General features: G+C 42.6%; 3 protein-coding genes across 22 annotated transcripts; 2 read left to right on the top strand and 1 right to left on the bottom strand.

Annotated features, from left to right (window-relative positions):
- Positions 1–5,277: 5,277 nt before the first annotated feature.
- Positions 5,278–92,995, bottom strand: cdk2 (cyclin dependent kinase 2). Of its 15 annotated transcripts, none has more exons than XM_068025026.1 (14): positions 92,955–92,995; positions 86,867–86,960; positions 71,345–71,486; positions 65,939–66,056; positions 49,986–50,091; positions 44,494–44,627; positions 36,857–36,953; positions 33,053–33,252; positions 28,467–28,544; positions 22,946–23,066; positions 19,171–19,341; positions 18,677–18,793; positions 14,284–14,487; positions 5,278–13,443 (listed from the first exon to the last, which is right to left on the bottom strand). In XM_068025026.1, exons 8-14 carry the CDS (start codon positions 33,166–33,168, stop codon positions 13,339–13,341), a joined length of 912 nt encoding a protein of 303 aa, XP_067881127.1. In that variant the 5' UTR covers positions 33,169–33,252; positions 36,857–36,953; positions 44,494–44,627; positions 49,986–50,091; positions 65,939–66,056; positions 71,345–71,486; positions 86,867–86,960; positions 92,955–92,995; the 3' UTR covers positions 5,278–13,338. The 15 variants fall into 15 exon arrangements, with proteins under 15 accessions (XP_067881127.1, XP_067881129.1, XP_067881120.1 ...); XM_068025028.1 differs by lacking the exon at positions 44,494–44,627 and adding an exon at positions 34,513–34,591; XM_068025019.1 differs by lacking the exon at positions 44,494–44,627.
- Positions 44,547–81,773, top strand: pmela (premelanosome protein a). The gene is made up of 12 exons (XM_068025018.1): positions 44,547–44,629; positions 50,937–51,071; positions 52,820–52,966; positions 54,610–54,750; positions 55,364–55,525; positions 69,047–69,478; positions 71,784–72,461; positions 72,827–72,982; positions 75,816–75,921; positions 76,935–77,140; positions 80,114–80,207; positions 81,591–81,773. Exons 1-12 carry the CDS (start codon positions 44,566–44,568, stop codon positions 81,751–81,753), a joined length of 2,484 nt encoding a protein of 827 aa, XP_067881119.1. The 5' UTR covers positions 44,547–44,565; the 3' UTR covers positions 81,754–81,773.
- Positions 92,996–93,097: 102 nt separating the features above from the next.
- Positions 93,098–119,444, top strand: mcrs1 (microspherule protein 1). 6 transcript variants are annotated; one of them, XM_068025013.1, is made up of 16 exons: positions 93,098–93,262; positions 96,846–96,992; positions 100,085–100,235; positions 102,776–102,914; positions 104,804–104,950; positions 107,248–107,357; positions 108,765–108,873; positions 109,689–109,827; positions 110,987–111,062; positions 112,231–112,259; positions 115,162–115,254; positions 116,082–116,164; positions 116,773–116,860; positions 118,202–118,329; positions 118,922–119,030; positions 119,126–119,444. In XM_068025013.1, exons 2-15 carry the CDS (start codon positions 96,926–96,928, stop codon positions 119,006–119,008), a joined length of 1,446 nt encoding a protein of 481 aa, XP_067881114.1. In that variant the 5' UTR covers positions 93,098–93,262; positions 96,846–96,925; the 3' UTR covers positions 119,009–119,030; positions 119,126–119,444. The 6 variants fall into 6 exon arrangements, with proteins under 6 accessions (XP_067881114.1, XP_067881116.1, XP_067881115.1 ...); XM_068025015.1 differs by having other exon boundaries at positions 93,099–93,216; positions 118,922–119,444; XM_068025014.1 differs by having other exon boundaries at positions 93,099–93,258; positions 118,922–119,444.
- The last annotated feature ends 4,645 nt before the right edge of the window (positions 119,445–124,089 follow it).

The following is a 124,089-nucleotide window of genomic DNA, read 5'->3' as shown; positions in this document are numbered from 1 at the left end:
ATAGCAATGTGATAATGACCAGATAATCTGTTTTAGTGATATTGATTGAGGAATAAATATTGGCCAGAACACTGGGGAGAACTCCCCTGCCTTTCTTTGAAATAGTGCCATGGGATCTTTTACACCCACCCGAGCAGGCAGATGGGGCCTCAGTTTAAAATCTCATCCAAAAGATGGCACCTCCAACAGTGCAGCACACCCTCAGTACTGCACTGGAGTGCAAGCCTTGATTTTTGTGCTCAAGTCCTGGAGTGGGACTTGAACCCAGATTAATTTATATAACGCTGTTCACAGCCTCAGGAAAACCTAAAATGCCTAGCAGCAAATGAAGCATTCTTGAATTGTAGTCATTGTAATATAGGGAAACACGACAGGCAATTTGCACACAGTAGGTTGCACAAAAACCAATGAGGTAATTTTAAAAAATTAATTCATGGGATCTGGACGTCTCTGGCAAGGCCAGCATTTATTGCCCACCCCTAATTGCCCTTGAGAAGGTGGTGATGAGCTGCCTTCTTGAACCGCTGCAGTCCATGTGGGGTAGGTACACCCACAGTGCTGTTAGGGAGTGAGTTCCAGGACTTTGACTCAGCGACAGTGAAGGAACGGTGAAATAGTTCCAAGTCAGGATGGTGTGTGACTTGGAGTGGAACTTGCAGGTGGTCGTGTTCCCATGAGACTGCTGCCCTTGTCCTTCTAGTTGATAGAGGTTACGGGTTTGGAGGGAGCTGTTGAAGGCGGCTTGGTGAGGTGCTGCAGTGCATCTTGTAGGTGGTACACACTGCTGCCACTGTGTGCCAGTGGTGGAGGTAATGAATGTTTAAGGTGGTGGATGGGGTGCCAATCAAATGGGCTCCTTGTCCTGGATGCTGTCGAGCTTCTTGAGAGTTGCTGGAACTGCACCCAGCCAGGCAAGTGGAGAGTATTCCATGAAACTCCTGACTTGTGCCTTGTAGATGGTGGACAGACATTGGTGAGTCAGGAGGTGAGTTACTCGTCACAGAATACCCAGCCTGTGACCTGCTCTTGTAGCCACAGTATTAATATGGCTGGTCAATGGCAACGCCCCAGGATGTTGATGGTCGGGGATTCAGTGATGTTAATGCTGTTGAACATCAAGAGGAGATGGTTAGATTCTCTCTTGTTGGAGAAGGTCATTGCCTGGCACTTGTGTGGCGCAAATGTTACTTGCCCCTTATCAGCATAAGCTGTATGCGGGCACGAGCTGCTTCAGCATCTGAGGAGTTTCAAATGGAACTAAACACTGTGCAATCATCAGTGAACATCCCCACTTCTGACCTTATGATGATAGACTGAAGGTCATTAATGAGGCATCTGAAGAAGGTTGGGCCTAGGATACAACCCTGAGGACCTCCTGCAGTGATATCCTAGGGCTGAGATGATGGACCAGATAATCTGTGTCAGTGATGGTTGTTGAAGGAGAGATGGTCACGACATGAGGAGAATTCCCTGCTCTTCAAATGGCACAATGGGATCTTTTACATGAGAGTAGACGGGGTCTAAATTTAACATTTCAAACAAAAGACAGCATCTTCAACAGTGCTGCACTCTCTTAGTACTGTACTGATGCTCTAAAGTGGAGACGTGTGCTACAACTGAGGCAAGGCACTGCACTGGACAATTTAATGCCCCAAACATTAGAAGTGGAAAATCTGCCCCACAGTATTTGCAACTAGAATGAAAATGTCTTCTTCCTGTAGCAACCATTGTACTCTTTGAGAAGAACAGGTAGCATGGAAGCACAACAGGAATGGAATAAAGAGGTCAGATCCAAGGCTGTACAGGCCAAGAGTAAATTAATAATTTGGCCTTATCTAAGGAACAGTATGTAACAACTATTAGGGCCTAATTGGATAGCTGTTTCAAAGAACTGGCAGACATGATGGGCCGAATGGCCTACTTCTGTATCTGATGATGTGGAATCATTAGTTATTAAAGCTTTTGGTCTTTTTATCAGCCAAACAAATCTCAGAATGTATCTGGGCGTTGCATGAGGACAGGATCTGTGATGCTCCCACAGTTGAATCATCTGTTAAAAATTACTTCAGGCTGCCACAAGAGTCAGAGAGATACTAAAGGACTTCTAGCTAGCATGAAACTGTACCGCAGCACATATTAGAGAGTAGGAGTGATTAAAATGGGTTAAAAAAAGTGGATCTGAATATTCCAGGTTAGCAGCTTGCCACACAAATGACAAAAGTGCCTTTATAACCACAACTCAAAATATGGGGCCTGTGTTTTATTTCATAGGCCCTGATAGAGACACCAGTAAGTTAATTTAAAAAGGGTCAGAGTTACATGGAAGCAGGAAATGTTTGAAATGACTGTTTCTACTGTGGAAATTAACCATATTTTGTCCTAAAATTAAGAACAAGAAAAGGCCATTTGGTTAATCCAACCTGACATTGATCTCCTCACCCTCTGCTTCCAGTTAGCTATTCTGGCTCCATCCTGAACCTTCTGCCAATTGTGTTTCCACTCACCATTGTCAGGAATTTATACATTTCCTTCCAGAAGAAATTCCCAGATCCACCTCTCACTGTGTTCAATGACTCTTCGTCTAATACATTTACAACTCTTGACTGAATTCATTATCTTTCATCAAAGTTAACTATCCTTCTACACACAAGGCAATACAAGGGAGGAAGATTAGAATTTATGAAAACTAACGCCAGTATAATTTTTATTTCATAAACCTGGACCCACCACTGGGTTGAAGAATGATTTCTATCCAAGTGTCTAGGGTTTGGTACATTTTGTAACCAAATCAGGGATTTTTAAAAAATCAACGTCTGATACTAATAAAAGAATTGAAATGTTCTGATCACAATAGTGTTCATCATTGAGCTCCAGTTAACTGTACATTTTTAAATATTTTATGAACTTTTTTTGTACTCATCAAGGTAAGGAGTGCTAGGGATTGAAATACTTCGTCATTTTAGACATTCAGCATAAGTATCAAACATTGTGAATTAGATACAGAGTAAAGCTCCCTCTATACTGTACGCCACCAGAGTGTCTGGCCAAAGTTAATGGGTCCTTATGGTGCCCTTTGGAGAGGAGTACGTCAGGGATGCCCATGTCCAGCCAATTATATACCATCTGCGTGGAGCCATTCCTGTGCCTTCTTCGCAGGAGGTTGGCGGGTTTGGCTCTGTGAGGGCCAGGCACGCAGGTCAACCTTAGTTACTGCCGATGGTGTGCTCCTCATGGGCACAGCTCTTGTTGACTGGCAGAGGATGTGCAAGTGCCAGCAGATCTTTTCTGCCACATCCTCCACAATGATCAATTGGGAGAAATGTTCCAGACTCCTGGTGGGTGGACTCCCTGCCGGAGGAATTAACGCTTTTTGCATGGAGCACCACGGCGGCACAGTGGTTAGCACCGCAGCCTCACAGCTCCAGCGACCCGGGTTCAATTCTGGGTACTGCCTGTGTGGAGTTTGCAAGTTCTCCCTGTGTCTGCGTGGGTTTCCTCCCACATGCCAAAAGACTTGCAGGTTGATAGGTTAATTGGCCATTATAAATTGCCCCTAGTGTAGGTAGGTGGTAGGGAAATATAGGGACAGGTGGGGATGTGGTAGGAATATGGAATTAGTGTAGGATTAGTATAAATGGGTGGTTGATGGTCGGCACAGACTCGGTGGGCCTGTTTCAGTGCTGTATCTGTAAACTAAACCCCCCCCCCCCTCTCTATCTGGGAGTCTACCTGGATCCCACTGAGGAAGCCTGGCCAGCAAACTGGCAGGAGTTGGAGGTGAAAGTCACCATTTGGCTGGAGCACTGGCCAGGACTGCTCCGAGTGCTTTCTTACAGGGGCCAAGCGCTGGTCATAAACCAACTGGTGGCCTTGATGCTGTGGTACCGGTTGGTCACTTTGGTCCCACCCCCTGCATTTGCCACCAAGATCCAGAAAAAGCTCGTTGATTTCTTCTGGGGCAAGAGGAAACACTTGGTCTCTGCCGCAGGCCTGAGTCTCCTGATTGAGGAGGGCAGTCAGTTGCTGGTGTGCGTCCATACCCAGGCTGCGACTCTCTGCCTTCAGACCCTGTAGATACCTGTACGTCGAGCATCCTCCCAGGTGTTATGCGCTGGTGACGTATTTTTCTGCCAGGGCACTGCATTCAAGACGACACGCAGCTCCTGGCAGTGAACGTTAGCTGCGCCTCTCTGAGGGAGTTGCCGGTCTTTTACGGGGATCTATTAAAAGTCTGGAACATGGTTACCTCCAAACAGGGCGCTCCCCTGCCAGCAGAGGAGAGGGTTCTGGCTGTCCAGGCAGCTGGCTCTGGGGACAGACCGACAGGTGGAGGAGTAACGAAGGCCTCCAGGATGCCCCTCACTGCAGGTGTCGAGGGGGCTCGGGAGTGTAGAGGGCTCCCGGTCGAGCTGACCCTCGGCTCGGCCACAACTGCTCATCGGACCCAGGTCCCAAAACCCTCCTCGGGAGCCAGTCCCGCACAACCTGAGCCATCTCTCAGAAATGCCCTCCGTGCCATTCCACACAGCGCGGAGGGGTTTCCTGTATGGGCTGCTCCTGTACACACTCCACTTCCTCACCCGCCGTCCAGACAAACCGTGGCGGTCCGTGTTGCCATCTGGCGGCAAAGGAAACCCCGGTGGAGTCTGTATGTGGAACACCTCCCCCTTTACGTTGGTGACCTGGGGTGGAGGATGCTGCACATGGCAGTCCCGTGCAAGACTTTTAAGTAGGTTCACGGACTCCCAGGTTGCCTGTAATTTCTGCGGCCTAGACGAGTCCATAAACCATGTTTATATTGGAGTATGTGAGGTTGCAGCTCATCTTTGCCTATTTAAGGTACAAAGGCCACCTTCAAAAAAAAGTTAGATACAGAGTAAATTATCTCCCTCTACACTGTCCCCCATCAAACACTCCCCAGGACAGGTACAGCACGGGGGTTAGATACAGAGTAAAGCTCCCTCTACACAAAAAGAAAAAAAAAAAGAAAAGGGGGTTAGATACAGAGTAAATCTCCCTCTATATTTTTCCATCAATCTCTCCCAGGGCAAGAAATAAAAAAACAAAAAATGGGTAGATAAGTTTAGATAGAGTAACTAACTCTATCATAAAGAGAAACTATTTCCACTGGTTGAAGAGTTGATAACCAAAGAGCATAGATTAAAAGATGATTGACAAAAGAACCAGAGGCGACATGAGGAAAAACATTTTTATGCAATGAGCGGTTAGGATTTGGAATGCACCGTCAGATAAGGTAATGGATATACATTCAATTGCAGCCTTCAAAAGGGAATTGGATAACTATGTGAAGGAGAAAAAAAATTGCAAGAATATGGAGCAGAGTGGGACCAACTGGATTGCTCTTTGAAAGACCTGGCGCAGAATTGATGGGCTGAATGGCCTCCTGTGCTGTAATATTCTATGATAATTTAAAAAAAATTGTAGCCATTCAATGGGTGACATGAAGACATTATGTAGATCATGCTCATTGTTAAAACATCTTTTAATTTACCGAGGTTTTGAAAGAAATTAAAACAATTAAAACTGCTTTACAAAACCATACTCTGTAGAGCCTATAGCATCTGATAAAAGGCAGAGTACCTGATGACTACATTCAAATTCAATTTCTGCAGCAAGACAGTACTTGTTGCCCAGGAGCAGAGCCTTCTAAAAAAGCTCCCCAGCAATTGGCTAATTTTCTGGTTGTACAAATCTCAAACACCTTTCACTATTTTGCCTTTATAAAAGTACAGAATGAGCTTGGAAATGCCAGAAGTACTGGACTGGTGCCATCAAGTGGCCAAAAGTGACAGTGCAAGACCCCCAGTTATTCACCAGAGCTGTAGAATATGCTGTAAATGCACAGCACAAGATACTTCCAATGAAGGTGGCCATCTGGACCATCTTAATTTATCCATCCACGTAACCCTACACTCCCCCCACCCTCCCGACCATAGTTGCATTTAATTATTTCTTAAACGATTCCAGGGTTTTCACCTCCACCAGTCTCCCAGAAGTCCTCTACAAGTAGTCACCACTGTGTGAAGAACAGCTTGATGTCAGCCTTAATTTTTTTATTAATTTGAATCTGTATCCCCTGGCCCTACTGCCACAGTTTAATTTAAAGTAATATTCCTGAATAAACTTTTCCATAACATTTACTATCTTATGGGGTTAATTAAGCCTCACTCCAGGACTTGAGCACATAATTGAGGTTGACACTTCAATGCAGTAATGAGGGAGTGCTGCACTGTTGGAGGTGCTATCTTTCAGAGGAGACATTAAACCATCTGCCCTTTCAGGCTGGACATAAAAGGTTCCATGGCATTATGCAGAGAGCAGGGAAATTCTCCGTGTCGTGGCCAATATTTCTCCCAAAAACCAACATCATGAAAAAAATTTAATTGGTCATTTATTTGTTTCTGTTTGTGAGTTCTTGCTATCTGTAAATTGGCTACCATGTTTCCATACGTTATAACAGATTATAGTTATAGTGCCTTTAACATAGTAAAATGTCCCAAAGCACTTACCCACCTTCAAATACACAATAAATCCCTCAATCCAATACCCATTCAAGACCCATTCTTTGTCTCTATATGACCAATAATAATCATCGAATTGATTACGCCAGCACAAAATAAGGATACTCCTTGCTGTATGACTAATTTCCATGAATTATATAGCATGATGCAAGTGCACATTATCCTTTAATACAACAAACTCCAAATTAAAACAGAAGCCATCCTACTGTCTCCTCACACCATTGATTCCCCCGAGTTCTCTAACTGTGCCTTTCTCCAATTCAAGTGTTTTTAGGTATCATAGGGCCAGTATCATGAAAGGTGGTTGGCTGCTCCAGTACTACAGAAGGCTCTTGGGACTGAGTTAATGCTCCTCTGATGGCAGCTTGCTTGTGGGAGAGAATTGCCACTGGCTGCATCTCTGCAGCTTGTTCCTAGGCAGCTTGGTGTTTTCTTCCTTGAGCACCAGTGTAGAAGTTAAGGGAGTGGCCAGTGTGTTACCTTGCCTGCCCCGCTCAAGTCATTGAATTTCTTACAACTTCTGTAGGTGAGAGTTGATACTCAGTACAAGTGACACCTCCCTCCACACGGCCCAAGGAATTCTTTGCAGTTACCGCTCACGGGAGACTGAATAATTTGTTGAATCTTGGGAAGGTTTGGAGGTCAGTCTCATTAAAATTGTATGCTCTTGCGTCCCTTTGTATATCCCCTCTTTGGCCAACTCTGGTAGGTCCTCCAGGGAAAGACAGTCTTGAAAAGTGGGACAAAAATCACATGCGTTAGTGCAGTTACCCAACTGTCAATTTTCCTACGTGCCTGTTGCTATCCCACTTGATGTTGCAATCTTCAGCCAGTATTGTTTTTTTTAAAAAAGGGTGCACTCTGGTTTTCAATCGTCCCAGCACAGTAGTACCATTTAGCACAAGAGAACCATCAATGGATATTTAAACAGACCGACCCAGCACATTTTAGCAGATTCAGCTCAGCAAAACATTGATGGTTGCAGTCATACGAACATACAAATTAGGAGCAGAAGTCATAGTCATAGAGAGATACAGCACTGAAATAGGCCCTTCGGCCCACCGAGTCTGGGCCAACCAACAACCACCCATTTATACTAATCCTACATTAATCCCAACCACATCCCCATCTTCCCACAATTCTCCTACCACCTACCTACACTAGGGGCAATTTACAATAGCCAATTTACCTATCAACCTGCAAGTCTTTGGCTGTGGGAGGAAACCTGAGCACCCGGCGGAAACCCACGCAGTCACAGGGAGAACTTGCAAACTCCGCCCAGGCAGTACCCGGGTCGCTGGAGCTGTGAGGCTGCAGTGCTAACCACTGCACCACTGTGCCGCCCAAGTCCTGACTCATTGGTACAAATCCAGCACAATTCAACACATGGAATTTCAGGGCCTTTATCTTTAAACCAATAGCACCAAGGTTGATCGTTCCTATGGTGATGAGGCTTCAAGATCTGTTTTAGTATTAACATTCCCTGCTTTGTGAAGAATGGAGAACAATCTTGCAGTGTTGACAAAAGCACAATTCTTATTTAATAAACAAAATTCAAAATATCCCAATATTATCCATCTATTCAGAAAGATAATGAACCCATCAAATTCAGTCTGTGCTGGACACAAACCTCTATGGGCTGGAGTGCTGATCCATCCGATGCAGACACGATGGGCCGAACGGCCTCCTTTTGTGCTGTATCATTCTATAACTCAAGGTTTCTAAACAAACAAACAATCGGGAGCATCCAAAGGACAGATTCCGAGTATGCCCAAGCACTGTACACACGGTACTGATTTTATCCAAATCAGAAGGATTAAAGGTTGAATGCATTGTCAAGATTTTGACCCCCCAAGTTTAGTGCCCAAGCAACTAAGCTCCAGCTCTGCCACTTTATTTCAATTTAGAACCAATAGACATCGAGGTTGTAATCCTAATCACAAATCCTCCCTCCTTCCCCTTTCGGCAGTGCAAGATTTGTGGGTTGGGTATCACAGAAGCACAGGGGTCAGGATCTTGGCATCACTCATTTTGTGCCTTTTCCTTTTGCTGGCAAGAGCTGTCACAGCAGGAAGTGACAGCAAGCGTGCTCTCTGCATAAATACTGAAAGGATTAAGAGTAGAAATTTTAAATAGAATTTTTTGAATCTGAAATAAAAGCACATATATTTAAATACAATGTGAAATAAAAGTGGAAACATTTAACATGACTTCTTCCTTGCCTTTTTCTAACAAATCCATAAAGGATTACATTTCTGCTTAGGCAGTCCCTCGGGATCAAGGATGACTTGCTTCCAACTCCATTTCAATGGGTTCTGAGATGGCTCACAAGTCCAATGCAGAATCTGCAGACTCTGCCACGAGGGGCAGGTGGTGCTTGAAGGGTTCAGGTAGATGAGTTGTTTGGAGATTTGTGTGCTCCCTCCAATGCCTCAACTTCATCTCCGCATGTGCCCAATGAATTCCCTCGAGGTGTACGATGTCTTCTCGAATTAGCTTTCTCCATCTGGGACGATCTCGAGCCAGGGACTCCCATGAGTCGACGGGAATGTCTCTTCAGGGATGCTTTGAGGACATCTCTCTCAAATGTTTCTGCTGTCCTCCTGGGAGTCCCCTGCTGTAACCATGTTCGGAGTAGAACAGCTGCTTCAGGAGTCTGGTGTCAGGCATGCGACCAACATGTCCTGGCCAAAGGAGCTGGTTTTGGGTGATCAGCGCCCCGATGCTGGGCAGGTTGGCTTGGGTGAGGACACTGCTGTTGGACCGCCTTTCTTGCGACTGGATTTGGAGGATTTTGTGGAAGCACCTCTGGTGGTATTTCTCCAGTGCTTTGAGGTGCCAGCTGTACGTTGTCCAAGTCGCCGAAACATATAGGAGCACAGGGATCATTTCTGCCTTGTAAACCATGATCTTAGTCTCAGGTTTGAGTTCTTGATCCTCAAACACTCTCGGGTGGCCGAAGGCTGAGCTGGCGCTTTGGAGGCAATGAAGAACCTGGTCATCTATGTCTGCTTTCGCTGAGAGGCTTCCAAGAAAATGGTCCACATTTTCCAGGATCTTGCCCTCGATCTGGTTGCCCAAGTGTCATCAACAGAACCAATTTTAAATGTACCCTTTTTATTCTAAATATAAAAAGCAGAACTAATAAAAACTTGAAGCAAGACAAAAATGAAACTAAATTATATTATTTCTGAAATAAAAACAGAAAATGCGAGAAATACTCAGCAGGTCTGGCAGTATCTGTGGAGAGAGAAAAAGAATTAACGTTTCAGGTCTGGTGTCTATACTCTTGGACCGGAGGGCACCGTAAGGACGGATTCACTAGATAGTTCCAGCATCTTCAGCTTTAATTATTAAAAGATTAACAATTGTGATGAAATCACAGGACCATTATTCTGGTAATAGCGAATTACAATATATTAAAAATATCTATAGGTCACAAATCTGCAATGCTCAAGTCGTGCCTCCTAGCAGTTTAGCTGAAGTGACATGCCTAAAGACATCTCCAGATTGGAGCGTCCAACTAACAATGGGACATTGAAGCCCAAATTAGAAACTCGGCAAGAAAAGTCACTGAAGCACTAGAAAGGAGACCAAACCCCTCCTTTTTTACTAGCTCACAGAAGAAATGCAGACACCAGATCCCTTCAGCCATCCAACTTCTAATTTTTCAGTACACAGACAATTCAGTCAACAAAATATTTTTAATTTTCTACATAGAGTTAAAACAAATGCAAATGCAAATCCCTTGAACAGTTTTTAAAAAAGGCCAAACAGAACTCATCCCCAGACTCAAACTTTGGTGACAATAGTTAAAACCATACTCAAGCCTATTAAGTTGGCAAAGTAGGACCGACAAGGCCACTAGTGCAATGACAGTTGGTCTCCCAAAGGGAAAAAGCACAGAAACAGGTCATCAAGGATACCAAAATTTGCAACATCCCTAAATTAAAAGCAAACAGTTCACGGGCTTAATTTTAATCTGCATGAAATATTTAAATATCCAATTTACATCTGAACAAGATTTAAGTTTGTAAATATAAATTTACTTCCAATGGTTTATCAATTTTCTGCTTTTTAAAAAGTACCTCAAGCCTACAGTCTGAAAAGGATTTAGTTACTAGTGTGTGTGGGGGGTTTGTGCCTTGGGCTAAGGCTCCAGTGAATGGCCGGGGAGACTCCACAATGGAACAGGAGACGAAGTTCACTGAAACATCGCCTGTTTCTAGCCCAGGGACACCAAGGCCAATCGTAGCACCACCACCATCTAACTCAGTCCAAACTAAGAATTGAACCAGGGATTTTCCTCCTCTGCATTGTTACATTCTATAGCAAGCAGTACACCTTTACCTACCGAGTCACTGAAAGGGCCCCAAAGTCTCAACCACTTTACAGGTTTGGGTCAATGATTGTATTCTGTTTTTCCTCAGGGGCCTACAGATGGAAAGAATGAAGGTCTGGGATGAGCAGCAGTTCTGTTAGTGCTGCTGTATCCCAGATTTTCCCAAATGATAGACAGTGTGGGATTAATCATTTTATCAGAATTCCTGCCATTTTGAATATATCACAAGGAGGTGCCATGGTGATTTAGGCCAGGTGGCATCACAGTTTCTTCATCGGATTACCCAATTTCCTATTGGGTTCGATTTGCTTAGGGAGAACCTTACTTTCATTTTGTTGGCCATTAGGACCACATTACCCAGTCAATGAGCGAATTGGAAACCACCAACAAAGCACAGTGGAAGCCGTACTCTAATATAATTGCTTGGTATGTTTGGGTTGCGAGATGCTGGTCCCCAATGCAAACCACCAACCGCAGTCCAATTAATCTCAAAATGCTCAACCTTCTACCAATGTAGAGTAAATTGACCACAACATAGGCCCAGAGTAGAGTAACAGAGTAGCTACATTGCATTCACATGGACGAGCACTGGTTAAACTCCAATAAGGGTTCGGATGAGCTTGTGTAGATAACATAATATTTATATCCAATCTCAAAACATTGTAAAATAGCTCTTCATAGATCCAAGATTAGAATGACATACAACAGATTAAAACAAAGAAATGGTTCAAAAATGCACATTTCCACATAATCTCGAAGTGACAGTATCCATTCATCCTAATTGCACAGTTCTAATTAAGCTTTTGTGGAATTGTCAACTCAACTAAAGTGTAGGCAACCTGAATTAAAGACTATTCACTCCAAAAGTTTCATATATTCGTTTCCGAGCATTAGCTTGTGTGTCTTCATGTAAATCAATACCCTCCTTGTTTCCCGTGCTTACTGCTCATGCTTTCCCTGTTCTCTTCAGTAATGTTAGACTCATACTTGCCCCTTGGAATTGTGCCACCATGTCAACTGGGATTGCAACTCAGACCAACAGGAAAGAAATGGACCGGATTCACCATCAGGACCTACAGCACAGGCTATCTCACAACCATCAGCATCTAGTGCATGACTCAATGACAGCAGTCACACTTTTTGTGGGAAGAGTCAAAAAGCCTCAATGCTAGGTTATTAGGCTGACTTAATTATTGTGTATTAATCTAAAGTGACTTTCCCAACTAGCCACAATAAACTACCCACTCCAACCAGAAAATAAACCTGCTAGGTGAATACCCAATTGGTCTAATTGTACCTGTAACATCAATACTACTTTGTTGTATCTCTGGTAATCTTAATCCTCTTTTGACCAATTTCCACCCCACTTTCCAGACCCATGCTTCACCCAGTCCTCACCCAACATCCGCACAAACACATTTTCTGGCAGAGATGGCTGGATAGTGACCAAGGACAGGAACTCGGACCAATTTCTCTTTCTCCCTTGCTAGTCCTGTGTTACTGTGGCTGATTATAGTGTCCTCACTGGCTAAGATTATCTAATTTAGCACCAGAGACTTTGTGCCTCAGCATCACAATGGGCTCTGTATTTATTCACTGAGCTACTATCCCATTACTTCTAAAATTTCAATCTCCTCTCCCATATCAACTCTCAATTTGAGTTAAATAAGGAGTTTCTGCTACCTTGCCTAAAAAGCCACTCTTCATACGCCAGCCTGGACAATGAATGTTAGCTGACCATCCAACTGTGGGGAATATCACATTTATGTCATCACGTATCCATACATGCGTATTGCCAGCGAGGGTTACCAGGTAGAAACCAGGAAGTGGAACCATTGACTATTTTCCTCTCCTTAACCCAGCCAATTGTGGCACTTCTACCATAGCCCTGGCTGAAATCGGTAGATACGGAGAATCAAATTAGGACCTTCCTGGTTTGTATGGCTCAGACATGGAGATTTGCATCTCTGAGCCATTGGGACATTTCTTTAATGGAAATATAACTTTTGTTTACATGAAAGCATCTCACCAGGGTTTTATTAGTGTTGTTCTGGTTGATTGGTGATAATTATCACAGCTTACTGTAGGAATGGAAAAATAGAGCACAAATGCACACTTATTGTGGCTCTCTGTATTGCAATAAGTTGATATGATAAATCAGAAGCCTTCCAATTGAATTAGGCAGGATGATCTCCCAAGGAAGGCTAACTGGAGATCATCCATTTATCCGAGGAATGTGAAAAATACTTTGCTAAAAAAGTTAAATCTCAAATGTTCGCAAAAATCATATGGAACTTGTTAAATAAAAGCTCTGGAGATGTGAATGACCAACACATGGATCTTTGGCGCTCCTGGGAATAAAGGCTGGACAGACAGCACGAATAGACACTGTCTCGTCAGTTCTTTACAAGTGACTTTTCAGGTTTTCCAGACCAGCGATTGATCAGCTGAATTTTAAGCTCGAAGGTGAGGGACGGGTTTGGTCACGTCTTGGAAAAAAGGGTGGGACAGGGCACTCTTCGCTGAGATCCGCTTGCTTGGATCGTACTGAAGCATTTGCTGCAGGAAAGAGGAATCAAAAGTAGGTCAGTTAAATTCAATGTGAACGTTTAAAAAAAAAGTGAAGCATTGATATATAGCAGAATAAGCAACAACTTATATTCATATAGCACCTTTAACATAATGAAATGTCCAAAGGCGCTTCACGGGGGCATCATAAAAGAAAATATGACACCGAGCTACATAAGAAAATATTAAGTCAGATGTCCAAAAGCTTGGTCAAAGAGGTAGATTTTAAGGAGCGTCTTAAAACGAGGAAAGTGAGGTAGAGGCGCAAATAGGTTTAGAGAGAGAGAATTCCAGGGTTTAGGGCCCACACAGCTCAAGGCACTGCTACCAATGGTGGAACAATTAAAATCAGGGATGCTCAAGAGGCCAGAATTCAGGGAGTCTTTATCAAATCTTTATAGAAGCTACCAGCTTGTTTCAAAGACAAACTCTCCCCTCGCTCTCCACCCCACAGCCAAGTGTAAATGATTTCCAGGTTTTTATAATTTGTGTACACTGGCGTGTAGGTAGAAGTACAGAAAACTTCCATTTTCTCCAAGCTTTGCTTGCATTGGTTCTGAGGTGGCTCTGGTTTCAAAGGTAAAGTTAGAAGAGTGAAATTCACCGGAGGACTTAGGACTCTGTTAAATAACTACAACTACGCTGGCCTCTCTATTTAAAACCAGTCCAGAGTTTTAGATAAACATTTTAAAATTCCCTTCACAATTTTCTCACATTCCCAGGCTTCTAGATGGAGTTCCACAGACTGATCATCTGATCACCCTGCAGGTTACTAAATTGATTTGAAATTGTTACATGACATGCAGCTCACACTCGTATCTCATTACTCACCGCTAACAGGTCCCTGCCAACCTGATCCAGAGGGGGGACCACTTTACCAAGATCCTGCTGAATCCACTTTGGGAATGTGTGCTTGTAATCAGGCATGGAGGTTACTCCTGGCCAGACCGAGTCATCTGGTGTTCCGAGAGTTCGGAAAATGCGAAACAGCTGATCAATCTCCGAGTCCCCAGGGAATAAGGCTCTCCTAGTGATCTGAGACAAACAAAACCAAACTAGAATTGGCAATTATTGTTTTAGTAAACCACCCTATTGTCTCAACAGCCATTACAGCTGTGCTCCCCTGGACTTTTGCGTGTACGTATCGTATCTACATCCGGAGCATCAGATACATGGGAACTCAAGTTTCCACCCCTCTCCCTCTGTCCTGATGTTGCGGACTCTTGCTGGGCACAGTTTTACAAGGACCAGCCACTCTCTGATAGGTCATCCAAGTGACCATGCTTCATACACATGCCTGGACAGTGAGTGTTGGCAGAGCATTTAAACATGCAGGTTGGGGGGGAAAGTCAAAGTTGAGCTTGCCTCTGTTCACACAGCGTAAGCACATATTCCATCAGAAGTCAGGACCAGGGACACAGGTTAACATCCCACACTTCTGCCCCCACTCCACTACTGCCCTGGCAGAGATCTGTGCAATCAGCATAGACCAAGAATTGTGTCTGGGGCCTTCTTGGTTTGCATAGCAATACATTTACCCAGAGTCACCAGAAGCAGCCCAGTATAATATTAATAGGCAGTCAGTTACTGATATGGACTGAAGGCACTATATTGTTTAACTGGATGCAGAATCTTCCCTCTACAGGACACAGGGATCTATGTCCATCTTTAAAATGGAAATTGCATCATTGGGGCTATTTCCAAAATGTGTTTTTAAAAAAAAAACAAAAGCAATTAATATTGCTACTTTCACATCCTTTTTCATTTTATCAACGGGTGATTAACATCCAGATACTGACTTGGAAAAATTAGGGAGTCCTACACAGTGATGGTCTCACCAATGTGCTTTTGTTCACTTCCCAAACTAAGGTATGGTCTCGTGTTCCACATTATGCAGTTAGATTGCAGATGAAAGAAATATGGTTTCACTGCAACATGCACACAGTAATCCGCTTATACAATGGTTACAGATTGAGCTCAACTGGTTTGAATATTTCATCAACAGTGAACTCTTTCTCCCCCCTCCAATAACCTCAGTGTGAAGCACACAATTACAACTCCACTGGACTGCTTATGATTTCACAAAATACAGTGGGTGTACTATGCAACAAAAAGGCAAAAGTATGTCTAGAACGGAGGGCAAGAATTTCTCCCCCAAGGCGACTGGGTCAGCAAGTTTCATGACATCATGAGCCCAGCACACTGGAATCATGCACCATATTTAAACAATACAGCCATTTGAAAGCAGATTTCAGAGGAGCTCTGTTTATTCTGTTCCTTGTACAATGAACACTACCGCAAGACGTTACAGGAATGGAAGATCAGTCCGCAACCTAAATTTCCCCTCCCTCACTGTAGGTGCAAAAAGGTCATCTGTGGTGGCATAGGCATCATTCTTGTGCAGGGATGTTTCTCTGCCTCCTAAGTGAGGTAGAGTTCCACGGATGCCAGGCATCCTCCACTACTTCACCTAAGTGACCATTCTTCATGTGTGAGCCAAGACAGCAAGCATCGGAAGGAAGGCTATTCAGCTATGGGGCACATCACTGCCAATCTAACACTGTCCTTTGTGACATTCTCACTTCTTCCCTTCCAGTCACTGGATAATGGCGAGGAGAAAGATTCCATCTGATTCTACTGTCCCTAACCTAACACTGAGGCCAATGGTGGCACTCAAAATCCTTCACATCTTGGATTTCTGGTATGTTTACAGATTTTAGATCACAATCTCCATATTGAATTATCCATCAGTAAAACTGTACTTGAACACCACAATTCACAGAGCTAATCTATTCAACAAAAAAAAAAAAATCAGGTAATATGGTACTACACTCATGGAATGATAGGAAAAACTAGATACACTTCCTCTCTCTCCTGTTAATACAAAATGATCCTTCAACTTAGTAATTTAGAGTGGGGCTAAATGAACATCTCTAATCACCTCACCTGTACCAAGCAAGGATTTTTACAGCGTGACTCAAGCCACAAATCATTCTGGTGTGCTCAAGAAGGAACTGTGTGCAGAGCCTTGCTGGGTCATCCAGTGCCCTTGGACAGGTAAGACTGCTTGGGGCAGTAGAGCTTTGTCCAAAACTAGGGGCTATAAATAAGATAGTCACTAATAAATCCAATAAGAAATTCAGGAGAACCTTCTTAACTCAGAGTGGAGTTCGCTACCACATGGAGCAGTTGAGGCAAACAACATAGATGCATTTAAGGGGCAGCTAGACAAGTACACGAGGGGGAAAGGAATAGAAGGATATGCTAATCGGGTTACATGAAGTAAGATGGGAGGGAGGTTCATGTGGAGCATAAACACCAGTAAAGACCGGTTGGGCCAAAAAGCCCGTTTCTGTGCTGTAGACTCTATGTAATTTTCTTTAAAGATAGCTGAAGCTAGTACTGCAGAGTTTTAAAAAAATGCATCAATGTGGGTGGCGCATCAGCCACAAAGTGGTTCACCCGTGTACAGCAAGTTCCCAAGCAAAGGATTGACGCTTCCAGAGAGGAAAAGGCAATAACGGCATAGGGCTAGGAGCAGCTCACCAGTCTATCCAGTATGCTGTCGAATGGGGACAGTAGAGAAGGAAATGGTGGGGGTGGGGGGTGGGGAAGCACCCAATGGCCTTTCAGTGAAATAATAAATGAAAACAAAAACCAAATGGAAGATATTGAAGTGATATCAGATTAAAAATGTTAAACCTAATATTTAATAAGAAATGGTTCAGTGGATATGAGACAATGGTTTGAATATTTCTTCACGCTCCCATCCTCCCCGCAAGCTATCACACCAAAGTCATGCATCACATCATGTCCTACCCTCACTGCCCCAAGGCAAAACCTGATGAGATTGATCACACAGGCATCAGGGTAGGGAGAGAGGCTGGGAGATCATCTGAGTGCTAATGTTAGTGATCAAAAGCACTGAAATATTTCTTTGAGAACATAGGACTCCAAATAGACATCTTTGTATTTCACTCCAGGCAATCTGGCAAAAATTCACGAGATGAAAAGATGCTTTTCCTCCTCCCTTTCTACATTTAAGTAGATTGTGCATTTAATGGAACTTTCACTGGAGCCTTTAACAACTGTCTGTGCTCGATTGCCATCCATTACGATTCACAATGCTTCCAAGTAGAAATAATGGGCTTTGCTCAGGTGAGTCACAGTTGAGTCAAAAGAAGCCCCTGCCCAGCAAAGAAAAAAATTCAACAACAAAGAAACAGCCACATTGGTGAGCAAACAGAAGCCTTTTCAGGAGTTATTATTCACAACCTTCAAAACATCCTTCTATTCCTTTCTCCCTCGTGTATTTATCTAGCTTCCCTTAAACACATCTATACTATTCATCACAACCACTTCCCACATATACATTCCTAAAAGCAACTTCCCTATCCTGACAACACCTTTGTGGATTTATGACACTGTTGGGATTAGACAGCTGGACTGGTTCACAATATGGGGTGCTGTGGTAAAAAGAGATCCACATGTAGTTGGCTGTATCATTATACAGTGTAAAAGTGTCTTAAGTAGATTCGCAAACCTCTTCAAAGACGACTGATACCGAGATCACTCATCACATTAAGCATCTAAAGCCACAAGCAACAGTGCAATTCACTCTATATTCAAACGGTTAAGAAGTCAGCTGTCTATAAAGATGGGATTTGCATTGTCTGCATGCTTCTCAAAGTTTGTTCCCTGTAGAACTTCCAAAGTTTAAGATCATGTGAAAGATACACAACCACAGAACATGTCAATTTTTACGAATTGGGAAACTGACTAGTCTGCAAAAAAAAAAATCCCATGTCCTTCGAGCATTCATGATTAACAAGCTGTGTGATAACTGGGATCAATCTTTTCCTCTCCCTCTTAATCTGGAAGCAGTGCTTGAATGTCCACCTCAATGGGTATTCACACCAGATTTTCTCCAGATAAAAGTTTAATTTGAGATTTTATGACTTCCTGGCAAGTGGGAGGGAAGAATAAAGGCAACAGTGGGGGATGGAGGGTTGTCAACTAGCGAGAGTCCCACTTCGGATTACATTTCAACACCTCCATATTGCCAGACCATAAAACGAAGCTGACAAACACCCTTTCGCTCTTGCCCAGAATGTACAGCCTGAGGAAGGAAGAAGGAGATACAAAGAGGATTTTTTTAAAAAGGGAGTGCATCTTTGATGTGTTTCTCAGTTTAACCATTATCTTATCACAGAGCTGCACTAACTTTAGAATCTGTTACCATTTCTGCGAAGATGCAGCCAAGACTCCAAATATCTACTGCAGTTGAGTAATATTTACACCCCAAGAGGATCTCAGGGGCTCGATACCACAGAGTGACAACCTGCAACAAAAAAAAAGGATTTCAAACTCATTATATTCCTCCTGCTTTTCCAGACAGATCTTTGGACATTTGAGTCCATAAGCAAAAATAATTTTGGGGGAATTCAAAGGCCACCAGCAAATGGGTCTTGAACAGAAAAGTACACATAGTTATTAAACTGTGATGCTGAGCAGCAGAAGGAGTTTCACTAACAGTTCTGTTAGTAACCATGCCTGGAGGTAGTAGCTCAAGAAGCTCCAGCCTCTGGTTGCCCATTAAAGCTGGTCACCTGTAGCCCCTTCCCCAGCTCCTGGGAATTAACATTTCCCACCCAGTGATGCCCTGGAATACTTTGCTACCCATCCAAGCCACTATACCCAGTTTTGGGGATGACATACCTCATGGGTGTACGTGCGAACAGGCACACCAAAAGCTCGCGCGAGACCAAAGTCAGCCAGTTTAATCGCACCCTCGGCATTGATCAGCAGATTCTGGGGCTTCAAGTCACGGTGGAGTACCCGATGAGAGTGGCAGAATGCAAGCCCCTGCAGCAGCTGGAATAGGTAACTCTGAATGGGAGAAACACACACAATAATTAACCAGCACAACAACACATTATACCTTACATCAACCATTGTACCAGATCTAATGATAAATAGAATTAGAAAAGCAAAACATCCCATGGCTGTTAAGCCAACTTCATCTGGCATTCCTAGATTCGCGTTCAAATACTATCTTGGCCTCACCCTGCTTAGCTACCAAAATCAGGTGCGTAGAGAGTACTATGGCCATAGGGGCTTGTATTGATCATAGGGCTCAAATGTAAACACAGATTAAGATAACCTTACAGTTAAAAACGAAACAGTAATACTCGGGTGAATATTCGCAGCTGTAAAAGTAGCAGAGAAACAGCAGAAATATTGAGATTCCTCCACCTCATTCTCTAGCACAGCTGTGCTCAGGCTTGATTATCACAAAGGACAATAACAAGGCTCTCTCTCACACAAAGGATTGAAAAGGATAATGTTCCCCTGCTCCTAGAGAAGACCTTGAGAACTGATAAAACTTACATGTATTTAGTACTTTAAAAAAAAAATTAGTTTGTGGGATGTGGGCATCCCTGGCAAGGCCAGCATTTATTGCCCATTCCCTAATCGCCCTTGACAACTGAGTGGCTTGCTAGGCCATTTCAGAGGGCATGTAAGAGTCAACCACATTGCTGTGGGTCTGGAGTCACATGTAGGCCAGACCAGGTAAGGACGGCAGATTTCCTTCCCTAAAGGACATTAGTTTAGTTTACATTAGTGAACCAGATGGGTTTTTACAACAATCGACAATGGTTTCATGGCCACCATTAGACTAGCTTTTAATCCCAGATTTATTAATTGAATTCAAATTTCACCATCTGCCATGGTGGGATTCAAACCCATGTCTCCAGAGCATTAGCCTGAGCTCTGGATTAGTAGTCCAGTGACATTACTACTACGCCACTGCCTCCTCGGCAATAGAGGTATGTGGAGTTAGGGATCAGAGCAAACAGTTTTACACAGGGTGGTTGGGTCATTCAGTAATGTCAACACCAGTGCTGGATCTGCATCTGGTCCTTCTCCCGTCCAGTAAAAGATATCGCCTGCAATTTTAAGAAGGGGCCACCCTATAGTATGGGTGGCAGAGGGCTACATTAGTGAAATCACTGAAAATCTTTTGTATGTGAGCGTTGGTATGGAAAGATCTAATGAAACAAATGTATAAAACATACACACAGAAACAGAAGGAGGCCATTCAGCCCCTCTAGAATGGTTCCACCATTCAATTACATCATGGCTGATCTGTACCTGAACTCCATTTACCCACTTTAGCGCCATATTCCTAGATACCAATCACTGAAACAAAAATCTATCAACCTAATCCACAGCCTTTTGCGGGGAGTGTTCCAGATTTTCATTATCATTTGTGTGAAGTGCTTCCTGATTTCACTCCTGAATGGCCGAGCTCTAATTTTCAGGATATGCCCCCCTGGTTCTGGACTTCCCCACCAGAGGAAATGACACATAGAACCTGAACTTTGAAATCTTGTCTGAGTCACATGGGCATGGAGCTAAAACTCCAGATTGTGTGTGGGCTGAAAGATCACAAGCTGGAACAAAATTGCAAGCAGCACTATAGGCTGTGCCTTGAGATTGGACAAAATAAAACTGGGTTAGAAATCCCTATAAAAAAGGTGAGGGATTGTCATTAAAACATTACATACATAGATTAAATAAAAAAATGAAACCAGCTTTCTTTTATAAGTAACACTGATATTACTTGCCCCACACATGGGGCTGAATTTAACTGCAGCCCACCCGTGCGAGCCACATGTCGTGGAGCCGCCGCAACTTTCCATGCGGTGATTCATTTAAGTAGACGGGGCAAGCCCCCGCCCTCCCCAATCACATGGAGAGGGCTGGCTGTCCATCCCCAGCAATGGCGTCAGCTGCCTGTGTGCAGGCGCCAACACCATTTTTAAAGGGCTTTGAACCCTACCGGTAAACTTAAATATCTAAAGATAAAGTAAATGAAAATAAATGAAGACATTTAGAGTCGTACAGCATAGAAACAGGCCCTTCGGCCCACCACGTCCATGCCGAAAATAGCGATTCCCATACCGGGAGTCTTCTGCCCCTCCCCCATAACAATTAAATTACATGCCCTCTCCCCACAAAACACTTACTTTGTCCATCTGACCTTTACCCACCCCTGCCAAACTGCATAAACTTTAACCTCAAACCCTTCCCACCATCCCCTAAATCAACGATGTTACTTTGACCCCGTTTTCCCTCCACCTCCCGCACTGACAAACTTACCTGCTCCCCCCTCCCCACCAGTGCGGTGCCTTGTTTCCCCGTACGGGGATCCGAAGGCACGGGAGTGCTGGCTACCGGGCCAAAGATCGCAGCAGGACATCATTAATTTTAATTTATTTAAATATTCAAATGGGGGTCCCGTCACCGAACGGCAGTGGGGAGGCACCATGAGGCCTCGCCACCGCCAACATCAGGCCAGACCTTCCCGGCATCAGGGTGTGCGTAGTTCTCTCCCAGCAGCATCTTCAGGCCCCCGCACGCACCCCCCGCAACGGACCCAGACGCCTGGGAGAGAACAAAATCCACCCTATGCAGTCAGAGGATTTGCTGAGTTAAACATTCCACCATCAATGGGAGGTTTTAGCACGTGTTACAAGTGGTACCTGGAGGCTTTTCCTGGAGGTGGGCATCAGGAGATATGGGAACACTTCCTGTAGAGGATTAGCACCATACTCCCCTCCTAAACACCAAGAGTGACCATGTGCTGCCTCAACAGAACGTATAACACGTCTTCTGACTCATCCTTCCTTCACCGGTCAAACCTCTTGCCAAGGATGGTTCCTCGCCTCGGTCAATGAAGAATACCAACCCGGTGTGCAGAACTGCATCGGACCCTCAACATACACATCTGCAAATGCCATGCAATTTGTAATATAGGATGCAGTCTCTGTTGTACCATAAACTGAAGAATTGCATAAAAATTGCGCTATCCAGACTAGCAAATAATTTTGGAAACCAGGATCCACTGTCGGAGTTTTTTTGCTGTCTTTTGGATGAGACATTCAGGTGAACACAAGAGATCCTGTGCCAACACCTATCCCTCAACTAACACCATCAAAAACAGATCAAATGGTCATTTATCTCATTGCTGTTTGTGGGTCCATGCTGTGCGCAAATAGGCTGCCATGTTTGTCTGCATGACAAAGCTTCAAAAAGTGGTCTATTGGTTGCAGAAGAACTTTGGATATCCTAAAAATGTGAAATGTAAGAGTACAGCTTCCCACCAATTGCAGAATTAATCCTATGCACCTGCCAAAGATCATTTGAGGAATAGATGTTCGGTATTTTAATGTGGTGGAGAATCCTTTTTAAGAAGTTGTCTAATGTGCCATAAAAGTTAATGAAAGTCTACGCTTTTGTGCATTAAACAGTTTAATTTGCACCACAGATACAGCCACCATGTTTGCTGGCAAAGTAATATATTAAGCCGCCATACAGCAAAGCACACACTGGGGAATATATCAACCACAATGCATCCCCCAAGCAGTTGACCTGCTCTTGATCTGTTCCATTTTAACTTCGTCCTATGAAACCCACGTGATTTTACCTTGACGAGTGGCAATGGGATCCCATTGACCGAGGAGCCGTCCATGAATTTCTTCAAATCCTGATGCAGGAACTCAAAGACCAGATACAGTTTACTCTCCGTGTGAATGACATCAAGTAACCTGAAGGAGGGGTGGGGAAGGGGAAAAGAGGAATACTAGTAATCCAGCCATGGGTTCCAATGTAATTCCCAACTCTCTTCTCCAGAAAGACCTTAGTTTCACCCACTGTATGGTCACAAAGTACAGAGACTTGCAGGAACCACAACAGATTAAATCATTTGGCAAATCTCATGGTTTATTTTAGTTTTGCAAACAGAAAAATGTAAAATTGGTCAGGTGATTTTTTTTTTTGTTTATTTATGTTCCTGTGTAGAGCCTTGGAATATTTTATTCTGTTAAAAAGTGCTATAAAATGCAAGCTGTTGTTGTAATGACACTCTTATGTAATTCCAGAGGAGACATTCAACTACATCCTTTATAGATCAGTCTCTTGTCACGCTCCCCTAGCCCAGGCCAGGCTGATGAGATTAAAGGCTTCTCAGTTAGGTGTAAAAGGTCCTTTATGAAATCTGTTCCATTGCACACTGGTGAGAGCTCCAACCGTGGCCAAAGTGCGAGAACAGAGCAGGTCCAGATTTATACTTGCTTTGCTGAACACCTCGCTCCAGTCCACAAACATGACCTGGAGCTTCCAGTCGCTTGTCATCAGAATTCTCTGTCCTTGGCCCCCTACACTGTTTTAATGAAGCTGAACTGAAACTCGAGGAACAGCCCCTCGTCTTTCAATTAAACATTTTACAACCTTCTAGACTCACGGAGTTCAACAATTTCGGATCATAACCACTGCTCCAATTTTCTAGTGATGTTTCAGCTGTTATCGTTCACACCTCCTCTAGACCATCTTTTGTTTCCTTACTTGTTCTAATACTGCCCACTTTTGCCTTCCCCATCATCCCTTTTGTCATTTAATCTCCCCTGCCTTCGACCTTATCACAGGTCTTCCCTTTTGTTCTTTCCGCCCCTCCCCGCCTCTGTACTTGCTTAAAACCTGTTACTTCTCTAACCTTTCCCAATTCTGACGATCGGTCATTGACCTGAGACGTGAACTCGGTTTCTCTTTCCACAGATGCTGTCAGACCTGCTGATTACTTCATTCGCCCAGTCACAAAAACAGGATTTTTGTCACGTAGCGGGCGGCACAGTGGCGCAGTGGTTAGCACCGCAGCCTCACAGCTCCAGCGACCCGGGTTCAATTCTGGGTACTGCCTGTGTGGAGTTTGCAAGTTCTCCCTGTGTCTGCGTGGGTTTCCTCCGGGTGCTCCGGTTTCCTCCCACATGCCAAAGACTTGCAGGTTGATAGGTTAATTGGCCATTATAAACTGCCCCTAGTATAGGTAGGTGGTAGGGAAATATAGGGACAGGTGGGGATGTGGTAGGAATATGGGATTAGTGTAGGATTAGTATAAATGGGTGGTTGATGGTCGGCACAGACTCGGTGGGCCGAAGGGCCTGTTTCAGTGCTGTATCTCTAAACTAAACTAAAGTTACAATTTTATAGACCTGCATTTGCTACCTGGTGCACAAACTGCAGTCTATGTGGAAAAGTTTTTTAAAAAAAATTTACTCAAATTTGTTTCCCCACAATAATTAACCACTAATCACCTGTGAACTCTCCTGAGCTGGGAGGAAGCAGTGCACCTGCCAATAAACTTCTAACAGCAGCTTTACAAAAGAATTCAATGACAGTTTCACAGAGCCAAATGCAGCAAGTCTCTTCCCTACTACTTCAGCAATTGATTTAAAGAGGCAAGTTGGGGCCATAAAGGAAACATGTAAAACATTGTAAAGGCCTCCCTTTAAACACTATTTAAAACGGGTCTCCTACCTTACAGGAATGCTTGGGTGCTTACAGATATTCCCCCAGTTGCCATTTCAGATCTCAAAACTTGTCACAGACCTGCTCACTTATTATATTGAGCAGTTACACATCACTGGGCACTGACTCGTGTTCAGTTCCAATTGGAGGTGCTGACCAGGAGATATCCAAGGCTAGGGGATTCAGTACCAGGCACAGCCACTCGCCAATAGAACGCAGAGCTGAGCAGCTTTGCTGCAAGTCTACAAACTGAAATGACAGGTCTTAAATTAAGCCATGGGGATTATATTAAACAGCTATATATCTGCGTAGATGAGGTTTCCCCTAACCCATAATTTCAGCCAACAGATCCTTCAAACAGCAGCTGATCCAAATTTCAATTAGAATCCCACAGAAGCTCAAAATAACATAAATCGAGTCCTGGCTGCTTTATTTGACCAACAGGTAATTCTGTTTTCCAGTTGCAGAATGCTACAAGGATTTATTACTTAATACCAATGGAAACACAATTCAAGGCAGAATCCATAAACGGGGTCTTCAACAAGTCACCACAGATCCCCAGAAAATGGGAGGTTGGACTTTAATGTGTGGGCTACACAAGGACACAGCTGAGGAATTGGAGATTGGTGGAGGAGAGTTCAGGACACCCATAAGAGTGGGATCAAGACAGGTAAGCGAACTGCAGCATCATCCTCACCACAAATGACTTGTGTATTAACACCATCCCACCCCTGACTACCTGTCACGTTATACATGAAGTATAAGTAAGCTCTATTGTTACAGTGACGTGCCATCCCCCAACCATTTCAAAATCCTTATTTACAAATCCATCCTTTGCCTCACCCCACATACCAATCTAAGGGGCTGGGTGAGTGAAAAATCAATGAGGGCAAAAACAACCCTACACTGCTCTCACAGTCGACTAGTCTCTTGCAGGGATATATCTGATTGTGTGTGTAAGCCACAGGGGAGAATTTACTCCTTTTTAAACTGGGCTGCTTAAATTGGTGGCATACTGATGAGGTGTTCCCAATGAACAGTATGGATACAGTGTGTCCACCTGTGCGAAAGCACGTTCCAGCCCTGCTTCAGATCAACTGTACAGAATACAACCAAACAAATTGAAAGCCACAGGTCTCTTAGAAACAGAGCTTTAGCATTAAATTTAACATTGTTTTAAGAGTCCTAGAAATGGGCAAAAGTGAGATATATGCAATGGGTTACGAGAAACACAATTCTGAGCTCCCGATTACTTGGCTTCACTGCTCAAATAGTGAATACTTGAATCAATTCTCATCCATGTTTTCAAATCCCTCCATGGCCTCAACTTCTCCAGCCCTACAACCCTCCGAGATCTCTGCACTCTAATTCTGGCCTCTTGCACATCCCGATTTTCATTGCTTCACCATTGTCAGTGCCTTCAACTGCCTAGACCCCAAGTTCTGGAATTCCCTCTTCGAAACGCCTCCATCCCTTGTTTAAGACGCTGTTTAAAACCTCTCTCTAATATTTCCTTATATGACTCAATGCCAAATTTTATTTTGTAATGCACTTGTAAAGTGGTTGTTTTATACATGCAACTTGTTATTAATAAGCAGCATTAGAACAGTCCGGTATAGGTTCGCAATTTCACCACCGCTCACCCAGTTACCTGGCTGGTGTTGCAGTGCAGTGGATGGGCTGGTGCAGCACATAGGGCAGTGTGAAGAAAAGGGCATTTTCACAACTATGAGGGTGGTGTGGGTAAAACTTCCACCATCACTTCAGTTAGCTGAATGAAACTAAGAGTCCCCCTTTAATTTAATAAAATTTAATGGCAAATGGCTAGGGGCAATAATCTTTCAGTCAAAGGGCCTCTCCCAACGTCAAGTAAGGTTATATGGTTGCAAGCACCTGGCTGTTGGTTGATTGCTGGTGAATTTGGGTGGTTGCTCCAGGTCTTGGTTTCCCATTTTGCTGCTGCTCTCCATCTTCTATCGAGGACCACAAGTGCTATTCTCTAAACTTGAGGGTTTTTTTAAAATCTAAAAATTGTTGTTGCACTTTTGTGACGTAAACATGTGTAAACCACATGGTAACATGTCACAGAATCTACATTCATTCACCATAGAATTTTTTTAAAAATTCATTCTTGGGATGTGAGCATCACTGGCTAGGCCAGCATTTATTGCCTAACCCTAATTGCCCTCGAGAAGGTGGTGGTGGTGAGCTGCCTTCTTGAACCGCTGCAGTCCTTGGGGTGTAGATACACCCATAGTGCTGTTAGGAAGGGAGTTCCAGGATTTTGACCCAGTGACAGAGAAGGAACAGCAATATAGCTCCAGGTCAGGATGGTGTGTGACTTGGAGGGGAACTTACAGGTGGTGGTGTTCCCATGCATCTGCTGCCACCGTCCTTCTAGGTGGCAGAGGTCGCAGGTTTGGAAGGTGCTGTCGAAGGAGCCTTGGCAAGTTGCTGCAGTGCATCTTGTAGATGGTACACACTGCTGCCACTGTGTACCGGTAGTGGAGGGAGTGAATGTTTAAGGTGGTGGATGCCAATCAAGTGGTCTGCTTTGTCCTGGATGGTGTTGAGCTTCTTGAATGTGGTTGAAACTGCACTCATCCAGGCAAGTGGAGAGTATTCCATCACACTCCTGACTTGTTGCTTTTAGATGGTGGACAGGCTTTGGATGAGTCAGAAGGTGAGTTACTCGCCGCAGAATTCCCAGCCTCTGACTTGCTCTTGTAATCATACTATTTTTATGGCTGGACCAGTTAAGTTTCTGGTCAATGGTGACCCCAAGGATGTTGATGGTGGGGGATTCAGCGATGGTAATGCCATTGAATGTCAAAGGGAGATGGTTAGATTCTCTCTTGTTGGAGATAGTCATTGCCTGGCACATGTGTGAAGTGAATGTTATTTCCACCTATCAGCCCAAACCTAAACGTTGTCCAGGTCTTTGTGCCTGCATGCAGGCACAAACTGCTTCAGTATCTGAAGAGTTTCAAATGGAACTGAACACTGTGCAATCATCAGCATACATACCCACTTCTAATCTCATGATAGTAGGAAGATCATTGATGAACCAGTTGGGTTGGGCCTAGGACACTACCCTGAGAAACTCCTGCAGCGATATCCTGGGGCTGAGATGATCGGCCTCCAACTACAACCAGCTTTCTTTGTGCCATGTATGAATCCAACCAGTGACAGGGCTGGTCACAGAAATTGACCTTGAGGCAGGGCAGAATTCCAGGGACCTGCCGACAGTATGATCTTCCTTTGCCCAAATATTCATCTCATTACTGCCAGTACAATCTTTGCGCAAGTTTTCAGCTCATTGCCGCCAGGATGATCTTACTGTACACAAATTTTAGTTTGCTGCCACTAGTATGATCTTTGCGCAAATATTCAGTTCATTGGTGCCACTACGATCTTACTTTGCGCAATATTTATCTCAGTGCTATTAGTATGATCTTACTGTGTACAAAATGGCTGCCTCATTTCCCAGCAGAATGAACTACTTTGAAATGCAGTGATTGCTGAGTGTGAAGTGCTTTTAGAAGCTTGAGAGAATTCATAAAAAGTGCTAGAAGAATGTAAAGGCTTTCTTTGTAGGAAATGTTTCCTTGAACTCATGATATACCACAAAAGACAGCCCTTACTTGACTATGTTGGGATGGCCGAGTTCCTTGAGAAGTGAAATTTCTCGTATTGCTGTACTTGGCACCCCCTCGGTTTCCCTGAAAGACAGCATGCATAAGCGATCGTTAGTAAGACGATAATGATTCACTGCAAAGCATAACTATAGAGAGAAGAAAAAAACATCAATTTTCTTCACATGCCAAATAAATGGATCCTGTCAGTCGTTAATTAGACAACATCACACCCCTTTCTGCAAAGGTCTGAAGCCTCAATACTCTCACCCTATTGCCTAAAAGAGGTGGAGTTACAACACTTAGGGTGACCTGCTAATTCGGTTAAGTGAAACTTTAGCAAAGGCATTGAGTGTGTGGGGCTACACGTCACCCGCACACTCATGCGTCTTGCATTTGCTCAGTGTTTGTCACCAAAAGGTCGAAAATACAAGCAAAATACTGCAGATGCTGGAAATTGGAAATAAAAACAGAAAGTGCTGGAAATACTCAGCAGGTCTGGCTGCATCTGTGGAGAGAGAAACAGAGTTAACGTTCCAGGTCAATGGCCTTTCATTAGAACACGGTCATCAACCTGAAATGTTAATTCTGTTTCTCTCTCCACAGATGTAGCCAGACCTGCTGAGTATTTCCAGCACTTTCTGTAGAAAATACCGGACTGGCAAATTAGGACTGAGGAATCAAAATAAATTCACTTATACATGGGGCACATGTTGACAAAGTGGTCAAAATATCATCACAGAACTGAAAGAGGCCGTGTCAAGTTTCTATTCTGCGAACTACGCACGACAACATTGCAGATAAAGGACCTGGTATGCAAACTCTCTGATGAAACAGACACTCTTTTTTAGGGATATATAGCGAAGAACAGCAGACACTCCAGTTACATGAGTGGCAAAACCATAACAACGAGTGGAAGAACACAGATATTGCACTGTAATAATAGAGGGGCACTGTGAATAATGTTAAACATGATGTGATTCAAGTTACTGAGGCTGTGTGTTGCACCTCCAATGTCCTGGCTGAGATTAGCTCAGCAGAGGCCAGGAACAAAGCCTGGGACATGGGTACTCAACATTGTTCAGTACATGTGTCCAAACAGTTCACTTTCATGGTTTAGAACTCCAAGGCATGTAATGAAAGGACTTCCTTCCATGTGCAAGATCCAGGACAAAGTAACGGGGTGGATTTGTAACAAAAAGGAGAAACAGCTGGATGGAGTGAGGGCTCCAGCACTGACTACTCTAGAGGGGAAGTCAGTCTTACAGTGGACATATCTCTTTGCCAGAGCCCCTGGGTTAAGCAGTTGGTAATCAGTAAACCTGGTACACTGCACTGGATTTGGACATTAACATAAGAACATATGCCCACTCACTCAACCTATCTATATCCTCTTGTAGATTCCTTATGTCCTCATCACAACATGTCCTCCCACCTATTTTTGTATCGTCAGCAAATTTGGATATATTATACTCTGCCCCCTCCTCCAAGTCATTAATATAGATAGTAAATAATTGAGGCCCGAGGACTGATCCTTGTGACACTCCACTAGTTACGGCTTTCCAACCCGAAAAAGATCCATTAATCCCGACTTTCTGTCTTCTGTGAGTTAACCAATCCTCAATCCATGCTAATACATTACCACCAATACTGTGAGCTCTGATCTTGTGCAATAATCTTTTATGTGGCATCTTATCGAACGCCTTCTGGAAATCTAAATACACTACATCTACCGGTTCCCCTTTATCAACTCTACTTGTTAGATCCTCAAAGAACTCTAGCAAATTTATCAAACATGATTTCCCTTTCACTGTGGGCGGCACAGTGGCGCAGTGGTTAGCACCGCAGCCTCACAGCTCCAGTGACCCGGGTTCAATTCTGGGTACTGCCTGGAGTTTGCAAGTTCTCCCTGTGTCTGCGTGGGTTTCCTCCGGGTGCTCCGGTTTCCTCCCACATGCCAAAGACTTGCAGGTGGATAGGTAAATTGGCCATTATAAATTGCCCCTAGTATAGGTAGGGAAATATAGGGACAGGTGGGGATGTGGTAGGAATATGAGATTAGTGTAGCATTAGTATAAATGGGTGGTTGATGGTCGGCACAGACTCGGTGGGCCGAAGGGCCCGTTTCAGTGCTGTATCTCAAACTAAAAAAACTAAAAACCACGTTGACTGTGTTTGATTGCGTTAAGCTTTTCTAAATGTCCTGCTATTTCTTCCTTAATAACGGACTCTAGCATTTTCCCAACGACTGATGTTCGGCTGACTGGCCTATAGCTTCCTGCCTTTTGTCTCCCTCCCTTCTTGAACAGGGGCATCACATTAGTGGTTTTCCAATCCACTGGGACCCTCCCGGAATCCAGTGCATTCTGGAATATTTCGACCAATGCCTCCACTATCTCTGCAGCCACTTCCTTTAAAACCCTTGGATGTAAGCCATCAGGTCCTGGCCACTTGTCTACCTTTAGTTCCATTAGTGTGTCAAATAATTTGTCCCTTGTGATAGAGACTGTTACAAGATCTTTCCTCCCATTAGCTCCTTACTTATCTGATATCTGTGGGATGTTTATAGCGTCCTCCACCGTGAGGACCGATGCAAAATATTGGTTTAAATTATCTGTCATTTCCCTGTTCCCCGTTATCAATTCTCCAGTCGCATCCTCCAAGGGTCCCACACTCACTTTAGCTACTCTCTTTTTATATACCCGTAGAAGCTCTTGCTGTTTGTTTTTATATTTCTTGCCAATTTAATTTCATAATCAATTTTCTGCCTTTATTAGCTTTTTGGCCATCCACTGCTGGTTCCTAAAAAATTCCCAATCCTCAGCCCTACCACTAGTTTTCGCTGCTTTGTATGCCTTAGTTTTTGATTGGATACTCTCCTTGACCACCTTTGTTAACCACGGGTGGTTCATCCTCCTCATCGAGTGCTTTTTTAAATGGGATAAATTTTTGCTGAGCGTTATGAAATATCTGCTTAAATATCTGTCACTGCTCATCCACTGACCTTCCCCTTAGTCTATTTTCCCAGCCCGCTTTAGACAACTCTTTCTTCATATCTCTGTAATTGCCCTTGTTTAAGTTCAGGACACTGGTTTGAGACCAGAGTTGCTCGCCCTCAAACTGAATTTGAAATTCTACCATGTTGTGATCGCTAGCCCTGAGACGATCCTTAACTACAATAGCTCTTATTAATCCTACCTCATTACACATTACTAGATCTAGGTAGATCAAGGTAGCATGGATCAATGGGTGAAAAATTTAGCTCACAGTTCCATGTAAACAATCGTTCACAAACTATACCAACCCTTGCAACAACTTGCATTTATATAGCATATTTAACATGATAAAATGTCTTAGGGTACTTCACAGGATCGTTGTCAGATAAAATTTGACACCAAGCCACATAAGGAGAGATTAGGACAGGTGACCAAAAGCTTGGTCAAAGATGTAGATTTTAAAAGGAGCATTAAAGGACGGGAGAGGTAGAGGGGCAGACAGGTTTAGGGAGGAAATTCCAGACCTTCCATAACTAGTTAACCTATTTTTTATGGCATTTGTTGAGAGAGGAATATTGAGCAAGACACCAGGAGAACTCCTTGCTCTTCTTCATACATTGTGGTGGGATCTTTTACGTAAACCTGGGCAGGCAGACTGGGATTTGGTTTAATGTCTCATCTGCAAGACAGCATCGAGTCAGGGTAATTGTATGCATAATGGACTTCCGCTAGGGGTAGTGGAGGCAAAAATCCTGGAACCATTTAAGTGGTTACAATGACCAGGTTTCCTTCTGGGAGTGAAATAGCATTCCTGACCCATATCTACCTTGCAGTCTAGAGAGCTAGTGTCAGACTATTCCACTGTGGGGGCACATGACAGCTATCCTCACCTGACATCCACATGGACCACTCTCCACCAGGAAATCGCCAACTACTCATCAGGAGTAAGAAGCCTGGCTAACATTTCCCCTTGTTTCCCCAAGGTTTCTCAGGACAATCTTAGTACCCCTTCGTATCACCATAGCAGAGAACAACTAACTCAGCCGAGAGAATGAAGATCCAAGATCTTCCAAGTCCAGACCACACCAGGCCAATACACTTATGCATTGAGTCATCACAGGAGCCAGAAAAATGATTCTAAGGCATTAATGAAATCAGGGTGCAGGGAACATTAATGGAGTACTTGTCATGACATCATGCGGAAACTGGATTGGATGACTGCCTCATCCCATATTTGGAATTAACCATTATTCTTCGTGTCCTTATTTCCTCAGTTGTGTGGTATGCAGTGGACAGGACCAGTAACATATCACTTTACGAGGCCGGTCGCTACAGTTAACGTGGTCTACATTCAAGGAATTTACAGAATTAGGGCAGAAAACGTGTACAGAATCCAATATTTTTTAAAAAACGTTTAACTCCTTCCCCCCGAAAAAAGTTTACACCGAACGATAGCAATGGCTCAACCAACACGAACAAAACACAAAAGCGGTTACATCCTGTTGGATCTTTTGTGTCTGCGCTGAGACCTGTATATCCTGGCCTTAATGATCAATCTACCGGCCGCTCACAAGCCTTCAAAGGGATCTCATCACTCACGTGTCGAGTCGAATTTTCTTCAGGGCCACCACTTCTCCCGTGTCTTTGTTTTTGGCTTTATAAACCACACCGTACGTCCCTTCCCCGATTTTCTCGACTTTCTGGAAACTGTCCATCCTCTCAGTTTCCCCCTTCTTCTCCAATTAGTCCCTAACGAGATGATCGGTGACTAAATCCTTGTGATCTAGAGCAGCGAGTTACTTTCAACCGGGGATTGAAATTGACAAATATCGTAACAATGTAACAGTTAGCACCGCGCCATTACACTGCCTTTCCCGCGCTCTTTCAGTTCCACCCACATCCCACGCCATTGGTCCAGGAAGTTTTGGATGTAAGCGTCATCAAACGAATTGTTCTATTAAAGGACCCTTGCCTATTTTTCAGCGATTGGAAACGCTGATGGACTCCACAATTGTCTTTTTAAACAAATAAATTACCGACATTCACTTTTAATTTAGCCAGGCTGTCCCTTATTTATGAGTGATGCCCGCCTTCTTGCCCCAAAGCCATCATTTCAGCCTATGATAATAGGATCAACTAAAGCAAGGATCATACACATAACTAGGGCACAAATTGGATATCAGTTCTAAAGGTCATTGACCTGAAACGTTAATTCCGTTTTTCTCTCCACAAAAACTGCCTGACTTGCTGAGTATTTCCAACATTTTCTGGTTTTATTTCAGATTTCCAGCATCTGCAGTATTTTGCTTTTGTGTCAGCTCTAAAAGGTTGTTCCTGGTTAAAACGTTTCACTCTCTTGTTAATTTCCATCCCTTCCAAGGTTGCCACCCCAAATAGCTTGCTTCATTTACTGGCAACAGTGGATGTGCAGGTGATCCTACCAAAGATCCTTTTCAGTACAGCAGTGATATCCATTCTTTTTTAGATTGGCAGGTTGGATACACACATACAAAACTAGTGAGCGTTGCATAATCACACACTAATGTAAGACCCATACAAAAAAGTGAGTTCTCTCACACACCACCTCCTTTCCTCTGTACCCTGTATTGTGGTGTGCCTTCCATATATTGGGTGCTTTCGAGGCATTTTTATTCCTGCATTTTGATGCAAAACTCTCACTTCCGAACAGGATTTTAAACTACCCTGGTTAGATATTACCAATACAAAAAAAAGTTCCAGCTCACACTATTGGTATGCTATAGGTCCCCGGGTTAGCACGCTCTATGAGAGATAGAAAGGGTATGTGGGAAGAGGAAATTTATTTTAATGAGCAACTTCAATTAACCTAATATAAATTTGGAAAGCCCAAGTGGTCTAGAGTCAAAGTGGGTAACTGTAAGGCAAGATTGCTTTGTAGCCCTGTGCATTACGGAAGCCACAAGATGTACAGTAGAATCAATGCTCAACAAGTCCAACTAATTAGAAGCAGTAATCATCAAAGCCAGTAGAATTATGCAGCCAAAACAGTGTATGCTAGTCAAAGGACATGGTCGTCATACTGTATATTGTTCTGGGCAGACTACATCTTGAATAATAAAAACAAGAAGTGCTGGAAATGCTCAGTAGGTCTGGCAGCATCTGTGGAGAGAGAAGCAGAGTTAACGTTTCAGGTCAGTGACCCTTCTTCAGAACTAGCACATATTAGAAATGTGAAAGGTTTTAAGCAAGTAAAGCGGGGGCGAGGCAAGAGATAACAAAAGAGAAGGTGTAGATAGGACAAGGTCACAGAGAATAACTGACCAGAAGGTCATGGAGCAAAGGCAAACAATATGTTAATGATGTGTTGAAAGACAAAGCATTAGTACAGATAGGGTGTTAATGGACTGAAAACTGAACAGCCACAAGCACAAACATGAAAAAAACAGTGGGTAGGCAAACTGAACAAACTAAGATAAAATAAAATAAACACACAAAAAAAGAAAAAATAACTAAAAATGAAAGTAAAATGGGGGGCTGTCATGCTCTGAAATTATTGAACTCAATATTCAGCCCGGCAGGCTATAGTGTGCCTAATCAGTAAATGAGATGCTGTTCCTCGAGCTTGCGTTGATGTTCACTGGAACACTGCAGCAATCCCAGGACAGAGATGTGAGCATGAGAGCGGGGGGAGGGGGGGGAGTGTTGAAATGGCCAGCATCCGGAAGCTCAGAGTCATGCTTTCGGACTGAGCAGAGGTATTCTGCAAAGCGATCACCCAGTCTGCGTTTGGTCTCCCCAATGTGGAGGAGACCACATTGTGAGCAGTGAATACAGTATACTAAATTGAAAAAAGTACTGTGTTTGGTTCATGAGACACAAGGGAGACATTCAGACATTGGAGGTAGTGTAGAAAAAAACCATGAAGTGGATCCCTAAGGTTGACGATCTGAATGTTGACGAAAGACTGGACTGTTTTCAACCTTGAAAAGATGCATCTGACAGGTGATCTTACGAAAGTACATAAGATGCTAAATTGCATGGAATTGTGAGACCTGGAAAATTACTTCAAATTGTGAGAGTAGGACAAGGTGTCTCAGGTTCAAATTAATAACAGGGAAATTTTAGACTGATATAATTAGGTCCTTCTTTACACAAAGTGATCAATATGTGGAATTGACTCTCAAATAGAGTAATGGAGGCAAAAATCCTGGAATCATTTAAGAACAAACTGGATATTGCAGTGGGCCATTCTGGCTGGATGGAAGAGCTAAAGTGGGCCGAAGAGCCTTCTACATCCATAATTATCTTGTGATCTCGTAAGGGAAAATGTCACTACACCTGAAACATGCTGCAATGTGATGTCACCAGACTTTGTAGTAGGGAAGGAGTAACAAGGAAAGAATTTGGACTTCTTACCCTGGATCAGATTTGAACTACACATTGTGGACACAGTCCCCTCGTAGTTATGATACTGGACTAACAGCTAATAGTCCCACCATCGCAAGTTGTGAAATTGAATTTAGTAATCTGTGGCCTGGCACCAGAACATGTCCATGAAAACTGCCAGATTGTCATAAAGACCCAATTTATCACTAACATCCTTCAGAGAAGGGAACTGGTCATCCCTACCTAGTCTGATCTCCCACTGGGCAACTAGGCATGGACTACAAATCCCGTCTTGCCAGTGCTACCCACATTCCAAATAAAAAGAAAGTTTCATCTGACATGCAGATTGAGATAAACTTGAATTTTGTCATTTTTTCTCATGGTCAGATGTTATTTACTGGAAAATCACATTATATTTTCTTGTGTTATGACACAAGAGGGTGGCGCAGTGGTTAGCACTGCAGCCTCACAGCTCCAGGGACCTGGGTTCTGCCTGTGTGGAGTTTGCAAGTTCTCCCTGTGACCATGTGAGTTTCCGCCGGGTACTCCAGTTTCCTCCCACAGCCAAAGACTTGCAGGTTGATAGGTAAATTGGCCATTGTAAATTGCCCCTAGTGTATGTAGGTGGTAGGAGAATTGTGGGGATGTGGTAGGGAATATGGGATTAAATGTAGGATTAGTATAAATGGGTGGTTGATGGTCGGCACAGACTCAGTGGGCCGAAGGGCCTGTTTCAGTGCTCTACTCTACTCTATGAGTGTTGTACATAGATTATATTACAAAGATTAAAGCTGTCATTCTTACTACCGTGTTATTTTCGCTATTTTTCTATTTTTTAAGATTTACCCATCAACATTTGACTCCAAACTCCCAGTGGGGTCGCACTCACAAGGGCAGGGAACACCTCACAGGAAATTGCTGGTGTTCCCTCCCAATGCTGCTTCCCACTTGGAGCATGGAATTAGCCATTGATTGTTTTCTTAGTGTCCTGAAGGTCCAGTTATTAAATATGCTGAGGTGCAAGTCAGGCACACTGACCAGGATGGTCCCAGGTTCGATCCTCAGTCTCTGTTAATTTAGCTCATCTCAGTAGTGGTAGCAGGAGAGCTTGTTAGAAGTGGTCTCACTCAGCATGCTAGGGAGAGAGAAGAAATATTAGCACACATGCCAACCATCAGCTTTTCAAGAATGACAACATTTCGAATGTGATAGCTCACCAGCGTTTCATAAGAAGAATCTTTGTTTTTCCCACTAGGATTAGAGGTTGTCAACCAGTCAGATCATTTGGAAGACAGGACTGGTGGCTGTCAGAACCAATCAGATCAGCCAATTATTTTAAATAAATTAATGTCTCTGCTCAAAAAAAAATCCTTGACCCTACCATCCTTGCAAACTACTGCCCCATCTCTAACCTCCCTCTCCGCTCCAATGTCCTTGAACGTGTTGTCGCCTCTCAAATCCATGTCCATCTTTCCCAGAACCCCATGTTTGAATCTCTCCAATCAGGTTTTCGCCCCAGCCACAGTACTGAAACAGCTCTTATCAAAGTAAAAGTGACATCCTATGTGGCTGTGACAAAGGTAAACTTTCCCTCTTCATCCTTCTCAACCTGTCTGCAGCCTTTGACAAGGCTGACCACACCATCCTCCTCCAACACCTCTCCACTGTCGCCCAGCTGTGTGGGGCTGCTCTCACCTTGTTTCATTCTTATCTATCTAACCATATCCAGAGTATCACTTGCAATAGCTTCTCTTTCTACTCCTGCACCAGTACCACTGATGTCCCCCAAGGATCTATCCTTGGCCCCCTCCTATTTCTCATCTACATGCTGCCCCTCGGCGACATCATCCGAAAGCACAGCTTTAGTTTTCACATGTACGTTGACCATACCCAGCTCTACCTCACCATCGCCTCTCCGACTCCTCCACTGTTGCTAAATTACCAGAATGCTTATCTGATATACAGTACTGGATGAACAGAAATTTCCTCCAATTAAATATCGGGAAGACTGAAGCCATTGTTTCTGGTTCCTGCTCCAAACTCCATTCCCTTGCTACCCGCTCATCCCTCTCCCTGGCAACAGTCTTGAGATTAAACCAGTCTGTTTGCAATCTTGATGTCACATTTCACCCCAAGATGAACTTCCGACCTCATATTCGCGCCATCACTAAGATCAACTATTTCCACCTCTATAACATTACCCAACTTCGCCCCTGTCTCAGCTCATCTGCTGCTGAAACCTTCATTCATGCCTTAGTTACCTCTAGACTTGACTATTCCAATGCACTCCTGGCTGGTCTCCCACATTCTACCCTCCGTAAACTTGGGGTCATCCAAAACTCTGCTGCCCTTATCTTAATTTGCACCAAAATCCCATTCACCTATCACCCCTGTGCTCGCTGACCTACAGTGACTCCCAGTCAAGAAATATCTTGATTTTAAAATTCTTATCCTTGTTTTCAAATCCCTCCATGGCCTGGCTCCTGCCTATCTCTGTAATGTCCTTCAGCCCCACAACCTCTGAGATATCTGCACTCCTCTAATTCTGGTCTCTTGAGCATCCCCGATTTTAATCGCTCCACCATTGGCGGCCGTGCCTTCAGTTGCCAAGGCCCTAAGCTCTGGAATTCCCTCCCTAAACCTCTCCACCTCACTTTCCTCCTTTAAGACATTCCTTAAAACCTACCCCTTTGACCAAGCTTTTGGGCATCTGACCTAATATCTTCTTATGTGGCTCAGTGTCATATTTTGTTTTATGATGCTCCTGTGAAGCGTCTTGGGACTTTTTATTACGTTAAAGGTGCTAAATAAATATAAGTTGTTGTTCAAATAATGGACAGCGAAACATCCTATGAATGTGTTAAGCACTCACTATTTTCACTAACTAACTTCTAGCCTTATATTTTTTAAGGTTTTAAAAAGAGAAAATAAATGTACAGCAAGGTTGAAAAGGTTAATGTTTGGATGTGATCTTTCATTAGAACTCCTTTCTAAGTTTTGTTTCAATTATCTTGACTCTTGACGCTCTTAAAGTTACTTAAAAATAAATCTGATCATTAACCAGTGACCTGCTGGAAAGTGTGTATGTACATCAGATAAGGACAATGCTGCTGACCTTCATCATCAAATAGCTTGCCAACATTCACACATGCAGAATGCCCACTCAGGCAAAATACCAGAGGGCAACCAGCATCTAGGGAACTGTTGCCTAGCATGAGTTAGTGCATTCAGGAGAACTACAGACTACAAACAACAACTTCATGAGTGGCTCAACAGTCTTGCATTCTTTTCACAGGCTTTAATCTTCCTGATCTGCTGCTCACTTTGTGTCAGCCAGAGTTAGATGATTAAAGCACAAGTCATACCAGATTCAAAGCAAAAATTCCTTCAGCTGGAGAGGTTCTAACTCCTGACCAACCAAAAATATTTTAAAAAGCGGTTGAGGAATGCTTGGAATCTGGGTTAACGGAGTTCTGAAAGAACATTTCAACCAGCAACTTACTGCATTTCAAAAAAGTTGAAAATTTATATATTAAAACATTAATCGGCGTCTGAGACACAGTAATAAAATTACTTATCTCCTGCACAACAAATTACATAAAGGGGATGGGTTCTACATCGGTCAATGGAAGAAAGCAGTGACAGGAGGAAAAAATAAATATAGACTCCCTTATAATTTGGTTGGTATATAGATGGCAAGTGAAAACTGAGTTTTCTTTGACTTACATTTGGAACATAGGAACAGGAGTAGGCCATTTAGCCCATCAAACCTGTTCTATCATTCAGTGAGATCATGATTGATCTGCAAGCTAATTCCATAAATCTGCCTTTTCCTCATATCCCTTAATAACTGTGATTAACAAAAAACTATCAATCTTAGATTTAAAATTAACAATTGATCTAGCATCAAATGCCTTTTGCAGATGAGAATGCCAAACTTCTGCCACCCTTTGTGTGTAGAAGTGTTTCTGAATTTTACTCCTGAAAGGTCTGACTCTAATGTTTAGACTATGCCCCCTAGACTAGGATTTGAAGGTGTTTGAATTTCTCCCCATCCCCTCCAGTGAAGCCCGATGTGGCACCAAATCAGATTTTGACATGACTATTGATGTGGAGGAAGCATTTTGATTTGGTTATTTAATTCACTTTCAGTGGCTTGGCTGAGCTCAGATTGAACCATGTCACGCTATCTGTAGTTTAAACTGCCCAGTCATGATGTGGTAATAGGTCAGGACAAGCAGGGGAGAAGGTGAGGTAAATCAAGAAGTATGGATTAGTTGATGCAGAGTTCCACACTGTTGAAGTCTTGGAAAAGAATGAGTTAGAAGCGATGATCTGAATCTAGACTTCTGAGTTGCAGAGTTCAGAAAAATACTAGCATTTATGTAGGATATTGTCGAAAGGTCTCACAGTGTTTCACACAATGAATTACTTCTGAAGTGCAGTGACTGCTATGTACGCAGAAATGGCTGACATTCTTCAACAGCAATGTCCCACAAACAGCAATGAGAGGAATGACCAATTCATTTGCTGCTAGGTTAGTCATTGTGCAAAGCTTTTTCCTATTGAGTAGCTCTGCAGTGGAACTGAACTACAGGCTGGCAACACCACAATAACTCTAATAACTAATAACGATAACCACAATCACTGGAGTTACAATTGTAGGTCCATGGGTTTGAAACCTTGTCCTGAACTCATTCAAACTCTCCATTCTCTTTGTATGGCAGACCTTGACAGTTCCAAGGGTAGACATAGTGGAACTGTGGAGAAGCAGAACAATCTTGGATGTGGGTGAAAGAAAAATGGAAAGAAAATAGGATAAGTCCAAGCGGCGAGATGTACTTTTCTGTCCAGGTGATGACAGAATAATAATTAATAGTCAACAGTGCAAACCATCTTCCATCCTGGATCAAGGAGCAAATGCAGCATTAAGCAGAGAAAGGCAAAAAAGCTATTTTTTTGTAAAAAGGGGGATCAATGCCGGTTCAGGGAGTCAAAGTCAATTTTGGGTGGTTCTGACAGAGTGAGTGTCATTGTGGGTTTGCTGTGTCATTATGATGCTGTACTCTCACAAATCACGTAACCAGAGGTGAGGAACTCCAGAGGTGAGGCGTGAGTGACTGCCCTTGACATCAAGGCAGCATTTGACTGAGTATGGCATCGAGGAGCCCTAGCAAAACTGGAGTCAATGGGAAGCAGGGGGAAAACTCTCCGCTGGTTGGAGTCATACCTAGCATAAAGGAAGATGGTTGTGGTTGCTGGAGGTCAATCATCACAGTCCCAGGACATCACTGTGGGAGTTCCTCAGGGTAGTGTCCGAGGCCCAACCATCTTCAGTTGCTTCATCAATGACCTTCCATCCATCATAAGGTCAGAAGTAAGAATGTTCGCTGATGATTGCACAATGTTCAGCATCATTCGTGACTCCTCAGATACTGAAGCAGCCTGTGTCCACATGCAGTAAGACCTGGATAACATCCAGGCTTGGGTGGATAAGTGGCAAGTAACATTCACGCCACAGAAGTGCCAGGCAATGACAATCTCAAACAAGAGAGAATCGAACCATCTCCCCTTGATGTTCAATGGCATTACCATCGCTGAACCCCCACTATCAACATTCTGGGGGTCACCATTGACAGAAACTGAATTGGACTAGCCACATAAATGCTGTGGCTACAAGAGCAGGTCAGAGGCTCAGAATTCTGCAGCGGGTAACTCACCTCCTGACTCCCCAATGCCTGTCCACCATCTACAAGGCACAGGAGTGTGATGGAATACTCTCCACTTGCCTGAATGGATGCAGCTCCAACAACACTCAAGAGGCTCGACACCATCCAGGACAGAGCAGCCCACTTGATTGGCACCCCATCCACCACCTTCAATATTTACTCCCGCCACCACTGATGCACAGTGGCAACAGTGTGGACCATCTACAAGATGCACTGCAGCAACTCACCAAGGCTCCTTCAACAGCACCTTCCAAACCCACGGCCTCTACCACCGAGAAGAACAAGGGCAGCAGATGCATGGGAACACCACCACCTACAAGTTCCCCTCCAAGCCACACACCATCCTGACTTGGAACTATATTGCCGTTCCTTCACTGTCACTGGGTCAAAATCCTGGAACTCCCTATCTAACAGCACTGTGGGTGTACCTACACCCCAGGACTGCAGCGGTTCAAGAAGGCAGCTCACCACCACCTTCTCGAGGGCAATTAGGGATGGGCAATAAATGCTGGCATTGCCAGCGACGTCCACATTCCCTGAACAAATTTTAAAAATCATCGATGACATTATCGTAGCTCAAATACTATAATAAAAACTTACAGGAACAATGCTAGAAAGAAAGAACTGTGTTTCTATTGTGCCTTTCATGACCTCAAGATGTCCCAAAGCACTTTACAGCCAATGAGGTACTTTGGAAATGTAGGTACAATTGTAATGTTGAGAAATGTAGCAGCCAATTTGCACACAACAGACCAGATCATTTATTTCTTTTAGTGATGTTGATTGAGGGATAAAGGACGGATAAATGTTGGCCAGAACACCAGCAGAACTCTCTTGCTCTTCTTCAGATCATACCATAGGATCTTTTACATTCACTTCCTGACTCAGAGGCAAGAGTTACACCCATTGTAATGTTCATTTAAGTACCTTTACAGAACATATATTAAGCAACTGAGTGATCCTATCTCTTGATCTTTGAGCAGAATGGATGCATTCACTGAAGTCAATGAAAAACGACTTTTGTCTAGCTCACATGAAGTATTGTGTGAGTTTTTTTTCTTTACTTTCCCCCACCCAAAACATTCTCTTCTCTCCTGAAGGTCCTAACTCATGTTTGGGTGTGGTTCCATTGACTGCAGCAGCCATCCAGTACCTCACCCAGGTGCTGTGCTTCATTTGCAAACCTAGATAGTGTCAGTCAAGGACAGAGAGTGGCAGAGAGATGGGATTATCACAGTCAAGCCGATCCTGATCTACCCCACGTTCATATATAGGTACTTTTCATCAGGAGTCACTGGACAGTGGTTAGGAGAAAGAAATCTGGATGATTTTCCTCTCCCTAGCTCAGGGATGTTGAGACAAATTTTGCACCCTCTTCACTGTCCAAGCTAGCTCAACACAGATGAGGGGTTAACCCTGGAATCTTCCTACTTTAGATAGCTTGGTATCAAGCTTTTTTTGGTAGAATGTGAAACTCTTTTTCTCCTGGTATTCTGGGCCATATACTAACTGCAGCTGAGAGGTCTGTCCTCCCAAGCCAAGACAATGACAGAGGCTGTTATTTCTGTTAAATTCCAGAAAGCTTGTTGTTGAAGGATAATGCTGGAGCCAATCTTTACTCAGTGTTACATTTATTGTACAGAGTAAAAGGATTACAAACATGTAGTTCCTTACTCAAAAGCTCCACCAGTTTCGGTAAGTGTTTCCTTATATGTGCTCAAGTAAGACTCCAAGTAACACCCACCTCCTGTATATAATTAAACAATTGATACACAATTAACACATACCTCCAGGCCATTAATGTCTTTTTCTTCAGTTTTTTGCTTCACTGGCTATTGGGAAATGTTTGTCCTTAACTCTGTTCCTTCCAATGGAAAGACAACTAAATTGGGAACTCAGCAACACAAGCAGGTGTGAACCTGAATCTCACAATTTGACACTAAACATCAGCGCCTATAAAGATGAACAAATCAGCATTTTACACATCACAAGTACTTGAATCCTGCAAGGACTGAGTGTTCTTTGCAGCTTTCAAAATAAACACACCTATCACACAGCAGTCATGAAACAGATTTCTGTGTCTACTAACCCTGTGTGTACTTATCCTGTGCGTGCTAACCTTGTCTGCACTGACCATGTGCATACTAGTCCTGTGCATACTGACCCTGTGAGCACTAACCTAACTAATTAAAAAAAACAACACAGAATCAAATGTGGTCTTCCTTGTTACACTCATGGATACATAAGACTGTGCTATCAGAAGTCATGAACAATGGAGCCGGGAGGACCAGGAATGCTCCTGCTAAAACTGCAAATTGCTGCCAGCAACCCACCCACCCCCACCCCCTGATACTGCCCACTGCTCCCTCCCTCCTGATCACCCCCTCACGACTGCCACCCTCTTGGTCACCACTATCTTGATCACCTTCTCTCCTGGTCCCCAGCACAAACACAATGGACCAAATTACCTCTTTCTGTGCTGTAAACTTCAATAGTTCTATGAAATGAAGAACAGAAGAAACATGCAGACAGAGAAAGTGAGACAGAATCAAAGGGAAAGAGGAGGAAAAGAAAGAAATAGAAAAACAGACACGGAAAAAGAATGAGTCAGAGATAAGAGGACAAAGAGAGAGAGAGAGAGAAGGACAGATAGAGAATGCACAAGAACACAAAATTGCTATTACTGAATATTATTAACTACCAGGAATGTATAGACAAATATTAGTCACTAGGATGACAGAAGCTGTGCAGCATATCGCAAAAGATTACTGACTATATGCTATCTGGATGAAATCACATCACTTAAAGACAAGCTCAAAATGATCATGCCCAGAGACAAGTAATCAGTACCTATGCTATTTATCCAGCAGCTCTCAAAAGGTTAAATTTTCCTCACTGATGTCACAAGTAGGCTGGCTTTACATGCATTTGATGGTTTCGACTTACTTAAAAGTGGCTTCTATATGAGATGCGATCTCTTCGTCTCTGAAGTTTGTGAAAGGAAGAAGGAAGAAAAAGATGTGGAGAGATTTGCAGTTGCTCTTGATTTTTATCATTTGTGCTGCTCCAATGGTTGCCAGCTGTAAGTTCAATGTGTTTTAAATAGAACTGTCATTTTTAACATTTAACAGTACAACATGTTATGACTTCTGCAATAAATTATATTACTATTTGTACTGCTAATTGTCTGACATTGGGGAATTCTAAAACGTCTGTTTTCCTCTGGGGAATTCTTGGAATGAAAGCTGTTTTCAGGTTTAATTTCTCATTACAATACAGGTTTTTTTCTAGGATTGGGGGAGAACATTTCTCAGAACAAAAAGAAGTACTACATGCACAAATATTGTTTTTCCAAACCAGGATTGGAATTTATATACATTTTATATATCCTAGATGGTTTAAGGATGCTTTTAGGATTGAATGTATTGCTGATATTAAGAATGATTTTTAGTTTAGGATATTCCTCCCTCCTATTATATAATTGTAATTAAACTTGCAATGTGTTTTGGCAGGTGTCAGGCAAAGGAGCATTTTTAACAGCTCGGAGGTGTCGGTACTGTATATTTACACTGTTAGTTTCACAGCTCCAACTGCTGTAGTCAGTCGAATTGCTCCAGTGTAAATTAGCTACAGATCAGATCACACTTAGATTAACTTTAGTTGCTAAATATAGTTTTCTGGGAGTTTAGACTTGTGGTCCCCAGGTATAGAATTCATTAGTTAAATCTCTTCCACTGTTCACCCTCCAAGGCTCCGATACAAAATACTGTTTCCTGTGACCCAGTATTTTAAACTCCCAAAGAATAAAACTAGCAGGGTAAAAAGAAAGTTAATTATGTGGTTGTTCAAACCTAAAATATCAGCCTGTGACAAAGAAAAATAAAGACTTACATTTATATCATTCTTTTCATGCCCTCAGGACATCCCAAAGCACTATACAGCCAATGAAGTAGTTTTGAAGTGCAGTCATTGTTGTAATGTAGGAAATGTAAAGAGATGACAATAAATCTAACCTTTTATATGTCGGAAGTTTGCACTTTTGTGCCTGTGCTCAGTTAAACTGTTGAAAGTTTCTGACTTGTGTTTTCTCCAAGTACAGATTGTTTTTGACAGCAGTAGAAAGCACATGCTACATTCAACTGAATGTAGCAAAATTGTTACTTTGTCAAAAAGTACCTGCTGACTAATTTAGCCCTTCATGTCTGGACCACAGGTGCAACCATCAAGGTAAAAAGACTTCTATGCAAGATAAAGTTTATTAGAAAAAGGTCACAGTCATAAAGCATCAAATGGGCTGAATTAGGTTAAAACGAGAAATCAAATAGAGCATTCACACTGAGTAAAAAGTCTGATGTTACAATATAACAGTACGGTACATATTTGCTTTCTTGTCTCTAATCATGGGACTTTGTCTTGGAGATGTAGTTCTGTAGGGTATTGTAGAATACTGCACTCCCAATGCAATGCACCAAGGGATGGTAGGGTACAGGTTTGTATTCATTTTTCTTCCAGGTTGGGTGGTAAGGAAAAATTATTTTCTTGGTTCACTATTTGTAGTGAAAATCTTAAACACATATCAAGAACCTATTTAGTATGTCACTCAACAGTGAACAGAGGAAATCTTCCCTGATGTCACTGAGTTGCTGCTCTGCTGTGGGTCGTGTTACGTCAAGGTCATTTACGTGACCATGGGGAGGATGAAAGTCACTCTAAGTTCATTTAATATAATTTCTAGCTGCGGTATTGTTAAAGGCAGCCCCGGTGTCTGCGTTTGTGTGAGTTTCTTTCTTTCTTGTTCTCTCTCCCTCTTTTTTCTCTTTTCCTTCCCTTCTCCCTGTTTTTCCCTCCTACCATCCTGCTTGATCCCCCTTTTTATCGCTTGTTCTCTTTTTTATTCCTCCTTACCCTCCCACCATTCCCCCCTCTCTTCTGCTTTCCTCACTCCCTTGCTTTCCCCTTTTTACTCCCTTCACCTCCTTTTCCACCCTCCATCCCCCTCTCCTCCTTATCTCCCCTCCCTTTTTTCACCATCCCACTCCCATCCTGACCCTTTTTTAAATCCCTTCCCTCCTGCTCTCCTTTTTACACCCTCCTTCCCCCTCCCTGACCCTTTTTCTCCCTCTCTCCTGCTCTTTCTCCCTCCAAAGCCTTTGACAATTCATTTGTTTTCCCCCCAGACCCTTCCCAATTTTCTTCCCTCTCCTGAAGGTATCGGCCTCTTGCTGGGTTACAGTTCCAAGAGGCACATTGCTACCTAACCCAAGTGGCAATTGTTACATGTGAAAGTCAGTTTACAGGCAATTTGACTGGGGAGGAGAAGTGGGGCGGGGGAGGTGTTGGTGGTGGTGAAGGGTGTGGTGAGGAAGAGAAATCACAGCCAAGTGCAATCTGCTTTCTGCTGATGCCAACAAACATTGCTGGGAGAGTACCATCAGGGTCACTGAGGCTTAGTGTAGTGTGGGCTTACTGCCACCCTGGCTGAAATCAGATCACTTAGCACTGAACAGGGATCAAATCTGTGACCTCATCTGTATGAATCTTAGTACCTCACTGAGCTGTGCACCTAAGTCATTGGGGGATCCACTTATTTCTAGAAATATCGACCTTTTTGCAGTTATTAGAATTAAACAGCCATAAGTCTGGACTTCATAAGTTCACCGTGCTAATTATCTTGTATGTTTGGAATGCTACTGGAGCCTTTAATAGTTAAAATGGGAGTTCATTGCCGATGAAGAGTGAAGTGATAATTGGATACAGTGTCAGAAACTACAATTATCACATTAAAAAGGTGTGCACAGTATCAAGCTACCATCAGCGCATATTAATAAGATGCAGAAAGTCTTCAGAACTTTCTTGAAGAATATAGTGACAAAGAAAGTCCATATTTAGTAAACTGCCTGTAATCTCCCTTCTTTTGGAGATACTTTAAAATCTGTATTAAATGAGACAGTAAACAATATCAAATTTACATTTAGCTGGTGTGCCAATAGTTAAATCTAAACATCTTCCTCATTCTTTCCCAAAATGGTCCCATTCCTAATTGTATGAATGTAAATTTTGAGTTCAAAATTTTACACACAGGTGACCAATATCTCAAACAGTTTTATCAACAGTTACTAATTACTGATGCAGATTTAGAGACGTACAGCCAAAATACTTTAAGCCTACCTGTGAAAATGGCTCGGAGACTTAAAGCCATGATTAAGTAAAAATTAAATCAATTTCAGGTGCAGCAACATATCTAATGCTGGAAATACTCAGCAGATCAGGCAGCATCTGTGGAGAGAGAAGCAGAGTTAACATTTCAGGTCTGTGACCTTTCATCAGAACTGGCAAAGGTTAGAAAATAATTAGGTTTTAAGAAGTGAAGGTGGGCGTGGGTTGGTGGGGAAGAGAACAAAAGGGGAAGGTGTGTGATAGGGCAGAGAGCAGGAGAGATTAAATAACAAAGCTGTCATGGGACAAAGGCAAAGAGAGTGTTAATACTTGTGGTGAAAGACAAAGCATTAGTCCAGAGAGAGTGTTAATGGCTTCTCTCTCCACAGATGCTGCATGACCTCCTGAGTATTTCCAACACTTTCTGTTTTTATTTCAGATTTCCAGCATTTTCAGTATTTTGCTTTAATTAACATGTCTACTGCGATATCCTGTCAAGATTTATCCCTCAATTAATACCTCTAAGAACGAATTACCTGGTCATTTATCTTGTTTGTGGGAGCTCGCTGTGTGCAAATATCCTACAGTTACAGCAATGACTACACTTCAAAACCATCTCCTTGGCTGTGAAGCACTTTGAGACATCCTGAGGTCATGAAAGACGCTATATAAATGTTCTTATTTTTCTACTTTCTTCCTCATCCCAAATGTCTGCTTACTAGTGGCACCGGTTTGCACATCTACTTCATTGTATCTCTTCTCTGCTGGGATATGGGAGAATGTACAGTGTCATCATTCATAGTCACCAATATTTCCACGCAGCCAGGATGCAGCATCTTTCCTTTCTCCTTCTTCAGAACTATGACATGTTTGATAGCCTCAAAATGAAAGCATCATGCACCCCCTCAGGGCCGCAGGAATTGATGTGCATTATTTTCCAGCTTTGGTTGCGTGCAGTTTACACTTTGCTGGAATAGTAGAAAGAGCATGCATTTATATAGCACCGTTCACATCCTTAGGATGTCCCAAAGTGCTTCACAGCCAATGAATCACTTTTGAAGTGCTGTTATGCTGGTATATGCAGCAATTTGTACACAGGAATACTCCACCAAAGACAAATGAGATGAATAAGGAGTTTTTTGTGTGGTGCTTGAGGAAAGAATAAGAGGCTCAGACACCAGAAGAATGCCATTAAATAGTGCATAAAATCTTTTACGGCAGATGGGATCTCAGTTTAACATGTTAACTGCAAGACTGCATTTCCAAAAATGCAGCACTACACTCAAGTGTCAACCGAGATTCAAGCTGGAATGGGGCTTGAACTCACAACCCTCTAACTTAGAGGGGAGAGTACTAGCAGGTGAGCTGAGCTGGCACATGCAGTAGACTTGCTGCCAGGGATAAGTCCTAGTGCAAATCATATATTTTGTGTACCTCTTCTCCATCTACTGTCACCACAAAAAAACTTGGCATAAGCCAATACATCTATGGAATGGAAAAGAAAACTCCTCCGCTTACACACTTATGTAAAAATCTTCTTCTTTGTTAAGCTGCTTGGCACTCGGTGTTATGTACTGTTAAATACTTTTTGACAGCCCAGGAGTGCAGAATTGTGCATGAGTTCCCCTTGATTGGCCTAGAGCAAGGCTTTAACAAGCGTAAAAATGCTTTTCATTAAGATGTGCTAATCAGTGGCGGCTGGTGATCTTTTTTGGCAGATGAGGCGCACGCTATTCTGCCTAACCAAGCTAGCTTGTCACCATGGTTACGGGCCTTTCACGTATGTGCAATGTCTTTAAACACATGCAATGCAAAGCAGGGAGGGAGCTCTAGTCACCCTGAGAAGAAGCTTAAAAGGATAAAAAATAAAATCTGAAAAGCAGGCAGTTTTGCAAATGGTCTTTTGGCTGCAAATTGCAGTTTTGCGTGTGGAATATTATAAAACTATTCTATTCAAGTGTGTGCCATTCTGCAGTGATTTCAAGTCTGACCACTCTAGGTGAGGCACCTGACGAGCTACCTCTGGTGCTAATCCAGTGCCAGGAATCATCAGATGTGTGCAAAACACAGACACATAGGGGTGGACTTCCATCAGGTTCTCCCACTTGTCTGCCGTAATTTTAGCAGAAGAACTGTGGAAACCTTGGAAAAACAGCATTAATCGCACTGACGTCGTTTTTCTGGGGTTTCTGCAGCCCACAGAAGTTCACCGCCAGAGTCTGTGGATGTTTCCTGCCCAGATTACCTCCACATGGCAATTTTTAATAGTTCATTATACTTACTGAACAAAAAGTTTGGCCCCATGGTGTCACTGGAGCATCCTCAGTTTGGAGTAATTTTGGTAGCATTTCATTTTGTAGTTATTCAAAACAAGCTGTTACAGGAGACCTGGAGAATACAAATGTCAAACGGTCCAATTTAATACATAGGCTGTGCTCTACATATTCAGCCCCAGCATGGAAAACAATGATGCAGGGCAAGAAACAAGCTAGAAACCAACCTGACTTTGCAGCTTTTGTGGGACAGTAATCTAAAGGCTTTTCTGGAAACCTGTGTCCTTGCATTATGGAGTACGACTAAGCGTGAGGTATAAATGCATAATTGTCTAAAAAAAAAGGTACAAATTTACTTGGTATTTGGTCTGAGGCCCTCATTAACCTCTATTTAATTGGCAGGGATTAGGTTCCTCAGCTGACTGTCACATGAAAGAGATCAGTTGAAGATTTTGGGAGGCATGTGATATGGATGTTCTCAGCAGGGATCTCACTGCATCACAATGTGCGGAGATGAAATCTATCACATGCCTCAAACAGCCTGATGCTTCTTCAGGCAAAAAACCTAAACACATAAACTGTGGGAACTAACATCTTTAAAGCTGAGAAAGAATGAAAAGATTTTTTAAAAATCCTTTGCTAATGCAGAACAATTTCAAATTAAAACTAACCATGGATCAATTAATCAAAAACAAACAACATTTGGATTGTGTGTGTTATAGGGGTGGGTGAATTTCAGAAAGGTTTTCCTCACCTCTTGTCTGGATTTATTGTGGACTAATTGATAGGGATTGATTGCTGTGATTAGTCAACAACTCTCTTATTGTTGTATCATGCGACTACCACGATAGTAGAAGGCAAACTAAATGGACCCTGGTCTTTTTACCTTAAGTTAAATTGTAAAGTAGAGCAGAAAGAATACTATGCCTTTAATACCTTTGTGGGTTGGCCTTTTGACAGGGTCTCCTAATGATGGACACAGAAGAAACAAAGAGAACGGTTCTCCTAGACGGTTACCTGGCTACAAGTCCTGGAATTCTGACCTTTATCCCATTTGGAAGGCTGGGGACTCCAGGTGGCATGACTGTTGGAAAGGTAAGAATGTGAGCCTGGACTATATTACATATTCTGATTATCTCAGAATTATACTGATTTGTGAAAATTAGTAGATCGTAGGATACTTGGGTGAAGCTGGCCTGAACACATCAGAATTTCATGAATTATTCCCTCCTTACAGGACCTACAGGAACCCAGTGTAATTCTCTGCACAACAGAGTTCCTTTAATCCTAAATCAAAACAAGCCTTATCGGTATGGCAGGAGATCCATTATTGTAAAGCAGGCTACCTCTATTTTGTACACCCCACTGCATTTTCCATCCACAGCGCCCCATTCCACTTACTGTACTTCTCCTACCCAATGGCTCAATCCCTCCACCCTTGCTCATCTAAATTCTCTTTCCTCTGTGCTCCGTCCTCTCTCCCTTCCCTATCACTCCTCCCCATTTCTGCAACCTCCTCCAGCCCTACAACCCTCCAAGCATCCTGCAACTCTGACCTCTTGTGCATCCCCCACTTCCTTCGCCCCACCATTGGTGGCTGTGCCTTCAGCTGCCTAGGCCATAAGCTCTGGAATTCCCTTCCTAAACCTCTACCCCTCTCTCCTCCTGCAAGATGCTCCTTAAAACCCAGCTCGTTGACCAAGCTTTTGGTCATCTCTCCTAATATCTTCTTATGTGGCTTGATGTCAAGGTTGATCTAAAAATGCTCCTGTAAAGTGCCTTGGGACATTTGACTATGTTAAAGGCACTATATAAGTGCAAGTTGTTGTTGATATCTCAGGCTGTTCATACTAAAGATCCTGATGTTCTGATTTAGAGTTAAATAGCATTGAGGTAACAGCACTTAAAAACAGCCTTTTCCAAACTTCCTGGGGTACAAATTTCAAAAAGGACACACCAGTGAATAAGAAACACAAGATCAAATAAGAATTAGGTGCCTGGGATGCCAGGGTTTAGAAGTTTGCATGTAGGCCACATGGGGTGCCCCATGTTCTCGATTTGTAATGTAACGTTACATTGACATCTACTGGTGCAGTAGCTTTGGAATCCTCAGCCTACTCATCATTTTTAATATACAATAGATCCCTAGAAAATAATATAATATTAATACTACTGCCAATTTTCTATGTTGGTGTGGACATTCCAAAACTTCAGTCTGTAGCTGGAACATCTTCCCTCATCTGAGTTCTTATGCATCAGAGGAATGGATTCAGGGATCTGTGCAAAGAAGGGCCTATTGTTGCTTTTAGTAAAGAACTGATGGGGAATTAAGTTCATTTATAAGTATGCTAACAATTCCAAGATGAGCCTGAAGCATTCTAACAATTAGATATTGAACTTAGCCCATGCACAATCCCTAATATTAGTTCTGAAGCAAACAAATATGAACACTAATCAGTTAATTTTTTGAGCACTTGCTGAAACTGCCCTGAATTCATGGGTTAACAGTACCATGAAGATTAAGATCCTCATAGGATAATATTTATATAAATAAAAGCAAAATTCTGCCGATGCTGGAAATCTGAAATAAAAACAAGAAACGCTGGAACTACTCAGCAGGTCTGGCAGCATCTGTGGAGAGAGAAACAGAGTTAACGTTTCAGGTCAATGACCCTTCTTCAGAATATTTATTCTGTTTACAAACAAATCCTCCATTAGGAACTTAAACAACAGCTACTTGGTCTAGGAATAAGTAGCCAAGGTCTGTGGACAACTTACAAGCTCGCCTACAAATAACCTACATGTTTAAGTGCTCCACACTCAGATTTCTTTCTCATTCACAGGAGGACCAATTTCACTTGAAGTGAACAACGATGCCCCCACCTTAACTGGTGCTAAAGCCACCTTCTACATTAACTTGAAATTCCCTCGGAATCAGACCATCCAGTCGGATGGAGACATTGTTTGGGCTAAAAACTGGACTCTGAATGGTAAGGCTGAAAAGGGTAGTAATCTTTTGTCTAATAAAGAGCTAAGGATGACTAGCAGCATTTCAAACATTATCAAGATTTGCAATGGCTTAGCTATTCAGAATGATACGAGGGCTCAAATTATGAGGACAGGTTGCATAGTCCAAGCTTGTGTTCTCTTGAAGATAGAAAGTTATAGGCTAAGACCCAAAGTGCAGGAAATCCCCAAGTTTAAAAACAGAGAGATCACAGAGTAAACCACAATGTGGTGATTAGTTGCCAGCGATCTTGGGTTGTAGATTGTAGATGGGAAGGCAGACGGAGATGCAGATTCACCAGAATGATACAAAGGCTAAAAGGGTTAAATTATGAGGAGAGGTTGCATAGGCTAGGCTTGCATTCCCTTGAGTATAGAAGATTGAGAGGTGATCTAATAATAGACAGATTTTTGGTCACTCAGGAATCAAGGGATATGGGGAATGGCTGGGAAGATGGAGTTGAGGCAGAACATCAGCCATGATCGTATTGAATGGTGGAGCAGGCTCAAGGGGCTGTATGGTCTACTCCTGTTCCTATTACTTATGTTTTTAATTGAGGTGTTTAAGATGATTCAAGCACTTGATAGGGTAGATAGAGAAAAACTATTTTCTCTGGTGGGGGAGTCGAACAAGGGGGCATAAACTTAAAATTAGAGCTAGGCCATCAAAGGTAATGTCTGGCAGCACTTCATCCCACAAAGGACCATGGAAATCTGGAACTCTCTCCTTGAGAAAGCTGGTTGAGGCTTGGGGGGTCAATTGAAAATGTAAAAACTGAGATTTATAGATTTTTGTTAGGCAAGGGTATTAAGGGATATGGAACCAAGGCAGATAAATGAAGTTAAGATACAAATCAATTATGATCTAATGGAATGTGGAGCAGGCTCAAGGAGCTGAATGGCCTCCTTCTGTTCCCAGTTCCTATTTGCTTTAACTTTTACTGCTCCATGTTTTAACTTTGGATACTTCAGCATATTCCAGGTCTCTCCAGGAACAGGAACAAGAACACATAATTCAGTTGTAAAACTGCCCCATTGAGAGTGCAAAGTCCATCTTTTAAATTAGAGCTATCTGAAGTTCGTACTTCAAAGTTTGGATTGCCTTTCCTGTGTTTTTTTCTGAAGATTTTACTCACCAATTAAATAGGAAGTGAGTTACTAGAAGAAGAGTTACATGGACATCCAGAACATTTAGCTCCTAGTGTGTTGTCTAGCTGCAGACCACATAAAGGTTAAGTTTATTTTTTATTTCCATGTAAGAAAGCTATCTGTCAAAAAATATCTCTAAGAGGTTAAGGTCTAAATTCCTAATTTCAAGGAGTTCTCGCCAATTATAGTGCGGACACAATTCTTATCAACTTAGCTCAAGCAGCTGGGATTTTCTGCTTCAGTGTTCCTGCCGCACATGAGGAATGCGTATCAGGAAATTCCATCCCCTCCCAGCTTGTGATTTTCTGGCTATTAAAATGAATGGTTGAAAAATATGGAGGTGTAAAATTTCCTGCTGTGTATTCCCAGCGTGCATCAGGAGTGCTGATATGGAAAATCCCACTCATTGTATGAATGTATCATATTCGGCACAATCTTATGTGTGAGGCATATGAACTTGCCTGTTTGTATCCTATAGGTACACATGTAACTGCTGAAGAGTCAGTGTATCCCAATGATACATGGCAGAATGGTGATGAGGTGTTTCCAGATGGAAAACCCTTTCCAAGGATCGCTAAGAAGAAAGGATCCAAATTTATCTTTGTGTGGCAAACACTGGGTATGAATAATTTAACTTACTTGGCTTTCTAAGAAGGAATTATCCCTGATCTCCATTTCTGTAATATAACAGGACAACAAGGAAGGTTGGGCATTTGAGATGAACTCTGCACATGCAGTGCAGTGAGGCTGAGGCTATATTATTTATTACAGGATTTTTAATTAATCACTAGGGATCACTGTTTGGCTACATAAATGCTTTTTGATAAAGGAAACATAAAGTAATGCATATTACACAAAAATGATGGATTTTATTGAAGGAATAAGTTGGGAATGATTAGCAAGTATTCACTGAATGCAGAAACATAAGGCTGTTAAAGTGAATATAGTCCTCAGATACATATACAGATCTAAACTGGATACAATCACATGTGAAATGATATATGAAACTCTGGGCACTATGGTTTCTCAAGGAGATGTTCAATTTCAGAGAACAAAGACTCCCGGACTCTCAATAATTTGAGAACAGGCCACTTAGGCTTGCTCTTGTTGGAACTTTCATTGGTAAGGTGGGAAGAATGAACTGCTCAAGATCTTTGAAATTGATGGCTGGGTAAATGGTGTATAGCATGTCATAAGGAATTGATATATTAGTTTTTTGACTTGTCTTCCAGGGAAGTACCAGCAGGTTGTGGACGGTCCCTCCTCTCTGGTGGTTGTTGACACAGCAAATGTCCCATTAGGTTCTTATACCATGGAGGTAACTGTGTATCATTATCGTGGACGTGAGAAATTCATTCCGATTGGAAAAGCTACATCACAGTTCACAATCACGGGTAAGAGGCCAGATTGGACAGTGAAGCTAAAAACAAATGGTGCTGGAAATACTCAGCAGGTCAGGCAGCATCTGTGGAGAGAGAAGCAGAGTTAATGTTTCAGGTCTGTGACCTTTCATCAGAAAGGTCACCTGAAAAGTTAACTCTGCTTCTCTCTCCACAGATACTGCCTGACCGGCTGAGTATTTCCAGCACTTTCTGTTTTTATTTCAGATTTCCAGCATCTGCAGTATTTTGCTTTTATTATTATGGATAGTGAAGCTATTTGACAAAGTATGGAGTTTATTTCATAGAATGGTTACAGTACAGAAGGAGGCCATTTGACCTGTTCTGTCCATGCTGGCTCTCTGTAAGAGCTACTCAGCGAGTTCCACTCCCCTGCCTTTCCTCCGTAGCCCTGCAAATTTTTTCTCTTCAGATAATTATCCAATACCCTTTTGAAAGTCACGATTGAATCTGCCTCCACAACACTCTCAGGCAGTGCGTTCCAGATCCTAACCACTGGCTGCATAAAAATGTTTTTCCTCTTGTCACCTTAGGTTCTTTTGCTATTCACTTAAATCAGTGTCCTCTGGTTCCAGACTCTTCACCAATGGGAACAGTTTCTCCCTATCAACTCTGTCCAGAGCCCTCATGATTTTGAACTCCTCTCTCAAATCTCCTCCCAACCTTCTCTTCTGTCAAGAGAACAGCCTCAGTTTTGCCAATCTATCCTTGTAACTGAAGTCCCTCACCCCCAGAACCAATCTTGTAAATCTTTTCTGCACCCTCTCCAATGCCTTCATATCTTTCCTAAAGTGTGGTGCCCAGAATTGGGCACAATACTCCAATTGAGGCCTAACCAGTGTTTTACAAAAGTTCACCATAACTTCCTTGTTTTTGTACGCTATGGCTCTATTTATAAAGCCCAGGATCCCGTACGCCTTATTCACTGCTTTGTCAACCAGCCCTGCCACCTCCAACGATTTGTGCACTGTTACAACGGAGGCAGGAGGAGTGCACTGTTTATTCTAGTGCCACTTCTCCACAGGTTGCAACATGTATTTAAATTTTCCCACTTACCAATATGGGCACCATATACTCTATTCTTCTCAGAATAAAACACACCAACCAGGTTTCTTTAATAAACAACAAAATTATCAGTTTATTATAAATCAAGTCTTAACCAATAATGAAGTAAAACATACAATTTATCTCTCACACACACACACACACACACACACACGAAAGATAAAAGGGAGTTTTGTTTCTAGCGCTCGTACAAAGAAAAAACAAACACTTAGGCTGAATACTTGTCCTTGGTTTTGGTTTGGCACCCCAAATGCATATAGACAGCTGTCACTGGGATCTTCCTAGAACAGTTCTTTCCAGGCGATGTTGAAGATCAGTTCGGGTAGGCTTTCCAAGAAATGCAGCTACAGAGGCTTCCGATAGGTCTTATAACAGAAATGCAGCAACAAGGTTTCAGTTCTCACACATTTGATATGCAGAGTTTCTTCAAATCCAGTTGGAAATAGGAAACTGACACACTGGAAATGCAGGATTTTTTTTTCAAGAGAGACAGAGCTGGGTCTTCTTTGGCAGGCAAAAACCAACTGTCTGTTGTAACAGTTCAAACTGAAACTAAAAACATTCCAGAAGTCAAGCCCCTGACCTCTATAAATCGTGACCTGTCACTTCTTAGTAAACATCTCCCCAAGTCAAAAACAACCCCTGCTGGGTGATTATCCACAGACAGGTGCCTTCCAATAAGACTTGTTCACAAGCTAAATCCAGGAACCTTCTGGTGACTTTTTAAAAAAAACAAAGTTCAGCATCTCTTCAAGGTTCCAGATGAATCAATGTCCATAATTCAACTATAAGTCCTTAAAACATATTTTACAAAAAAAAAAGTAGTCTCGTAACACCTCCACCTGGGGAGGCAGTGGCGTAGTGGTAATGTCACTGGGCTAGTAATCCAGAGGCCCTGGCTCTGGGGACATGGGTTCAAATCCCACCACAGCAGATGGTGAAATTTGAATTCAATTAATAAATCTGGAATTAAAAGCTATTCTAATGGTGACCATGAAACCATTGTTGATGGTTGTAAAAACCCATCTGGTTCACTAATGTCCTTTAGGGAAGGAAATCTGCCCATCCATATGCAGTCTGGCCTATGTGTGACTCCAGACCCACAGCAATGTGGTTGACTCTTAAATGTCCTCTGAAATGGCCCAGCAAGCCACTCAGTTCAAGGCAATTAGAGATGGGCAATAAATGCCGGCCTAGCCAGCAATGCCCACATCCCATGAATGAATTAAAAAAAAGAAATGAAACACCATTTTTGAATGTGTTTCATTACAAAGTGTAAAAAAAATGACAACATTTTAAAACACATTTTCACACTCATTCCCATTCACTCTTTACCTGTATTTTAATACAATTCTGCTTTGTACCATCTTTGCACTTATATAACTCAAAACAAAATTAGATTCTCGATATAGCATCTGCAATAACATTATTTTTGCCCGCAGTGTGGATAATCTTCAAGTGATAAGGCATTACTAACAGTCGGTGGACATGGTATACTTGGATTTTCAGGAGGCTTTTGATAAAGTCCCCCACAGGAGGTTGGTTAGCAAAATTAAAGCACATGGGATCCTTTTCCTTTTTGGCCTCCTTGTCTCAAGAGACAATGGGTAAGCGCCTAGAGGTGGTCAGCGGTTTGTGGAGCAGCGCCCGGAGTGGCTATAAAGGCCAATTCTAAGGTGACAGACTCTTCCACAGGCGCTGCAGGTAAAGTTGGTTGTCGGGGCTGTTACACAGTTGGCTCTCTCCTTGCACTTCTGTCTTTTTTCCTGCCAACTGCTGAGTCTCTTCGACTCGCCCCTCTTCAGCCCCGCCTTTATAGCTGTCCGCCAGCTCTGGCGATTGCTGGCAACTGGCTCCCAAGACTTGTGGTCAATGTCGCAGGACTTCATGTCGTGTTTGCAAACGTCTTTAAAGAGGTGGGTCTGATAACAGTGACGAGCTCGCTCTACTATACGTCCTTGGGGATCCTGCCATCTTCCATGCAGCTCACATGGCCAAGCCATCTCAAGTGCTGCTGGCTCAGTAGGGCGTACATGCTGGGGATGTTGGCTGCCTCAAGGATTTCTGCTTTGGAGATACAGTCCTGCCACCTGATGCCAAGGATTCTCCAGAGGCAGCAAAGATGGAATGCGTTGAGACGTCGCTCTTGGCTGACATACGTTGTCCAGGCCTCGCTGCCGTAGTGTAAGATATTGGGGACACAGGCTTGAAACACTCGGACTTTTGCGTTCCATGTCAGTGTGCCATTTTCCCACTTGGCCAGTCTGGACATAGCAGCAGACACCTTTCCCATGTGCTTGTTGATTTCTGCATCAAGAGACAGGTTGCTGGTAATGCACGACAAAAAGAGGAAAGAAGGTACCAGCCCTTCGTTTTGCAAGCTGGAACGTCAGAACTATGTGTCCTGGCCTATCGGAAGATCTTACACGAATCGATGATTCTCGGAAGACCGCCATCATTAACAACAAGCTCAGTATACTCAATGTGGACTTTGCAGCACTTCAGGAAACAAGCCTCCCTGTGAGCGGATCACTAAGGGAGAAAGACTACACCTTCTACTGGCAGGGTCGGTATCCAGAAGAACCAAGACAGCACGGAGTGGGCTTCGCCATCAGAAACTCTTTGCTCAGCATAATCGAGCCACCTACATATGGCTCGGAACGCATACTGTCCATCCGACTCCTCACCACCTCTGGTCCAGTACAGCTACTGAACATCTATGCTCCAACACTCTGCTCCCCACCTGAAGTTCTGAAACCTGAACACCAGTTCTACGAGGAACTCCATAATATCACTAGTAGCATTCCTAATACTGAACATTTGTTCCTGCTGGGGGACTTTAACGCCAAGGTTGGGGCCGACCATGACTCAAGGCCCTCCTGCCTCGGGCGCTATGGCATTGGAAGGATGAATGAGAACGGACAGAGACTGCTGGAGTTGTGTACCTACCACAACCTCTGCATCATCAACTCATTCTTTCAAACTAAACCCAGTCACCAGATTTCATGGAGACTCCCAAGATCACGTCACTGGCACCAGCTGGACCTCATCGGCACAAGGCGAGCCTCCAGAAACAGTGTTCAAATCACACGCAGCTTCCACAGTGCAGACTGTGACACTGACCACTCCCTGGTGTGCAGCAAAGTTAGACTCAAACCAAAGAAGTTACATCACTCCAAGCAGAAGGGCCACCCGCGCATCAACACTACCAGAATTTCTTACCCACAGCTGTCACAAAAGTTTCTCAATTCGCTTGAACAAGCCCTTCAAAACACTCCTGCAGGGGATGCAGAGATCAAGTGGGCCCACATCAGAGACGCCATCTATGACTCAGCAATGACCATCTATGGCAAAAGTGAGAAGCCGAATGCAGACTGGGTTCAGTCTCACTTTGAAGAGATGGAACCAGTCACAGCTGCCAAGCGCAGTGCATTGCACTGCTGAACGACAAGAAAGCCCCCAGCGAGTTAACATCCTTAGCATTTAAAGCCGCCAGAAGCACCACGCAAAGAACAGCCAGGTGCTGTGCAAACGACTACTGCCAACATCTATGCAGTTGTATTCAGCTGGCCTCTGACACCGGAAACATCAGAGGAATGTATGACGGCATTAAGAGAGCTTTTGGGCCAACCATCAAGAAGATCGCCCCCCTCAAGTCTAAATCAGGGGAAACGATCACTGACCCAAGCAAGCAAATGGACTGCTGGGTGGAGCACTACCTAGAACTGTACTCCAGGGAAAATGTTGTTACTGATAAGCACATGGGATAGGAGGTAATATACTGGCATGGATTAAGGATTGGTTAACAGGCAGAAAGCAGAGAGTAGGAATAAACGGGTCATTCTCACATTGGCAGGCTGTGACTAGTGGGGTACCGCAGGGATAGTGCTTGGGCCCCAGCTGTTCACAATATATATCAATGATTTGGATGTGGGGACCAAATGTAGTATTTTCAAGTTCACGGATGACACAAAACTAGGTGGGAATGTGTGTTGTGAGGAAGGTGCAAAGTGGCTTCAAGGGGATTTGGACAGACTTAGTAAGTGGGCAAGAAAGTGGCAGATGGAATATAATGTGGAAAAATGTGAGGTTATCCACTTTGGTGGGAGGAACAGGTATGCAGAGTATTTCTTAAATGGTAAGAGATTAGAAAGTATAGATGTACAAAGAGACCTGGGTGTCCTTGTCAATAAGTCACTGAAAGCTAACATGCAGGTGCAGAAAGCAATTAGGAAGGCTAATGGTATGTTAGCCTTTATTGCAAGAGGATTTGAGTACAGGAGTAGTGAAGTCTTGCTTCAATTGTATAGAACCTTGGTTAGACTGCACTTGGAGTACTGCGTGCAGTTTTGGTCCCCTTACCCTACAAAGGATATTATTGCCATAGACGGAGTGCAATGAAGGTTCACCAGACTTGTTCCCGGGATGCCGGGACTGTCCTATGAAGAGAGATTGGGGACACTGGGCCTGTATTTTGTAGTTTCGAAGAATGAGAGGTGATCTAATTGAAACCCACAGAATACTTAAAGGGATAGACAGGGTAGATGCAGGTAAGATGTTTCCCCTGGTTGGGGAATCTAGAACCAGGGGACACAATTTTAAAATAAGGGGGAAGCCACTTAGGACAGAGATAAGGAGAAATTTCTTTACTCAGAGGGTTGTGAATCTTTGGAATTCTCTACCCCAGAGGGCTGTGGAAGCTCAGTCATTGAGTATGTTTAAAGCAGAGATTGACAGATTTCTAAATACAAATGACATAAGGGGATATGAGGATAGTGTGGGGAAAAAGGCATTGAAGTGGATGATCAGCCATGATCATATTGAATGGCGGGGCAGGCTCGATGGGCTGAATGGCCTACTCCTACTCCTATGTTCCTATGTAATAGTAAACTCCATCGGAATAGTCTGGCATTCTGGTTTTTAAATGTTTCCACAAAGTTTATCATCAAATCAGCTGACTGCAACCTTCCAAACAGAGCCCCGCGCAGTTGTTCCAAGTGTTCCTTCCAAGTGTCACTGTATACCATCACATCATCAAGGTAAACCACATGGTTAGGAAGACTGGCTACCACTTGGTTCACTAGTCTCTGAAAAGTGGCTGGGGCACCCCCTAGCCTGTATGGCATCACTTGGCACTGAAAAAACCCATCTGGTGTGACAAAGGCTGATTTTTCTTTAGCTCAGGGTGTGAAAGGAACTTGCTAGTATCCCTTTAACAAATCTACTTTTGTAAGAAACATGGCACTGTCCACTCTGTCTTCCAAGCAAGGGATTGGGTAGGAGTCTGCCTTTGTTACTGCATTAACATTTCTGTAGTCTATGCAAAGTCTAGTTGAACTGTCAGATTTAGGCACTAACACTACTGGTGAACTCCAGCTGTTTTGACTGGATTCTATTAGGTGGTTTTCCAGGATGTATTGGATTTCTGCTTTTACCTGGGCCTGTTTCTCTGGACTTAAACGGTAAGGATGCTGTTTTATAGGAAAGGATTCCCCTACATCTACATCATGTGTGACTAAAGTTGTACATCCTGGCTTTTCCCTACAATCTCTTTTAAATGCTGTGATTAGCCTTGTTAGGTCTTCTCGTTGTTCTGCAGCTAAATATGAAAGCATAGTGTCCAATCTTCCTTGCAATTCCGTATTAGCTAACCGGATAGTAGGAGGTTCAATTTGAGAATTTTCTAGGTCTCCCTCTGCCTCATCCTCACTATCCCTTTCATTCTTCACTGTCCCTACCACCTGACATACCTGTGCTTGCTTATCCTCCTCACAGCAATATTATTGTTTTAACATTTTGATGACAGTCAATTCTTTTTCCGGCGATCTGGGGCATCAGTCAAATAATTTACTTTACCAATTTTCTTGACCACTTTATATGGACCACTGAATCGTGCTTTCAATGGTTCACCCTGTAAAGGTACCAGTACTAACACTTCATCTCCTGGTTGAAATGTTCGGGTCTTAGCATGCTTGTCTGCCCATTTTTTCATAGTTGTTTGGGAAGCTTTAAAGTGTTCCTCAGCCACTTTGCAAGCTCTCGTGAGCCGTTCCCAGAACACAGATACATAATCTAGTACAGAAGATTCGTCCCTCTGTTCTGAAAAGCTTTCTTTAATTAGTTTTAGAGGACCTCTTATCGCATGTCCGTAAACTAACTCAAAAGGACTAAAACCTATTGACTCTTTAGGTGAATCCTTAGTGGTAAACAAAAGAAATTCTAGCCCTTTATCCCAATCATGGGGATATTCATGACAGTATGCCCTAATCATTGTTTTGAGGGTCTGATAGTACCTTTCTAAAGCGCCTTGTGTCTGTGGGTGGTATGCTGGGTAGACCCAAATTACCCATAACTTGCTGAAAAATTTTAGACATAAAATTGGAATCTTGATCCAACTGAATCTCAATCAGTAATCCATATCTAGTGAAGAACTGGGTTAACTTCTCTACCACTACCTTAGCAGAAATTGTTCTCAAGGGAATGGCCTCTGGGAACCGAGTAACCATATCCATGTTAGTGAGTATATATTGATGTCCCGCTTTTGTTTTCGGTAAAGGTCCTACACAGTCTACCAACACCCTACTAAATGGTTCCCCAAAAACTGGTATGGGAATTAGAGGTGCTAGTTTTATGGCAGGTTGCGGTTTTCCCACTATCTGGCATGTATGGCATGTTTTGCAAAACTGCACCACGTCCTTAGTAAGACCTGGCCAGTAAAAATGTTGACATACGTGATTTGGTCTTCCGGATCCCCACATGTCCCACTATAGGAATTTCATGTGCTATCCTTAATAGTTCCTGGCGATACTTAGGCGGTACCACTATCTAATGAACGACCATCCATTCTTCGTCTGCAGGTCTGTGAGGAGGTCTCCACTTCCTCATAAGAATCCCATCTTTAATATAATAGCTTTCTGGAACTCCCTTTGCCTCAGCTTCAGTTAGAGCTGATTGTGCCACTTTATTTATCTCTGGATCAGCTTGCTGGGCTGCGATCAGAGAAGACTTATTAAACATTTCCTATGGATTATCCAAATCCCCAAAGAAAGTTTCAGATATTTGGCTATCCGTCTGTGGTGCCAATTTTACCTCCGACTATGGAACTTGTTTAGCCATTGCTCGGGTTACTACACACGAAGGAAAAATTCCTGGAACCTTTTCCTGTAACTTCTGTCTCTTGAACTTTACTTGGTTTTTCCATAACTACTGGAGAAACTACTACTTTCCCTCTGGCCAAATCATTCCCCAGGAGTAGGTCAACTCTGTCTACTGGCAAACTATGGACAACTCCTCCAATTACTGTTCCAGACATTAGGTCACACTCTAGGTGCACCCGATACAAAGGTATGGGTGTATACTCCCCACCAATATCATTCACCAAAGCTTTAGCATTCAGTGCGCTCCCTGGTGGAAAAGTCATGCCTTTCCCCAGCAAAAGAATTTGGGTTGCTCCTGTATCCTTACGTATAACTATAGGTTTACCTGCCTCACTTGAGAGATAAGGAGTTACTTTTCCTTTCAACAAGAATTCCCTACAACTCTCAGGTATCTTATTCTCAACCCCTCCACTCACATTGGTTTTTGTATTTGGCCTTACAGCTGCAGTCAGAGCCACAGCTTGATCTGTCGTACTCTCAGTCAGGGCCCCTTTCTCTGCATTGGCTTTGTGTACCCCACTAAGTCCCATGGGTTTACCCCGCAACTTCCAGCATTCTGCACGAAGATGTCCCACCTTGTGACAATGGTAACATTTAGGCTTGCAGACCTCACTTCTACCCTCAGCATCTTCCTTTCTGGCCTGGGGTGGAGATCCCGGGGTGTTCCCAGCTGTCTCTTCTTGTCCCTGGCTACTTGCCTTCCTTTCACCCTCCCACCTTCTATCCTTCTCAGGTTTATGGGGGTAACGGACAAAGGGTTTGAGCTTATAAACAAGCTCGTAATCACCAGCGATTTCTGCTGATGGTCTGGCTATTGAAACTTTCTGGTTCTCTACATGGGTTCTTACTAACAGAGGGAGTGAATTTTTAAATTCTTCCAGGAGAATTAGTTCCCTAAGGTTCTTATACATGGCCTCTACCTTTAGCGTTCACATCCATCGATCAAAATTAAGTTGTTTTACCCTCTGAAATTCCACATAAGTCTACCCAGGCTGTCTCCAGAAGTTCTGAAATTTCTGCCTGTACGTTTCAGGGACCAACTCATAAGCAGTGAGAATGGCCTTTTTTGTCATCTCATAATCTGCAGAAGCCTCCTCAGAAAGCATGGTACAAACTTCATGAGCTCTGCCCGTCAACCTGCTTTGCATGAGCAGTGTCCAGCTTTCCTTTGGCCACTTCATCTGTTTGGCTATCTTTTCAAAAGAAATGAAAAATGCGTCTATGTCCCTTTCCTCAAATTTTGGGAGGGCTTGCACAAATCCAAACAGCTCTCCACTGGGTGCTGGGCTGGAGACAGGTCTTTTCCCACCCAAATTTTCATCAGGGTAAAGGGCATCCTTTTCTTTTCTCTAGTTCCAGCCTTCTAATCTGGTATTCCCTTTCTCTCTCCTTTTCCTCTCTTTCTCTGTTCTTTTCCTCTCTTTCTCCTGCCCTTCCTCTCTCCTGCCGCTCTGCTTGCTCCCTTCAGAATATACTTTCTTTTTCCTTTTCCCTTGCCTGAAATTCTAGCTCTAACTTCTTCCTGTCCAACTGAATCTGTGCCAGTGTTACCTTTTCTTCTTCCGATTCTACTCGACTTTCTGGCTCTTTCACTTCAATCTCCAGCTGTCTGGCCACTAGTCTCTGAATTTTAGCCCGCCTAGCTTTCAGTCTAATCTCTCATTTCAAGTGCTCCACACACTTGACAGCGGCACAGTGGCGCAGTGGTTAGCACTGCAGCCTCACAGCTCCAGCGACCCGGCTTCAATTCTGGGTACTGCCTGTGTGGAGTTTGCAAGTTCTCCCTGTGTCTGCGTGGGTTTCCTCCGGGTGCTCCAGTTTCCTCCCACAAGCCAAAAGACTTGCAGGTTGGTAGGTAAATTGGCCATTATAAATTGCCCCTAGTATAGGTAGGTGGTAGGGAAATATAGGGACAGGTGGGGATGTGGTAGGAATATGGGATTAGTGTAGGATTAGTATAAATGGGTGGTTGATGGTCGGCACAGACTCGGTGGGCCGAAGGGCCTGTTTCAGTGCTGTATCTCTAAACTAAACAATGCCTTTAAAGACTCATAATCTATTCCAGGCTGCTGCACAAACGCACTTGCATCAAAAGTAGCCATTCTGGTAGTGTAAGCCTTACTGTAATGTACAAGAAACCTGGCATTTTCCTTTTCCTTTTTTCAATTATTATTACCCCACTTACAATCGCATGTCGTCGGCGTTGGGTTATCCTGCACAGAGCCCCCAATTATATGTTACGACCGAGGCGGGCGGAGTGCACTGTCTTTTCTAGTTCCACGTCTCCACAGGTCACAACATATCTTTAAAAAAAAAATGTTTACCCAGTTACTGATACAGTCAATCATATACTCTACTCTTTATCCCAGACTACAATACAATACAATACACACACACAACCCAACACACTATCCGAAGTGAAACCAAAAACAATATCTCAAGAGTCAAGCCTCCTGACCCCTATAAATCCTGACCTGTCACTTTTCTGTAAATATCCTCCCCAGGTCAAGAATCCCCTGCTGGGTACTTATCTGAAGACAGGTGACTTCCAGTAAGGGTTGTTTACAAACCAAGTCCAAAAGACCTTCCAATGACCTCTTTTTTAAAAAAAAACACAAAGTCCAGCATCTATGGAATCCTTTTCAGTTTTAAAACACAAGTCCTCAAAAAAATTTAACAAAAAATGGAAGCACTTTTATAATAAGAGAAAGTAATGAGGTCAAAACAAATATGGAAATAAACTTGCAAGGGATATCAAAGCTAACATCAAAAGTTTTTAGAAATATATTAAGAGAAAGAATGGTAAAGGGGATTATGGGCCCTTTAAAGATAGATGCAGGCAAGATGATAATAGACACCAAGGACATGGCAGACTTGTTAAATGGGTACTTTGTACCCGATTGCACAATAGAGGAAGAGGGCAAAATACCAGCAGTAGAAGGGATCCTAAAAATAAGTCAAGGGAAAGAACTTCACGGATTTAATATAAATTTTAAAATGGGAATGGAGAAAATAATGGAATAGATAAATCTCCAAGACTTAATGGTTTCCACCCCATATATTCAAAGAAGTTGGTGAGAAAACTGTAGATGCATTTTTCATAATTTTCCAAAGTGCTCGAGATTCAGGAATTGTGCCTTTTGGATTGGAAAATTGCATATGTTACTCCATTACTTAAGAAAGAGGGAGGAAGAAACCAAGTAACTACAGACCTGTCAGTTGTGGGGAAGTGACTGGAATCTATCACCAGAGACACAGCGACTGAGCATTTGGACAAGTATAAGCTGATCAGAGAGTCAGCATGGATTTGTGAATGTCTTGACTAATCTAGTTGAACTTTTTGAGGAGGCCACTAGTATGGTGGGTTGGGGTGTGTCTATGGATGTTCTTAAATGGGCATCTAGAAGGCATTGTATAAGGTTCTGCACAAGACAGTAGCAAAAATAAAAAAAATTTGTTAGTAACTTGGTGAAATGGGTCAGTAATTGGTTGCAAGGTAGGAGACGGAGAGTAGGCATAAAGGGAATTGGTGGGATGTGATAAGTAATGTTCCCCAGGGATCTGTACTGGTGTCTCAGATTTTCACCATACATATTAATGACTTGCAGATTCAACAGAATGATACCAGGGCTTAAAGGGCTAAATTGTGAGGAGAGGCTGCAGAAACTCATTTTGTATTTTCTTGAGTTTAGAAGGTTAGGGGTGATCTAATTGATGTCTTTAAGATGATAAAGGAATTCAACAGGGCAGATACAGAGAAACTATTTCTTCTGATGGAGGAATCAAGAAGGAGGGGCTATAATTTTATAATTAGAGCCAGGCCATTCAGGAGTGAAATCAGGAAGCACTTTTTCACACAAAGGTCAACAGAAGCATGACCTTGTGTGCAAGGTTTTTGATAATGTGTGCTCAGAATGAACAAAAAAACTTTTACACTACTGATAAGCTCACTGGAAATATAAGCAGCATGAGATGCCTTTTATTCACTTGCTGCCTGACTGCGAAAAATATTTTGGCCGACCAGTTAATTCACACTACAAACTCGGAGTTGGGTTAGAAAATAAAATTAGAAGCAAGGGCAAACACAGCATTAGAATACAATAATTTACTTAAACTTAGAGTCCTCATTTCAGACCAATAAAAACATTGCCATCCTGGTTCCTATCCTATCTGTGGTGTTACACTTGGACCAATGTTTGTGACACAAGGTAATTTATATGTGAACTTGGCTATCGTGAATGCTTTTACTCTGCCCATGGCCTGACAAGAGCCAAACTGCATTAAAAGCGGGCAGTTCTGAAACATATATGCCCAAGATTCCATTTTGATCTAAATGCTGTTTCCTTTAGGGAATGCTCAGCAGACAGTACTGGTGGATTTACAAGTTGAAGACACTTGCAAACCAATCAGACAAGATGACAAGTTAGCAGCCTGTAGGATTTTGCCTCCCTTCATTTCATTTATGCCTACCACTTCACTTTCTCCCCTTCCCCACCTTCAACCTTGGACAAGGCTAACCAATATCTAAAACCCACTCTGAAGCTGAAACAAATATTTGTTCACATATGCAGCTACTTACTGTTAAATGTGCACATCCTTATTTGTATCAGTTGACCAGATTTTCGGTTTCCTGAATTAGACTTGCTCCCTCCAAAGCTACATTGTCAGTTATGAATAATTATTCAAACAAACTAAAGTGGAAAACTGGGGGTAGTCAATTCATTGTGCTGCTGGTTAATCCAGCAATGCTGCAAAAAAGCCTTGATTGCACTGATAGTGGAAAATTGGCCTTTACATTTCCATCAGGAAAGTACACAAAATCCAGTTCCTACTCACATTCTGTAACCTTAAGTATTATGTCCCTTGATACTGATAATACTTTAAAAAAATCTCTTTTCTTTTGGGGCCTGCATATATGACTTTGTGTACTTCACTCAGGGTGGGGGATGACGAAATATAATCCCCTCTCACTAATGTGATTGAGAGGTGAGGGAGTACAATTATTATGTTCCTAGTACTATAATTGTTCTTAGCGTTCAATAAAGTTTGAATCAATGTGGCTTGTTTTAAAAATGTGGTTTTCATGTAAAAACTTTTAATGAAGTTTGCAAGTTGATATCCTTTTCTACAACATCTGACAGAATGGTTTCTATCAATGTGATAAGTGTTGCATCTGAGTTTTATGAGGGTCCAGTTTTCATTCTTGTGCCTTTTAACCTGATTGTTTGATATTCAATTTTTTTAAACTTCCGAGTTGAATCCTGCACTAATTTGATTTTCTTTTATCATGCAGATCAGATTCCATTCTCTGTTGAGATGTCCCAGATTAGTGATCTCAACGATGCAGACAACAGCTTCATACAGAACCGGGCTATTCTATTTGGAATTAAACTCCACGACCCTAGCCTATATTTGAAAGATGCTGATGTCAGCTTCTCCTGGGATTTTGGAGATGGAAGTGGGACCCTAATTTCCCGGGTCCACACAGTGACACACACCTACCTCTCAACAGGAGCATTCAAACCACACGTTGTCCTACAGGCTGCCATCTCACCAACTGTGTGCAGCACAGCCAATCCAACTATTGAGAATTCAAGTCCAATGATCTCAACTATAACCTTTGACCCCACATCACCTCTACCTATCACAGGATCCTCCGTTGTGACCCCTGGTCTGATTGTATCCCCAGTAACTAGCGAGCCTACTGCACGAGAGGTTACTACAGGTAGGAGCAATCCAGGATAATAAACACTGAGATAGAAGCTGAAATGGTTCATAGTTCACTTCTGATTTTCACATTTGCCTGTTGCAGCTGAGTAAAGGCAACAGTACTCTGGATCACTGTTGTGTTGGCTCTAAAAAGTCCAGATTCAAATTCTTTCATGGAAAAAGTATTAACAAAAACTTGCACTTACATAGCACCCCTAACATAGTAAAATATCCCAAGGTGCTTCACAGGAGTGTTATCAAACAAAATTTGACACCAAGCCACATAAGATGATATTAGGACAGATGATCAAAAGCTTGGTCAAAAGAGGTAGGTTTTCAGGAGCATCTTGCAGGAAGAAAGAGAGATAAAGAGGCAGAGAGGTTCAGGGAGGGAATCTCAGAGTTTAGGGCCCAGATAGCTGAACGCATGACCGTCAATGCCAGTCAGGTAAAAACTGGGGATGCACAAGTGACCAGAATTGGAGGAGCGCAGTGATCTCGGAGGGTTATCGGGCTGAAAGAGGTTACAGAAATAGGGAGGGGGTTAGGCCCTGGATTTGAAAACAAGGATGAGCATTTTAAAATCAAGATGTTGCCAGATCAGGATCCAATGTTGGTCAGTGTGCACAGGGGGCTATGGGTGAACGAGACTTGATGTGAGTTCAGATATGGGCATCAGAGATTTAGATGAACTCACATTTACACAGGATGGGAGGCTTGCCAAGAGAGCATTTGAATAGTTGAGTCTAGAGGTAACAATGCTATGGATGAAGGTTTCAGTCGCAGATGAGCTGAGGCAGGGGTGGTGACAGGTGATGTTAGAGTTGTAAGTAGACAGTCTTGGGGATGGAGAAGACATAGGGAATTTGTCTGTTGGAATTTTGAAGCGTTATCTTTATTTATCTCCAAAACTAGCAATGTCACTCTGTCAGTTCTGCCTACAAACAATAAGGTCAAACTATTGTGCAACATACTTGCTTAAAGGAGTAGATTAGTCTCTTGGCAGTGGTGACCTGTTTCTGGGTTTTAAACCTATCTAGCCATCTTTTTGGCTGGCTAAAGATTATAATGTGATGTAGCCAACTGGATACTGTTCCAATCAAGCTGTTTTGTTGAGTTTCCCCCTATCGCTAATACTCAGCTTTTTTGATGGCGAGGAAAGCACTCTAATAAACTTGACTTCTCAATAATTGCAAATAAAGTCTTTGGACAGTTGGAAGCACAATGTGGTTTGTCAAAATTTATCTGGCTGTCTTTGTTTTCTTTCTCCTCCCAAATAAGAGTAAATGGATCACTTTAGCTCAGTGTTCATGTGGTAGCTTGGTTAGGGAGCATGCCCAGCTCAATACCAAACATTGCTGACATTGGATGTACTGATACTAGAATGGTTGATTGCAATTACAGTCCTCTATAAAACCACTGCAGTCGTATCTCCAGATTCTAACTCAACATTATCATTTTCTAGTTTGACAACTAATATTGGTAAGTGTGACTAAATTGTGTACTGTGGCATATTGGAGTAGTGAATTAGGGATCATATTTTATAAATGAAAAAAAAACGTATTCATGTGTTTAAAACATCATTAAAATTATATCAGATGTAGTTTAAAACTGATGTAATTATTGCCCAACAACACTTTGACTGAGAACAGTAACATAGTGGTTATGTTACTGGTCTAATAATTCAAAGGCCTGGACTAATGATCTGAAGACATGAGTTCAAATCCCACATGAGCAGCTGGAGAATTTAAATTCAATTAATTAATAAATCTGGAATTAAAAAGCTAGTATCAGTAATGGTGACCATGAAACTACTGGATTGCCACCAAAAAAACAGCTGGTTCACTAATGTCCTTTAGGGAAGGAAATCTGCCATCCTTACCTGGTCTGGCCTACATGTGACTCCAGATCTCTAGCAATGTGGTTGACTCTTAACGGCCCTCTGAAATGGCCTAGCAAGCCACTCAGTTAAGGAAAATTAAGGATGGGCAATAAATGCTGGCCTTGTCAGTGATGCCCGCATCCTGTGAATGAATTCAAAAAAAAGCTGAGCTACTACACAAAGCAAGACATTATCTCATATGTGGAAAAACTGTTCCATGCTCCATATAGACAATAACAGCTTCATTTATTCAATCTCTTTCTCTCATATCACTAATGACAGCCTAGTCTTTTTTAAAGGGACTGAATATAGAATATTAGCAAGTTAAGGTACATTTGTTGAATACTCAAGTGTTGAATTCCAAATTAACATGCTTTCTGTCTAGTAGATCTGACAAAGAATATGAACTTCAGAACTACATTTTAATTTTTTTTCATAGGAAATACAGTTCCTTCTCAGCTACCAACAGTTGAACCTGTAGTTGTATCTACTCCAGTGTCTGATTCCCCAGTACCACCTTCTGAGCAGCAACCAATCATAATCCCCACTTCCACAGGAGACCCTATTCCAGTTCCTTCTTCCACCATCAATCCTGCAATCCCTGCCTCTGATGACGCAATAAATGCGGCAATCGCTGTCTCAGAACAAGCTACAAATGCAGCAACCCCTGCCTCTAATGACGCTATTAATGCAGCAACCCCTGCCTCTGATGAAGCTATAAATGCAGCAATCGCTGTCTCAGAACAAGCTACAAATGCAGCAACCCCTGCCTCTAATGACGCTATTAATGCAGCAACCCCTGCCTCTGATGAAGCTATAAATGCAGCAATCGCTGTCTCAGAACAAGCTATAACTGCGGCAACCCCTGCCTCTGATGAAGCTATAAATGCAGCAATCGCTGTCTCAGAACAAGCTATAACTGCGGCAACCCCTGCCTCTGATGAAGCTATAAATGCAGCAACCCTGGCCTCTGATGAAGCTATAAATGCAGCAATCGCTGTCACAGAACAAGTTATAACTGTGGCAACCCCTGCCTCTGATGAATCTATAAATGCAGCAACCCCTGTCTCTAATGAAACTACAAATGCGGCAATCGCTGTCTCAGAACAATCAACTGGTAAGTCTTCCATTTGCTTTTTTTTTGGAGATTTAATTGCTTGGAAAATCTGCAATGCACAGTTTTATATAAATCTGCAACTCATGCTCCATTAGCCTAAATCAGTGCAAAAAAGTTGTTGAAATTATGTTTGCTTTTGTGTAGTCTAATTGAGTAGTATGGTACAAGTGGAAATGGGAAATTTGGAGATCTGAAATTATTGCAACTATGGGTTTCTTTCTTAAAATACATTGAAAATACTTGCAGTGTTGTTTTTTGCTCTTGAAATTCTCTGAACCTTCAGCAACATGATCACAACATGTAATATGTATAAATGTAATGGCCGTGTCATTGATTTACCAGCTGCTCTTTTTCTGAATCTGCAGCTGTATCTGCCACAATGCTGATTCCAGAGAGTGAGACAACTCCAGTGGGCACAAATGAGGGACTGATGTTGGTGAAACGACAGGCTCTTGAAGATCCAGCAGATAATTGCCTTATCTACCGCTATGGCACCTTCAGTACCACCATCAATATTGTCCGTGAGTAAGACCTTCAAATAGGTACCTCCACTAACAAGTAGATGTTGTGTTCACCAAAACTAACAGCTAACAGCTTCCAAAGCTATAATAAAAGCAAAATACTGCAGATGCTGGAAATCTGAAATAAAAACAGAAAGTGCTGGAAATACTCAGCAGGTCAGGCAGCATCTGTGGAGAGAAGCAGAGTTAACGTTTCAGGTCTGTGACCTTTCATCAGAACTGGCAAAGGTTAGAAAAGAATTAGGTTTTAAGCAAGTGAAGGGGGGTGGGTTTGGTGAGAAAGAGAACAAAAGGGAAGGTGTGTGATAGGGCAGAGGGCAGGAGAGATTAAATAACAAAGCTGTCTTGGGACAAAGGCAAACAGTGTGTTAATGCTTGTGGTGAAAGACAAAGCATTAGTCCAGAGAGAGTGTTAATAGCAGATTAATGAACAGCTGTGTCTACATGAAAAACAGGCACATGGTTAAAAAATAAAATAAAAGATATAAAAATAAATTTAAAAAGGCCGGTCATGCTCTGAAGTTATTGAACTCAATGCTCAGTCCACAAGGCTGTAGAGTGCCTAATCAAAAGATCAGGTGCTGCCCCTCGAGCTTGCGTTGATGTTCACTGGAACACTGCAGCAAACCAAAGACACAAATGTTGGCATGACAGCAGGGAGTGTTAAAATGGCAATCAACCGGAAGCTCAGGGTCATGCTTTCGGAGTGAGCAGAGGTGTTCCACAAAGCGGTCACCCAATCTGCATTTGGTCTCCCCAATATAGAGACATTGTGAGCAGTGAATACAGTGTACTAAATTGAAGGAAGTACAAGTAAATCGCTGCTTCACCTGGAATGAGTGTTTGGGGCCTTGGATAGTGAGGAGAGAGGAGGTAAAAGGGCAAGTATTACACCTCCTGCGATTGCATGGGAAGATGCCATGGGAAGGGAACGAGGTGTCGGGGGTGATGGAGGAGTGGACCAGGGTGTCGCAGAGGGAACGATCCCTTCGGAATGCTGACAGGGAGGGGAAGGGAAGATGCGTTTGGTAGTGGCATCACGCTGGAGGGAACAGAAATGGCCGTGAATGATCCTTTGGATGTGGAGGCTGGTGGGGTGGAAAGTGAGGACAAGGGGAACTCTGTCACGGTTCTGGGAGGGAGGGGAAGCGGTGAGGACAGAAGTGCGGGAAATGGGTCGGACACGGTTGAGGGCCCTGTCAGACACAGTAGGGGGGAATCCTTGGTTGAGGAAAAAGGAAGGCATGTCAGAAGCGCTGTTGTGGAAGGTTGCATCATCGGAACAGATGTGTTGGAGACGGAGAATGGGATGGAGCCCTTCCAGGAAACAGGGTGTGAGGAAGTGTAGTCAAGCTTCCAAGGCTGTCAGGCTATTAAATTCTAAAGAAAGCCAAGTGCTATATTACTTTGAGGGGTACACAAACTGCTCAGGGAGACTCTCTCATTCACACTCCTTATGGGACAGCATCTAGCATCTGTTTACCTCCCAATAAACTGGCTAAAATTGGAAACATCTCATGAGGGAGTTGTAAGGACATACCCATAATCTTACGAAAGGTCTTCCATCTGAAAAATTAATTCTGTTTCCCTCTGCACAGGTGCTGCCTGACCTACTGAGTATTTCCAGAATTATTTGCTTTTATTTTGGATTTACAGCATCTGTAGTATTCTGGTTTTGTCTACCCTTATCTTGTCACTCTGATGGTGTTTTTGGTACATCATTACACTGTGCCATTGGACTACCTATGGCTACCTGGCTTTTATTTGTAAAACTTTTGATGTGATGGCTAGCAATGATCATTGTCCATCTAACTTTCACATATCACAGAATTGTTACAAGTGCAGAAGGAGGCCACTCGGCCCATCATGTCTGTGCTGGCTCTCCAAATGAGCAATTCACCTAGTGCCACTCCCCTGCCTTCTCCCTGTAACCCTGCACATTCTTCCTTTTCACATTGTAGCAAAAGGTGCAGAAATGCATCATCCATGTAGACTCCAAGCAAACATTGACAGTTTTTAGAACAAGAAAACTCTGAACTCTGCATAGTAACAAGCAGCAATATCACTTCAGTTTTAAAAAAAACTGGCATTGTTATTTGCCATGAGTTTGGCTACGAAGCTTTTGTATTAAAGTAAGCAGTGCAATACGTTCAATAAATCAAACATTAATAAGTCAATTGTATTTGTGCCTTCTAGGTCCCATTCCAACATACAACTGCACAGAAGCGTCAAACTATAGATCAGCCCAAACAAAAACAAGAAATGCTGGATTCACTCAGCAGGTCTGGCAGCATCTGTGGAAAGAGAAGCAGAGTTAACGTTTCGGGTCAGTGACCCTTCTTCGTTCCGAAGAAGGGTCACTGACCCGAAACGTTAACTCTGCTTCTCTTTCCACAGATGCTGCCAGACCTGCTGAGTGAATCCAGCATTTCTTGTTTTTGTTTCAGATTTCCAGCATCCGCAGTATTTTGCTTTTATTTTATAGATCAGCTCAAATGGCTGCAAACAATAATAGAGCTTTCAATGAATCAAGACAATAAGGGATTGACACCAATGTCATGATCATACTGATATTTACATTACGTCTGTATACTAGGGTTGTTCATAGGACAGGTTGCCCAAACCTAAGTTTATGCCATTTCCCTAGTGCCTACTGCTGGTTTTGTGGGGTGGCCCTTGTACGCAAACCTATCCTTGTAACTAAGATTAATTGGATTCTTTACCTCTTTGCTATCAGGCAAATCAAACAGCATTGTATTCGAGGGATCTTATTGGAAAGGATGCTGAGGTATGCTGTTACTGGCTTAACAATTTATCTTTTTCTTTCTTTCAGAGGGCATTGAAAGTGTGGAAATTGTGCAAATATCAAATGTGGTGCCAGGTTCTGTGGCAGAGATGCAGCAAAATGCTGTGGATTTCACGGTGACCTGTCAGGGAAGGTATGGTGAATAAGAGTTTTGATTATGATTCTTATTTAATGTAAACTAATAGCTTTGAGAGGTCTTCTTCTTTTTAGGCAGTCCCTTGGGAATGAGCATGACTTACTTCCACTCCAGGGTTGTGGGTCCTAAGGTGACTGAATAGTCCAATTCTAGATCTGCACACTCTGCCACAGGTTGGGCAAGTGGTGTTTGGTGAGGCGAGTGAATGGGATGCTCGAATTTCCAAACGTTCCTTCCGCTGTTTGCACTTGGTCGCTGCCTGAGCATGTCGACCTTGTTTGAAATGGCTGGCACCTTCGCGGATGCTTCTTCTCCATTTTGGGCAGTCTCGGGCAAGAGATTCCCATGGATTGGTGGAGTTGTCACATTTTTTCAGGGAGGCTTTAAGGACATCCTTGTCGCGTTTCCTCTGCCCTCCTGGTAGCATCTCGCTGTGACGGAGCTCGGTGAGATGTAGCTCTACTTTCAAGAGCAGTGTAAACAGTTACAATGAAAGAAGGTGCTAAATGAACAGTTTAAGGCTAGCCTGGTAAATGGGGTCAGTGAACTTTAAAATGGAGTAAAGTGTGCTATATACTCCAGGTATGTATTTGTTGAATTAAAATATTTAAAAGGCGCAGTTGGCAAGAAAATTGGTCTTAACTATAATTCTACCACCAACAATCTGTCCAATTTGAAATGCCAGTAGTACGGTTCCTGTTATATTAGCAGAATTTCCATTTTTGCATTTGGGCACATTGATGGAACTCAACTGCATTCCTTCTAAACCTGCAGTCTGATCAATGACGTGTGTGGCTTTGATGGGGAAAACTCATCTTCTCGAACTCAATCTTTTTATACCTGTTTCATGTAGAGAAGGCTGGACCTTCTCAATCCAACTCTCAGCAGACCACTCGAGGTATTCTGACAGCTGCCTTTAAAATCTATTCTCATTGTCCCATTGTATTACAATGAAACAACAGGTGCACGATAAGAAGGTACAATTTTAAGTGCTGTAATTCCTCTTCCAGCTTTCCAAGTGAGATTTGCACTGTTGTCTTGGATGCAGACTGCATAAATCCTCAGCAAACTGACTGTAGTGAAGTGCTGCCTGCTGATGAATGTCAGCTTATCCTTCGCCAATTCTTCAACTCCTCTGGAACTTACTGCGTAAATGTCTCTTTGACAAACGCAGTCAGCTTGGCTGTTGCTAGTGCCCGTGTTGATGTGAACCCAAGTAAGTCTGTCCAAACTCTATAACAAAGTGAGTGAATATAATGCAACCCTTGGGCATGTTAATAGATGATGCTGTCTACCTTGAACATGATGAATAGAGCTGGGAGTGTATCTTTATTTGCTCCAGTCTATGGATGGTCAAAATAGCAAGATGAGAAGTTACTGGGTTTGTACTAGTAACATCATGGAGTGAAGATCAAGTGTAGTTATCAGATGAAGTGGGTCAGAGGCCAGGGCAATAAGTGAACCAGGGTGCACAGATGTGAATTGTACTGGGATTTCATTTCATTTTAAATCTCTGAAATTGAGAAATTAGTCACTACAGGTATACATGTTCCAATGATATGCTTTCACATGCTGTGTACTTTTCTTCCACTCCATCCAGAACAAATTTAAAATTTCATTAACTCTATCAACTGACATTTGAGATTTGTGCAACCTGTTACGATCCTGTTAGAGACCGTTAACTATTAAAAAGAGAAAGTCGAATTCCCATTTATTACTGAAAGAATTACACCAGAAGATTTCATGTTTTAAACAAAAAAAACTTTACTGTATAAGAGTTAAACAAAGCAAAACACTACTAACTTAACACTACAATTTGGAAACACATATTTTAAACTTAAAATCTTAACAGAACATGAAGACATATACTTCAAACTCTAAGATCATCAGAACATTTCTATTTGACTGTTACTTCCACCCCAAGAATTTCCCTATACTTTACAGGATCTTGGCAGTTTGTTCACTTCTCCTGAGACCAATCCAAAGTGTCCTACAGCTCTTAGGAATTCATTTTGATTTCCTTAATTCCTTAGCTATCTTCTGAGGTATCAGATCTTCCGAATCTGGACTTCACAGCTTGAGCACGGGCCTTACTCAAAACAGAAACACCCCTGGTTCCTGATGGCCTCTTTGTTTCTGAGTCCAACTGACTTCCAAAGGCCGACTGCTTGTCTGAGGCCAACAGCCTCCTAAAAGCCAACTTGCTTTTCCAAAAGCCAACTACTTGTCTAAAAGCCAACTGACTGACTGTGTCAGCAAGCACACAGATCAAAAAACTAACAGACACCCCCAGGATCACCTATCTCCATAGCAAAGTGGGATGTTCCAGATAGCAATTTAAACTAATTATTTCCAACTGCAAATCTTCTCTTTGATTCCTGATACTGAAATAATTGATATCGTTAACAAAGACAGAACAAACGCTCCTAGACTTTCTGGTTCCAACTGCCCGACTAAACGAAGCCACCTGCGGTTTTAAGGCTCTCACCTCTCTAACTCTGGGCTGAATTTTACGCCACCCCAGTGGGTCGGATGGTGGCGTGGGGGCGGTGTAAAACTGAGCAGGAGGCTCCTGGAAGCCTTTTTGCCCAACTTCCACCTCCGGCCAACTTTACGGCGGTCGAGTGGGGGCGGGGGAGGGGAATGGTCCACCCACCCAAGGTCAATCTGGGCCCTTAAGTGGCCACTAAACAGCCACTTAAGGGCCCTTGCCCACCTCCATGGGTATTTTACCCATGGCAAGCGGGCGTGCTGGGGACGTGAAAGGCCACCCAGCGATAGCTGCCGGTCTTTCCGTGCACCGGAGGGGGGGGGGGGGGGGTTGGGGTGCCATGGCAGTCAGGCACAGGGTGCCCGGTTGAGGGCTGTCCCTGCCTCCAAACCCACCCCTGGGATCCAAGACGCCCCCCCCCACCCCACCCCAAACAACTACCCTTGTCTCACCGCCACAACCTATCACCACCACCCCCCGCAGCGAGGCAAGCCCAACTTACCTGGTCTCTTGGCTTCATGGCATCGGCTGGGCTGCAGTCCCAGCAGTGGCCACCACCCCCGGTGGCGCTGCTGGGACTAAGAATTGCTGTCCCGCTGACTGGCCAGCAGCTCACTGAGACGGGACCTCCACCCTCAAGCGGGTGGAAATCCTGCCTTGGAACAATTAAAGCCCGGGGACCCATAAAATGTGGGTCAGATCCCCGGGCTAGGCGGAAGTGGGTTCGCCACCGACTTTTACGTTGGTGGCGAAGTCCCGTCTGCCTACGGTAAAATCCAACCCTCTGTCTCTGTAAGCACTTATGGAGAGATTTTTGAACTTTAAATCTTGGGTGATCTGCAACCTTTTGAAGTTCTTACAACTACACATCTAATTTCCCAAAAGTAAAAGTGACCTCTAAAATATTAATACAAATCATGAACCAGGTGATCGTAACAAACCAAATAACTTAAATTGTACTACCTCCTCACCGACCTTGCATCTGAATCATCTCACAAACAAATATCAGAATTCAGTCAGCAGTTTAAAGTAATACCAACTGTCTTGCATTTTAGATTTCCATTAAAAACTCCTATTTCCACATTTATGATGGAAACTGCCTAAGTAAACTTGTCACGCTGTAATTACACTCTCCTACCGGCGGTGCTGCTGCAACGCTTCTGGGGAAAAGGTGCAATTACAGCATTACAATTTTATTCATACAGTTTCCATCATAAATGTGGAAATAGGAGTTTATAACGGAAACAGTTGACTGGAAGTGCATACAGAGGTAAGAATTTTTTAATATATTGTATAGATATTTGCTTATCTACATACTGTCCCAGTTTTGTCCTCTTATTCCATCAAAGCACATGGTAAATAATGTTTAAACTTCAGGTTTGATTTCTGTGTAGCTTTTAGTTTCTACTGAATGTTTGACATTACTTGATTTTAATAGACGAGCAGAGTAGCTTTTAAAAACAGAGCAGCTAGTTTTAAATTCATTAGTAATGGCAGGGTCAAAGCTTGATCAAAGCAAACTGTTGTGGAACATGCTTGAACTAACTGTAGCCAAATGCATTATATTGTTGGTTTATTTCCCCTCACTGATCATCTTTCCAACCTTCCCATTGTTGCTGACAGATTGTCATCAATGTTCTGTGCATTAATAAACTAAATTGCTGTAATTTTGAGTGATTAAGGAGACTTTTCTCTCAGTTGCAGGTGGGACACCTAATACCACTGAAGCATTGGTACTTGTTGGGATGTTGCTCATTGCAAGTATCATTGGAGTTGTAGCCATTACCTACAGGTTAGTGTGTGCAACTATCAAAGAGAGGATCCAATTCAAGGGTGGCTTGCTCTTTGGAAGGTATTTCTCTTTTCCTATGGACTTCTGAACCCAGAAGCAGTAGTATTTAAAAGATCTCTAGATGTAGCTTACAGATGAGGGAACAAAAGATTGTCCAGAAATGAAATCAAATGAACCTATGGTCTAGAGCAAGTGTACAAGTCTCCAACAGTGGGGTAGTCTACTTTGAAATTTAGATCATGAAAACCAAATGAAGTGTAAAAACTCAAGGTTTAGCAACTTATAGTTTTTAAAAAAAATTAATAGTTAAATGTGGTCTAATTCAAACTACTTCATGTCAGGTGTCCTCAAAAAGGAAGCATGATTATGCTGCTTCATGGCTAAGATTCTCTTCTGGAGGGTGGCCATTGAGCGCAAACATGTACTGTCCACCGGTTTGCTCAAAGCCTTTCATGACTGGTGGGCATTGCAAGGAATTCACCGCATCATAGACCCTTCCAGCAAAATACAAGTGTATTTCAGTTTGGTAGGTCAACTAAACCAAGTTTTGGCACACCCCCAGGAGAAAGATTGGTGACCTCCGAGAAACCAGCATCACTCCTACTGGCCCATCAAAAGTCAGGATTCTGTTCTGGAGAATTAAGGGATCTTGCGTGCAATGCCAGAGAAAGTGTCGAAGTGATGGATATGGGAAGAAATATGAAGGACAAATCACCTGGTGCAAATTGCATACCTCTTAAGCAGCAAAGGTGGTCATGGTGGAGACCTTAAATCCAGAATCCTTTCAACTGGGTATACAATAATCTCGAAATTGCATATAAATCACTTCCCACTGTCATCATGAATAAAGGTATTAAAATGTAATCTTGGAAGCAGGCTACATGCCCAGTGCTCAATCTGAAGACTTGTCAATTGTGCTGTTTTAATTTAATTTCAAATAACCAAACTTTTGGGGCCTTGAAACCCAAAGGGCATAAGACTGTTAGTATGAAACATGGCTGGTTGACATTCAAATTCTGGTACATTTTAGATTTTTTGTGCAAAGGAGTGGGGATAAGAAAATCAAATTTTGAGTTTTTTTAAGACCATCTCTGGGGAATCACATTTTCTAGGATACACTTCATCTGGAGATGAAAATGAACAATTTAGTTTGAATATAAACGTGGCTGAATATTTCTAGTTTTGGACCAAATCATTTATACAAACCTATTAAGTATTCTTGATCTTGCTCACTGAAACTTCCTATTAGCTGAGGATGAAGTAGCATTTACATCCAGGGGCTGTTCAAATTGTCCTTTTCCCACATAACTGCAGATTAGAGGTGGTGACGAGATAGTTGCTTTCCTTTAAAACCACTTAACTGAGTTGTCTCTTACTCAACAGGAAGTACAAGGAATATGCTCCACTGCAGCAGGACCCTTCGAGGATTCATTCTGAGTGGATCCCAGACAGGGCTGCTGTGAACATTTTCCTGAGAAATATGTTCAGCCGTCAACGGAGTAAAGTCAGTGAGAACAGCCCTCTGTTGCATGGGTGTGTCGTCTGAGACATTTCATATGCATTATGAAAGTGGATTCATGTTACTAATAAAATGTAACCAACCCTAATTGCATGTGTGGACCTTTTTTTAAATAGAGGAGGGAAAGGGAGGGAGAAGGCAGAGAACGTTAGTTTTCGCAGTGTTAGGAGTCGACTATCAAACTATCAAGTAAATAAGCTACAAGGCTGCCTGGCACCTTGACATTGCTTCCCATTGCTTGAACCTTGCTAGGGTCAGGTAACCATGTGCCTGCTGTAGCTCAGTGGGTAGCACTCTCACCTCTGAGTCAGAAGACTGCAGGTTCAAGCTCCACTCTAGAGAATTAAGCACAAAAATCTGGGCTGACACTCAATGTTCCCTAAAAGGTGCATGGCTGTGCAGTAATTGGGAATGAGCTATGCAGGGAACAAACAAGTCGCACACAAGCAACATTTCCTTTTAAGATGCACGCATCAATCTTAAAGGGACCACAAAGTGTAACAAGCCAGCTGCATACAGCAAACAGATGCTAGACAGTGCTGACAGTCTTATGCAGTACTGAGAAAGTGATGCACTATTGGAGGTGCCATGTTTCGGATGAGACATTAGACCAAGACCCCCTCTGCTTTCTCAGGTGGGCATAAAAGATCCTGTGGCACTATTTTGAAAAAGAGCAGGGGAGTTCTTCCTGGTGTCTTGGCCAATATTTATCCCTCAATCAACATCACTAAAACTGATTAACTGGTCATTATCACATTGCTGTTTGTGGGAGCTTGCTGTGCACAAATTGGCTGCTGTGTTTCCTACATTACAACAGTGACTACACTTCAAAAGTACTTCAAAAGTACTTCATTGGCTGTAAAGCACTTTATATAAATGCAAGTCATTTTTTTATAGTTTTACCATCCAAATGAGATGTGGATAGAGAAAGAAATTGGAAGTTACAACAGGCAAGCTGAATTAAGCACTTCTAGGAACGGAACACAAAATCTAGGCTGACACTTCAGTGCAACATTGTCAGAGGTGCTGTCTTTCAGATGAGATGTCAACCTAAGGCTCTATTTACCTTTTCAGGTTAATGTAAAAGATCTCATGGTACTATTTGAACAGTGACCAACATTTATCCCCTGAGCCAACATCAATGGCAAATAGATTAACTGGTCTCATTGATGTTTTTGCGCGAGCTTGCTGTGCACAAATTGGTTGCTGCAGTTACCTACAAAACAGAAAACACTTCAATAGTTGGTTGTGAAGTATATTGGGATGTCCTGAGGATGTGAAAGGTGCTATATAAATGCAAGTCATTTCTTTCTTATGATATCAGTGTGAGAAGTTTATGGCATCCTCACTGTAATCTTATATGCATTGGAAAGCTGCAAATGATCTTCCGCATTTGAAGGGTCAATAAACAAATAGTTGCTGAGCACATTGTCAGCCCCGCAAATAATAAACAAATTGGCATAGTCTGAAGAAGGTATTAAATACAGACGTCATTGGTAATTATTAATTGACCAATCAACATGGAATGCAAAACCATGGGTTCTCCTGTGCGACTCTCAACAGAACATCCCAATTGGCTTATCTGAGAAGGCACAATATGCCCTCTCTACAGTGCAACAGTGACTACTTTACAAGAGTACTTCATTGGCTATAAAGCATTTTGGGATGTCCTGAAGTCATGAAAGGCGCTATATAAATGCAATCTTTTCTTTTCTCCCCTCTCTTTCTTTGGATTAGGATCCCTACTTCCTGCTCCCTTCGGTCACAAAATGTGTGAAACAGGGTCAGATGCATGACTTGCTTGTTAAGGGAAGAGAGACAATGACTGTATGTTAGATTTTTTTACTGGTATGTGACAACTATACCAAATGAAGATTAAGAGTGCATGGAAGTTACAGTAGGAAATCAGTGGAATGCTGGGGAAATTCTACACCTCACCACTCTGTGTACATGATTATAAAATTGAGATCATCTGATGTATACAGATAATTGGCAACCACAGGTATACATGTTCCAACCATATGCTTTCAAACACTGTTATGCATGTTGTGTACTTTTCTTGTACCCCATCCAACACAACAAATTTAAAATTCCAGTAACTCTATTAACTGGGGGGGGGGTTGAGATTTGTGCATCCAAATAACTAAAGACAGTGAGTTTGTATTACCCCCTCACTGACTCTGCATCTGAATCATCTCACAAACATAAATATCAAATACAGTATTATGCATGGAGGATCTGTTTGAGATTGTTTTCTCTAACGTGGTCAAGGATTGTTTAACTTGAGCACAATAATTCAAACCCTTGTCTGCCTCAACACTTTGATTATCTGATCCCTTAATAACTTGCACTCAGAGCTCCCCAAATGGTAAGCAAATGTAACAGTCACTCTGGTACTGAGACCACTCCTTCTCACTATCTAATAGCACTGGGTTATGACAGGATTGGGCTTGGCTGTAATATATTCTTGCTGATCCAATCACTTGTTGTCACTCAAGCCTGGATTTTCTGATCTGTGTTAAAGTAATGGCGATGGGAAAATCTAGGCTTCATTGCCAGTTCCTCACATTAAAATTTATTTTACTCATTCACAGGATGTGGGCTTCGCTAGCAAGGCCAGCATTATTGCCATCCCTAATTGCTCTTGATATTGTGGTGGTGAGCTGCCTTCTTGAATCACTGAAAGCATAGCGGTTTGATACAACTTTCTAGGCCATTTCAGAGGGCAGTTAAGAGTCAACCACAGTTTCTGTGGTTCTGGAGTCACATGTACACAAGAACACAAGAAATAGGAGCAGAAGTAGACCATATGGCCCATCGAGCCTGCTCCGAAATTCAATACGATCATGGCTGATCTTGGGCTTCAATTCCACTTTCCTGCCTGCTCCCCTTGTCCCTTGGTTCCCTGCGAGACCAAAAATCTATTTATCCCAGCCTTAAATGTATTAAATGATGGGGCATCCACAACCCTCTGGGGTAGAGAATTCCAAAGATTCACAACCCTTTGAGTGATTAATTTCTCATCTCAGTCCTGAATGATTGGCCCCTTATCCTGAGACTGTGTCCCTGTGTTCTAGATTCCCCGACCAGTGGAAACAATCTCTCAGCTTCTACCCGATCAAGCCCTTTCAGAATCTTGTATGCTTCAATTAGATCACCTCTCATTCTTCTAAACTCCAGAGAATACAGGCCCAATTTACTCAGCCTTTCATCATAGGACAACCCCCTCATCCCAGGGATAAATTTAGTAAATCTTCGCTGCACCACCTCCAGTGCAAGTATATCCTTTCTTAAATGTGGAGACCAAAACCGCACACAGTATTCCAGGCACGGTCTCACCAAAGCCCTGTACAGTTTTAGTAAGACTTCTTTATTCCTGTACTCCCATCCCCTTGCAATAAAGGCCAACATGCCATTTGCCTTCCTAATAGTCTGATGCCTCTGCATATTCCTTGTACGAGTACCCCCAAGTCTCTCTGAACATCAACACTTACCAGTTTCACACCTTTAAAAAAATATTCTGCTTTTCTATTTTTACGACCAAAGAGAACAACTTCACACTTCCCTACATTATACTCCATTTGCCATCTTGTTGCCCACACACTTAACCTGTCTATATCTCTTTGCAGCCTCTCTATGTCTTCCCCACAGCTTACCTTTCCACTGAGCTTTGTATCATCAGCAAACATGTCTCTTCAGCCAAGTTATTAATAAAGAGTGTAAATAGCTGAGGCCCCAGCACTGATCCTTGCGGCACCCCACTATTCACTGCCTGCCAACTTGAAAATGCCCCATTTATGCCCAATCTCTGCTTCTTGTCTGTTAACCAATCTTTTATCCACACTAATATGTTACCCCCAACACCATGAGCCCTTATCTTGCCTATTAATCTTTTATGTGGCACCTTATCGAATGCCTTTTGAAAATCCAGGTATACTACATCTACTGGTTCCCCTTTATCTACCCTACTAGTTACATCCTCAAAAAACTCTAATAAATTTGTCAAACAGGATTTCCCTTTAGTAAAACCATGCTGACTTGTTTGAATCATACTATGCTTTTCCAAGTGCAATGTTAAGACTTCTTTAATAATAGTTTCCAGCACCTTCCCAATGACTGACGTTCGGCTAACTGACTTGTAGTTCCCTGTTTTCTCTCTACCTCCTTTCTTGAAAAGCGGTGTAACATTTGCCAATTTCCAATCTGACGGGACCATTTCTGAATCTAAGGAATTCTGGAAAATCATAGCCAGCTACATATCCACTATCTCTTCAGCTATCTCTTTTAGAACCCTAGGATGTAGGCCATCTGGTCCCAGGGACTTGTCAGATTTTAGTCCCTCAAGTTTCTCCAATACTTTTTCTTGGCTGATATCAATATCCTTAATTTCCTCACTCTTTTTAGCCCCTAGGTTACTGCCTATTTCTGGTATGGAACTAGTGTCTTCTACTGTGAAGACAGACGCAAATATTTGTTCAATGCTTCTGCCATTTCCTCATTCCCCATGATAATTTCTTCTGTCTCTGCCTCTAAGGGACCAACGTCTACTTTAGCTACTCTCTTCCTCTTTATGTACTTCTAAAAGCTCTTACAATCTGTTTTTATATTGTTGGCTAGTTTACTCTCATTCTAGTTTTTCCCTTTTTATCAACTTTTTGGTGGCCCTTTGCTGGTTTCTAAAACACTCCCAATCCTCAGACTTGCTATCATTTTTTGCAACATTGTAAGCCTCTTCTTTTAGTCTAATACTCTCCTTAACTAGCCAGACCAGGTAAAGAAGGCAGATTTCCTTCCCCAAAGGTCATTAATGAACCAGATGGGTTTTTACAACAATCCAGTAGTTTCATGGTCACCATTATTGATAGTAGCTTTTTAATTCTAGATTTATTTAATTAACTGAATTCAAATTCCCCAGCTGCTGTGGTGGCATTTGAACTAACATCTCCAGATCATTAATTCAGACTTCTGGATTACTAGTTCCAGTAACATAACCACTATGTTACCATACCGTATGGTCAGTTCGGTGATGGGGTACAGGGCTGGGGTGCCTGTGAACCCAGAAAAACTTCCTACCTTTAGGGGAGGAAGGTAGAAAATTGTTTTAAAAAAACACTCGCACTCCATGTAGCTGCAAACTCACCCCTCACAGTTTCTGTGCAATCTTCATCCTGTGGTGCAATACACTTGGGCCTTTCATGGGTTATGCCAACTCTATACACCAATGATTCTTTTCCCTAGAAATGACAGATTCTAGTCATAAATTAAATAACCTGCTGTTCAAGAATCCCTCCCCATTATAACAGGAGGCAAGTACCAATGTCAGAGGCAAGTATGACAAATAATTGTATTTTATGAAGTACAATTGTCTCTGTTTTTACTTTATTGGCTTTTACACATAATCATTTATCTCCTTTCTTCTCCTACCTTGTGATTTATTTTTGTTTCCCAAAGTAACAATCTTATATATCTATTTCTCGATTACATATAATTTAAATATTTTGTCCCATACAAGCAACTTCAGCCTGTAAATTGTGAAAGTTGCAATAATGTTCACGTGAATAGTTTTTTTTAAAGAATCAGATTTTGTATTACAGCACTACTTTTGAAATGTGTCACTGCACAAATGTGCTATGATATGGAACCACGGGATTTGGCTTACATCTAATTACTTCCTTTCATTGCGCCATTAAGATAAAGTGCTAAATGGATGCCTGTTGCTTTTTCACTGGCAACCAGGGAAAATTAGATGCCAAGTTACCCAGGGACATCCTCATGCCCCCCCCTAAGGACAACACAAGTAGAATCCTGTGAGCAGGTAACCAGGCAATATGCTCTGGGATTGGTATAAAATGAGGAAATGAAGTTGGAGTTTAATTTTTAAGAAATTAGAGAAAAAAATACAAATTTGATCATCATTTGTTGTTCTTTATTTAAGAATTGACCTTTTCCGTGACAGACTAGAAGTGTCAGATTTAGTTTTATGAGAGAACAGAATAGATTTTCCAATTAATTGCCTGAACACATGTTTATCAGGGCTGAAATAGGACTTTTCATCCCTTATGTTTAAAGTTAGTTTGAGAAGGTGGGAGTACGTTTCAATCTTAAGGAGAAACAGTGCAACAGACATAGCCCATGTGGTGTTGCACATAAATGTCTGTATTATATTGGCTCAGTTGGTAGGCCTTTACCTCTAAGTCAGAATGTTTGTGGATTCCAGCCTCATTCCAGGATCTGAGCACATAATCTAAACTGACAGTTCTGTGGAGTACTAAAAATGGTGTTTCTTTAAGAAGTGCTATCAGACAACACATTAAATGAAGGCCCTGTCTGCTTGGTCTAATGGATATAAAAGATCCCATGGCACTATTCAAAAGGTTGCAAGTACGATCAGTGTCCTGGCCAATTGCACCTTTTCATGTAAGGGCAGGAGATTCAACATCTGCCCTTTCACCTCCTCTCTTCTCACTATGGCGAAGGCCCCAAACACTCCTTCCAGTTGAAACAGTGATTTACTTGTACTTCTTTTAATTTAGTATACTATAATCTCTGTGCACGATGTGGTCTCCTCTACACTGGGGAGACCAAATGCAGATTGTGGGATCGCTTTGTGAAACACCTCCGTTCAGTCCGCAACTGTGACCCCGAGCTTCCAGTCACCTTCCAATTCTCCATCTTGCTCCCGCTCTGATCTCTCTGTCCTTGGCCTGCTGCAGTGTTCCAATGAAGCTCAACGCAAGCTTGAGGAACATTACCTCATCTTTTGACTGGGCACTTTGCAGTCTTCTGGACTCAACATTGAGTTCAACAATTTTAGATCATAATCTCTGGCCCCATTTTGTCTCGTTTTTCTTTGCTGGTTTTTTTTCCTCTTGTTTCTCTTACTTCCTATTTTTTGCATTCAGACTATTCAGGATCCTGCCACTCACACCTCCTCTAGACACAGCTTTTGTTTCTTTACTAGTCCCATTACCACTCCCTTTGGCCTTGCACCATGAACCATTTTGTCATTTCATCTCTCCTGCCCTCCACCCTATCAAAGACCTTCCCTATTGTTGTTCTTCCCTCCCTCCCCCCTTTCACTTGCTCAAAACCTATTACATTTCTAACTTTTCCCAGTTCTGATGAAAGGTCACAGACGTTCTCTCTCCACAGATGCTACTTGACCTGCTGAGTATTTCCAGCATTTTCTGTTCAAAAGTAGTTGCTTGTGAAGTGCTTTGGAATGGGTCAGGGATGTGACATGGTGAAATATAACTGTAAATTCTTTCTTTATATCTTTTTCATATGAAATGTTAGAAAGGTCAATGTAATGTAAATTTAAAATGGACTTTTTCTTTGAGTTAGGGAACAGTGCCTAAAGAGAGAGGGGTAAAAAAAACCTAAATAACAAAAGTCAAAAAGCCGATGTCCCATTTAAGCTGCGTGGGCAGGTCATTTAACTAATCCAAACTTCTTGGCAACTTATTTGAAAACTGAGGGAACTTTCAGCAGAGGAGAGTGTCAGACAACACTGGGACCAGCAACAGAACTGTTTTAAAATCTCAGGCATTCTGCACATTACAAACTTCTCCAAAACATTAATAATGATAATGTTTCACATTCACAGTCATGCTTGATATTTCCAACTCACTCTCCAGGTTTATCTGCAATGAAGAGTCAAGGAGATCAGTTGGATCAGGAAATGAATTAGTTGACACAGAGACAGCTCAAATGTAAACACATGATCACAGTCCTGCTTACTAAGCAAGTCGGTACCAAATTTTCAAGTCAAATCCTAAACGTAAATTTTTATTTGGGTCATTTAATGTCATTGCATCACAAATTAGATTAGCAAAATGAACCATCAAAAATCCAACCATGGCTTTTATCTGATTCTTACACATAGAGTCTCTTAATGGAATAATAGAAGCCCCTATTTTATTTATTTATTTAGACATACAGCACTGAAACAGGCCCTTCGGCCCACCGAGTCTGTGCTGACCATCAACCACCCATTTATACGAATCCTACAGTAATCCCATATTCCTACCACATCCCCACAATTCCCCTACCACCTACCTATACTAGGGGCAATTTATAATGGCCAATTTACCTATCAACCTGCAAGTCTTTGGCTGTGGGAGGAAACCGGAGCACCCGGCGAAAACCCACGCAGTCACAGGGAGAACCTGCAAACTCCGCACACCCAGAATCGAACCCGGGTCGCTGGAGCTGTGAGGCTGTGGTGCTAACCACTGCGCCGCCCCAATCAGCCCAATTAGCAATGTCCTGATGGGGAGCCCCACATCAGCCTAGTTTCAATCAAATTCAATTCTCTTCTCTATCCCGCCACTGTACAGTACAGGTACAATGAGCAGGCCTGATCATTTTTGCATTTAGCTTACCCCAACAATTGCATATAGAATGCTTACATTCTGGGCCAGAAAGGTTACTGGGGTCAGCAAATCAAGTTCTGGGAGATCATTTGATGCAGCTCTCTTTTCATGGTTCATCCTGCAGTTTAAAAAATTTTTTTTTACATTTCACAGAGGAACTTTGAATTCTCCTGAGATTCTTACATCCCAAAATCAAGACCCTGCAAGACAACGCACTAAAACATCCCAAGGTGCTTCACAGAAGCAGAATCAGACACAAATTGACACCGAGCCAAAGAAGGAGACATTAGAACAGGTGACTAAATGATTGGTCAAAGGGGTAGATTTTAAAGAGTGTCTTAAAAAAGGAGAGAGGTGGTGAGATTAAACGGAGAATTCCAGAGCTTAGGGTCTAGGCAGCTGAAGGCATGGTCGCCAATGGTAGGAAGAAGGAAGTAGGGTATGCACAAGAGCCCAGAATTGGAGGAACACAGAGATCTCAGAGGGTTGTAGGGCTGGAGGAGGTTACAGAGATAGGGAGAGGCAAGACCATAGAGGGATTTGAACACAAGGATGAGAATCTTAAAATTAAGACAAAAAATTCTGAAGCTCTGCATTACAGCCCCATTTTGCTAAGACATAATCAACTACATTGTCATTATACACTTCAGTGAGGCCACCAGGAAGAACATAAAATACAGCAAAGACTATACACGTGAGATTTGAGTCTATTACACTTTGTTACCGGTGCAAAATAATCACATAAAAAAAGCCAGTCTGTTCTTACCAACTCTCGGGGAAAAGCCAGGGATTTCCAGCATTTGGTCAACCTACAGTTACGTAACAAACTCTGACCTCAGAATGTACCTAAGAAGTATTAATGTCCCCATTTACAGCAATATGATTCTGCTCCCTTAAAGAGAAACAACTGCAATTTAGGAGCAGAATAATTACATGATATAATACTGCCCTTCTCAAACAGTGTATTGTATTTCTTATCATGAGCAACATCACAGCACTGTGAGAAACAGGAATGTTAATGTACTCCAAATTTAAGGCAGCCAATTACATCTATACTAGCACTGTATGTTGCAAGAAGCCTAGGACCTGTGAATGTACAAACATGGGGAAAAATAAAACATTTAGTATTGAGTTTACATTCTCCAAACAGCCCATTCAAAATGTAACTGTCTCGCCCAAAGCTGGATGGATAACACTAATCATGGCCACCCCCAGAAAATTACAATATAAAAAACAAATAAGCAACCACTAAAGGGTATTCTTCAAATAAATAAAAACTTGTATTTCTATAGTGCCTTTCACAACCTCAGAATGTGCTTTACAGCCAATGAAATGCTTTTTAAGTGTTGTAATGTAGGAAACTTGGCAGCCAATTTGCAGATTGTCTTTTAGGTGTTGGTTGAGGGATAAATATTGGCCAAAACACCACAGATAACTCCCCTGCTCAGGATTTTTTATGTCCACCTGAGAGGGATGGCGGGGCCTCCATTTAACATCTCATCTGAAAGAAAGCACCTTTGACAGTGTAGCACTCCCTCAGTGTCAGCCCGGATTTTGTGCTCATGTCTCTCGAGTGGGGCTTGAACCCACAACCTCAGAAGTGAGAGTGCCACCAACTGAGGCAAAACCAACACCTGATGCTTTGGACCTTTATTTAAGAAGGATCGGTAACCAGAGGACACAGATTTTAGGGGATTAGCAAAAGAACCAGAGGCGACATAAGGAAACATTTTTCATCTAGGATGCACTGCCTGAAAGGGCGGTTGAAGCAGATTCAACAGTAACTTTGAAAAGGGAGCTGGATATATCATACAATCATAGAATAGATTCATTGAATGGTTACAGCACAGAAGGAGACCATTCGGCCCTTCATGTCCATGCAAGCTCTCTGCAAGAGCAACTCAGCTAGTCCCACTCCCCTGCCTTTTCCCTGTAGCCCTACTAGTTTTTTTCTCTTCAGATAATTATCCAATTCCCTTTTGAAAGTCATGATTGAATCTGCCTCCACAATACTCTCAGGCAGCACATTCCAAATCTTAACCACTTGTTGCGGAAAAAGGTTTTTCCTCATGTCACCTTTGGTTCTTTTGCTATTCACCTTATATCAGTGTCCTCCAGTTCTCAACCTTTCCGCCAACGGGAACAGTTTCCCTCTATCTACACCCCTCATGATTTTGAACACCTCTATTAAATCTCCTCTCAACCTTCTCTTCTCTCAGGAGAACAGCCTCAGCTTCTCCAATCTATCCGTGTAACTGAAGTCTGTCATCCCGGAACCATTCTCGTAAATCATTTCTGCACCCTCTCCAACGCCTTCAGTGTGGTGCCCAGAACTGAAGACAATACTCTAGTTGAGGCTAAACCAGAGTTTTATAAAGATTCACTATAACCTCATTGCTTTTGTACTCTATGCCTCTATTTATAAAGCCCAGGATCCTATAGGCATTTTAAACCACTTTCTCAACCTGCCCCACCACCTTCAATTATTTGTGCACAGAGACCCCCTGGTCCCTCTGCTTCTGCTTCTGCTCCTGCACCCCCTTGAGAATTGTGCCCTTTATTTTATATTGCCACTCCCCGTTCTTCCTACATCTACTGGAATGGGAAAGAATCTGCAGGACTAAGGAGAAGAGAGCAGGGAAGTAGGATGAGTTGGATAGCTTTCAAAAGAGCCGCCACAGGCATGATGGGCCAAATGGCCTCCTTCTGTGCTATAAAGATTCTATGAAGTAATGTCATATTTAATTCTTCTAAATAATAAAAACAGATACACAACAATACGATGACAGTTTAAAGAGACTAATTAAAAGCTTCCTAAATGAATCTGAAATCATTCTGAGGAAGAAAACATACATCAGTAACTTCCCGCCTGAAGGAAGAGGCTGCCTCCGTTATGACCCGGAAATGATACGTCTTAACTGTACTTCTTGGGGTTAAGATTTTAATAACTTTACAAATCATTTAAACTATTGAATGTGCCTGTCAGTAGATGAACATATGTAAAATCGAAAGCAATTATTAAGCTTAAAATTGCAGTAACGCGGGGCGATCTAACCCGGAAGGGTTTGTGGACGGCGGCTGCAGTTAGCTTGGGGCCTACATGGAGCGACAGGAGGTGGGAGTTGAATAAATGAATAAACTGCGAGTTTGTTGGGAAGTGGGTGAGTTTTATTTGTGGGATTAAATGGGCAGTGTTCGTGATTTTTGTGCGCTCAGGGAGTGGTCGTGATGGAAGCGAGCGGCGGCTTTGGTGCTGTCTGATCTGTTTAGATGTTTGTTATGTCTTTAAGTAACTTTCAAGGTCCGTGTCCGCTTTAAATGTACAGTAATGAATCTCACTTTCTCCTTCTTCCCCACTCCCCAAGGTTGTGAGTCCTGTATTGTAATTTCTCGAACAGAGGCTGTTTTTCTTGTGAGTCTGACTGTGAGAGGCACTGCAGGCAGGACTGATCTCTCTCAAAGTCTGCACCCATGAAATTTCCAGAAGAGATCACTTGGTAGTCATTAAGGTTAGGAACCCTTGGCTGACTTTCCCCCTCTGCCTAGCCCAGAAATATTGTTAATTCTGGCACCCCACCACTGACCAAAGATCACACTTGAGATCTTTCTGTTTTGTGGCTCAGTGCCACAGCAACATGTGAATTTACCCAATGAACTAATGGAACACTCAGGTGAACTTAAGGTTTGAGTCTGTTCTTGGCTGTAAATTATTGTGCTGAATGAAGTAACCTGACTGGTTTGTGTTGTTGTTCCAGCAATAATTTTACAATTTTTGGCTGAATTTAAAGATGTGTGTTGCCTTGAGTGACAGTAATGCTGCTTGAATCACTACAGTTGTTTTTAATAGTGATGTATTGGTGGTGAGCTAGATAGTAGTCCTATATAGTTGATGCATAAAGTAGACAATGTGTTTGGGTCAAAAACAAAAATTATGTTCTCCTGTTCAGCTGTTTCTCTGGGAGCATGATGTGATCCTGGTGCTTTCCTGATGTTAGATTTAACCAGGTTCTTAAATTAGCAGACCAGAGTGTCTCCAAATTGGGTTTCCACATGCCCCACTCCCCTCAAACAGGCTGAACCAAAATCACAAACTGTGATAACTACTATGGGGGAATTATTCTTTGCCATCCTCCTTAATTTGCTGCAGTCTTTGAGGCAGTTGACCAAACTAGCATCTTTCCATTGTCCAGCTTGGAGGGCCTGCCCTCTCTTGGTTTTCCTCTGACCTATCTGATCGGAGCCAGAGCATCTGCAGCAATGGCTTCTCTTTCAGTCCTTACACCGTTCCTTCAAGTGTCCAGCAAGGATTTATCCATGATCTCGTCTTTCTCCTGGGGTCATGTTCCACGTGTACACTGACCATACCTAGGTCTACTTCTGTCTCACCTCTCTTGACCCCGCTGCTGCTTCTGTGTTGTCAGGCTGCTCGTCTTTGGCCCAGGTGTTGAAGTCCTAGAGTGACCCTTGAGCCTCCCTCCTTTTGACTTGGAGGCAAGTCAGAGTACTGTTGAGGGAAGCTAGTGTTCAGGGAGCCATACCTTACCATGTCGCCTTCAGGAGGGGGAATATATGGACATGCGAGCAGAATAAACAACAGTGACTTTCATTTGTCTTGCATCAAAACAGAAGGTTTCCTATGTTTTAAAATTGCTCTGTTTACAGTCTAATGACCTGCACCATCATGAGTGAAACTTGGAAATGAATTTCTCATTCTTCTGAAATAGCATTTTACATATGACCTACTAGCACTAAGTGAAGCGTTGCATCACCTAAGCAAAAGGTGAATCTGAACAAATCTAGTAAAACAACTCCCAAGATGTGCATTTAGATTTTATAAGTATCCATCGCTGCTATTAAATTCAGCCCTTTCACATAGAATTCCATAGCCTTTACAAATAGGCCAGGCAGCCCAACAGGTTTATGCTCTACACGAGCCATTGCCCTTAGGTTTTCAGCAAACTGGACCATAGCCATTTGTATGGGCTCAGTGACCAAATTGTAAAATGAGTAACCTCAGCCACCAAGCTAGCTAGAACAAAAAAATTTCCCCCAGATTTGCTTTACTTGGGAATTCCAGGTCTTTCTCATTTGTGAAAGAACAATTTTATTAAACAACTTCAAGCAAATTGCTGTCCTGTAAGAAAAAACCAAGGGCTAGTGAATCGGCATCTGATCGCGAAAGAGATGTTACCATTACAGAACTGACCTGCTGAAGCTGGAGAAAGGATGCTTCTGGGATTGACATGTACACAGGAGTGAGAACGGGTAGAGGTCAAGAATTCAGATACACCAGCTACTTTCACAAAAGGGGAATCTAATGGATTTAATAACCTCTAGTGGATTGTAAAGGTGCAGTACATTTCTAGAGTCAGATTAAAGGTCAGAGTCCTGTGCATGCTGAGGTTGGGAGGGATAAGTTGACTTCTAGCACATGGCCACGTACTGTTTATAGTTTGCACTGGGTGCAGTGCAATTTCAATCCTTTGCAAAACCTAGGCACTTCTGGACAATTCTGCCTCTTGGGGAATTTTCTTTATTTTTTCAATATTGTTAAAATGGGGACTCCTGGCCATTCTGACCTACCATTTAAAAATTGGCTGTGTCTGTTGACAACGCAACCATTAGGTGGCGCAGTACTGGCACATGCACAAATGCAGCCTCATCGATTGCAACGTCTCAGGCAGCTGCCAGTAATAAAGATGGCACTGCTCAATTTGACACAAAAAACGAATTAAACACAAACCCAAACCCCCTCAATGGCTGCGATCGCCACCTCCATCCCACCCCCAACAGTACCCTGTTCCCTCCTGCCATCATCACTTCTCTTTGCCGCTTCTTCGCCACTTTGGCCACTCGCTCCCCTCTTGGCTGCTCGCTCCTCACCTCGCTGCTTGCTCCCCACTGCCTCCTCCGCCCGCTCGCTCCCGGCCTCGCTGCTTCGCCCTCTTGGCCATTTGCTCCTCGCGTTGCCCTGTCACCCCTCGGCTGCTCGTTGCACCCTTAGCCACTTGTTCACCGCCACTTCTCCGGGCAGCAGGGAGCGATTGGCCGGGGTGGGAAGCGGGGAACAGGCGGCTGAAGCGCTGAGACCGAGCAGTCCGCGGATGGGAGGGTGGGGGAAGCGCGAGGCTGGGAGCAAACAGCTGATGGGGGGGGGTGGGGGGTGGAAGCAGCAAGGCCGGGAGCGAGTGGCCGAGGGTAGGCAGTGGCTGAAGCGGGGTACTGTGGGTAGTGGAGGCGGTGATTGCTGCCATTAAGGGATGAGGCGACGCTCGGACGTCATTGTGTGGTGACGTCGGTGTGCGCATGCGCGGATTCATACTGGCAAGCTGGCAAATGTTTGGACACACTGATGACATCGGCGACCACTATGTGCATGCTCTGTGTTGTCAGGAGACACTCCGTTAAAAATTAGATGTCTGGTGGGGAGCAGCTCTGCAGAGGTGTCCAAGCACAGCTACACAGAGCTCCTTCTCACTAGATTCAGTCTAGTGCAGAGTACAATTAAGAATATAACTCCAATCTGCTGCTTGCGACTGGTATCTGTAGTGTAGCTGAAGTATAAAATGCTGGGGGTGGGGGGTGTTAAAGTGCTGTATATAATACAGGTTATTTTAGTCGGGGGTTTGAAAGGGTAGGACAAAAAGTCAAGCCAGACAGAACTCCAAAATGGAAGGGAAAGTGAAGGAATGTGACTTGCTGGAGTCAGTGATTTTTAAGATTTAAAAAAAATTTGTTTTACAGATCTATAAGCTTTTGATCAATGAGACAGTTTTGCATGGAAAGCCTCGTACTGTGACTTCGATTGTTTCACGCTGCTACAGATGATGAGCAATTCTGCTTCGGCTAGTCAGAATAGCTCTCTTCTGGAGGGAAGAAGTTTAGACAAAGGTATTGTATACTCTGGTGCTTGATTGTGGGGGGTGGGGGAGCTATATTAGTCTGTCGAAACATTGATGTAGCTCGGGGGTGTCCAAACTATGGCGCACATTCAACCCCTGATCCCTGGTAATTTGGTCCATTGTTTATAACTTCTTACTCTGCTGCTTTGCCCTGTTTGAATTTTGTGGACCAGCAGGTTTGGAAAGGACTAGTTTTAGCACTGCTGCCTCATTGGTGGATAACTCCTAAATCAGAACACTCAGATCTGTTGGTATTAACAACATGAGCTATCTGCACATTAATGGGAACATGGATTTAAACTTTATACACAGCCCAGAGACTCCATGAGCACTGAAGCGGTTAATGGAGACAAATAGCTTGGATGCCCCTGATGTAGGTTATAGTAGTTGCCATTTTGGTTGTTCACTACTTCAGTTAAGTAATACATGATCCATTTAATTTTGCCATCTATGTAGCTCCAGCATATAGAATCATACAGCACAGATGGAGGTCATTCAGCCCATCATGCCTGTGTCAGTTCTTTGAAAGAGCTATTCAATTAATCCCAGTCCTCTGCATTTTTCCCCCCAGCCCTGTAAATTTTTTCCCTTCGAGTATTTATACAATTCTCTTTTGAAAGTTACTATTGAATCTGCTTCCACCACCCTTTCAGGCAGCGCGTTCCAGACCACAACTAGCTGTGTTTACTTTTTAAAAAAAAAGTTTCTTCATGTTGTCTCTGGTTCTTTTGCCAATCGTCTGAAAATCTGTGTCCTTGAGTTACTGACCCTTCTGCCACTTATTTACTCCATCAAAACCATTCATGATTTTGAACACCTCTATCTATCTGTTTTAAGGAGAACAATCCCGGCTTCTCCCAGTCTTTCCAAATAACTGAATTCCCTCAGCCCTGGTATCATTCTAGCAAATCTCTTCTGCGCCCTTTCCAAGGCCTATACATATACGTCTCTTTCCCAGCTCCAGCTGCACTATGATTGCATGTGCAATTATGGATAGATGAGTGAAGGATGTAGCAAATGAGATAATCAAGTGACGATCTGAACTGAGAATGAATTTCACAGTTGCATGCTGTTGAAGTCCAACAAATATGTTCCTGTATGCATTATAGAAGACTGCCATTTCTGCCCCCTCCCCCCCCCCCCACCCCATATTTTAGTTGTATGGACCTCAAAAGTAGTAGTTTTCCCCTCAGACTGAGAGGGAGCCAGCTTCTGCTAATGCTAATCCATAACTGTCCACTCAAGGGCCCTGCCTGATGGTTCAGGGTAAGAACGTATCTGTCTGCTGCGAACTGAACCTAGCAATCCAGGAACGTCCCAGTGTTGACCCTTCCTTTATGCTGAGTTAGCTGATCTCGGATTAGGCAATGGTGGGTGGAATGACAGTTGTCCTCAGCATCTCTTGAGTTAGGGAGTAGAAAGAAATGAGCCAGGGTTCCTGCTCTTGATTGCAATCCAGTGAACCCCTGCTGGAAAGTTGGAGATGAGCAGAGATTAAGTAGAATGGGCCGATACTCTCTGGAGTTTAGAAGAATGAGAGGTGATCTCATTGTAACATATAAAATTCCTAGAGGGCTTGACAGGGTCGATTCTGAAAGGCTGCTTCCCCTGGCTGGAGAGTCTAAAACAAGGGGTCAGACATTTAGGGCTGAAATGAAGAGAAATATCTTCACTCAGAGGGTTGTGAATCTTTGGAATTCTCGACCCCAGAGAATGTGGATGCTCAGTCGTTGAGTATATTCAAGACTGAGATTGATAGACTTTTGGGTACTAAGGGAATCGAGGGATATGGGGATAGGGATGGAAAGTGGAGTTGAGGGAGAAGACCCGCCATGATCTTATTGAATGGTGGAGCAGGCTCGAGGAGCTAGATGGCCTATTCCTGCTCCTATTATTTTTTTTATGTAGCTTATTACTCACGCTTTGGCTCTCATGACGTGCGACCTTTTGGGTGAGAAAGATGATGATGCCTGGTGCTTTCAGAAATGTTGAGGGGGCAGGGAGGGAGAGTGGGAGGAAGAAACTTCTCTGGCAGATATGTGACAGAGAGACCTGGATAATTTGAGTTCTAGTTTTTTTTTTGCTTACCTTTGGGCCATACGTGGCCTCTGCTTGCCACCGCTCCAATGTTAAGCTTTCTCTAATGCAGTGGAATGAGTTATTCAAGGGTTGTAGCAAATGTTTCTTCTATTGGCTCAGTAAATGGGGTTTGTGGGAATTGTGTGGCCAACAGGAGCTGCAGTCTTTTTTTACCCAAGTAGTCCCTTCAGGATTTGCATTGGATGTAACGGGATATTAATCAATTTTCTGCTGTATGCTTTCGACATGATTTTATTTGGGCATTCTCGCTAATTTAGCAAAGACTTTCTTCTGCTATTTTGGATGTGCTTTTAATTAAAATGGAATATTGTCTTTTTCAAATGTTTGAAGCTATTCTTCTGGGTTTGTTGCAGTTTTTGTTCTTTTCTTGAAATAAGTTATCCATTTCTGTGATCCCTTTTGACTGCTCCCCTCCCAAAAAATGCAATTCACCAGCCAGTCCCAGATTCAGCCTCAGCTTGGGTGTCAGTAGGGGTGCTACAATTGGTGCCCCTTGACTAGGGAATAAAAACTGTCAGGATTTGCATTCACTTGAGCCCTGCTGCTGGAAGACAGTGAAGGATGTGATCGGGCTTGATGGTAATTATTGGGACCAGACTCATCCTGCAGTCAAATAACCCACTGACACTTGCTGTCATGGCTCATGCAAATAAAGGCCACTTGGGACGAGATAATAGTGGACATGTGGTGCCTATTGAACTATACCCCAGCAATAGTCAACTTCCAGGCGATAAGGTGGAAGAGGTTTGACAAAACAAAGCTCTCAAATGAAAGGCCAGAGTCACTTCCAGTTAACCGGCTTGACTACAATCAGAGTAAATAGTGCGTACTTTAGAACAATACAGAAGTCGCGTAGAGTCGCAGCATTTAAGTGAATAATTCAATCTTGCTGCCGAGCTGTATATGAGATCACGTAGATGGTAAAACTTGTATGTTTTTACTTGAAATAATAAGCGGTGCTCTCTCTTTCCTTTTATGAAGCTGATCAGCAGTGTACACTGGGTGCTATTGGGTCAAGGCTTATGTCGACAGGGCCTGTGGGGAGATCTGATGGGGACCAATCCCCCTCGGCACAGAAACGCACCGCAACTCAAGCTTTCAGCCTACTTCCCAAACGCAGAAGCTCATCCAGGTAACGCAGGGGTGGAATGCTCTGCCTCTTCAGCTCACCCATGCGCTCTTTTACTTGCATGTTATTTATATTACAGTGCCACTTCTACTCCAACAGTTCCTCAGCTTGTATTGCCCCTCACCCAATGCTCTGAATTCTATTTATGCTGTGGGGTGGAATTCTGAGTACTGGTGCTGGGAAAGAAATGAGATTGTGTACATGCAGTCGCTTCCAAGTCTCAGTCGAAGTTTGGCAGTGGCCCGTGGTCGCAGTGATGGCCATTTATGTTTGCTCTCGGTTGCATTTCACTTCCCAAAGGCAGGGAAGTGAAGCCACCTTGGGCAATGATGTTCTGCACTTAGTGGGGTGTGTACATGACCTTGCTTATGCTATAGAAGTGTCTGCGACAGAGCATTTGCCATTTTCGTAGTATAAGTGGAGTATCAAACTAGGATCCATAATATACCAGTGAGTCTTTATGGACAGGACTAGCCAGGTTCATCTGAACAGGGTCTGCACACTGTAAACAGTGATGTTTATTGGGGATTTAACTTATGAGAATTTGTCAACAGTTTCAAACTCTTGGAAGCTCTGTCCACTGCTCAGTTTGAAAGCTTGTTGCTAGGTGTTCTTCCCTCTCTATCCCCCATATTTCCATGCACATTTGGCTGAGTAAATGGAGTTGATGAAATGATAGGAGAATTATTTTTTATTTTCTCCCCTTTGGATCTTCCCTTGTTGTGTGACCTCCTCCCAGGCCTCTCTGTTGTTCATGAACTTTCCAGGCTACTTGTTGGGTGGGGAAGGAAAGAAGGAATAGTCTCTTCCTCTCCAGTCTTTCTTTCGCTGGTGCTAGTCAATTCTCTGACAGTGGCAACTGTCACCCTACAGCTCGGACCTTCTGGCACATTGTGCTGCACCACTTGTGACTTAACTCCAATTTAAGTGACATTTACATTCACCTTTTATAAAGTTGTGATTCGTTAAAGTTCATAACTTATAATGTTAATGTTCACTAAAATTTAATCGACCACACAAAAAAATTATTGAGGGAATACAGATGTTGTACATTTACGGCCCCGGTCTTGGGATTCACATGTTTGTTGTTGTGCAGGATGAGGGGAGGAGTCTAATGGATGGCCACAATTGAGGCTTTGTGGCTTGTTTAGATGGGATCATTTCAGTGCTTGTTTTACTTTGTTTTAAACATTGCTCACCATCATTTGTTTCCCCCCTATTCTCCTCTCCATTGAGCATGGTTATTTGTACTTGCATATGGTTCCAGAGGTGTTAGCAGCCCTCTGGTACCTCACTCAAGTAACTGTTCTTCACGAATGTACCTGGGCAGCGAGTGTTATTGGATTGCTTGACCGTAAGGGGCATCGCAACAAATTCCGGTTCTGTTCGCATTCACTGTTCGTGTATGCAGTTGAGGTCAAAAGGATCGCAATTTGGAGTGGTTACATTTCTCTTCCCCTTTCAACCCCCCTACCAATACCTATTTCAATAACATTGCCCAAATGTAGCACCCTTCAAATTGCCCCGAGATCAGCTATTCCAGCTCAAGCCACAAATTGAACCTGGGTCTACAGCATCACACAGAATAGGATCATACTGAGCCCTCAAGGGGGCTCTCGTCATCACTTACGGCAAATGATCTCAGCGCAAGTGGGTTTGCATTTAGATCTTTTATCGTAAATCTTGACCCCATGATCAAATACCAAGAAAGTGAGACAATATGGAAATTTTCCCCTGGGGGGAATACGAACTGGCTTCAAGTGTTGATTGGTGCCTTAGGTGTAAAATTATGGGCCGGTCATTTGTGTGAGGTGGAGATGTGACCTCATATGGGGGGCGGGGGATAAAGTTTCAACTTTATACTGAGTTTATTTTTAAAAAAATGACCAGTTCACTTCAGGCTAAGGGATGTCTGTGCTGGGCATTGAAGTACAATATTGTTTAGCACCCAGTGTTGACACTAAGAATGTTCAAGACATTTCTAACATAAGCAGAAAGTGTTCTCTATCCTGCCCAATAAATGTGTTTTAATCCCTAAACTCAGAAGGCCACCCTCCCTCACCAGTGTTCCCTTCCCAGTATCTGCCGTTCTTGTGACTGCTTGTTGAGTGGGTTTTGTCATTATCAAATTGTGAGCAGTTTTGTGCTGTGGATTCATGCTCTTGGGATTGGGGTGAGACTGCCTCAAACTCGTTTCATATTGCAGTCCAGCTCAGACATCGTGTTGAATGGCCTCCTTCTGTGCCCTAAATCTTTCTGTTTCCATGTTATCAAAGAGAGTACCTTCACACCATCAGTTTGGACTGGATTCAAACTCTGATCTGAGTTGAAGTGAGTGTGCTGTTGGCCAGCGCATTACTGAGATTGCCATACCTAGAATTTTAAGTTGGGAATAATTTCTTCCTTTGACAATTGTTCAGATTTTAATCTCTGTTGCATCTGGGGCAGCTAGGCCGGGCTTCCTCTTCCTATAGTGCCACGTTGTTCTGTCATTTTCTTTTGTACCACTGACTGACTATTCTTGCATTGTTACTTTTTTTCAGATCCATAAAACGCAAGAAGTTTGACGATGAGCTAGTTGAGAGCAGTCTGGCTAAATCTTCCACTCGGGCAAAGGGCCCAACAGTGATGGAACCTGGGCGATACTCTGGCAGTGAACCATCATCCAACGAGAAGAGAAAAGTAAATACGATACAAACATACAAAGAAAGCACAATACTAGAAATACACAGCAGATTAACATTTGGAAAAACGAAAAGGGCAGATTAATGTTTGGTTAGAGAGTTTTTGTTGGCCTGTCTTTTCCCTTTGTTAGAAGCCGATGGACCTGCTACGTAGTTCCAGTTCTAGCCCTTTTGGTTCTTAATTCAGGTTTCCGCCTTCTGTAGTGTTTTCCTTTTTATCTGCACAGTTTAGACAGTTGGTTAATGGGACTAGCGTTTTCGAAATTTCTGAGGGGCTCATTCCGCTATATATGTTACTGTTTGGTCATTACGGCACAGAATAGGCCATTCTGCTCATCGAGTCTATGCTGGCTCTCTGTAGTCAGTCCCATTCCACAGCTCTGCAACGTAAAGAAGGTTTTGCTTGCTGTGAGGTGTTTCCATTGGACTGTTTTGCTCAAAATAGAGTGGCGCAGTGAATAAATACTGAATAGTGCTGCCTCTATATGTGGTTTCTAGCAGTGGAGTTGGAGTGTGAAGCAGTTGAACTGGAATCAGTCACAGACCTTTACTCCCAAAGTCTGTTGTGGTACTGCCTTCGGCCATTCTCCAATCTATCCATTGAGAAAGTCCTCTGCATTGCAGCTCCATGCTGCAATTCACAGCACTCACTGCTCAGGTCAATGATCACGCATTAACTGATGAATCAAAGGAGGCTGACACTGAAATCTATGTTGGATCCTGTAGAAGTTAAATTATGCAGTAGCCTTTCTCTTGTGATGAGAACTAGCTTGATGACTGATGTGCAGAGTCTAGGTACATTGGGATTGGGTGTCAACATGAGATAAATGGTGCTTTAACAGTAGAAGTTTACAACAGTTCACTGTTCAACTAATGGGGAGGTGGTGGTGTAGTGGTAATGTCACTGGACTAGTAATTCAGAAGCCCAGGCTAGTGCTCTGGGAACATGGGTTTGAATCCCACCACAGCAGATGGTGAACTTTGAATTCAATTAATAAATCTGGAATTTTAAAAAAACTAGTCAATTGTTGCAAAAACCCATCTGGTTCACTAATGTCCTTTAGGGAAGGAAATCTGCCGTCCTTACTTGGTCTGGTGTACATGTGACTCCAGACTCTCAGCAATGTGGTTGACACTTAAATGCCCTCTGAAATGGCCTAGCAAGGGCAATTAGAGATGGGCAATAAATACTAGCCAGCGACGCCCACATTCCACAAACTAATATTAAAATAAATCAGCACTTTGGGTGCAACCCTTTATCAGAACTGACGGGATCAGGCTGGAAATGCTTCTTTATAAAATGGACCAAAAAATGGGAGGTATGTAGAGGTCAAGTGTTCAAACATGGGAACTGTTTTCAGTGAGGAAGCTATTGGCTTTAATAGACTGTAAATAGATATTAAAATAGCCTGCTTCTATGCTGTAAAGTTCTGTAATTCTGTGTAAAAAGGTGGAAAGAGGTAATGCCTGACTGAGATGGCCTTTGTAGTGCCCAACATTTTCTATACCCTTTTCTAGCTTTTTACAACGTACTGTGTAGGTTGCTTAAACCCATTGGCTGCCAGTTCAAATGATGTTCTGGGTAAACTTCTTTCCTCTCAGATGTTGGCTGACCTGCTGAACGTTTCCAGCATTTTTTTGTTTTTGTATTTCAAACTTCTGTCATTTTAGGTTTCATTTTTAACATTTATATATCCCGTTCCTTACCCACTGAAATATGGTGTATTCTCTGAATTTTATCACAAAACCTATATGTTAGATGAAAACTTTAATCTGGTAACTAAATTGTTTGTGTAGGAATAGGTTGTTCAAGTACTGAGTTGTAGAAATATCCTGTCCAGGCTATATGTTTGGTTAGCATTTAATACAAACCTGTGTTTCTTCTAGCAGATATCAAAATCCACCACCGTGCCATCAGCCCCCAGCAATATCGCCAAGCGGCTGAAGAAAAGCAAGCAGCCGCTTCAAGTCACAAAGGATCTTGGACGATGGAAACCAACAGATGACTTGTTGTTAATAAATGCAGTCTTGCAGGTAAAGTGGAGGGTGCGGGGAGAGATCTGAGTTTTACAAATATTGGATCAAAGTAGCCTTTCTCTTTGTACTGTACATAATGGAAGCTGTATTCTCAGAAATTTAGAACCTTTTATCTGCTTTTCATTTACTTGCGGCATCCCGTGGGTCATCCTCTGAATGTAACCTAGGACCTAACTAATCCTAAAACACAACCAAAATACTTCATATGCTGCAAATCAGAAATAAAAAAACAGGAAATGCTAGAAACACTCAGCAGGTCAGGCAGCGTCCGTGGAGAGAGAAACAGAGCTAGTGTTTCAGGTCAATGACCTTTTTTCAGAACTTGTTCTTCAATGGGAAGCAATTACTCTGTCCAATCCAGTGTAAATTCTACATGTTCATTTGTATTGTTTGATACCTGGAAATAAATGTAATACCGCATAAAGTCATCTTTGCTTTATCCCATTTTCCCCCCCTATTTTGTATCTCGCCTCTCTGCCAGTACTACTTGAGCTGGTTTCTAGGAGCTTGGAGCTTTTAGATCTTTTATATTCTTTCATGGGATGTGGGCGCTGCTGGTAAGGCCAGCATTTGTTGCCCATCCTAATTGCCCTTGATAACTGAGTAGCTTGCTAGGCCATTTCAGAGGGTAGTTCAGAGTCGACCAGATTGCTGTGGGTCTGGTAAGGGCGGCAGATTTCCTTTTCCTTCCCTTATGGGCAAAGTGAGCCAGATGGGTTTTTTTGACAATCGATGCCGGAGACTGGCTTTCAAGCCAGATTTTAATGAATTAATTGAATTTAAATTCCACCAGCTGCTGTGGTGGGATTTGAACCTGTGTCCCCCAAGGCATTAGCCTGGGCCTCTGGATTAATAGTCCAGCAACATTACCACTACGCTACCATTTGTGTTTTTTTTTAAAAACCCTTTTCAATTCCAGACCTGTTGTCTAAGTTGCTTTGTGATCTACAAAAGTGATTTGCTGTGCCTACATAACAGTCCAAAAAGTAATTCACTTCAAGATATTTTGATGTGAAATGGTGCTAATATTTTTCTTTAATCGGCTTCTCCTACAACCTACCTCGTTAATCGTCCTGTATTCCATTGCAACCACCACTTCTTTAACTGGATGATTGCATTGTTACATCTTTATTTATTTATATAAGGAGGCAAAACTGGACAAGCAGAAAATATTCTTTTGAATTTCAGCCATTCATTCAATTCTCTTGTAGTACCTGATTCTTGTAACTAGGTGGTGCTACAGCGTTGCTTCAATTGTGGAGTAGTGATGTGAGACTGAGAGGAAGAGTTAAAAGGGAAATTGGGTGAAGTTGAAAGTAGAAGAGGAAGACTGAAGGAAACAATGAATCAAGAGGAAGAAAAATCAACTTTTATACCAAAAAATGATCTTTTGTAAAGTTAGAATGAGTCAGAACAGAGAAATGAATATTCATGGACTAAGGTGCATGGCACTTTGCAATGTTGTGGAAGATGTGATTGATTCTCCAATTCTAAGCCTAGTCTGCAGGGCCTGATCTGGTTGTTCAATGTAGGCAGTCTGGTTGCGAAGCAATAATTGTTTAGTTCGGGATTTTCTCTAGTGTGTAGGTGAGATATGTTTAAACAGTAAGTATGCTTTGGTATGCCCACAAATTAAACTGTTGTTTCATGTAAATTGTAGCTTGTGGGTTGCGCATTGGCATAAATCTGAATGAAACCTCCATTGCACTTGTTACAGTTTACTGAAACTGTAGTGAATTGGCCCACTAATTTTCTCCTTTCTAACTGTACTTATTCCTTGAGCTAGGGAGGGGATCAAGGTTCCTCCTCCTGTTCACTGTCGTGTGATCCTTGGAAAAGGTACATGTGAGAAGGGGGACGGTGGGTAAGGGGAGAATCTCTCAGCTGGGATCATTTGAATAGTGCTGACACTGCCTGGGTAAACACAATGAACAGCTACATGGGTGAGGTTCTGGGGATTTGGGAGCACCTGGGGAGCCATACCCCAGCATGAGTCACCACCTTCAGGAGAGAAGTGATAAAGATTGTGTTGGGATGTGGGTTGGGGGGGGTGGGGTGCAGTGTGAGAGGAACAGAGTGCAGAGAAAGACAAAAAAGGTAACTGCCTCGTGTCTTATGTAGCTGGAATGGTAATGTTCTGCAACTGAAAACTCACTGGATTATGCTGTGTTGCTATTGTAGAGCATGCATATATCTAATAATTGATAATGTTGGCAGCCTGCCAGCTGGTGGTATCTTTACATAAAATTTTACAGTAAATGATTATGATATGACGTTGCATTTTTGAATTACAGACAAATGATTTGACTGCAGTGCACCTTGGAGTGAAATTCAGCTGTCGTTTCACATTGCGGGAGATCCAGGAGCGGTGGTACGCACTGCTGTATGATCCTGTTATATCCAAGTAAGTGAAGTGACTGTGGAAAACAAAAACCTGTTGAGCTGCATTAGAAGACCATGTGATGATAATCCACTACTCCTGCCCTTTTTCTTTATAATGAATCTGAATGTTCTGCTTGTCAAGGCATGGGGAGTTGGTGCTGAGGAATGGAACATTTTCCATTTTGGGTATCCAGTGTTGGCATTGTGTATAACACAGTTAGATGTGGAGCAGAGTTCTCTCTTTGCTTCAACATCAGAAGCGCACCCCCTATTGCACCAGAGTGACATTTTTGCCTGAATAATATGGCAATTTGTACTGAGATCAGGGCGGTTTTCTGTGGTGGGCTTGGCCTGTGGCTCAAACTCAATCCATGATGCACCCTTACAGCCAGCAGATAGAGATGTTGCTTATCCCATCAACTGGACTGGCTTTAATTTCAGGTTAGAGATGGAAGGCCGGTGTTTAAGCCACCTTATCCCCTCTTTTAAGTTTAACTTTGGCCATTTTTATTTTTCTTCCTTCTTATCCTGTACTGTTCTTCCTCTTCCTTCCTTCTCTTCCCCAGTGCCAAGCACCAGTTATACTGACAAGGCAAGTTACTGGCCTGTTTTCTACATCCTGTTGCTGCTGGCATGTGGGCAGGGTTGTGTCCAATCGGGTGAATTAGCATGTGGCAAATTTTGATACCGCATGTTTATACGCCTGTGTACTTTCTCACCTAATGATGAACTGGCATTTAAAACAAATCTGTCTTTGGTATAATTGTTGTGATTTCAGATCATTACAGTCATGAAGGACAATTCATGATTATCATTAACAGAGATGGTGGCGTAGTGGTAATGTCACTGGACTAGTAATCCAGAGGTCCAGGCTAATTTAGTGGGGACATGGTTTCAAATCCCACCATGGCAGTTGGTGGAATTTAAGTTCAATTAGTTAATTAAAATCTGGAATAAACTATTCTCAGGAATGGTGCCAATTGTTGTAAAAACTCATCTGGTTCACTAATGTCCTTTAGGGAAGGAAATCTGCCGTCCTTACCTGGTCTGGCCTACTTGTAATTCCAGACCTGCTGCAATGTGGTTGACTCTTAGTTGCCCTCTGAAATGGCCTAGCAAGCCACTCAGTTGTCAAGGGCAATTAGGGATGGGCAACAAATGTTGGTCTTGCCAGTGACACCCACATCCCATGAAAGAGTAAATGAAAAAAAAAATCAGTTCTATTTATTCGAGTGCAATCGTGAATCGCCCAGTAATTTGAAGATTATTGTATGGTTCAGATGTGTTCAAATTGCTCAAAGCTTTGCTCAATGTCAGCAGAGCTTCTGGATTTCACAACTGCCGTTAACTCTTTCCTCTCCATCTATCTCTTGACTCGGTCTTAAGTTCATGCTAACCCAAATCTCTTAATAGCTGTTTGTTCTTTCAGACTGGCTTGTCAGGCGATGAGACAGCTTCATCCTGAAGCAATTGCAGCAATTCAGGCCAAAGCTCTTTACAGCAAGGCAGAGGAGCAACAATTGGCAAAGATTGGATCGGTAATCTATGCAGTATATTCCATAGGGATAAAATACAGTCTGATTTGAATTATCTTTTCAGAACTGGACTTTGGAGGGGGTGGGGAGGTGTGGGGAAGAGAGAATAGATTGTTAAATGCAATTGCTTATTTTGAGGATCAAATTGGTACCAGCCCAAGATTTGAAGTGGACTATATTATATACAGAATAATGCACACAATGAAGAGTGTGCCACAAATGTGTTGAGGGGTCCTGATTCGATTCCAGTTCTGTTGAGTTCAGCCAGGCCAACTGTTGGGGCACTGCATTATTCTCTGCCCTAACAATAGGGGAGAAGTCAACTAAAGTCCCTGTTCCTGACTACTATCCAATAATTGCTTTTGGAGAGTTCTTGTCGACAAACATTGGATGGGGCTTAAGTTATGATGGCCTCAATGGTCAAAGTGCCTCGTGGCATTGTTTCTGCTCACATGTGAAAAATGGCCTTTAGAATGGAGCACTGGATGGAGCTGTTCTTCAGCAAACCTTAGTGCCTTCACAAGAGGGAAGAAAATGTGTGCATTAATGAAACATTTAATGTGACTTCCTAATACTTCCTAATTACTTCCTAATGTTGTAATAAAACATTTAAATAAAATCCTAACCTATCTGTGCTCAATTTCAATAGACTTGGAATTGAATTGGAGCTGACCCCTAAATAAACTAGGCATCTTTCTTCGGTTTGGGAGATGGAAGTTTTACACATCTTGGCCTGGAGGTCTCGACCTTCTGATGGGGCGATGCTGACGGAACCTTCCACCATTGTTTACCTTCCCTCTTTTCTGTTCCATCCACAGACCAGTCAGCCCACGCTGGACACCTTTCAGGAGTTACTGAACAAACATCCAAATGTTTTCTATCAGTCACGCACTGCCAAATCTCTGCAGGTTCATTGGCAGCTGATGAAGCAGTACTACCTCTTAGAAGATCAAACGGGTAAAAGCATGTGGCTGTGTTGCTGCTGAGCGGAGAATAGCCATTGATCCGTCGCTTTCTGCATACCCTTGGATGTTGAAGTGACTTCCCAATGAGGGCCACTTTTTCATTAAATTATCCCTGGTATATACACGTTTGAGCCTGGGGTGGCATAGGTGATTGTGGAAAACCTAGGTGCCTGTTGCCATGTGATGTGGTGATGAGATGTAGATTGGTTAAACCAGATAAGTCAAATGTTAGTGAGCTTCTCTCAGTGAGTACACGGACTCTTCCCTGTGGAAGATCAGACAGGATCTAATTGAATGTTGGAACAGGTGCGAGGAGCTGAACGGTCTCCTCCTGTCCCTATGCTTCTCTACTGAGTTGTACAAATCAGGAAGTCTCAGATTTGTGCTAAGTCACCTGATCTCGACCAGGGCAGCAAAATCACCCAGGACCTGATTGCTGTGAACCTTGCTAGACAGTGGATGTTGGCTGAGGACAGGATCAGGCATTGCTCTGATGTCCCCACCCCTTACAATTTTTTTTCTCAAAAACCTGCTGACACTTGCCGTCCAGGCTCACCTAGATAGTGAGTGCTGGCAGGTATGAGTTGCATCTGAAGAATGCATTGAGTGAAGTACCAGAGGGCGACCTTCGCCTGTCACCTAGTGAGAGTCTGTGCCTTCGAGAGCTGAAAATTTCATTTTTTGTTATATTTAAAAAAGGCCAGTCTGGCCCAACAAAGCAGAGAACCACATCCTAATCGCACCATTATTGATGTGTCAAAGGGCTGGGTATCATTTAAGTCTGGGAGCGAATATTGCTGTTCACTTGGTCTGCTGGGTGAGGCACCTTGATGTGAAGGGGAAAGGAAAGGGTGAAGAAAAAGCCACAGGAGAAATTGAGTATAATTCACCTGCAAGCATGTGTCTACCTTCGGTAAAAAGCAGCGACGAGACCTGGAGCCAGAGTTATTCCATGGTCTGGGATGAAGAAGGTTATAGGCATTTCTTTCCCTCTGTCTTCGGCCACGGGGCATTTAGCTGTTTCAGCCCCGCACTCTGGAATGGTCACCCAAACCATGTTATCCCTCCCCCCCCCCCCCCCCACCATTTTACATGGCAGGGTGACTTTACTGATTTTTCCTGACTGGGTTCTTTACTCTTTTTCTTTCTAGTTCAACCATTACCTAAAGGAGATCAAGTTCTGAATTTTTCTGATGCTGAAGACATGATAGATGACAGCAAACTCAAGTAAGAGTTTGAAGATTTATATACATTGGGAAACTGAATGTGATTTTCTTTTCCCCCCCCCCCCCCCCGTCCATTTTATATTCCTGTCTAAATGGCCTCTTAATTCTTCAACAATGAAATAACACCAAGAGGCAGGATGTTATCTTTGCAAGTCTGGGACCTTGAATCCAGCACAGATTGCTGTAAGAATGTTTTCTCTTTGGGTGTGAGGGCCTAATACAGGATGAGTCTCAACCCAGTTCCTGGTGTGTGTTTGCACAAAACACATTAAACTGGTGAATCTTAGTTATGTGATGGGCAAGTTTTCATTGTTATGCTATGTTTTTTGAGGTTTGGATGAAGACATTTTATCCTGTGGCAGAGGGAGCTTTACTGCATGCTGTTGGCTATTGGCAATCTGTGGGTTGAAACTTGTTATACCAGTAAAACGTTTCTGCCAGACATTCAGTTATTACCGTCACATACGTATCATCATCATGGTTTCTGGCGAACTGGAGGTGAATGTGGTCAGGATTCCTGCCCTGACTTTCTTTAGTGCTAATTTAGCTTTATATAATTAACAGCACCTTTCTTCATAAATCTGAGGCTGCATTTTACCTGAATTGGCCACAGTTTGTCAGTTGAAGTTCAAATTGATCCAAACTGGACAGACATTGATAAATCTGAATTGGGCCATTTCAGAAATTGCATTGGAGAGCATTCCAGATAACTCAATTCTTGGCTCCCCCAGTGATTTTTTTGATATGTATCTGAGGTGTTTCCAGTCAGTGATGAGTTAATTGATCTAAACTGGAGTGAATGGACTACTGCTACTGGTGTCCTTGCGCTAGGGAAGGGAAACTCAACCAAGGTGCTTGTTCCTGAATGCTCTGCTGCAAAGTGCAGTTCTTGCACAAGGACATGATCGGACAACACTGTGGTAATCCTCTGACCCTTCTCTCCACCACCCCTGTGAAAATGGCTAAATAAGCTCCTTATACTCATAGTGTTGCACACAAGGAAAGGACTTGAGTGAGGTACTGCAGCAACATGAGAGCCCGTGGAACTACTTGAGAATGAGTCAGTAACTTCAGGGTGGGGGCATGAATCTGGTCATGAAGTATATGGGGTGGAATCTTTTCTCTAGTGGAATGCTGTGTAACACTTTTTGTTTTAATTCCTTTCGCAGAGAAACAAGAGATGATGTCCTGGAACATGGTAGGTTGCCAGATTTCAGTTTGCTGTGATGAAATGTTTGCTGTTAAAGCTAATTACAGGGAGAGTCCACAAGGAGGTCAATGTTCCTGATACGTCAGTGTCTCTTCCAGGTCTTTATTGCACCCTGTTTTAGAAAGGTGCTTGTCACAGGATTTTCTCGTTAACTCATCCAACCTTGAGTTCAACTATTTAATGTTTTGCGAGTATTTCATATTGCCATGTGCTGTTTTTCCTTTATCCTGAGAAATGTTCCCATAGTAGTCTGAGGTTGTTATTGTGCTGCTCTGTGTGGTTTAAAGTGCAGCTGTGAAAGATGGCGCTACCATATAATCCACAGCATCTCATTACATCTCCTAGATATCAGTAGTTGAACTGGAGAGTGTAATTGATGTCTAGCAGCAGGGGTTAGGTATTCATGGGAGCTTTAATGTCTTCATACAGCACCAATATTTTGGGAGCCATGGCAATAGTGTGTTCTGGTGAATGTTTGGTTTTATACATTTCATTTGTTATTGAAGGTATCCAAGAAGCAAATGTAGAACTGATGTTGTGAAGTTGGCGTACTTGTCCATTGATCACTGAAGACAGCAGCACAGGTAGATAAGGTGGTTAAGAAGGCATATGGGATACTTGCCTTTATTAACCGAGGCATAGAATATAAGAGCAAGTTGCTGTACAAAATGCTAGTTAGGTCACAGCTGGAGTACTGTGTACAGTTCTGGTCGCCACACTATAGGAAGAATGTGATTACTCTGGAGAGGGTGCAGAGGAGATTTGCCAGGATGTTGCCTGGGCTGGAGCATTTCAGCTACGAAGAGAGACTGGATAGGCTAGGGTTGTTTTCCTTAGAGCAGAGAAGGCTGAGGGGGAACCTGATTGAAGTATACAAAATTACGAGGGGCATAGATAGGGTAGATAGGAAGAAACTTTTTCCCTTAAGTGTCAATAACCAGGGGGCATAGATTTAAGGTAAGGAGCAGGAGGTTTAGAGGGGATTTGAGGAAACATTTTTTCACCCAGAGGGTGGTTGGAATCTGGAACACACTGCCTGAAGGGGTGGTAGAGGCAGGAATCCTCACAACATTTAAGAAGTATTTGGATGAGCACTTGAAACGCCATAGCATACAAGACTGTGGGACAAGTGCTGGAAAATGGGATTAGAATAGTTAGGTGCTTGATGACCTGCACGGACACAATGGGCCGAAGGGCCTCTTTCTGGGCTCTATGACTCATAAGTTCTTGCAGACTGAATCAATTCTGAGAGACAGGATAAACTGTCACTTAAAAGGGCACAGATTAATCAAGCATAGCATGGATTTGTTAAGGGAAGATCTTGTCTGACCAACTTGATCGAATTTTTTGAAGAAGTAACAAGGAAGATTGATGAGGGTAGTGCAGTTGATGTGGTCTACATGGATTATAGCAAAGCTTTTGAAAAAGTCCCACATCGCAGACTGGTTTAAAAAGGAAAGCCCATGGGATACTGGGAAATGTAGCAAGGTGGATTACCAAAGGGTGTTGATGGGTGTTTTTGTGACTGGAGGGCTGTTTCCAGTGGTGTTCTGTAGGGCTCAGTACCGAATACCCTGCTTTTTGTGGTATATATTAACGATTTGGATGTAAATGTAGGGGGCATGATCAAGAAGTTTGCAGACGACACAAAGATTGGCCGTGTGGTAGATAGTGAGGAGGATAGCTGTAGGCTGCAGGAAGATATCTATGGACTGCTCAGGTGGGCAGAAAAGTGGCAAATGAAATTCAACTTTGAGAAGTGTGAGGTGATGCATTTGGGGAAGTCAAACAAGGCAAAGGAATACATGATTAATGAGAAAATACTGAAAAGTGTAGAGGAAGTGAGGGACCTTGGGGTGAATGTCCACAGATCCCTGAAGGTAGTAGGACAGGTCGATAAGGTGGTTAAGAAGGCATATGGAATCCTTTCCTTTATTAGCCGAGGTATAGAATACAAGAGCAGGGAGGTTATGCTGGAACTGTATAAATCATTGGTTAGGCCACAGCTTGAGTACTGTGTACAGTTCTGGTCACCTCATTACAGAAAGGATGTAATTGCACTGGAGAGGGTACAGAGGAGATTTACGAGGATGTTGTCGGGATTGGAAAAATGCAGCTATGAGGAAAGATTGGATAGGCTGGGATTGTTCTCCTTGGAACAGAAGAGGCTGAGGGGAGATCTGATTGAAATGTACAAAATTGTGAGGGGCCTGGATAGAGTGGAGGTGAAGGGTCTATTCACCTTGGCAGAGAGATCAGTGACTAGGGGGCATAGATTTAAAGTGATTGGTAGAAAGTTTAGAGGGGAGATGAGGAAAAAGTTTTTCACCCAGAGGTTGGTGGGGATCTGGAACTGACTGCCTGAAAGGATAGTGGAGGCAGAAACCCTCAACTCATTTAAAAGGTGCTGTAACCTGCAGGGCTACAGACAAAATGCTGGAAGGTGGGATTAGACTGGGTGGCTCGTATTTCGGCTGGCGCAGACACGATGGGCCAAGTGGCCTCTTTCTGTGCCGTAAACATTCTATGATTTAATATATAGAGTGGACTCCTGGGCAGGGAAGCAAATGCCCTGGAATTATTTCAGAGATTGTTTGCTGTAATGCAGGGGTTCTGTCTGGATGGAGGGCCAAATGACTCTTCTCATCTGTATCCATCTTGTGGTCTGCTTGTTTTGATGCATAATATGAGGAGGATTTATTTACCCCACGCAGATTAAAATGCCTACTGGCATTTCTTTAAATGCTGATCCAGCATCTTCTTGCTCCCCCAACCCCTCATTGTGCAGCAAACAAATTAGCCAATTTAGATGTTTGCCTGAAAACCTATCCTGTAGCAAGTTGCTCTGACCATTTTTACTTTTATTTTTTTGCTTATGCTTTTATTCCAGAGCTCACTCTGGCAGACCGGCGTCAGAAGCGAGAGATTCGGCAGCTGGAACAGGAGCTTCCAAAGTGGCAGGTTCTAGTTGACAGTGTCACAGGTGAAGGAGCAAACAGTGACTAAACAGAGTCCCATAGGCATTACTAAACCATATGTTTTTTGGGCATATCATGGCCTGCAATAAAATCTTACTGAGGGTACTGCAGCCTGAACTAAAAGCATAGTCACTCCATAAAAAGATCACATTTGAATTGTAAGGATTGTTTATGATTTTAGACATTTCAATTCAGAATATTTATGTAACTTTAGTCCCAAATCCCAATACGCAAAATCTGTTTTGCAGCATCATGTTTTTGAGAGTGTCCCACCAGGATTGGCACAGTGGAGCAGCGTCTTGGCACTCAAACAGGCTGTAACAGTGAATGGTAGAATGCCATGATTCCCCTTCACTGATTGACTGGTTTGCAACATTCATTTGTAGAAGGTGGCGGCCACAGCCCTGACATCCTGGAGTTGGTGCAGGAAGTCACAAGAAAGAACCATTTCTGGAGTGGAACTCAAACCCATGGAAAATTATCTGATTTCAAATTCAGTGATCAGGTTACTGGGCAGTTTTATGATGGCAAAATATTAAGAAATTTTCCAGACTTTAAAAAAAAAAATTGTTTAAAGTAGTATTGCCTTGGATACGTATTTGGCAACTTTTTTTTTTGTTTACAGCAGTGTGATTATATCAAAATGCATCATCATGATAAAATTCAACTATGATTCTCAACTTCTCTTCCTCAAAGAACGATAGTTCCCAAACACTTTGAGACCGTGTCTTGAAAGGGACATTGAAAAATCGATGTTGTTTTTATAAAGGTAATATTCCTTCCAGAAAAGGCCTAAATTTATTCAATGATCCAATTTTTTTATCTCCTTAAGGTATCAGCTCTCCTGACTTTGATAACCAGACTCTTGCTGTTTTACGAGGCAGAATGGTTCGATACTTGATGAGGTCTCGAGAGGTAAGGCAGTATTTTCTTTGATATGTAGATGATTGTAGGTTGTGCTGGTTTTTTTGTTTCAGTTCTAAAGGTACAGGGACTTTTTAAAAACTGCAAGTGTCCAACAAATTTTGAGCAGGACCCTTCATTAGAACTGTCCATGTCAGATAGGCAGAGTATCCACCTCTTCATACGCTGAGCTCCTCCATTAAAGATCTTGAAATGCATACCTGGAGTAGCAGACGGAGGAATCGTGGAGAAATCAACATAAAGTATATTGGAACTTGCATTTATACAGCACCTTTTTAATAAAGGCACGGGTGTAGCTTTTATGGTCATTACTCAATTTGTGGAATTCAAGTTCAATGTTGTAATGCTGCAATTTGAACACAACCTCCTGTGTTACTAATTCTGTGCTACTGCTGGGTTATGATCAGTTATTTGGGTTATGTGAAGAATTCTGTAATGGGGAAAAATCGTAAAAATGCTGAAGTTTTAAGGACTTGAAAAGGTGACTTCATTTTTTGATCCCGCTAAGTCCAGAATTTTTTGTTCTAAAATGGTCCCCTCTGAATGTAGTCTCTCCTCCCCATTTAACAAATATGCTTGTCTCTTTCTTCTCAAAACAGATCACATTGGGTAGAGCCACAAAAGATAATCAGATTGATGTTGACCTCTCTCTAGAAGGACCAGCATGGAAAATCTCCAGAAGGCAAGGTAATGATGACCAAGTTCTTCTATATTACTGATTCTTTACTTTTGGCTTCAGGCTGCCATATACAGCGATGCTGTTGCCTGGCCACCCTGGGAATCTGGGCAGTGGACCGCTGGGCTACAATCACTGTCAATACTGCTTTGTGACTAAATGTCATGCGAGTGCAGTGAGTCAGGGAAGTCTATTGGCAGAATTCCCTGCATGTTATATTCTTTTGAACCTTGGTTAACAACTGGAGCAAAAAGGTTTCAAATGGCAATCTTGGAGCAGTCAGTTTTTTCCCCTCAATTTGAATTGCATTCTACATTAGACTATGATTATTGTCCTCTTGTCTGAATTATAAATGTATAATTATGTATTTATATGTATATGCATTTCACTTAGTGTGAGCAGAGAGCAAGAATTTTGAACCAATTGCTTTACAGTGATCAACAATGCATTTTTCAAAAATAATTTTTTGCCGCCCGACATCCACAAAATATATCCCTTCCAGTTCAGGTTACCTGCGACACTGCCTGCGCTCATTGAGCACCAAGATGTGAATGCAGGTATGGAATCCAAGAATGATACAGCTTAGAGAGAACCCATTTGGCTCATTGTGCCTTTGCCAGTCCTTTGTTAGACCTATCCTATTAATCCCGCTCCCTCTCCATGCCTCCTCTCCGAGTGATTTTCTTTTTGAAAGAGGGAACCAAGTAAGGCTAGCAGAATTCTCTAAGAAATACAAACATCATTGGACATTTGTTATTTAAACTTGGCTTTTCTTGGAGGTGAGTTTATGCTCTTTTTTTTATTTTTTTTTATTTTAGAGATACAGCACTGAAACAGGCCCTTCAGCCCACCGAGTCTGTGCCGACCATCAACCACCCATTTATACTAATCCCACATTAATCCCATATTCCTACCACATTCCCACCATTCTCCTACCACCTACCTACACTAGGGGCAATTTACAATGGCCAATTTACCTATCAACCTGCAAGTCTTTGGCTGTGGGAGGAAACTGGAGCACCTGGCGAAAACCCACTCGGTCACAGGGAGAACTTGCAAACTCCGCACAGGCAGTACCCAGAATTGAACCCAGGTCGCTGGAGCTGTGAGGCTGTGGTGCTAAGAACTGCGCTGCCCTATTGTGTTGTAGCTGTCTGGATTTGTTGGATAGGTTGTCCCTGTTCTAATGTGGAACAGCAGCTGAATAGGAGCAAATAGGAATCTGTAGCTATAAAATAGACGTGACTGCAGAGAGGTTCTAATTATTACTGGAATCGTTGCCTTTTGTGGGATCAAATAACTGGAGAAATGATATTTGCTTTTGAAAGAAATTAATTTTGTCTGTCTTCAAGGTATAATAAAACTGAAGAACAATGGAGACTTCTTCATTGCTAATGAAGGCCGACGTCCCATCTACATCGATGGCAGGCCAGTACTGAATGGAAATAAATGGAAATTGAACAACAATTCCGTTGTCGAAGTAAGTGTGTCTGAGATGTTGTGAAGGTCATGGCACATATTTGGTGTAAAGAAGCACTTCCAATGATTCCAGTGATCACAAAAGCCGCAAATACAATTGAGCCTCAATGTAAGTTGAGGTAGCCACTCATGGGCATGGATAATCCAGTTGAGGCAGTACACTTGGATTTTCAAAAGGGTTTTGATGAAGTTCTTTAGGTGAGATTAGTAAGAAAGGCTAAGGTTCCCAGAATAGATAAAGATGGTTTGTGAGCTGGCTTAGTAACTGAAGGCAAGGGGGAGATTATAGGAGAATGCTCTGTCTGGATAGAAAAGTAGCCAGTACCATTGCAATGTGTCTTTTGTGGGACCCTTGCTATTCAAAATATCTGTGAATGATGTGGAACGGGGTGTAATAGTGATCAATTTGCTGATGCCACAAAGCTCTGTGGGCAGGTAATGGATAGAAAGAGAATTGGTTATCTTGAGAGAAGAGATTAACTAATTGTGTAGATTGTAGATGGACTGGGATATAGGTTTTGTGTTTAAATTTCTAGCACAAAAACCCATGAAATTATTTGAGTAATTCTTTTTGTTTTCTTCCCTCTTTGTAGATTGCTGGCCTTCGTTTTGTGTTTTTAATTAACCAGGATCTGATTGCACTGATCAGGGCTGAGGCTGCCAAGATGAACCAGCAGTGAGAGGGAAAGCAAACATCAAATGGTGACTGAAAATAATGATTGAGGCATCCTTGTCGGTGGCCAGGGATTCATAAGCCTCCTGATCTTTTGACTAAAAACTGTTCTATCTAATTTTAGAAGGATCAACAAACACAGGACCAGAGCCATCTGCTATTACTGATGTATATCTGTCAATAGCTATGCCTTGAAAGGTGTTGCTGTAGCTGTGCATGGACCAACCAAATGAAAAATGGAGCTTAATAGGAAAGGACGAATGAAGAAAGCATGAGCCTGACATTTTCACAATTGTAGATGACACACCTGGGAGATGACTCCAGCTAGAATGTCCTTTATCATTTACACAGAAATCTATTCCCGTGTTCTGTCACGATTTTCTGTAAGTTTCTAATGAATGTTATTTAATAGAATTAAACCATGGAATATTAATTCACACTAATCTGAGGTAAAAATTTTACTTTTCCTCTAATTTGTTTCAGTATTCAGAGTTAAATTGTTTACAAAAATATATTTTCAGCTTTTTAAAAAAAAAAGTTGGGGAAAAACCTTTTTGAATAGTTTACAGGTACTTAAGGGAATTTTTCTGTTTTCATCTGCACTTTCCATTTTATGCATATGCATTTGACTCAGTGTCAATCTGCTAAAACCAGTGGCAGTGATCTTTCCACCCCCAAAATAAAAACACCCACCTTTGCCTCACCTCTGATTGATGGTGACTTCACAGCCCTGTAGGTGCTGTGTTTGGGTTTCAGGGATGTCTGAGGTGGAGTGGATTCAAGCAATAGAGCTTAGTTTGTTCATCCACAGCCAGGCCACTTGGATATTGTGCAGGAGTTATGCATGTTGTTGGCAAGAAATGGAGGAACCTTTGTTTTCACCAGGGATGAGGCTGTGTTACACCCAGACGGGATCTAGAGTAGATTGTATTGGAAAGATGGACCTAGAGTTAAGTAAACTGGTTCTCGCTCTAAACAGTGAGATTGAAGTATAGACACGTGCAGTGATGTGATTGGGATGATGACAATCTGTTTATGCTGCAAATGAAAACAATCCCATTGCTCTTACATAAAACCAGTCAGGTTTTTTTGGTATATTCCAGTGGCTATCCCACAATCCTCTTGAATTTCCATAGTATTGCCTGGGATAGGTTCGGCACCTCGACTGCTGTCAAATATTTGTTGGAAAGAAAAGTATACTTTTACTGATCCTCAGTAGCTGAAGATTGTAACACTTTACTAAACCAGGATAGGTCAATTAAGAGGTATATTCTAAGTGTGAGAATACTTGTAAAGGGTCTGTTGATACTGCTGCAATCTGCCTGGCAAAACCAAGTAATTGTCCTGCATGATCCAGTTTTGTTGTTTTTCCTGGATTCTGTGCCCCAAAGTTTCTCCTAAAGCTGTGCTGTGAGAACAGAACTATTTAAGTATGGAAATACAAGGCCAGTTTTAAGGGGTTGCCGCTCAAGATTGGTGATGCCAATGGAATTTGATATTTTTCTAGTGAGACAGTGAGTGTTGGCAGGTTATTTTGACCATGGCTGGTGACACAAATTCCAATACTTTTAAGTTTCACATTTCTACAATGGAAGGAGAATCTGTAATAGCTTTTGAAAAGGGAAGTGAATACATATTTCAAGTACAATTCAAAAAGGCAAGGGACTAGGACTAAGTGGTTAGCTCTTTCAGAGAGCCAGCACAGGTACAAATGAGCTGGATGGCCTCATGCGTTGTACAATTCTATGTAAATGGCCATGTTTATACTCTAAAATTTCCAGATAAGCAAAATTTGGTAATTTAATGACCTGTCTCAAGACACTGCTTAGATGAAGGGTACAGATTCTGTAAATGGACGGTGGAGATGATGGGATACGTATTTTAAATTTAGATGGTAAATTGGTTGTCTTGTTTTAATGAAATTCAGAACACACTGCCATCACAACTAAAAATAACTCCCTAAATAAGGTGTAGACAGTAATTCTCAGTCATTTGTGGAAAAGCTGTCTTTTGTTTGTAGGAATGTGAAAAGCTTAAAACAAGCATCTGCTATGTAGGAAAGGGGCTGGAGTTCAGGTCACCCCAGTGGCAGGGTGATAAACATATCACCATTCTCATGCTATCTTAACATTCCCTGTGGGTATAGCTGGCAAGAATATTCCTCCAGATCTGTAAAGCTTTTTTTTCCACATACCTATTTGTTTAGATTAGGTTGGCGCAACAAATAGTTGAATTTAATTGTTGTCATGTGAATGCTGCACTCAGCAGGACTCCATTGTTGAGTTTCTGAACATTTTCTCCTGCCTGTATCTCCATTTATCTGGCTGCCTCCTAACAATGTCTCCAGTTTTAATGGATAGACAAATGGCAAGATCTCCAAGCAATTTATCACCATGTACCTGGTCTGGAAATCAATAAGTAAGACAGATTGCTAATCTTAGCTTTATAGATTCCCTTTATCAATAGTGGGACATCATGGTCCCTGTCTCTCCATAAATATTGTACCTTTCTCTGAATCAATCCCACTTGATTGACAGGCATGGTCTATCCTTGGGCAGTTCCCCTGGCAACTAATGCTTGATGTCTGCACACATACTTTAAGCGAGAACAGGTTCAGGCTTAACTGCGATACCTTCTGTGATGGAATAGCCCATAACTGTCGAGGCTCACACACCAATAATAGCCATGTAGATGAAGTAGTAGTAGGTGGCCAGTGCTCATGGAACTGCATCCCAGCACAGGTAACCTTCAGGGCAAAAGACAACAAAACTGGCCAGTAGTAGTGCAGTTGAAAACACATCTTTACTGAGATAGCGATTAAAGCAGGTCTGTGACTCGAGCTTAGCATCAGCTGATTGCAAAGCAAGTGCTTGTTTGTTGAGAGATCCATAGAATATAAAGGAATTGCAACCCCTTTGTGTTATATATAAAATAGCAATAACCTGACAACTGTTATATTGCGATTATAAAGCATTTTGGCTTTGTGTTGGCAGTTGTTACATCGACAGCAAGCAGTGGACATGAATCAAGGAAGCTCCATGGCTTGTATCATCACACATAGGGAAATAGGAACACATCTTCCTTGGCAGTTTTGTTTTGGCATGAGTAATGTCCCTCCTCCCAGCCCCCACCCCAACCAACCAAATGTCCCAGTTGTTCCTGATTTAACCCCTCCCTCATTATTTATACACAATTGCATTTCTGGCCACATCAAATCTGAAGTTTAGTACATTAAAAAATAGGTATACAGATTGGGGTTTAATAAATGACATTGTTTCAGACTGGGCTGCACAGAATACTAATACCTGGGACTTAACCACTGCTGAATTATGTTTCTAAACTATTTTCCACCTAATTTTCTCCATTCTCCTGCCAGGGCTTACTCAGTTGTACGGAGGTTGGATGCTTTCAGTATTTTGCTTGAGAAACTAATCTTTGGATAGCCTGACAAAACTTCCATCTAATCACAATCAAGCTTCTAAGAATGGGTCTTGTATCACTGCACTCTGGAATCTCAACCCAACGCAAAGCAGAAACCACTTCATAGTGATGAAAGGCACAGTGTAACTGCACGGTGTTCCTTCCTTATCGATAATACCAAAGTGACAAGGTGCCACCAGTAAATGGTATAAGACTCCTGTCAGGTTACCTCTTTACATGTTCTGTTTGATTATTTGGTGATCAAGGCTTGGAAGGCAGCACTTTCATGTCTTTAGATCCGGAAGGCTAGATCGAAGCACCGGTCACTGTAGTAGTAACTTTACTGGACTCATAGACGTTTAGAATCGTACAGCATAGAAACAGGCCCTTCGGCCCACCACATCCATGCCGAAAATAGCGATTCCCATACCGGGAGTCTTCTGCCCCTCCCCCATAACAATTAAATTACTTGCCCTCTTCCCACAAAACACTTACTTTGTCCATCTGACCTTTACCCACCCCTGCCAAACTGCATAAACTTTAACCTCAAACCCTTCCCACCATCCCCTAAACCAACGATGTTACTTTGACCCCGTTTTCCCTCCACCTCCCGCACTGACAAACCTACCTGCTCCCCCCTCCCCACCAGTGTGGTGCCTCGTTTCCCCGTACGGGGATCCGAAGGCACGGGAGTGCTGGCTACCGGGCCAAAGATCGCAGCGGGACATCAGGTGGAGGCATATGCATCATTAATTTTAATTTATTTAAATATTCAAATGGGGGTCCCGTCACCGAACGGCAGTGGGGAGGCACCATGAGGCCTCGCCACCGCCGTCAACATCAGGCCAGACCTTCCCGGCATCAGGGTGTGTGTAGTTCTCTCCCAGCAGCATCTTCAGGCCCCCGCACGCACCCCCCGCAACGGACCCAGACGCCTGGGAGAGAACAAAATCCACCCTATGCAGTCAGAGGATTTGCTAAGTTAAACATTCCACCGTCAATGGGAGGTTTTAGCACGTGTTACAAGTGGTAACTGGAGGCTTTTCCTGGAGGTGGGCAGCGGGAGATATGGGAACACTTCCTGTAGAGGATTAGCACCATACTCCCCTCCTAAACACCAAGAGGGACCATGTGCTGCCTCAACAGAACGTATAACACGTCTTCTGACTCATCCTTCCTTCACCGGTCAAACCTCTTGCCAAGGATGGTTCCTCGCCTCGGTCAATGAAGAATACCAACCCGGTGTGCAGAACTGCATCGGACCCTCAACATACACATCTGCAAATGCCATGCAATTTGTAATATAGGATGTAGTCTCTGTTGTACCATATGCATAAAAATTGCACTATCCAGACTAGCAAATAATTTTGGAAACCAGGATCCACTGTCGGAGTTTTTTTGCTGTCTTTTGGATGAGACATTCAGGTGAACACAAGAGATCCTGTGCCAACACCTATCCCTCAACTAACACCATCAAAAACAGATCAAATGGTCATTTATCTCATTGCTGTTTGTGGGTCCATGCTGTGCGCAAATAGGCTGCCATGTTTGTCTACATGACAAAGCTTCAAAAAGTGGTCTATTGGTTGCAGAAGAACTTTGGATATCCTAAAAATGTGAAATGTAAGAGTACAGCTTCCCACCAATTGCAGAATTAATCCTATGCAC

Source organism: Heterodontus francisci, chromosome X, assembly GCF_036365525.1.
Source record: "Heterodontus francisci isolate sHetFra1 chromosome X, sHetFra1.hap1, whole genome shotgun sequence".
Taxonomy (NCBI): domain Eukaryota; kingdom Metazoa; phylum Chordata; class Chondrichthyes; order Heterodontiformes; family Heterodontidae; genus Heterodontus; species Heterodontus francisci.
The sequence above is the reverse complement of the archived record's forward strand: the minus strand, read 5'-3'. Positions and strand labels throughout refer to the sequence as shown.

Coding starts and splice junctions, on each gene's coding strand:
- cdk2 (XM_068025026.1), bottom strand. CDS start 33,168: ATGGACAGTTTCCAGAAAGTCGAGAAAATCGGGGAAGGGACGTACGGT. Junction 28,545..33,052: donor AAGAAAATTCGACTCGACAC/GTGAGTGATGAG, acceptor GCTGTCTTTCAG/GGAAACCGAGGGGGTGCCAA. Junction 18,794..19,170: donor TTCGCACGTACACCCATGAG/GTATGTCATCCC, acceptor TTTTTGTTGCAG/GTTGTCACTCTGTGGTATCG.
- pmela (XM_068025018.1), top strand. CDS start 44,566: ATGTGGAGAGATTTGCAGTTGCTCTTGATTTTTATCATTTGTGCTGCT. Junction 52,967..54,609: donor TAAAAACTGGACTCTGAATG/GTAAGGCTGAAA, acceptor TGTATCCTATAG/GTACACATGTAACTGCTGAA. Junction 72,983..75,815: donor TACCACCATCAATATTGTCC/GTGAGTAAGACC, acceptor TCTTTCTTTCAG/AGGGCATTGAAAGTGTGGAA.
- mcrs1 (XM_068025013.1), top strand. CDS start 96,926: ATGATGAGCAATTCTGCTTCGGCTAGTCAGAATAGCTCTCTTCTGGAG. Junction 112,260..115,161: donor AGATGATGTCCTGGAACATG/GTAGGTTGCCAG, acceptor CTTTTATTCCAG/AGCTCACTCTGGCAGACCGG. Junction 118,330..118,921: donor ACAACAATTCCGTTGTCGAA/GTAAGTGTGTCT, acceptor CCCTCTTTGTAG/ATTGCTGGCCTTCGTTTTGT.